Consider the following 144,179-nt stretch of genomic DNA (forward strand, 5'->3'; position numbering starts at 1 on the left):
CCCTCTCAGATACGATTGAACACATGCCTTGCCATTCGAAAACGGTGACGGAATTTATCCGGCTTGAAGAGCGGGGTGTTGGCAAAGTAATCGGCATAGAGCAGGGCATGCCCTCTCTCCCTGTTGCGGTTCAGATTGGGAGCACGGCCAGGGAGTGACCCCCTGTACCGAGGAAGCTGCCGTTGAATGTGGTTGTGAACGACCAGTGCAGCCACCACAATATCTTCATCATCCGACGACGAATCGTCCGATGAACAAAGAAAGTGATGGAAGAAAAACTCGTCTCCACTGTCCATACCTTTGTGGGCAAAATGCCGAACACCTTGCGGGCGTGGTGGCGAAGAGGCCGCGATGATCATCTCGACGCAGTAGGGGTGGTTGCCGGCCGGCTACTGGCCGCTGTGGAGCTCTCGTCGGGAGCTGCCGAGGGCGCCGTGCTGCGTCGCCGGCGGTCCTGTCCCCTCTGCGGCAGGTAAAGATGTCGACGGCCAAACCTCCGATCGACGGCCAAAACTACGGCCACAGCACGGGCGTGGTGGCGGCCATGTCGAGAAGTGGTTTGGTAGGGACGGCCGGAGGCTGCGCGGTGAGGAGGCGGCCGGAGAATAGCGGCGGCGCTGGCGGCGGGGCGGGGCGAGAGAGAGAAGGTGAAAGCGTTGGGAGCGGAGGGACTGCTAGTGTCCCCGACAGGCGGGCCACAGGGGGACAAGGGCGTGTGTTCAAGCCGTCCGCGCGCGTCCGTTTCATCCCAAACCGAGCGCAAGTTTGGACTGGGAATGGGTCGAAAACGGACGGAATCCGGACATTTGTCCGTTTGAGACCGTGCGCTGGGCAGCGCTATTCGTTTGTTTTATCCCAAACGAATGGGGCGGACAGGATAGAGTCGTGCGGTGGAGTTGGCCTAATTCCTTCACTCCCCGCGCCACTTGTGAGTTGTGACACCGATGGCCTTGTCGCGGGCCTCTTCTCTTCTCTTCTACCACCGCCTCCACATGCTACGGCTCCCCTGCTGTCTCCACCGTCCGTAACAGCCGTCTCGCCCTTTCTCTGTCCCTGCCTCTGTCTGCCGCCCTCGCTAATTAACTAGCCGGCCTCGACGGATACGCTAACACACTTTTGTTTAGTGGGTGCTGCGTCCTCCTACTGATTGATGTTAGCAGTTAGCACGATGGAATCTGTTGCTTCTCTCCCTGGTGTTGCGTGCTATCATTTGGTGATTCTCTCTGTCTCCTCAAGATTGCTGTGCACTTCAGCTCAAAGTGTGCCATGGCTTCGTTGTCGTTGGCGATCTAGTTATGGCGGTAAACTGCAATGCCACCGGACTGGCGGCGTGTGGCCACCGCGAGCTGAACTAATTTGCACGGTTGGGGTAAGAATCTTGGGTAACCTACGAGGGAGGCCACACCCAAGTACCCAAGGAGGCAGTGTGAAAACTGAAAACTGACAAAGTGATGGCCTCCGTCCCTTTTCAGCTGATGACCTCCTTTCGTTCACCTTGGTCGATCAGAACAAGTGCGTCTTTCTGCGGGCTTTCAGCTTGCCCCACCCAAGACGATGACAGGGGCACTATCACCATGCATAGTTCTGATCTCTGAATGTAGAAGAGAAAAACCTATTAACATGCCAACTTCTGGAGAATTATCAGGTTCCAACATAGTAGCATCCAGGTTTTATTCGGTCAGTATATTTTTATGTGCGGTGGCATACCTTTTAATCAGATTCGTTTTGCCATTTTCCATGTGCGGATCACGACTGGTCGTTTGGGTGGTACCGACAGACTTGAAGGGAAAAAGCTTTGCTTATGTTATGAGCCTCTTACATTATTATTTGTTTTTGTACTGTACTGTACCTTCCTTACGATATCAGTCACGATCCAATCATTTGATGAATGAACTGGCAGCACTAACATCTCTAAAAGAATAAGCACCGACAAAATCGATTGAGTCAGAGCCCCAACCCGATGGGAACTTCGTTTGAACCATTGCAAACAACTGTACCAGTTCCAAGCAGGGTTTCTTTTTTGGAGCAACTTGTGGAGGGTTAAGCAAGATACACATAATTTAACAGTTAAAACGTACAACTACGCACGAAGAGCTGAGCGCTCGTCGGTGATGCCAAGCTGTAATGCTACAAACTTTGTAAGTCTTTCGCTTTACAACTTCACCATTCACCTTCAGTGGTGACATTGTCATGACCTGCTCGTGAATGAGCTGAAAACTTCCAGAAAAAGGACTCGAAGCTGTATGATGAAAGCTAGTCGTGGGAACGACAATGGCGCGATTGACACGAGTTAAGCGAGTGAAAGCGGCTTGGCATCCGAAGCACACCTCTCCCTTACAGATCTTGTTGTTGCACATAGCATTACTTTTGAAAAAAAATAGCTTGTGGAAGAGAATTTATGCACCATATATAGGTAGGTGGCACGTCGGAATTAACTTTTGAAAAATGCGTACAGCTGATATATATAACTATGGTTAGTGTATCACAAAGTTAAGACACGCAATGCTATGTTGGCTAGTTTTACTGATTAGGCGTCTTTCTAAGAGCATCTCCAATTACATCACAAAAAATTATTGGAGTAAAATTTACATCATCAAAAACGCCTTTTCCATCGTAAAAAACAGCCAACTCCAACAAATGACGTAAAATAGGACACTAGTGCTCCAATAAATGATGTAAAATAGGACACTAGATCATTTCAAACATGAATACCAAGTTCATTTGTAGCAAAACATAGTTCATAAAACATAATAAAAACTCTGAACGTTGAATACGTTTTGACGAATGTTGAAAATAAATGTTAAGTTTCAACTCTTGAAACTTAGTACGAACGACCGATACAATTAGGATTTTTGTGCCTACTACCGACAAAAAAACTTTTTAAAATTTTATCTATGAAAGTTGGTAAATACAGGCAACAAAAATGCAAGTTTCAGAAGAAAAAACGCAAGTTTTAACAACAATAACTTTACACTTATTGTGGCATCGTGCGGGTCCAACTACTTTGCAAATCGCGAGGCAATCGAGCGGCCGGGTAGGGCTTGGTAGGTGCGTGCCCCTATAAATTTCCGACACCCTACTTACTGGTTTGTTGTATTTATTTTGAGGGGGTAGAGAATACAGGTTGATCTACCACGAATCGTGTGGATGAGTTTATCTCCGATGAATATCATCTATCGACTAGTCTAACCTCAGTTTATATAATGTACCGGAGGCCTAGGATAACAGGAGTCCTAATCGGCTATGCGGGAGAGAGGAGTCCTCCATGGATTAGGAGGCCTTGTCTTGAATAGTAAGGCTTCTTAATTCTTCCTTGTATGTGTCATGAGCTGCCCGAAGTGGCCCAGGACAGAACCGACAAAGGGGGTCCTCAGCCTGGCCCACCAGGCCGGGAGTCGACATGGTGAGAGCCCCCCTACCCGGGACAACATCACCATGCGCAAGTTATAACCGCTGACATGTCGACAATCAACATTGATGGCGACCTCACCGCCCACACGACACGAGGTCGAAGCCCTTGAAGCCGCGACTCTCTCTTGGGGCTACTGCCTCGACATCCACTGCTCCGCCGCGACCACGTAGTCAACCGATACCGCCTTGGGGGGCCACTGCCTCGATATACCACTGCTCGCCTCGAGCTGTAACGCCACATGACCCAGTGCTTGCAGCCCAAACTACTCAAACAATTGCCGGTAGACCACGACCATTGTAGCAAATCCAGGACCGTCATCCCGATGCACCGTCCAACCGTCCCCACTAGAACACGTAGACCAAGCCGACGATCATGCAGCCCCTGTCGCCCAAGATCGCCCCCAAGCCATGACAAGCCGCAGGCATGCTTGCTAGAGCTATCATCACCCCGCTGACCAAGGGTTGACCTAATAAAATCCACCATTCGTTGAAAAACCTACATTTAGGTCCCGTTCGGAAGCTCGTTGGCTTCCCAAATGAGCCAGCTTCTCGTGGAGCTAGCGAGCGTCCGGCACGCTCGGGCCGAGCTGTAGCGAGAGAAAGAGTGTGTACCGACTGTAGCGAGAGAAAATGATTCGTTCGTGGCACTTAGGAAGGGTACTCCCATGTAATTTTGAGCAACTCCTACTTCTCGGTTTCATCAAGCTAGGCTTCTTCTACTCCAAAAAATTGTACCGCAACACTCTTGTTCTCCCAGAGCTGGAACGTTCGGTTGTCTCACTCGGCTATTTCGGGAAGCTGGTTCTTGGAGAGCTTCCGAACGAGGCCTTAGAGAAAGTACAATAGTGAACTTATAGCCTGTTTACATGGCACTTTTGTCTATGTGGAGAATAGAGATGTGAGAAAGTAAGAGCATGGTTAATAGTATAGCCAACAACAAGTTATATGGAGTTGCCATATCACATATAGTCAACCTAATAGCCAACATGCATAGTAGCTAGTTGCTAAAAGCAAGATTAATAATATAACCGGCTGCTAGCTTTGTCTTTATGCCACCTCACTTATAGCCAACCTAAAAGCCCATGCATATAATAGTTGTTGGCTCTATACACTATGTAGTTAATGCTTGACCCCACCTTCTTCTCTCACAAAGTGTTTTGGAGCTCGTGTTCCAGCTGGCTACAAATTTATAGCCCACTCCTCTCCTCTCTCCTCCACATCATCATAAATCTGAGATGACAACCTTTATAGCCCGCTTATGTCAACCTATTTTACTTGCCCCCAATAGTAGTACTTTATTAATGCATATCCCACCGTACACTCTCAAATTATTTCTTGGAGTTCGTGTTCTCTCCTATTCTCTCCCATCCAACTCGGCACAAATATAATAGTTTAATTCTTATAAACGGCTGAATGTACCTTATTATACTTGCTCTAAAGGGGAGTGGGCTCTTTATGCAAGAGCCTAGCTATACACACATTCTTAGGTAAATGTGAAGAAAGAGATAGGGAGAAGATGGGAAAAGGTAGTAATGTAATAGTCAACCTTATAGCCCACATTATTGTATAAGTGCTTTTAGATGATGGCTATGGATGGATGTTTGGTTCACAGGAATTGGAAGAGCAGAGGAATGCAAAGAAACACGACCAAATTAAAGTGAAACCATATGAAAGTGTGTACAGTTAGAATGTTATTCTACCACTAATGCACTTGGTCTTGTCTTCATGCATAGGATTTTGAGAAGTAGGTCCAGGTGGATGTTTTGCTCCATTCTTTTCAACAAAATGCATGAATAATTGAGTAGTAGAGTGCCATAGGAAAATTTCCTATTGCTATGTTTTTCCTTCAGTTTTTTCTTACCAAAATAGCCCTAATGGATTGACATGAATGTAGAGTAATAAGTGATGTGACAAGTGTACAACCTCTTTGCCATAGCCTTGTCGACCTCAGCATCATTGGGTTGGTCGCCGAAGAAGTTGAGGCGGATGTGACTGTCGGAGGTGTGGAGGAAGATCTGAGAAATCTGTAGACGGCGTCCAGGGCACTGATCTGTTGTGATGGATGGTTCCGTCATTGGAGCAGCTCCGGCGAGCCGTAAGACGTTGAGGCTGAAGCAGTATAAGACAGACATCGTTAATCTCAAGTGGGATTCTAATAACATCTCCAATAGATGATGTAAAATACATTACCAAAAAGTGATAGATGTAAAATTTACATCACCAAAAAACACCTGACTACAACAAATGAGGTAAAAACTATTGACTCTGAACTTAACTGTCGAAACTGAAATTTATTATGGAATCTGAATGTTACTGTCGAAACTGAATGCACTGATAGCAGAGAGGCACTTCACATGTAGTTTAGACCACTCGAGCACTAGTAGTAGAGAAACAGTGATCTAAATCAGCATGCGATCGACGGGGAACAGCAGCAACAGATAGTAGCCGGAGCAGCAATGCTTGGAGGAGTAGCGCGAACTAGAGCCAGAGTAGCAACTTGTGTAGCTGCAGCAGCCCGTGTACCAACATCAGCAGCACGAGCGAGGGGGGAGCAGAGCAGCAGCGTGAGCGAGCGAGCGAGAGCCGGAGCAGCAGCAGAACCGGCTGGTATGGACGCTGCCGCCGAAGGAGCTCGCACTGGGGGAGAGCCGTCATGGAGATGTCGCCCGCAGTGCTGGCTTCGAGGTAGCCGCGCCATGGGGGTGCGAGATGGAGCACCGTTAGTGCCGGGAGGCCAAGTTAAGGAGAAGGTGCCATGCGATGAGTGTACAACCTCTTTGGTGGCGTCGAGTAGGCCTCGGCTTCGTCCGAGGAGTCGGTGAGGATGATGTGGTTCCAGTGGAGCAGGTTAAGGCGGCGCTGTGGGGATGGAGTGACCGCGATAGACGAGGCGATCGTGGGAGCAGCACCTTAGAGGTGGAGGACGGGGTGGCTGAATCGGCAGGACGACGAGATCGACGATGGATCGTCATCCGGGGAGGTGGATGAGGGACGTCGAGCTGTTGTGGTGGACGACGTCGTCGGGGAAGAGGCTCCGGCTGGACAGCGGTGAGGTGGCGGACGAAGGAGGGTGGGGTTTCGCAGCTGGAGTAGCGAGGTTATGGTGGCCTGGGATTTCGAATGGCGAAAAGGAGGTGATGGGAGGGGGGAACCATGACTTAGGGACGCACTTGTCCAAAAAGTAGGGTATGTTACAAAAGTACCCCCACCAACTTGAACTAGCAGCCTCAGGGTTAGTAGGGGGATTTCGCGTGTCGGGATTTGACACCTGAAGGGAGTTTTTGCGCACGTTGTAATTTCGGGATAGCTAGGCACGGGTTGTGAAGGCGCGAGTTTTGGGAGCACAATATCTGAATTTTTGGGATATAACAAGGCGCGGGTAGAATTTTAGGGACAAGCCTAACGTGTAATATTGTACGTACCAAATCAATTCGCACTTCCCTTGACGAAAAAAATGAAAAAAATAAAACTATTCACACCATACAAAAAGAGAGTCTTGTCCCGTTTTATTGTACAAATGCTATTCAAAGCTATGAATCCATGTTATGTCCAATTAATTTTTTTCACTGGCTGATAATGCATGTAATCTACTCACACTACTGCAGAATGCTGCTAACGCGACACTACGATCAAAGACCCTTCGACGAAACTGTGTGCGATGCAATAATCGCAAACCGTGGTGTAAAAGAATCGTCAAAAAAGGTGCAAAACGTTTGCGATGGAGGATGCATCAAACACGGTTCAGATTTTAGTTGCGTGTGCGATGCAGGGCATACGATTCAGTTCAATGAACTGTTTGCGATGAGGCGGAACAAAAGAAACGGGTAGCTAGATGAAGGCGTGTGTGATATATAGTATATGGTTCACTCAGATGAACCGTTTGTGATTAGGCAACACAAAAGAAATGGTCAACCAGATCAAGGTGTGTGCGATATACGGCATACGGTCCACTCGGATGAACTGTTTGTGTTGAGACAAGAGAACAGAAACGGTTCAATATAACAAGATGTGTGTGATACGCGGCAAACAGGTCTGTAATCACAAATGTGTGCGAAGACCGATAATAACACAGACGGTTGCTACTAATAAGACGTGTGTGTTGTGCAATGGGATTGCATACGGAACAATCTGTATGCAATCCCATTGCACAACACACACATACACAGACACACACACACACACGCAAACACACTTATAAGGACATGGTTGCATAACCAAATTAAACATCCACTTACATAGGTGGCTACTACAACCATGTCATTTGCACACATCAAAGTAAACTATTACATGCATAATTACATAGGTGGCTACTACACACATGATATTTCCACACACCAATAAAGTAAACTATATATTACATGCATGATTAACTAGCATAAACGATCATCCGATCATCATCTACTTCTTGTGACGCTTTCTCTGCTTGTGGCTCGATCCAGGCTTGTCGATTTGGATAATGAGGCACTTCCTCATGTCAACGATCCGCCGATACATCTCATAGCATGTGTACACGCTCTTGGCCGCGAACCTGAGGTGAGGTTCATCCAGTTGCCGCATCTAGGCCCTGTGCCAGGATACATGACTTGTTCTCTAGGCATCCCGCTTCATCTTTTCGTAGTAGGGGTCGATGATGGCCGAGGCGAGTTTGACCAGGGAGTCCTTCTTCGTGCTGCCCCAGGCCATGTAGTGGTCACGGATTTCGACAAGGTTCTTGCAGGCCAAGCCTGTAATACTGAGCGCTTTTACATCGTCGGTGGTTTCCACCGTGGCGAACTTGTAGTCGGTGCTGTTGACAAACCTATTGAAATGGTCGCAAGGCTCTGTGGCCATGCAGTAGTGGTAGATGAGGACATGATGGCGCACACACAACTGGGCGATGACAACCTTTTGATCTATATCGGGACGACCATCGGTGTACTGGAGGTCGGTGCCGACCACCTTGTACTTGTCTCGAGCAAGCAACTGCTCAACGTTGTTGATGTAGTCATCCACCACGGCCGGGTCGCGGTGTACACCACCGAGAGATCCTTCTCCCTCATGTGGGTCTCCACTCTATGCTCGCCGAACTCCATTGGAGCGCCTCTAGACATCCCCTCTCTATGTGTCGTCGTGGGTGTGCTTGTTGTGTTGTGGGGCGCGATCGAAAGGTTGAAGAGACTAAGGTTATAATGGCCGCCGGAATTAAAGGGGAAGCCGGACGACCAGGAATATCGGTAGTCCCTGATGGCAGTTCTAATTTGCAGCGCGTAACTCCATCGTGTCGCACGTAACTGCATCGTGTGGCAACGCGTGCGGCGCAACCGCATGCATATGGGTCCCCTGACGTGATCGTGCGCACGCCCAACCGTTCGCAGAGTATGCGCGGAGGGACGCGAGAAGAGTGCTCCGCGGTCGCCTCAACGGCGAGCAACCATATATATATATATGCATATAGCAGTTGAACATTCATGGAAAAGCTGTCCACAAGCCGAGCGCGCCGCGGCGCCTAATGGCGAGCACAGCGCGCTGCGGCGCCTAACGGAAAGCAGAGCTTGCCGAGGGACACGAGTAGAGGCCGACACAGTTATATGTGGCAAATAAGACGAACTGCACGAGCGATGTCGGAGACATCAAGCACGGATTAGATTAGAGTTACGTGTGCGATGCGTGGCATACAATTCTATCTAAAACATTTGCGATCAAGAGCTGCAGAAATCCTGCTTGGCACATTTTCTCTTGGCTTCCTAGGGAAGTTGTCGGTTTGCATACAGGTGTTCTACCTAAAACGTTTGCGATCAAGAGGTGCACAAATCCTGCTAGGCACATTTCCCCTTGCCTTCTTGGGGAAGTTGTCAGTTTTGCATACGGGTGTTCTAACTAAAACGTTTGCGATGAGTGTTTTATATTTAAAAGCCGTATTAAACCGCGGTTTGGGCGCCATTAATGGGGAGGATGCGAGCAAGGCGGTCGGTCATGAAAGTCAAAGGCTCACTTCCCGGTGAGCCCGCGCGGCGTACAACTCGCATGCTTCCCGGTGATCCTCTGCATTGGAGTACAACTTGCACGCCTCCCGTTTAGTCAAGCACTCAAGCACCTCTCCGCACGGCATCTCCTAGCCATTAAAAGAGTGAGGCGTGGTGTCACGTGAATGGTTAACAAAACGCACACAATTTAAATTATACCAAACGTTTGAGATGTTACAGTGGCAGCTATTTGTTTCAAAATGCCTTTGTTGGTTGTTATTCGAGTGCGCCTTCTCTCAAAATGGACATGAAAAATATCACAGCATGTCGGGTGCCATTCCATTATAGTGTCACACCCTAGCTAGTTCATGTATTAGAGTGTTGCATCATGTTTAAATTTTCTAGAAAACTGAAATTGGGATGGCAGAACCCCCAGCACCCCCTGGAACAACTAGGGTTACAAAAAAACTTATTCAATGAACCTGAAATGCCCTTCTAAAAAGTCCACCCTTTTTGTTTTGGTTTAAAACCTTTGACAAAAATAGTGCACATTTTTCTAGGACATCCTAAGGTCATTGGATTAATCCATATAGTATTTGCATTTGGGCATTTAAATGCTATAAAATAATTTAAATGCCCAAATAATTCTAAAAGTAATTTTAGGCTGTTGAGAATATTTTCAAATGTGCCTCTGATTATTTCCAGGGTTTTTCTAAATGAAATAGTATTTTTACTATTCCAAAACACAAGATAGAATAAATAAAAACAGAAAAGAGAGAAAGGGACTAACCTGGCCAAACCCCCCAGCTGGCCCACCTGGCGGCCCAGCACTGTGCTGGCCCATGGCCAGTCAGCTGCTTCCTCTCGCCAGGCAGACATGCAGGGAGGTGAGCGCCGGCGTGCCTGGGCTCGCCACGGCGCCACCTGCTTGCCGCCCGCGCCCCTGGATGCCTGGACGACCTCCATGTCGTCGCCCCGACCCCGCAGACCTCTCCATTCACCCCCAATGCCTCTCCCTCCCCCTCTCCCACCATGGATGATGCCTCTGCCGCCGCACCGTCGCCGTAGCCGCGCCCTCCGTCATCCTCGCGCCACGCCGTCATGTCCACGAGCTCCACCGACGTCGACTACGTCGAGCAGGCCGAGCCCCGAGCGCTCGCCCGCTCTAGAACCGCCCCGACCTCGTCTTCCCCAACTCCGTCCGCCGGAGATCCCCTTCGCCGTCCCCGCCGCATCAGCTCGCCCCCGACCTCGCTGACTGCCTCGTCGTGACCCCCGTGAGCTCAGCCATCTCCCCATCCTCTCCATTTCCTCTTTTGCACTCCGTAGCGACTTCACCATGCTCACCCGCACGCGCCACCGCCCGCGCTCGTCGCCGGTGATGCTCCGGTGACCATTTGGTCCTGGGCATGCCCCCAATGCGCTCCTCGAATCACGTAGAACCCCTGTAGCACCTCGCCACGCTCGTTTGCGCACCACAGCCTCATCCCCACCTGCACCCGAGCTTCGGCCGCCGCCAAGCTCGTCGCTGGCGCCACTCCGGCCACTCCCCGGCTGCGCCACCACCCTGGTTGGATGCGGACGAGCGTCCGCGTCGCGTAGCTGTGCTCCACGCACCGAACGGCGCCTTATAGGTGAAACCCGCGCTGCTCCACCGCGTCTGGCCTCGCCGGCGGCTAAACGCCGGCGAGTTTGACCTTGTTTGACCCCGTGTGGGCCCAGGTTGACCTCCCCCGAGTCGCTGACGTGTGGGCCATGCCCCTATCTAATTAGAATTAGTTTAGTTAACACTAATTATTTTAGTTATCAGTTTGACTCACTGACATGTGGACCTAGAGGCTAACTAACCTAGTTTAGTGCTAACGAAACACTAACTAACTATGTTAGTTAGTTGTGACACTGACAGATGGGGCCCAAAAGTCTGGTTTGACCTGGGCTGGCACCTTTGACCCGCTGACGTCAAACTGTCGCCAGGCTGATGCAGTAAATCCTTTTCTGGATTTATTCTTATATAGGAAATTCTAGAAAATAACCAAAACTTCTAAAATTCATAACTTTTAATCTATAACTCCAAATGCAAAGATTTATATATGAAATTTGATCAGAAAAATTCAATATTTCCATCTGTAATGGTTTCATGCATGACAAAACACTTTAACCTTGCTGTTTAGGTGAAACAAGATAATACACTTATAATGCTTAATAACATAAGCTTCCATTTGAATCTTTGATTCAAATGGACCCAATTCAACTTGTTTCACATTGCATTAGGCAGGACACCTCATTTTGCCATGTCATAGCATGCATCATATTGTTGCATATTGCCATGTGATGATTGTATTCTGTGGTGTCTTTCGTGGTAGGTTCTGCCTCCGAGGATATCCCCGAGTATCCAACTGAAGGGCAGTACCCTACTACTACTACTCCATCAGGCAAGCAGCCCCATTGATCATATCGATACAATCCCATGTTCTCGCTTCTGCTCTCACTTACTGCATTAAGACAACAACGTTTCAAACTGCTGTGTGCTGCGGTAGTTGAACCCTTATCCTCTGCATGACCTATCATTGCCACAGTAACTAGATGAAACCCACTAGCATGTGTAGGAGTTGATTGAGCCATGTATGTGTTTCCTACCTTGCTATGCCTGCTATGCTTAGAGTTGTGTCAGGTCTGGTTCATCTGGGTGATGGGCTAGAGTGAAATGATTATGTCGGTAATGTGAGGGATGTGTTGAACATGTTTTGGTAAAGGTATCGATGAGAGGCCAGTACATGGTGGGTTGTTTCATTGAGGCCGTCCATAAGAACTGAGATATGTATGCGTGATTTATGATTCAGCTACTACCACACATTGGGCCCTGAAATATGACCCCGCTCGACTTACTGACCCCTCTCGTCCTCTTTCCAGGAGTTGCAACTAGTTTCTGGTGTTTGTAGGTTATGTGTTGGCGGCCGTGCGTAGCGCTGACCCTAGGGGTGGGCTATGATGCGGTAGATACACCGTGGCACGGTGTACCGAGTCACCCGTTTGGTGTCTCGGGAACCCTACACACATCGTTTGGGGCCGTTGAGTACACCCCGGCCAGATATCCTTGTGGATGGAACCCGAATAGGCGATAAACCTGGACTAGAGACTTGTGCGGTTAGTCAGGTCGTGGTCTACACCCACGTCGGCTTTCGCTTGAAGTCTGCCGAGCACATGTCGTGTGTAGATGCTAAGTGGTGGAAACATGTGTGACGGAGTACACCCCTGCAGGGTATAAAACTATTCGAATAGACGCGTCCGCAGTGAAGGACTACTTGGTTGCCTATACAGTTCATAGACAAGTTAATGGTTACTACTAAAAGACTCAAGATAAGTGTGAGTACCGAGGATGGCCCTCTCGTAGGGTGACGAGGGAGGATCCCCGGTATAGTATTGTGTTGGTGATTAGTGGACTCATGTGCAGAAACTATTTTACAGTGGTGTCTCGTAGGATAGCTTAGCCAAGAGTCAAAGCTGGCTTGCTGCAATAACTCCACCACCTTCTTGAGAATGAGCATGTATAGTAGGTTCTGTTGTAAGACTTGCTGAGTACCTTTGTACTCATGTTGCTTTAATTACTGTTTTCAGACGACAACACCGCCCCTCCGATGGGTTTTATGTAGACCTCGACGTCGATGAGTAACTTGCCACCCAGGTGGTGATTCTGGCCATGGAAGGCCCTATGTAGATAGTCAGGCTTCGACAAGCCTTCTTTCTTTCTAGTGCCTGTACTCAGACTATTTGCTTCCGCATGTGCTTGTATGCTTGTATGACTTGAGTGTCGGGTCATGTGACCCCTACCTGTATGAACATATTATGTATGGCTCTCCGGAGCCTTTAAATAAAGTACCTGAGTTATAGAGTTTTGTTGTGATGCCATGTTGTATTTGCACATATCGAGCATATTGTGTGTATGATTGAAATGCTTGGTATGTGTGGGATCCGACAATCTAGTTGTTTATCCTTGGCAGCCTCTCTTATGGGGAAATGTAGTCTAGTGCTCCTTGAGCCATAGTAGTCCGCTACAGCCCGGTTCACCGGAGTCCTGCTAGCCCAGCACTACTGCTCAGGACACTTGACTGGCCGGCATGTGTTTCACTTCGTTCCTATGTCTGTCCCTTCGGGGAAATGTCATGCGATGACATCCGGAGTCATGCCTAGCCTGCTACAGCCCGGGTTCCCCGGAGTCCTGTTAGCCCAGTGCTACAGCCCGGATTCACTCGCTGATGACCGACATGCTCAATGTGATTCATGTATGCCTGTCCCCATAGGTGAGTGCCGCCTTGGATTCACGACTAGCCATGTCGGCCCGGGTTCTCTGTCATATGGATGCTAGCGACACTATCATATACGTGAGCCAGAAGGCGCAAACGGTCCCGGGCCATGGTAAGGCGACACCCGTGGGGATACCCTGCGTGAGGCCGCAAAGTGATATGAGGTGTTACCAGCTAGATCGATGTGACTTGGAATCGGGGTCCTGACAGCATTGGCATCAGAGCCGGACTGCCTATAGGTTCGTTGAGCCAAACTAGTCGATGTCGAGTCTAGAAATGCTTTAGTTATATGTAGGGGAATTGATTGTGGGAGGGAACGTAAGGCTCTTTTTACTCCTTTACCTTATGACCTCTAATCTGAGTCATTCTCTTCTCATTCAACGTGGGTTAAGGACTAGGCACTCTTCTTCTATCAGGTTCACGTGTTCGTAATCCGTAGTAGCTTATAGGATTGTTGTTACAAGCCTCAGTACAGTTTCTACTACTTTTAGTATGTTGTCAGTTGAATCAGAACCTTGATTTGATGTTGTTGAGTGGTAATGCAAACTGTTGTGGATGTCTCAAATCTTTTTCTGAGCATTTACAACCGTTATGCTGTCCGATTTCTCATAGGAAATTCTAATGCCTTTGCATTATTCTGTGCTTTCAGATGGCCACCCGTTCCCAGAACCAAGTGGTTCGTCTGACCCGGTGCCTCGATGTACCCGGTCACAGGACCATGTTGGTTTGAGTGATGGTCGAGTTAGGCTATCGGTGGTATCCGGAATATACCGTCGAGGAGAAGTTCCGAGACTTCAATCAGAGCCACTACCTTTGTACCGTCAGGATATATCCCTCTTATCCTGGAGCCACTGAGCCCCTTCACTGTTCCTATGGACTTGGGGTCACTATTGAGATGTCTGTGCAGGATGCAGCTTACTCAATGATGACTATCATTCGAGCCAGGACTGCCTTGCTTCAGAACACCGATTTCCGCTACATGCCAGCCTCACTTCCTGGAGCACAGGGGTACTATCAGGCTTTGTACTATGACTCTACACATGAGGAGTCACTACTCCGCACCACTGCCGAGATGCTCAAGGATAAGGACCGCGAAAATCGAGCCTTGCATATGGATCTTTTCAACTCTCGTGCTGATCACTGGGCCACTTTGACTCAGTTTGCACCTGCGGTACAAGAAAGATACATGGACCTGAGGGACCTGTACCCTGTGCGGTCTGGATTGCCAGATTGTATGGAGTGGCGTGATGTAGGAGGCATCACCCCTCCTTGTGGTCCCCGTCTGCCACCATTTGTGGGACCAAGGCCACATCCGAGTCCCTATGGTCCGCAGGCTCCGCAGGACCGTCTGTTCCCAGATGATCATGTTCCACTTCCAGGCTTTGGTGGTGACTTTTATGAGGATTACTACGGAGCCGTCTGAGCTAGTAGTAGTTTCACTAGTATTGTAATAGTTGTATCCTCCACAGTCCTGCGTGACCGTGGGATACGACTTGGTGTGTATCACGCTCCGGAGGTGTAGAAAAATAATGTATAGGAGCTTGGAATGCCTCCGATGAGATGTAATGTCTTTCACCGTAGTTGTACTCTAGCCTGGGCTTGTACTAAACTATGTATGGTGTGTATGACCAATGGTATATATATGGTAGTTTCTATATTACCATGTCGTGCAATGAACATCTTAGCATTCCATGTTATCCACTACATTTTGCACTTCCTTGCCAAGTTTGTGCCATCCTTGTCTAAACCGCTGTCTTGTTTTTCCTAGGATGGTAAACACCCGCAGCAACCCTGCTGCCCCGGAGTAGGGAGAAGCCAATGCAGCTAGGGGTGAAAATCTGCCTCACCCGCCTTCTCTGGCCGAAGTTATGCTGGAGGCGGAAAGAAACAAGCGTGAGACTAACCGCTTGCTGGAGCGGATTGAGCAGAACACTGCACGTCAATAGCGAAATGACTTGGTGTCAATCAATGACTTTATCAAGTTGTACCCACCAAAGTTTAATCATTCCATCGAGCCCCTCGACGTGGATGATTGGCTTCGCAGCATCACCCACAAGCTACGTTCTGCTAACGTAGCCGAAGCTGATAAGGTTACCTATGCTGCCTATCACCTCGAAGGCCCTGCTAGCCTTTGGTGGAAAAACTTTGAGGCTATGCGCCCGGTCGGTCAAATCACTACTTGGGCTGAATTCAGTGAGGCTTTCCGTGAGCACCACACCCTAGAAGGTCTCATAGATCGCAAGAGGGAAGAGTTCTGCAATTTCACCCAAGGCAGACTGACTGTGGATGCATATAGTCGTGAATTTGGGAATCTGGCACGTTATGCTCCTGAAGAGGTATCCACCGACGCTAAGAAGCAGGCAAGGTTCCGCAAGGGACTTAGCCCCGAGCTTTGCCGCGATCTTCGTCTGCACGAGTGCACCTCCTTCGAGAAGTTGGTCAATAAAGCCATCAGTGCTGAGATAGGCCAGTCTGACTATGACGCTTCATGCAAGCACTCTCGTGATTTTGGCTCTTCATCCGGCTCTGGATCTTAGAAGCGCCGGGTGTGGATTCCAAGCACAGCGCTGCCACCCAGGTTCATTCCGAGGCCATCCTTTGAGGCGCCTCGCCCCAACCAGCAGTTTGCACCGCCTAACCCTATGGTGGCCCCGCTGCTAATGCTGCTCCACGCCCCAATGTTGTGACATGTTTCAAGTGTGGAGAGCCGGGTCACTACAGTCGGGAGTGTCCCTAGAACAACAACCCCAATCAGTCTGGAAAGTCTGTTGGCTGTGGTAAGCCAGCGGGAAAGACATTCTACACCAAGCCAGCCACCACTTCACGTGGCCATGTCAACTATGTATCAACTGAGGAGGCTCATGAGGATCCTAACGTCGTCCTTGGTACGCTCCTTGTTAATTGCCATCTGGCATCTATTCTTTTCGATATTGGAGCATCTCATTCATTCATATCTGAGAACTATGCTCGATTGCATAACACGACATTCTATGACATGCCCACTTCCATGGTAATTCAAACTCCGGGTTCCAAATGGCAAGCTTCTAGAGTAAGCCATGGGAATGAAATTCTTGTCGATAGACTTGTCTTCCTTGCATCTTTAATAGCTCTCAAGTCCTTGGACATAAACATCATCTTGGGTATGGACTGGATGTCAGCTCATTATGCTAAGATTGATTGTGCCACTAGAACCGTTCAACTTACTCATCCATAGGGCAAGACAGTCAATGTCTTAACTCGAGTGGCCAAGCGCCAACTTTACTCCCTAAATGCCAGCCCCCTTCCAGACCTTGAAGATATTCCGGTAGTCCGAGACTTTCCGGATGTCTTTCCAGAAGAACTGCCAGGTGTTCCACCTAACAGGGATGTCGAGTTCGTGATAGACCTTGTTCCAGGAACCGTCCCAATTTCTAGGAGACCCTATAAGATGGCACCCTTAGAACTAGCCGAGCTTAAGAACCAACTCGATGAGTCCTTGAAAAAGGGATTCATCCGTCCTAGTTCCTCTCCTTGGGCTTGCCCCGTCCTCTTCGTCAAGAAGAAGGATGGAACGGATCGGATGGTTGTAGATTACCGACCTATCAACTTGGTCACTATCAAGAACAAGTATCCGCTTCCCAGGATCAACGATCTGTATGACCAGCTCGCTGGATCCTCAGTCTTTTCCAAGATGGATTTGAGGTTGGGCTACCATCAAATCAAAATCAGAAACGGGGACATTCCCAAAACGGCCTTTGTTACTCGCTATGGCCAATACGAGTACACCGTCATGTCCTTCGGTTTAATCAATGCCCCAGCCACATTCTCTCGGTTAATGAACTCGGTCTTCATGGAGTATTTGGATAAATTCGTCGTAGTATACCTCGATGATATACTCATCTACTCCAAGAGTGAGGAGGAACATGCCGAACATCTAAGGCTGGTATTGATGAAACTTCGAGAGCATCGCCTTTATGCCAAATTCTCCAAGTGTGAATTTTGGTTGCCAGAAGTGACCTATCTAGGCCATGTAATCTCTGGTAAGGGTATTGCTGTCAATCCCGAGCGAGTTCAAGCCGTCCTTGATTGGACTCCACCTGAAACGGTCAAGCAAGTTCGGAGCTTCCTTGGCTTAGCGAGCTATTGTCGCCGCTTCGTCAAGAATTTCTCCAAGGTTGCTAAACCTCTAACTGAACTCCTCAAGAAAGATAAAAAGTTCGAGTGGACCCCACAGTGCGAGTTCAGCTTTCAGGAACTGAAAAGACGCCTGACATCTGCTCCCGTACTGGTACCACCAGATTTCTCCAAGGACTTTATTATCTATTGCGACGCCTCGCGACAAGGACTAGGTTGCATACTCATGCAAGATCGTTAGGTAATTGCCTATGCCTCACGACAATTACACCCCCACGAGGAAAACTATCCCACACATGATCTAGAGCTTGCAGCTGTAGTCCATGCACTTAAAAATTGGCGACATTACCTCCTCGGTAATCGTTGCAAGATCTTCACCGATCACCAAAGTTTAAAATATATCTTCACCCAACCGGATTTGAATCTCAGGAAAGACGTTGGGTCGAGTTGATCTTGGATTACGACTTAGGAATAACTTACACCCCGGGCTAATCCAATGTTATGGCTGATGCGCTAAGTCGTAAATCTTATTGTAACAACCTGATGTTACAACAAAGTCAACCACTTCTCCATGAGGAATTTTGTAAGCTTAATCTTCACATTGTTCCTCGAGGATTCCTATCCACCCTGGCAGTGAAGCCTAACCTTACGGATCAAATCATAGCTGCCTAGAAGCGTGATAAGGGCATATCCCGGATTAAGGAAAACATTGCTAGCGGAGTTGCTAAATGTTTTTCCATGGATGAGCGAGGTGTTGTTTTCTTTGAGAACCGCTTGGTGGTTCCCAAGAAACAACATCTACGCCAGTTGATTCTTAAGGAAGCTCATGATTCCCCTCTCACCATTCATCCCAGTAGTACTAAAATGTATCAAGACCTACGCCAGAGGTTTTGGTGGACTAGGATGAAGAGAGAAATTGCTCAATATATTGCTAGTTGCGATGTCTGTCGTCGTGTTAAAGCAGAGCATCAACGGCTTGCTGGCACTCTTCAACCTTTGGCTATTCCTGAGTGGAAATGGGATAAAATCAGTATGGATTTCATTACTGGGTTTCCCAGGACCAAGAGAGGGAATAATGCCATCTTCATCGTGATCGACCGTCTTTCCAAGGTGGCCCATTTTCTACCTGTTTGTGAGAGTATCACCACTAGCCAGCTAGCTGACTTATACATCTTTCGAATAGTGTCTCTTCATGGTGTCCCATTGGAAATTAACTCAGACCATGGGAGTCTCTTCACCTCTCGATTTTGGGAAAGTTTCCAAAATACTATGGGAACTCGTCTCTCTTTTAGCACGGCCTTCCACCCCCAATCAAGTGGTCAAGTAGAGGGAGTCAATCAAATTCTAGAGGATATGCTCCGAGCTTCTGTCATCTCTTTCGGAATGGATTGGGAGAAATGCCTTCCATTCGCGGAGTTTGCTTATAACAATAGTTATCAAGCTAGCTTGGGCAAAGCTCCTTTCGAAGTTCTCTATGGACGAAAATGTCGAACGCCTCTTAACTGGTCAGAAACCGGGGAAAGACAACTCTTTTGCCCGGATATGATTTAGGAAGCAGAAGAGCAGGTTCGTGTTATCCGTGAGAAATTGAAAACAGCCCAATCTCGTCAAAAGAGCCAATATGACCGTAACCATAAGCTCATGACTTATGAAGTCGGCGAGAAGGCTTACCTTCGGGTCACTCCGTTAAAGGGTACCCATCATTTCGGTATCAAAGGCAAATTGGCTCCTCGTTACATTGGTCACTTTCGCATTCTTGCCAAATGAGGAGAAGTTGCCTACCAATTGGAACTACCTCCGCATCTTTCCAGAGTTCATGATGTCTTCCACGTTCTCAACTCAGAGTTGCTTCGCGGATCCTATCCGTGGAGTGGACCACGAAACGCTTGATCTACAATATAATCTCTCTTATCGGGAATATCCCGTTCGTATCCTTGATCAAGCCGAGCGTACCACTCGACGCCATAACATCAAGTTTCTCAAGGTTTAATGGTCACACCATTCCGAAAAGGAAGCCACTTGGGAAAGGGAGGATCGTCTTCGACTCGAGTACCACACCTTCTTCCCAACGGATCCTAAATCTCGGGACGAGATTCTTTTGAGTGGGGGTGAGTTGTCACACCCTAGCTAGTTCATGCATTAGAGTGTTGCATCATGTTTAAATTTTCCAGAAAACTGAAATGGGGATGGCAGAATCCCCAGCACCCCCTGGAACAACTAGGGTTACTAAAAAACTTTTCCAATGAACCTGAAATGCCCTTCTAAAAAGTCCACCCTTTTTGTTTTGGGTTAAAACCTTTGACAAAAATAGTGCACATTTTTCTAGGACATCCTAAGGTCATTGGATTAATCCATACAGTATTTGTATTTGGGCATTTAAATGCTATAAAATAATTAAATGCCCAAATAATTCTGGAAGTAATTTTAGGCTGTTGAGAATATTTTCAAATGTGCCTATGATTATTTCCAGGGTTTTTCTAAATGAAATAGTATTTTTACTATTCCAAAACACAAGACAGAATAAATAAAAACAATAAAGAGAGAGAAAGGGACTAACCTGGCCAAACCCCCCAGCCGGCCCACCTGGCAGCCCAGCACTGTGCTGGCCCATGGCCAGTCATCTGCTTCCTCTCACCAGGCAGGCAGGTAGGGAGGTGAGCGCCGGCGTGCCTGGGCTCGCCACGGCGCCACCTGCTTGCCGCCCGCGCCGCTGGATGCCTGGACGACCTCCACATCGTCGCCCCGACCCCGCAGACCTCTCCATTCACCCCAACGCCTCTCCCTCGCCCTCTCCCACCATGGCCGACGCCTCTGCCGCTGCACCGTCGCCGTAGCCGCGCCCTCCGTCATCCTCGCGTCGCGTAGTCGTGTCCATGAGCTCCGCCGACGTCGACTACGTCGAGCAGGCCGAGCCCCGAGCGCTCGCCCGCTCTAGAACCGCCCCGACCTCGTCTTCCCCAACTCCGGCCACCGGAGATCCCCTTCGCTGTCCCCGCCGCATCAGCTCGCCCCTGACCTCGCTGACTGCCTCGTCGTGACCCCCGTGAGCTCAGCCATCTCCCCATCCTCTCCGTTTCCTCTTTTGCACTTCGTAGCGACTGCACCATGCTCACCCGCACGGGCCACCGCCTGCGCTCGTCGTCGGCGATGCTCCGGTGACCATTTGGTCTCGGGCATGCCCCCAACGTGCTCCCCGCATCACGTATAACCCCCGTAGCACCTCGCCGTGCTCATTTGCGCACCACAGCCTCATCCCCACCTGCACCCGAGCTTCGGCCGCCGCCAAGCTCGTCGCCGGCGCCATTCCGGCCACTCCCCGGCCGCGCCACCACCCTGGTTGGATGCGGATGAGCGTCCGTGTCCCATAGTTGTGCTCCGCACGCCGAACGGCGCCTTGTAGGTGAAACCCGCGCTGCTCCGCCGCGTCTGGCCTCCCCGGTGGCTAAACGCCAGCGAGTTTGACCCTGTTTGACCCTGTGTGGGCCCAGGTTGACCTCCCCTGAGTCGCTGACGTGTGGGCCATGCCCCTGTCTAATTAGAATTAGTTTAGTTAACACTAATTATTTTAGTTATCAGTTTGACTCACTGACATGTGGGCCCAGGGCCTAACTAACCTAGTTTAGTGCTAATGAAACACTAACTAACTTTGTTAGTTAGTTGTGACACTGACAGATGGGGCCCACCAGTCAGGTTTGACCTAGGCTGGCGCCTTTGACCCGCTGACGTCACACCGACACCAGGCTGACGCAGTAAATCCTTTTCTGGATTTATTCTTATATAGGAAATTCTAGAAAATAACCAAAACTTCTAAAATTCATAACTTTTAATCTATAACTCCAAATGCAAAGATTTATATATGAAATTTGATCAGAAAAATTCAATCTTTCCATCTGTAATGGTTTCATGCATGACAAAACACTTTAAACTTGCTGTTTAGGTGAAACAAGATAATACACTTATAATGCTTAATAACATAAGCTTCCATTTGAATCTTTGATTCAAATGGACCCAATTCAACTTGTTTCACATTGCATTAGGCAGGACACCTCATTTTGCCATGTCATAGCATGCATCATATTGTTGCATATTGCCATGTGATGATTGTATTCTGTGGTGTCTTTCGTGGTAGGTTCTGCCTCCGAGGATATCTCCGAGTATCCAACTGAAGGGCAGTACCCTACTACTACTCCATCAGGCAAGCAGCCCCATTGATCATATCGATACAATCCCATATTCTCGCTTCTGCTCTCACTTACTGCATTAAGACAACAACGTTTCAAACTGATGTGTGCTGCGGTAGTTGAACCCTTATCCTCTGCATGACCTGTCATTGCCACAGTAACTAGATGAAACCCACTAGCATGTGTAGGAGTTGATTGAGCCATGTATGTGTTTCCTACCTTGCTATGCCTGCTATGCTTAGAGTTGTGTCAGGTCTGGTTCATCTGGGTGATGGGCTAGAGTGAAATGATTATGTCGGTAATGTGAGGGATGTGTTGAACATGTTTTGGTAAAGGTATCGATGAGAGGCCAGTACATGGTGGGTTGTTTCATTGAGGCCGTCCATAAGAACTGAGATATGTATGCGTGATTTATGATTCAGCTACTACCACACATTGGGCCCTGAAATATGACCCCGCTCGACTTACTGACCCCTCTCGTCCTCTTTCCAGGAGTTGCAACTAGTTTCTGGTGTTTGTAGGTTATGTGTTGGCGGCCGTGCGTAGCGCTGACCCTAGGGGTGGGCTATGATGCGGTAGATACACCGTGGCACGGTGTACCGAGTCACCCGTTTGGTGTCTCGGGAACCCTACACACATCGTTTGGGGCCGTTGAGGACACCCCGGCCAGATATCCTTGTGGATGGAACCCGAATAGGCGATAAACCTGGACTAGAGACTTGTGCGGTTAGTCAGGTCGTGGTCTACACCCACGTCGGCTTTCGCTTGAAGTCTGCCGAGCACATGTCGTGTGTAGATGCTAAGTGGTGGAAACATGTGTGACGGAGTACACCCCTGCAGGGTATAAAACTATTCGAATAGACGCGTCCGCAGTGAAGGACTACTTGGTTGCCTATACAGTTCATAGACAAGTTAATGGTTACTACTAAAAGACTCAAGATAAGTGTGAGTACCGAGGATGGCCCTCTCGTAGGGTGACGAGGGAGGATCCCCGGTATAGTATTGTGTTGGTGATTAGTGGACTCATGTGCAGAAACTATTTTACAGTGGTGTCTCGTAGGATAGCTTAGCCAAGAGTCAAAGCTGGCTTGCTGCAATAACTCCACCACCTTCTTGAGAATGAGCATGTATAGTAGGTTCTGTTGTAAGACTTGCTGAGTACCTTTGTACTCATGTTGCTTTAATTACTGTTTTCAGACGACAACATCGCCCCCTTCGATGGGTTTTATGTAGACCTTGACGTCGATGAGTAACTTGCCACCCAGGTGGTGATTCTGGCCATGGAAGGTCCTATGCAGATAATCAGGCTTCGACAAGCCTTCTTTCTTTCTAGTGCCTGTACTCAGACTATTTGCTTCCGCATGTGCTTGTATGCTTGTATGACTTGAGTGTCGGGTCATGTGACCCCTACCTGTATGAACATATTATGTATGGCTCTCCGGAGCCTTTAAATAAAGTACCTGAGTTATAGAGTTTTGTTGTGATGCCATGTTGTATTTGCACATATCGAGCATATTGTGTGTATGATTGAAATGCTTGGTATGTGTGGGATCCGACAATCTAGTTGTTTATCCTTGGCAGCCTCTCTTATGGGGAAATGTAGTCTAGTGCTCCTTGAGCCATAGTAGTCCGCTACAGCCCGGTTCACCGGAGTCCTGCTAGCCCAGCACTACTGCTCAGGACACTTGACTGGCCGGCATGTGTTTCACTTCGTTCCTATGTCTGTCCCTTCGGGGAAATGTCATGCGATGACATCCGGAGTCATGCCTAGCCTGCTACAGCCCGGGTTCCCCGGAGTCCTGTTAGCCCAGTGCTACAGCCCGGATTCACTCGCTGATGACCGACATGCTCAATGTGATTCATGTATGCCTGTCCCCATAGGTGAGTGCCGCCTTGGATTCACGACTAGCCATGTCGGCCCGGGTTCTCTGTCATATGGATGCTAGCGACACTATCATATACGTGAGCCAGAAGGCGCAAACGGTCCCGGGCCATGGTAAGGCGACACCCGTGGGGATACCGTGCGTGAGGCCGCAAAGTGATATGAGGTGTTACCGGCTAGATCGATGTGACTTGGAATCGGGGTCCTGACATATAGCATGCCAAGTTTCATGAATTTCAGACGAGTTTTGGATTTACTAGAATTTAAAAACTAGGCATCTCAATGTTTTGCCGACAATCAACGGTGCCCTAGTTTTTGAAATTCATTCCCATTTCTTGCATGGGACCTAACAATGCACCTAAGGACACAGATTTGATTTTTCAACCAATTTATATGAACTAGAGCATGTGCATGTAGTTCAAATTTGAATCATGCACATAAAATGCCTAGAAAACCAAGTTAAGTATAAAACTGTCCGAATGAACCCTAAAAAATTCCAAAATTAAACACAACACTCCTGTTGTTCTATGTTGACACTAGAATTTTTTTGAAAGCAATAAGAGGCAACGAATATCATTTCATCCCGAAAGGTGGCACGCTCCCTACCGAAACCATCACGCTTATTGTGAGAAGCTCTGGTTTGTGAGAAACTTATACCCAAACCTATCCCAAATGGGACAAAAATTTACCACGACATGTTGATGTCGCTCCATGACAGCATGCCAAGTTTCATGAATTTCAGACGAGTTTTCAATTTACTAGAATTTAAAAACAAAGTATCTCAATGTTTTCGGCCGAGTGACAGAGGTAGGGTGTTTGAAATTCATTCTCATTTCTTGCATGGGATCTAAGCATGCAACCAAGGACACAGATTTGATTTTTCAACCAGTTTATATGCACTGGAGCATGTTCATGTAGTTCAAATTTGAATTATGCACCTGAAATGCCTACAAAACCAAGTTAATGTATAAAAATGTCCAAACGAACCCCGAAAAATTCCAAAATTAAACACAACACTCATGTTGTTCTATGTTGACACTGGAAAAAATTTCAAAGCAATAAGAGGCAACAGATATCCTTTCATCCCCAAAGGTGGCACGTTCCCTACCGAAACCTTCACGCTTGTTGTGAGAAGCTCTGGTTTGTGAGAAGCTTATACCCAAACCTGCCTCAAATGGGACAAAATTTTTATCATGGCATGTTGATGCCGCTCCATGATAGCATGCCAAGTTTCATGAATTTCAGATGAGTTTTGGATTTACTAGAATTTTAAAACCAAGTATCTCAATGTTTGCGGCCGAGTGACGGTGGCAGGGTGTTTGAAGTTCATTCCCATTTCTTGCATGGGACCTAAGCATGCACCGAAGGACACAAATTTGATTTTTCAACCAATTTATATGCACTAGAGCATGTGCATGTAGTTCAAATTTGAATTATGCACCAGAAATGCCTGGAAAACCAAGTTAATATATAAAAATGTCCAAATGAACCCTGAAAAATTCCAAAATTAAACACAACACTCATGTTGTTCTATGTTGACACTAGAAATTTTTTTGAAAGTAATAAGAGTTAACGGATATCGTTTCGTCCCCAAAAGTGGCACTTTCCCTACCGAAACCATCACGCTTGTTGTGAGAAGCTTGTAACAAACCTTCCCCAAATGGGACAAAAAATTTATCACGGCATGTTGATGCCGCTCCATGTAGCATGCTGATACGTCTCCGTCGTATCTACTTTTCCAAACACTTTTGCCCTTGTTTTGGACTCTAACTTGCATGATTTGAATGGAACTAACCCAGACTGACGCTGTTTTCAGCAGAATTGCCATGGTGTTATTTTTGTGCAGAAATAAAAGTTCTCGGAATGACCCGAAAATCAACGGAGAATTATTTTGGAATATATAAAAAATACTGGAAGGAAGATCCACGTCAGGGGGGCCTCCACCTGTCCATGAGGGTGGGGGCGCGCCCTACCCCCCTCGGCGTGCCCCCTGCCTCGTGGGCCCCCTGACGCTCCACCGACCTCAACCCCGACTCCATATATTCACTTTCGGGGAGAAAAAAACTAGGGAGAAGGATTCATCGCGTTTTACTATACGGAGCCACCGCCAAGCCCTAAACTCTCTCGGGGGGGGGGGGGGGCTGATCTGGAGTCCGTTTGCGGCTCCAGAGAGGGGAATCCGTCGCCATCATCATCATCATTAACCATCCTCCATCACCAATTTCATGATGCTCACCGCCGTGCGTGAGTAATTCCATCGTAGGCTTGCTGGACGGTGATGGGTTGGATGAGATTTATCATGTAATCGAGTTAGTTTTGTTAGGGTTTGATCCCTAGTATCCACTATGTTCTCAGATTGATGTTGCTATGACTTTGCTATGCTTAATGCTTGTCACTAGGGCCCGAGTGCCATGATTTCAGATCTGAACCTATTATGTTTTCGTCAATATATGAGAGTTCTTGATCCTATCTTGCAAGTCAATTGTTACCTACTATGTGTTATGATCCGGCAACCCTGAAGTGACAATAATCGGGACCACTCCCGGTGATGACCGTAGTTTGAGGAGTTCATGTATTCACTATGTGTTAATGCTTTGGCCCGGTACTCTATTAAAAGGAGGCCTTAATATCCCTTAGTTTCCGCTAGGACCCCGCTGCCACGGGAGGGTAGGACAAAAGATGTCATGCAAGTTCTTTTCCATAAGCACGTATGACTATAATCGGAATACAAGCCTACATTACATTGATGAATTGGAGCTAGTTCTGTGTCACCCTAGGTTATGACTGTTACATGATCGATCGCATCCGGCATAATTCTCGATCACCGATCCATTGCCTACGAGCTTTCCATATATTGTTCTTTGCTTATTTACTTTTCCCTTGCTATTGTTATCATCACTACAAAACACCAAAAATATTAATTTTGCCATCGTTACCACTACTATCATATTACTTTGCTACTAAATACTTTGCTGCAGATATTAAGTTATCCAGGTGTGGTTGAATTGACAACTCACTGCTAATACTTGAGAATATTCTTTGGCTCCCCTTGTGTCGAATCAATAAATTTGGGTTGAATACTCTACCCTCGAAAACTGTTGCGATCCCCTAGACTTGTGGGTTATCAAGACTATTTTCTGGCGCCGTTGCCGGGGAGCATAGCTCTATTCTTTGAGTCACTTGGGATTTATATCTGCTTATCATTATGAAGAACTTAAAAGATCCAAGAACCAAGATTTATCCCTCAACTACGAGGGGAGGTAAGGAACTGCCATCTAGCTCTACACTCGATTCACCTTCTGTTTTGAGTAAGCTTACGACACCTAAACCTGCTTCTGTTATTAATTCTGATATGTCACATGCTATTGATGATGCCACTTCTGCTATGCATGATACTTATGATGAAACTAGTTCTATGCTTGATACTACTATGCCACTTGGTGAATTTCTTGATGAACAACTTGCTAGGGCTAGAGAGAATGAAATTATTGAAACTGATAAGATTGATGAAAGTGATGATTAAGATTCTCCCCTAGATATGAATTACCTGTTGTGCTTGAGGGCTATGTTATGGATGAAGAAACTGCTAGAGATTTTCTTGCTTGCAATGATAGGAGTGATCTTAAGAAATTATTAGCTAAGCTAAAACAAAAAACTCTGAATGCTAGAATGAAATATGATCCTGCTTATGCTACTTCACCTATCTTTGTTACTGATAAGGATTATGATTTCTTTGTTGACCCTGAGATAATTACTTTAGTTGAATCTGATCCTTCTTATGGCTATGAATCTGAAACTATTGTGGCACATCTTACTAAATTAAATGATATAGCCACCTTGTTCACTAATGATGAGAAAACTCGCTATTATTATATCCTTAATCCGTTCTCATTAATGGGTGATGCTAAGACATGGTTTAATTCTCTTGATCCTGGTTGGATATGATTTATTACTTCTCTGCTAAATATTTCCCCGCTCATAAGAAACAAGCTGCTTTAAGGGAAATATATAATTTTGTGCAAATTGAAGAAGAGAGTTTCCCACAAGCTTGGGGGAGGCTTCTCCAATTACTTAATGCTTTGCCTGATCATCCTCTTAAGAAAAATGAAATACTTCATATATTTTATAATGGACTAACCGATGCTTCCAGAGACCACCTGGATAGTTGTGATGGTTGTGTTTTCAGGGAAAGAACACCAGATGAAGCTGAAATTTTATTGAATAATATGTTGACTAATGAAAATAATTGGACACTTCCTGATCCAATTCCTGAACCAACTCCTAAGCCAACTCCGAAGAAAAGGGGTGTTCTATTTCTTAGTCCTGAAGATATGCAAGAGGCAAAGAAATCGATGAAAGAAAAAGGTATTAAAGCTGAAGATGTTAAGAATTTACCTCCTATTGAAGAAATACATGGTCTTAATTTGCCGCATGTTGAAGAAATACATGGTCTTGATAACCCGACATAGGTAGTAAAGGTAAATTCTCTCTATAGATGTGATAAAGCTGAAATCCCTCCTACTAAGTTTGCTAGCCAATATTTGGATGAGTTTGATAACTTTACGGTTAAGCAAGAAGACTTCAATGCTTATTTTGGTAGAGAATTAAGACACAATGCTTACATGATTGAACATTTGAGTGATTATATGGATAATGTTAAAGGTGAACTAAAACTTATTAGTAAACATGCTTTTATGGTTACCACTCAAGTAGAACAAGTACTTAAAGCTCAGAATGATTTGCTCAATGAATTGAATAGTAAAAATAATGATTTTGCTATTAGAGTGGCTACTAGAACTGGTAAGATGACTCAGGAACCTTTGTATCCTGAGGGCCATCTAAGAGAATTGAGCAAGATTCTCAGAGAAATAATATTGATGCACCTAGTCCTTCTAAGAGGAAGAAAAAGAAAAATGATAGGACTTTGCATGCTTCTAGTGAACCTGTCATTGACACACCTGAGAGTCCCAATGATATTTCTATTTCTGATGCTGAAACACAATCTGGTAATGAGCATGAACCTAGTGAAAATGTTAATAATGATGCTCATGTTGATGCTAATGACAATGAAGAGATTGAACCTGCTGTTGATCTTGATAACCCACAATCAAAGAATCAACGTTATGATAAGAGAGACTTTGTTGCTAGGAAGCATGGTAAAGAAAGAGAACCATGGGTTCAGAAACCCATGCCTTTTCCTCCTAAACCATCCAAGAAAAAGGATGATGAGGATTTTGAGCGCTTTGCTGAAATGATTAGACCTATCTTCTTGCGTATGCGTTTGACTGATATGCTCAAAATGAATCCTTATGCTAAGTATGTGAAAGAAATTGTTACAAATAAAAGAAAGATACCGGAAGATGAAATTTCCACCATGCTTGCTAATTATACTTTTAAGGGTGGAATACCAGAGAAACTAGGAGATCCCGGAGTACCAACTATACCATGCTCCATTAAAAGAAACTATGTTAAAACTGCTTTATGTGATCTTGGAGACGGTGTTAGTGTTATGCCTCTCTCTTTATATCGTAGACTTGATTCGAATAAGTTGACGCCTACTGAAATATCTTTGCAAATGGATGATAAATCAACTGCTATACCTATCGGTATTTGTGAGGATGTGCCTGTTGTGGTTGCAAACGTTACTATTTTAACGGACTTTGTTATTCTTGATATTCCTGAGGACAATAGTATGTCTATTATTCTTGGAAGACCCTTTTTGAATACAACAGGGGCTGTTATTGATTGCACCAAAGGCAATGTCACTTTTCATGTTAATGGTAATGAGCATACGGTACACTTCCCGAGGAAACAACCTCAAGTCCACAGTATCAACTCTATTGGAAAAATTCCATTGATTATTTTTGGAGGTTTTGAATTTCCTCTTCCTACTGTCAAGAAGAAATATGATATTATTATTGTTGGGGACATGCATATCCCCGTTGAGTAACCTAGTGTTATTCAAAAATTCTCCGGTTCCATGTTATTCGAAACGAGTTTGTTAACAAGACCTGATCAACCTTGTTAGTGGATTCCTTTTGATGAGCATGAGATGGATGAATTTGGAAAACACAACTCTCTGTACCCTCTTTTTACCTTATGTTATTTATATTAAATAAAGGAAAAATAGTAATTTCTGTCTGTTTTCTGAATTATCAATGCAATAAAAAAATATCCCGAAAATAAAAGTTCTCCAAATGCCTTGAAAATTAAATATGATTTTTTCTAGAATATTTGAGAATATGTGGCACCCAAAACACAACAGGGGGAGCAAGCACCTGGCCACGAGGGTGGAGGGCGCCCCCACCCCTAGATGCGTGTAGCGACCCGACCCGAATGGATCAAGTCTCTGTGCTTAAGTGTCATCCCTGGATCAGAATGCTGACACACACAGTACTCGAGGATTTATAACAGAGGTAAATCACATGTATAAGTAACGTAAATACTATTACCTCAAATCCAAAATAGCGGAAGTAACAAGGTTGTGGATTCCCATCAACACCAACGGCAAAGTTGAGTGTAGAAATCGTAACCCTAACGTATCACTTACTCGTCGTAAGAAACCTGCAACATGAGACGTTGCAGCCCGAAACGGGTCAGTACATTGAATGTACTGGCAAATTCACACCATAGAGAAAATGATGAACAATGGCTATCACTATATGCATATATGGCTGGTGGAAAAGCTCTATGGTTATAAGGTTTTTGCGTAAAGCCAATTTTTCCCTACTGCAAAGGAATAAATTTTATTTAACTATCATGGTGGATGTTGAACATTGAGAATGGTTGACAGCATTCTCAATCCCAATTAAGTAACATCATTAAACCCAACAATATTCATTTAAAGTAACGTGATGAGATCGCAGGATAATCCAAGAACTAGATACTCAAGATGTCCATAACCGGGGACACGGCTAATCATGATTAGTTTGTACACTCTGCAGAGGTTTGCGCACTTTTCCCCACAAGACTTGATCTCCTCCGTTGGTTTTCTCGCACTACATGGTGTTTGAGAAACGGATGGCCGAGACATAGCCTTTCAGAAGCGCTAGCACCTTACGTTGGATAGACCGGTACACCTACTTTCCCCTACATCTGCTAGTCTACCTTGTAAGAGTTCGCACGACTTAATCAACTATGCCAGAGCCCATAATGGCTTGTGGCTGCACACGGAAGTTTCTAGTATGAATAATCTCATGATCCCTTTGAGCCTGGGTGGCGGACCGTAGGATGATCACACGGTATATCCCCGGGATCTCCTAGGACAACACTGGTATATCCCCAGGTGTCCGGGCAAGTCCACTGGTATATCCCCAGGGTGCCCCTAGCAATCCACCCAGATGTGTATTCAAGTTGCCACCTTAAGTTGAACCATTAAATAACAATCTCACATCTGTCATGGATTTCACTCATACCCAAACCACGTCTACGAGCATAGCATGGCAATATAAGCATAACATAATAGTAACTCCCAAGGGTTTGATAATAAACAGGTAATAGGTACTACCTCAACTACTTCCCATCCCACAATTTAATTAGATCCTAATCATGCAATGTTTCAGGATTGATCTAATGCAATAAAGACTGGGTATGAAAGGGATATGATCAAAGTGTGAACTTGCCTGCAATGTTGATGAAGATGATTCGCACTCATAACTCTTGATAGTTCTACTCGTCACACTCCGGTCAATCTATCGTAAGCAAGCAGTAGTAACCACATATAAGCAATCACTCAAAAGATCAGAAAGAATGAAGAAGACGATTCGGAAACATCAAAACCAAGCAAATAACTCTTGCAACATAAAACAATTTCTAACAGTACCAAAATTATGTGAATTTGGCCTTATTAGAATGTTTAGGTCAAGAGCTTCAATTTGCAAAAAGAATCAACTCAAACGGAGCTACGAAACTCAAGTTATGATCAAACGAAGTTTGAATTCAAATCTGATCTAATTCAAATTTTAAACTTTTCAAAAACATGTTTGAGTTGGATTAATGGATAGAGGGGTTCATAACGAAGACGTGGGCATTGGTTTCGTTGGATTTGGATAAACAGGTAAGAAGTTGTGCTCGTTTGAAAACTAGGGGCCAATCTGTAAATAATTATATTCACGGATAGGTCCTTGACATAAAATAAGCAGAAAAAGAAAAAAAAACCTACTGAGCGAACGCTCACTTTCTAACTCTAACCAGCGAACGTTCTTTAAAAAAACGAAAAAAAAACAGAAAGATCTGGATCGTTGGATCCAGATCCAACGGACGGGAGGCGGCGGTTACTGCGGCGATCACCGGAGTCGGGGAGGACGACGGCGGCGGCTTCGGTCTCGGCCGGAGCGGCGGCTCCGGGCGTCGCGGGAGGCAGCGAAGAGCACGGGGAGGGGTGGCGTGGAGCGGCGGTTGCAGTGGTGGCGTCGGCGGCGGTCGAGGGTGGCGGTGGAGCACGGGACGAGGCGACGGATCTCCGGCGGAGCTCGTAACTCCGGCGGCGGAGTGCGGCGGCTAAGGAAGAGGAGAGAAAAGGGGGTCGGGGTCCCGGGGCTCCGGATTTATAGGGGGGGGGGAAGGGGCGGCGAGAAGCTTGGAGGAGGGGCAAGGGGAGGCGTGCCCGGCCGGGACTCGACGGCGGCGGCGGAGTCGGCCATGCTCGGGACTTCGTCCCGAGCTCGAAGACGGGGCGGTTGGAAGCTGGGCCGCGGCCTGGCGAGATGCTGGGCCAGCCCAGTCGGTGAGGGAAACCCTTTTTTTATAAACCTTTTTTTCAGAGAACTTAAAATAATAAAAACAAAATAACTAAAAATATTATATAGGCATATAATATATCGAAATTTTCAGAAAAAGATTTCCTACGACATGAACATTTTTGTAAAATCAAATAAAATCCACACAAATTCAGATAAATCAAAGAGTGCTACTGGTCTATTAGAATCCAACAAAAATCATTTTAAAAATACCAAAATGATTTCAAATTAATTTTTCTCCAATTTTCTGTTGTAGGGAATCATGTTACCCTAATTTCCATATATTTTATTTTTGGAGAAAAATAATTTGAATAAAACTCAAATAAATCCAAATTGAAAATAAATTCAAAAGGACTTTGAATTTAATTCTTTGAAACTCACAACTCATATTTCATATAATTTGAAGAAGTCATTTTATCTCCTCTCGTGAAAATCATTGAGTTGCTTAAAGTTTCTGAATTGAAATATTTCCAAATGAAATTCAATTATTTTCAAATACCCTTTCATTTAATTTAAATGGAAGGAGTCATATCATCTTCGCTCAAGGGTTTTGTATTTGAAAAGAATTTGAATTCATGGAGATCAGAAAGCAAATCTGAAAGTTTTGGAAAGTCCTTTTATTCCCTCTCATTTAACTTTCAAAAAGTTTCGAATTTCACTCACTTTCAGTCAATCAATCAAACAATCCATCAAGTCTATCTATTTATTATAACATTCCAAAATTTAAAATTTTGGGATGTTACAACGCGCCCCCTGCCTCGTGTGCCCACGGTGGCTCCCCTCCACTAATTCCAGCTACCACACATTCCTTCTTCCTCCCACAAACATCACTAGCCAGCTCAAACCCGAGCCCAAGCTCATCTTGCTGCCATTTTCGATCTCCTTGCTCAAAGCTCCATTCAGAAAACTACTTTGGGGGGTTGTTCTTTGGTATGTGAATCCTCCAATGGTTCAATTAGTTTTTGTTCTAGTGATTTATTCATTGCATATATTTGCTGCTTAGGTGACCCTGTTCTTGAGCTTGCATGTCAAATTTATATGGTCAAAAGTAGTTTTAATGCATGATATATCCTCTAGGCACTTGTGGGAGTAGTTGCTATGAATTTTGTTGAGTTTGGTTCACTTTTATTTTGAAGTTACTAAAATTTCAGAAATTTTTTAGAGGAAGAAATATGTTTAGGAAAATGTACCAAGGTGGTCCTTCAAGGAAGCAAGGACCCAGGCTCGCAATACGCGATGCCGCGATGAACCACAGAGGGAAGCTCAAGTGCGGGCTTGTGAATGGCCTTTAGAGGACTTTATGGATTGAGCAGGAATCAAGGAAGAATTTAACGCATATGTGCGTAATGCTGATCTTGAGAGCTTCGAGGCAGATAAGTGCCGCCAGTACCACTATCTCACTGATTCCTTTGTGAGAAGGTTTGAATTTTTATCATCACGCAATTCTCAAACTGTCCTGTTTGATCTTTATGAAAATTCTTATACTATGGACTTAGAGGATTTTAACACTGCTTGCAAACTTCCACAATGGGGTAGTCCTAATGAACCTCGCAAATCTGAATTTAGAGATTTTCTTGCTAGTATAACTGTGGGGGGATCTAGAGACATAAGACAAGCTACCATAGTGAGCATTCATTTTCCTGCTATACATTATTTTGCTCTCTTCATAGGTAGGTGCATAAATGGTAAGGATGAAGCATGTCACATGTGTGTCCCTGACCTCAGTGTTCTCAGGAGTGCTGTATTAGGAGATAAACATTATAATTTGGGAGCCATTGTTGCATGTAGGTTGCATAATAATAGATTTAATGGAGATTTATTTGGTGGAATTTATGCAACCCGTCTAGCTAATTTTCTTGATATACCCATACGTGGGTATGATATTGAGTTGCCTCCTGTTTATTTAGATTATGAGGCCATGGTTCGTCATCAGTTTGTTGAGAGGAACGATCAGTTCCTCCAGTACCGACTAATCTTTGATAGACGACGCACCTATCACGTCGCTCTCCCTGCTCTTGCTTTCTTTGACTCTCAGGCAAAAGGGAGATATGTTATAACCAGGGAGGAGGCGGACGAGTATAAGAGGAGGACGGAGACTGCCCGTCTCCAAGCGGCAGCTCATGAGGCAATAGCTGCTGCATCTTAGTACGACCCCAGCTATAACTTTGGATATCCACCAGGCCAGCCGTAGCCATAGACCAACTTAGGCCAAAAGCCTAAGCTTGGGGGAGTACGTATTTCTCACCGACATTACATTCATGTTCACACACTCATTGCTAGTTGTCGGTGCTCATACTTTTTCACTGTATCATCCATGCTAGTTTATTTTCCTTTTTATGCTTTCTTCTTGTGTGTTTAATAAACCTTAAGAAAAACAAAAAAAAATTAGTTGTAGCTTTTAATTCGTCTACTTTCCATGCTTGTAGTAGTAACTAAAAAGAAAACCCAAAAAGATCTCTCGTTCTTCTTTTGCTTGTTGGGAGCTTTCCCGTGTAAATAGTTTTATTTCTTTTCTTGTTCTTTGGGGCTCGATAGGAGAAGACCATAATGAAAATATTGAGTGGCTCTCATATGCATTATTGTTGATCTAACAACGAGCCCATATCACCTTGTCTTCTCTCTTGAATTGAATGCCTGCAGATTCCAGCTTAGTCCAATGCATGTGCACCATTAATATTATCCACACTATTCTGTCATGCAAGTGAAAGGCAATAATGATGATTATATGATGAACTTATTGAGATGATAAAAGCTGGTATGAACTCTACCTCTCTTGTTTTTGTAAATATGATTAGTTCATCATTCCTGATTCAGCCTATTATGAATAAACATGTTTGCAATGATAATTAGAGATTATAGTTGCTTATGCCATGCTTAATTAGCTAGGAGCTTATAATGGTTTACCTTGCGTGCCAACATGCTATTAAAATGGTTGTGATGTGGTATGATAGGGTGGTATCCTCTTTTGAACGATTCGAGTGGCTTGACTTGGCACACGTTCACGCATGTAGTTGAAACAAAATCAACATAGCCTCTACGATATTTATGTTCATGGTGCATTATATCCTACTCATGCTTGCATTCGGTGTCGCTCTCTAGCTGGTCGCTTCCTAGTCTTTTGCTAGCCTTCACTTGTACTAAGCGGGAATACTGCTTGTGCATCCAACTCCATAAACCCCAAAGTTGTTCCATATGAGTCCACCATACCTACATATATACGGTATCTACCTGCCATTCCAAGTAAATTTGTATGTGCCAAACTCTAAACCTTCAAATAAACATTATGTTTTGTATGCTCGAATAGCTCATGTATCAACTAGGGGTGTCCGTATCTTCCATGTTAGGCGGGTTATTCTCAAAAGGAGTGGACTGCGCTCCTCACTCATGAGAAAATGGCTGGTCACCGGGATGCCCAGTCCCATGCTTTATGCAAATCAAATCAAAATAATTGCAAACAAAACTCCCCCGGGACTGTTGTTAGTCGGAGGCACTCGTTGTTTCAAGCAAGCCATGGATTGATGCTTGTTGGCGGAGGGGGAGTATAAACTTCACCATTCTGTTTGGGAACCGCCTATATGTGTGTAGCATGGAAGATATCGCCATCTCTCGGTTGTTATGTTGTCAATGAAAGTATACCGCTCAAAATATTCATATATATTTCAAAACCGAGCTCTGGCACCTCTACAAATCCCTGCTTCCCTCTGTGAAGGGCCTATCCATTTACTTTTATGTTGAGGTATCATCCTCTTATTAAAAAGCACCAGTTGGAGAGCACCACTGTCATTTGCATTCATTACTATTAGTTTACATTGAGTATGACTTGACTGGATCTCTTTTACCATGAATTACAATGTCTAGTCAGTCCTTGATCTTTAAAGGTGCTCTGCTTTTATGTTTTGCGGTCTCATAAAGGGCTAGCGAGATACCATCTTGTTATATCATATCATGATTGTTTTGAGAAAGTGTTGTCATCCGAGATTTATTATTATTGCTCGCTAGTTGATTATGCCATTGATATGAGTAAACATGATACCTAAATGTTATTGTGAATATGGTTAGTTCATAATCTTGGCTGAAAACTTGAATGCTGGCTTTACATATTTACAACAACAAGAGCAAACAGAGTTTGTAAAGGTTTTTCTTTACCACTTTCAGTTTATCAACTGAATTGCTTGAGGACAAGCAATGGTTTAAGCTTGGGGGAGTTGATACGTCTCCATCGTATCTACTTTTCCAAACACTTTTGCCCTTGTTTTGGACTCTAACTTGCATGATTTGGATGGAACTAACCCGGACTGACGCTGTTTTCAACAGAATTGCCATGGTGTTATTTTTGTGCAGAAATAAAAGTTCTCGGAATGACCTAAAAATCAATGGAGAATTATTTTGGAATATATAAAAAATACTGGAAGGAAGATCCACGTCAGCGGGGCCTCCACCTGTCTACGAGGGTGGGGGGCGCGCCCCCCTGCCTCGTGGGCCCTCTGATGCTCCACCGACCTCAACCCTGACTCCATATATTCACTTTCGGGGAGAAAAAACCAGGGAGAAGGATTCATCGCGTTTTACGATACGGAGCCGCCGCCAAGCCCTAAACTCTCTCGGGAGGGCTGATCTGGAGTTCGTTCGGGGCTCTGAAGAGGGAAATCCGTCGCCATCGTCATCATCAACCATCCCCCATCACCAATTTCATGATGCTCACCGCCGTGCGTGAGTAATTCCATCGTAGGCTTGCTGGACGGTGATGGGTTGGATGAGATTTATCATGTAATCGAGTTAGTTTTGTTAGGGTTTGATCCCTAGTATCCACTATGTTCTCAGATTGATGTTGCTATGACTTTGCTATGCTTAATGCTTGTCACTAGGGCCCGAGTTCCATGATTTCAGATCTGAACCTATTATGTTTTCGTCAATATATGAGAGTTCTTGATCCTATCTTGCAAGTCAATAGTCACCTACTATGTGTTATGATCCGGCAACCCTGAAGTGACAATAATCGGGACCACTCCCGGTGATGACCGTAGTTTGAGGAGTTCATGTATTCACTATGTGTTAATGCTTTGGTCCGATACTCTATTAAAAGGAGGCCTTAATATCCCTTAGTTCCCGCTAGGACCCCGCTGCCACGGGAGGGTAGGACAAAAGATGTCATGCAAGTTCTTTTCCATAAGCACGTATGACTATATTCGGAATACATGCCTACATTACATTGATGAATTGGAGCTAGTTTTGTGTCACCCTAGGTTATGACTGTTACATGATCGATCGCATCTTGCATAAGTCTCTATCACCGATCCATTGCCTACAAGTTTTCCATATATTGTCTTTCGCTTATTTACTTTTTCGTTGCTATTGTTATCATCACTACAAAAGACCAAAAACATTACTTTTGATGCCGTTACTTTTGCTATCGTTACCACTACTATCATATTACTTTGCTACTAAATACTTTAATGCAGATATTAAGGTATCCAGGTGTGGTTGAATTGACAACTCAGCCGCTAATACTTGAGAATATTCTTTGGCTCCCCTCGTGTCGAATCAATAAATTTGGGTTGAATACTCTACCCTCAAAAACAGTTGCGATCCCCTATACTTGTGGGTTATCACATGCCAAGTTTCATGAATTTCAGACGAGTTTTGGATTTACTAGAATTTAAAAACCAAGTATCTCAATGTTTGCCGCCGAGTGACGGCGGCAAGGTGTTTGAAATTCATTTTCATTTCTTGCATGGGACATATGCATGCACCGAAGGACACAAATTTGATTTTTCAACCAATTAATATGCACTGGAGCATGTGCATGTAGTTCAAATTTGAATTATGCACCAGAAATGCTTGGAAAACCAAGTTAATGTATAAAAATGTACAAACGAACCCTGAAAAATTCCAAAATTAAACAAAACACTCATGTTGTTCTATGTTGACACTAGAAAATTTTTGAAATCAATAAGAGGCAACGGATATCGTTTTGTCCCCAAAGGTGGCACGTTCCCTACCGAAAGCACCACGCTTGTTGTGAGAAGCTTGTACCCAAACCTGCCCCAAATGGGACAAAATTTTTACCACGGCATGTTGATGCTGCTCCATGATAGCATGCCAAGTTTCATGAATTACAAACGAGTTTTGGATTTACTAGAATTTAAAAACCAAGTATCTCAATGTTTCGGCCGAGTGATGGTGGAAATGTGTTTGAAATTCATTCCCATTTCTTGCATGGGACCTAAGCATGCACCGAAGGACACAAATTTGATTTTTTTAACCAATTTATATGCATTGGAGCATGTGCATGTAGCTCAAATTTGAATTATGCACCTGAAATGCTTGGAAAACCCAGTTAATGTATAAAAATGTCCAAACAAACCCCGAAAAATTCCAAAATTAAACACAACACTCCTATTGTTCTATGTTGACACTAGAATTTTTTGAAAGCAGTAAGAGGCAACGGATATCGTTTCTTCCCCAAAGGTGGCATGTTCCCTACCGAAACCATCAAGCTTGTTGTGAGAAGCTCTGGTTTGGGAGAAGCTTACACCCAAACCTGCCCCAAATGGGATAAAATTTTTACCACGACATGTTGATGCCGCTCCATGATAGCATGCCAAGTTTCATGAAATTGAAACGAGTTTTTTTTAAAAACCAAGCATCTCAATGTTTGTGGCCAAGTGACGGTGGTAGGGCGTTTGAAATTCAATCTCATTTCTTGCATGGAACCTAAGCATGCACCGAAGGACACAAATAGATTTTTCAACCAATTTATATGCACTGGAGCATGTGCATGTACTTCAAATTTGAATTATGCACATAAAATGCCTGGAAAACCCAATTAATGTATAAAAATGTCCAAACGAACCCCGAAAAATTCAAAAATTATACACAACACTCCTGTTGTTCTATGTTGACACTAGAAAAATTTGAAAGCAATAAGAGGCAACGGATATCGTTTCATCCCCAAAGGTGGCATGTTCCCCACCGAAACCATCACGCTTGTTGTGAGAAGCTCTGGTTTGTGAGAAGCTTGTACCCAAATCTGCCCCAAATGGGACAAAAAATATACCACTACATGTTGATGCCGCTCCATGATAGCATGCCAAGTTTTATGAATTTCAGACGAGTTTTGGATTTACTAGAATCTAAAAATCAACTATCTCAATGTTTGCGGCCGAGTGACGGCGATAGGGTGTTTGAAATTCATTGCCATTTCTTGCATGGGACCTAAGCATGCACCGAAGAACACAAATTTGATTTTTCAACCAATTTATATGCACTGGGCATGTGCATGTAGTTCAAATTTGAATTATGCACCTGGAATGCCTGGAAAACCAAGTTAATGTATAAAAATGTCCAAACACACCCCAAAAATTCCAAAATTAAACACAACACTCCCGTTGTTCTATGTTGACACGAGAAATATTTTGAAAGCAATAAGAGGCAACGGATATCGTTTCGTCCCCAATGGTGGCACGTTCCGTACCGAAACCATCAAGCTTGTTGTGAGAAGCTCTGGTTTGTGAGAAACTTATAACCAAACCTGCCCCAAATGGGACAAAATTTTTACCACGGCATGTTGATTCCACTCCATGATAGCATGCCAAGTTTCATGAATTTCAGATGAGTTTTGGATTTACTACATTTTTAAAACCAAGTATCTCAATGTTTGCGGCCGAGTGGCGGTGGCAGGGTGTTTGAAATTCATTCGCATTTCTTGCATGGGACCTTAGCATGCACCGAAGGACACAAATTTGATTTTTCAAACAATTTATATGGACTGGATCATGTGCATGTAGTTCAAATTTGAATTATGCACCTGAAATGCCTGGAAAACCAAGTTAATGTATAAAAATGTCCAAACGAACACCGAAAAATTCCAAAATTAAACACAACCCTCCTGTTGTTCTATGTTGACACTAGAATTTTTTTGAAAGCAATAAGAGGCAACTGATATCATTTCGTCCCCAAAGGTGCCATGTTCCCTACCGAAACCATCACATTTGTTGTGAGAAGCTCTGGTTTGGGAGAAGCTTATACCCAAACCTGCCCCAAATGGGACAGAATTTTTACCATGGCATGTTGATGCCGCTCCATGATAGCATGCCAAGTTTCATGAATTTCAAACGAGTTTTGGATTTACTAGAATTTTAAAACCAAGTATCTCAATGTTTGCATCCAAGTGACAGTGGCAGGGTGTTTGAAATTCATTCCCATTTCTTGCAGGGGACCTAAGCATGCACCGAAGGACACAAATTTGATTTTTCAACCAATTTACATGCACTGGAGCATGTGCATGTAGTTCAAATTTGAATTATGCACATAAAATGCCTGGAAAACCCAGTTAATGTATAAAAATGTCCAAACGAACCCCGAAAATTTCCAAAATTAAACACAACACTCATGTTGTTCTATGTTGACACTAGAAAAGTTTTTAAAGCAATAAGAGGCAACGGTTATAGTTTCGTCCCCGAAGGTGGCACGTTCATTACCGAAACCATCACGCTTGTTGTGAGAAGCTTTGGTTTGGGAGAAGCTTATACCCAAACCTGCCCCAAATGGGACAAATTTTTTACCACGACATGTTGATGCCAAGTTTCATCATTTTCAGACGAGTTTTGGATTTATTAGAATTTAAAAACCAGGTATCTCAATGTTTGCAGCCGAGTGACGATGGTAGGGTGTTTGACATTCATTCCAATTTCTTGCATGGGACCTAAGCATGCAACCAAGGACACTAATTTGATTTTTAAACCCGTTTATATGCACTGGAGCATGTGCATGTAGTTTAAATTTGAATTATGCACCTGAAATGCCTACAAAACCAAGTTAATGTATAAAAACGTCCAAACAAACCCTGAATAATTCCAGTTTTTTTGCCGACACACCTATAGTAGCATGTTCACTGCAGATAAAAGTTCTAGAAATTCAAACACCATCCTTTGCAGCTTTGACCCCATTACGTAATTCAAATCAAGACAAAAAATCAAGTAGATACAACACAAAATATCTTGGAGCACCGTCGGAGTGTCAAGCACACTAGCCGGCTCCTCAAGTATCATTTCACTTTTCAATCGTCGCTGGTGAAAGATGGGGACATGGACCCGCGTCGTGAGGGCAACTTCAGCGGCCCACTCCAACGAGACGCGTCCGCAGCCGCCAGGCGCGTGCTAACAAGCTTCGTGAGGGTGACTGATACGTCTCCAATGTATCTATAATTTATGAAGTATTCATGCTGTTGTTTTATCATTCTTGATGTTTTACAATCATTTTATAGCAACTTTATATCATTTTTTGGGACTAACCTATTGACCCAGTGCCCAGTGACAGTTGTTGTTTTTTGCTTGTTTTTACATCGCAAAAAATCAATATCAAACGGTGTCCAAACACCGCGAAACATTTTGGAGAATTTTTATGGACCAGAACACCCAGAATGGGCCAGAGCAGCACCTAAGGGGTGCCCTGAGGGGGGCACAACCCACCAGGGCGTGCCTGGGGGCCCAGGCGCGCCCAGGTGGGTTGTGCCCACCTCGGTGGCCTCCCGCACCCCCTCTTTACCCTATAAATTCCCAAAAATTCTAGAAACCCTCGGGGTTAACCTAGATCAGAAGTTCCGCTGCCGCAAGGCTCTGTAGCCACCGAAAACCAATCTAGACCCTTTCCGGCACCCTGCTGGAGGGGGGAATCATCTCCGGTGGCCATCTTTATCATCCTGGCGGCCACCACGATGAGGAGAGAGTAGTCCACCCTCGGGGCTGAGGGTTTGTACTAGTAGCTATGTGTTTAATCTCTCTCTCTCTCTCTCTCTCTCTCTCTCTCGTGTTCTTGAGGTGTCACGATCTTGATGTATCGCGGGCTTTGTTAATAAAGTCGGATATATGCTGTTTTCCCCTCTCTATCTTGTTGTGATGAATTGAGTTTTTCCCTTTGAGATTTCGTGGTTATCAGATTGAATACTTTTATGGATTTTAGAACACTTGATATATGTCTTGCAATTGAATACTCATGGTGACAATGGGGTATCGGATTGATTCACTTGATATATGTTTTGGCACTCAACTCGCGGATTCCCGAGGTGACATCGGGGTAATCTATGCATAGGGGTTGATGCACGTCTTGTCTTTGTTTCTCCGCTAGAAATCTTGGGGCACTCTTTGAAGTTCTTTGTGTTGGATTGAATATTATGAATCTGAATTTGCTTTGGTGTTATTTTAGTACAAACTCTTGGTTAGATCGATCGGAAAGAATAGCTTCGTGTTATTTTAGTATGAACTCTAGGATAGATTGATCGGAAAGAATAGATTTGAGTTGTTTTCGTACCCTACAAACAATTCCGTATTTTGTTCTCCGCTAGATAGGAACTTTGGAGTGACTCTTCGTTCCACATTGATTGATGGTTATACGATCTAATTATATTAGCACTGTTGAGAGATTGCACTAGCGAAAGTACGGACCCTAGGCCTCGTTTTCAAGCATTGCAATACCATTTGTGCTCTATTTTACCAATTGCAACCTTGTTGTTGTTTTTATTTTCAGATTATAAAAATATATTTCTACCATCCATATTACTTTTATCACCATCTCTTCGCCGAACTAGTGCACCTATACTATTTGCCATTGTATTAGGTGTGTTGGGGACACAAGAAATTTCTTTTATTTGGTTGTAGGGTTGTTTGAGAGAGACTATCGTCATCCTACACCTCCCACTGATTGATAAACTTTAGGTCATCCACTTGAGGGAAAATTTCTACTGTCCTACAAAACTCTACGCTTGGAGGCCCAACACATGTCTACAAGAATAAAGTTGCGTAGTAGACATCAAGCTCTTTTCTGGCGCCGTTGCCGGGGAGGTGAGTGCATGAAGGTATATCTTTAGGTCTTGCAATCAAATCTTTTAGTTTCTTGTTTTATCACTAGTTTGGTTTATAAAAATAAATATACAGGAAAATGGAATTGAGGTTGTCTCATATTATTCATCTCTATAATATCTTTCGTGAAAATGATGGAAAGGAAAATTGTGCTCAATTGATAGAAGAAGGATTCAATAGAATGTTTGGTATAAATGATGAGCATTATTGCAATGTTGTTAGTATGAATTCTTTGGATATCCATGATGCTAATGATATGCAAATCCATAAGCTTGGGGATGCTATGTTTGATGAAGATGATATTTTTAGTCCCCCAAGATTTGATGTGCAAATTTGTTATAATTATTGCATGCCTCCTATTTATGATGATTATAATGATGAAAGTGGAATTGGAGAGGTCATGACTTTATTTAGTAATGAATCCACTATTTTGGATGAGGCTTCAATTGACTAAGAAAACAAGGTTTCTATCTATGATGATTATGGTGATGACATGTATGCTATAGAGAATAATGATAACCATGAAACTTGTTATCATGATTTTAATTTCAATCCCATGATAGTTACGTCGTTGAGTTTGCTCCCACTACTATGCATGAGAATAAATTTGATTATGTGGAGAGTAATAAAATTTATATGCTTGTGGATCATGAAAATAATGCTTTACGTGATAGTTATATTGTTGAATTCATTCATGATGCTACTGAAAATTATTATGAGGTAGGAACTTTTGCTTGTAGGAATTGCAATAATATCAAGTTTCCTCTCTATGTGTTTAAAGTTTTGAAGTTATGCTTGTTTTGCCTTCCTATGCTAGTTGATTCTTGTTCCCATAAGTTGTTTGCTCACAAAATCCCTATGCATAGGAAGTGGGTTAGACTTAAATGTGCTAGTCATATGCTTCATGCTGCTCTTTTCATGTTTCATTTCTTATATTTTATGTGAGCATCATTGAAATCATCATGCCTAGCTTAAAAGGCATAAAAGAAAAACGCTTGTTGGGAGACAACCCAACACTTTTCCCTACTGCTTTTGTGTGTTCACATGATTATGATACTGTAGTAATCATGTTTTATTGCTTGTGTTTCAATAAAGTGCCAAGTAAGACCTTTGGGATGGCTTACGGTGATAGTTGATTTGATCTTGTTGAAAAACAGAAACTTTTGCGCCCAGGAAAATAATTCTCATTTCTAAAAGAAGCATGATAAAATGATCATTATTTTTTAAGAAGATCAATAGACAAATTTACCAGGCTTTCCAAAATTTTCAGAATTTTTGGAGTAGCAGAAGTATGGTTGTATTACAGATTACTACAGACTGTTCTGTTTTTGACAGATTATGTTTTCAATGCATAGTTTGCTTGTTTTCTAGTTTCTATGGCTTATATTGCTCAATATAAATTGTGGAAATGATGTGCTACAATAGGCATTGTGTGGAAATAATTATGAATCTTTTCTTTGACAGTACCAAAGTGAAATAGTTTCCTCTTTATCATACTAACCTATCTCACAAAGTTCCGTTAAGTTTTATGTGATTGAAGTTTCAAGTTTTGGGTGAGATGTCGATATGAGGAGAATAAGCATTGACAAGACCCTAAGCTTGGGGATTACCAAGGCACCCCAAGTTAATATTCAAGGAATATCCAAGCAACTAAGCTTGGGTATGCCTCGGAAGGCATCCCCTCTTTTGTCTCCAACATTATCGGTAACCTCACTTGGAGCTATGTTTTCATTCGTCACATAATATGTGTTTTGCTTGGAGCGTCAATTTATTTTGTTAGGATTTGCTTGCTGTTATTTAGAATAATTTTTTGCATCTTTTATTTCAATAAAAATGTCAAGTATAGCCTTTGCCATGCTTATTTTGCAAGTATACATGTTGTTGTTTGAAAACAGAAAGTTTACCGCTGTTGCAAAAATTCCTTAGAAAAGTCAGAATGTGATAAAATGTTTAAACTTTTTGCATAGTAAGCTATCATAAATTTATGTTTTTCATAATTTTTGGAGTTAAGAGGTATTGATACTCTTGCATTCTTTACAGACTGTACTGTTTTGGCATATTGCTGTTATGTTTGCATTGTTTGCATATGTTTTTAGATAAAATAGAGTCCTCAAATAGTTGCCAGGGAGGCTAGGTAAGCGGCATTCACAGCCTGTCAACGAAGCTCTTTTCTATGGAATTGCTCTAGTGCTTCACTTATATCTTTTTGAGAATGGTGTGCTTTAGTATTTTTGAAGAAATTCTCTCTTTCTTCACTTAATTTAATTTGAGAGAAATAAATATTATGATCATGATCTTCATTTATATCTTTTTGGAGTAGCTTGTCATTTACTCTTGTGCTTCACTTATATCCTATGAGTAAATTGTTGAATAAATTTAATGTCATGAAGTTGAAATCATATCATGCCTAGTGGTAGCTTCACATTGGGTTTAGAAAGTGAAATCTTTTGAGGCTTGACAATCACAATATTGGTCATACAAGCAATTCACGAATAATTAGTATAAGGAAGAGAACTTTCACATAGAAATACACTATCATGGAAATCTTTTGTGATTGTGAGATCCCATCAAAATATTATATGCCAAAATTGTTGACGTTGGACAAGGAAGACAACGTAATGGTTTTTGTTTGTTGATATTCACATAGAAGTTATATTGTCATAGATCCTTCAACATGTGGTGCTTGCCCCCCATCTTTGCTAGCCAAAAATTCCGCACCAAGTAGAGATACTACTTGTGCATCCAAAAACCCTTAAACCCAAATCTTATTTTCAAGAGCCCACCATACGTACCTAAGGATTGAGCAAGATCCTTCAAGTAAGTTGTCATCGGTGAAATAAGGCAATAAAAATTGCTTCTAAAAGTGTTAGATCATTTAGTGTAAGGGAAAATTGAGCGTTGTACGAACTTGTGATGGCAAAGAATAAAAGTGACAGACTGCATAATAAAGGTTGCTATCATAAGGGGTAATATAACGTGACGTTATTTTGCACTAAGGGGTTGAGCATACAAACAAATAAGTGCATGGCAACCTATGCTTCCCTCTACGAAGGGCCTATCTTTTACTTTTATGTATTTACTTTTATGCAAAGAGTCAAAGTTTTCTATATATTCCCTTTTTATTTTTCTCTTTTGGCAAGCATCATGTGGTGAGGAAAGATCTAGGCACATATATCCTGTTGGATATGGGTAGCATGAGTTATTACTGTTGACATCACCCTTGAGGTGAATATGTTTGGAGGCAAAAGAATAATCCCCTACCTTTCTAGGTGTCTGGTTGAAATGTTTTGCTCATGTGTATGCGGTGAGTGTTAGCAATCATAGAAGACTATATGATGGCTGAGTATGTGGAGCTCTTACTTTACTTTGTTGAATAAGTTGAATTACAATTGCTTGATGACTGAGTACATAGGTTGTTGAGTTTCAAGAGAATTCATTGTTTGAACCTTAACATGTGAATTGGTTGCTACTTTAACATGAGAAAAATTTGTGAGAAAAGAATTGATGTCATGATGCTAGGAAAAGTGATTGAAATTTTCATTAATCAAACTTGTGCACTTTGCTAGCATTCACACTTCATAAATTATTTCTTTTATCATTTACCTACTCGAGGACGAGTAGGAATTAAGCTTGGGGATGCTGATACGTCTCCAACGTATCTATAATTTATGAAGTATTCATGTTGTTATTTTACCATTCTGTGGATATTTTACAATCATTTTATAGCAACTTTATATAATTTTTTGGGACTAACCTATTGACCTAGTGCCCAGTGCTAGTTGCTATTTTTGCTTGTTTTTTACATCATATAAAATCAATATCAAACGAAGTCCAAACACTGCGAAACTTTTTGGAGAATTTTTATGGACCAGAACACCCAGGATGGGCCAGAGCAGCACCTGGAGGGTGCCCCGAGGGGGGCACAACCCACCAGGGCGCACCTGGGGGCTCAGGCGCGCCCAGGTGGGTTGTGCCCACCTCGGTGGCCTCCCGCACCCCGTCTTTACCCTATAAATTCCTGAAAATTCCAAAAACCCTCAGGGTTAACCTAGATCAGAAGTTCCGCCGCCGCAACCAATCTAGAACCTTTCCAGTACCTTGCTAGAGGGGGGTAATCATCTCCGGTGGCCATCTTCATCATACCGGCGGCCACCACGATGAGGAGGGAGTGATACGTCTCCAACGTATCTATATTTTTTGATTGCTCCATGCTATTATATTATCTGTTTTGGATGTTTAATGGGCTTTATTATACACTTTTATATTATTTTTGGGACTAAGCTACTAACCAAAGGCCTAGTGCAAATTGTTTTTTTGCCTATTCAGTGTTTCCTAGAAAAGGAATATCAAACGGAATCCAAACGGAATGAAACCTTCATGAGAGTGATTTTTGGAACAAACACAATCTAGGAGACTTGGAGTGGACGTCAAGGAAGCGTCGAGGAGGCCACGAGGCAGGGAGGTGCGCCCCCCACCCTCGTGGCTCCCCTGACCGACTTCTTTCGCCTATATATACTCATATACCCCAAAACATCCGATAGCACGACGAAACCCTATTTCCACCGCCGCAACCTTCTGTACCCAAGAGATCCCATCTTGGGGCCTTTTCCGGAGCTCCGCCGGAGGGGGAATCGATCACGGAGGGCTTCTACACCAACACCATAGCCTCTCCAATGATGTGTGAGTAGTTTACCACAGACCTTCGGGTCCATAGTTATTAGCTAGATGGCTTCTTCTCTCTCTTTGGATCTCAATACAAAGTTCTCCTCGATCTTCTTGGAGATCTCTTCGATGTAATTCTTTTTACGGTGTGTTTATTGAGATCCGATGAATTGTGGGTTTATGATCAAGATTATCTATGAACAATATTTGATTCTTCTCTAAAATCTTTTATGCATGATTTAATATCTTTGCAAGTCTCTTCGAATTATCAGTTTGGTTTGGCCTACTAGATTGATCTTCCATGCAATGGGAGAAGTGCTTAGCTTTGGGTTCAATCTTACGTGTCCTTTCCCAGTGACAGCAGGGGCAGCAAGGCACGTATTGTATTGTTGCCATCGAGGATAAAAAGATGGGGTTTATATCATATTGCTTGAGTTTATCCCTCTACATCATGTCATCTTGCCTAATGTGTTACTCCGTTCTTATGAACTTAATACTCTATATGCATGCTGGATAGCGGTCGATGTGTGGAGTAATAGTAGTAGATGCATAATCGTTTCGGTCTACTTGTCGCGGACGTGATGCCTATATACATGATCATGCCTAGATATTCTCATAACTATTCGCTTTTCTATCAATTGCTCGACAGTAATTTGTTCACCCACCGTAGAATTTGCTATCTTGAGAGTAGCCACTAGTGAAACCTATGGCCCCCGGGTCTATCTTCCATCATATTATTTTCATATCAACTTGCTATTTCTATTACCGTTTATTTTGCAATCTTTATTTTCCAATCTATATCATAAAAATACCAAAACTATTTATCTTATTATCTCTATCAGATCTCACTTTCGTAAGTGACTGTGAAGGGATTGACAACCCCTTTATCGCGTTGGTTGCGAGGTTCTTGTTTGTTTGTGCAGGTACGAGGGACTTGCGTGTAATCTCCTACTGGATTGATACCTTGGTTCTAAAAAACCGAGGGAAATACTTACGCTACTTTGTTGCATTACCCTTTCCTCTTCAAGGGAAAACCAACGCGTGCTCAAGAGGTAGCAGGGAGTAGTCCACCCTCGGGGATGAGGGTTTGTACCAGTAGCTATGTGTTTAATCTCTCTCTCTCTCTCTCGTGTTCTTGAGATGTCACGATCTTGATGTATCGTGGGCTTTGTTAATATAGTCGGATAATATGATGTTTTCCCCTCCCTATTTTGTTGTGATGAATTGAGTTTTTCCCTTTGAGATTTTGTGGTTATCGGATTGAATACTTTTATGGATTTGAGAACACTTGATATATGTATTGCAATTGGATACTCGTGGTGACAATGGGCTATCGTGATGATTCACTTGATATATGTTTTGGCACTCAACTCGCAGATTCTAGAGGTGAGCTTGGGGTAATCTATGCATAGGGGTTGATGCACGTTCTTGTCTTTGTTTCTCAGGTAGAAATCTTGGGGCACTCTTTGAAGTTCTTTGTGTTGGATTGAATATTATGAATCTGAATTTGCTTTGGTGTTATTTTAGTACGAACTCTTGGTTAGATCGATCGGAAAGAATAGCTTCGTGTTATTTTAGTACGAACTCTAGGATAGATTAATCGGAAAGAATAGCTTTGAGGTGGTTTCGTACCCTACAAACAATGCCGTCTTATGTTCTCCGCAAGATATGAACGTTGGAGTGATTCTTCGTTGCACATTGAGGGATGGTTATATGATCTAATTATATTAGCACTGTTGAGAGATTGCTCTAGCAAAAGTACGGACCCTAGGCCTCATTTTCAAGCATTGCAATACCGTTTGTGCTCCGTTTTACCAATTGCTAACTTGCTGTTTTTTTTTAATTTTTAGATTATAAAATATATTTCTACCATCCATATTACACTTTTATCACCATCTCTTCGCCGAACTAGTGCACCTCTAGAATTTGCCATTGTATTAGGTGTGTTGGGGACACAAGAGATTTCTTGTATTTGGTTGCAAGGTTGTTTGTGAAGGAAATATGCCCTATAGGCAATAATAAAGTTACTATTTATTTCCTTATATCATGATAAATGTTTATTATTCATGCTAGAATTGTATTAACTGGAAACATAATACTTGTGTGAATACATAGACAAACAGAGTGTCACTAGTATGCCTCTACTTGACTAGCTCGTTGATCAAAGATGGTTAAGTTTCCTAACCATAGACATCAGTTGTCATTTGATTAATGAGATCAAATCATTAGGAGAATGATGTGATTGACTTGACCCATTCCATTAGCTTAGCACTTGATCGTTTAGTTTGTTGCTATTGCTTTCTTCATGACTTATACATGTTCATATGACTATGACATTATGCAACTCCCGTTTACCGGAGGAACACTTTGTGTGCCAGCAAACATCACAACGTAACTGGGTGATTATAAAGGTGCTCTACAGGTATCTCCGAAGGTACTTGTTCGTATTTCGAGATTAGGATTTGTCACTCCGATTGTCGGAGAGGTATCTCTGGGCCCACTCGGTAATGCACATCACTACAAGCCTTGCAAGCATTGCAACTAATGAGTTAGTTGCAGGATGATGTATTACGGAACAAGTAAAGAGACTTGCCGGTAACGAGATTGAACTAGGTATTGATATACCGACGATCGAATCTCGGGCAAGTAACATACCGGTGACAAAGGGAACAACGTATGTTGTTATGCGGTCTGACCGATAAAGATCTTCGTAGAATATGTAGGAGCCAATATGGGCATCCAGGTCCCGCTATTGGTTATTGACCAGAGAGGTGTCTCAGTCATGTCTACATAGTGCTCGAACCCGTAGGGTCCACACTCTTAACGTTCGTTGACGATATAGTACTATATGAGTTATGTATGTTGGTGACCGAATGTTGTTCGGAGTCCGGGATGAGATCACGGACATGATGAGGAACTCCGGAATGGTCCGGCGATAAAGTTTGATATATGGGATAATAGTGTTTGGTCACCGGAAGGGGTTCCAGATGTTTCCTGAAATGTTTGGGTATGAGAACACTTTATTTGGGCCAAAGGGGAAAGCCCGCAAGGTTTTTGGAAAGCGCAAAAGGAAGTTTTGTGGAGTCCAGGGGCCAGACACCAGGGTCCCTGGCGTCTGGGTCCAGACGCCGGGAACCCTGGCGTCTGGGCCTGGAGTCCGAGAAGGACTCTTGCCTTTCGGGTGAAACCGACCTTGTGGAGGCTTTTACTCCAAGTTTCGACCCCTAGGCTCAACATATAAATAGAGGGGTAGGGCTAGCACCCAAGACAGATCAAGAAACACCAAGCCGTGTGCCGGCAACCTCGTCCCCTCTAGTTTGTCCTCCGTCATAGTTTTCGTAGTGCTTAGGCGAAGCCCTGCGGAGATTGTTCTCCACCAACACCGTCACCACGCCGTCGTGCTGCCGGAACTCATCAACTACTTCGTCCCTCTTGGTGGATTGAGAAGGCGAGGACGTCACCGAGCCGAACGTGTGCAGAACTCGGAGGTGCCGTGCTTTCAGTACTTGGACCGGTCGGATCATGAAGACGTTCGACTACATCAACCGCTATGATATAACGCTTCCGCGAACAGTCTACGAGGGTACGTAGACAACACTCTCCCCTCTCGTTGCTATGCATCACCATGATCCTGCGTGTGCGTAGGATTTTTTTTGAAATTACTACGTTTCCCAACAGTGGCATCCGAGCCAGGTTTTATGCGTTGATGTTATATGCACGAGTAGAACACAAGTGAGTTGTGGGCGATACAAGTCATACTGCTTACCAGCATGTCATACTTTGGTTCGGCGGTATTGTTGGATGAAGCGGCCCGGACCGACATTATGCGTATGCTTACGCGAGACTGGTTTTACCGACGTGCTTTGCACACAGGTGGCTGGCGGGTGTCGGTTTCTCCAACTTTAGTTGAACCGAGTTTGGCTACGCCCGGTCCTTGAGAAGGTTAAAACAGCACCAACTTGACGAACTATCGTTGCGGTCTTGATGCGTAGGTAATAACGGTTCTTGCTAAGCCCAGTAGCAGCCACGTAAAACATGCAACAACAAAGTAGAGGACGTCTAACTTGTTTTTGTAGGGCATGTTGTGATGTGATATAGTCAAGACATGATGCTAAATTTTATTGTAGGAGATGATCATGTTTTGTAACCGAGTTATCGGCAACTGGCAGGAGCCATATGGTTGTCGCTTTATTGTATGCAATGCAATCGCCCTGTAATGCTTTACTTTATCACTAAGCGGTAGCGATAGTCGTAGAAGCATAAGATTGGCGAGACGACAACGATGCTATGATGGAGCTCAAGGTGTCGCGCCGGTGACAATGGTGATCATGACGGTGCTTCGGATATGGAGATCACAAGCATGAGATGATGATGACCATATCATATCACTTATATTGATTGCATGCGATGTTTATCTTTTATGCATCTTATCTAGCTTTGATTGACGGTAGCATTATAAGATGATCTCTCACTAAATTTCAAGATAAAAGTGTTCTCCCTGAGTATGCACCGTTGCCAAAGTTCGTTGTGCCCAGACACCACGTGATGATCGGGTGTGATAAGCTCTACGTCCATCTACAACGGGTGCAAGCCAGTTTTGCACACGCATAATACTCAAGTTAAAATTGACGAGCCTAGCATATGCAGATATGGCCTCGGAACACTGAGACCGAAAGGTCAAGCGTGAATCATATAGTAGATATGATCAACATAGTGATGTTCACCATTGAAAGCTACTCCATTTCACGTGATGATCGGTTATGGTTTAGTTGATATGGATCACGTGATCACTTAGAGGATTAGAGGGATGTCTATCTAAGTGCGAGTTCTTAATTAATATGATTAATTGAACTTAAATTTATCATGAACTTAGTACCTGATAGTATCTTACTTGTAGATAGATGGCCCGTGCTATTGTTCTGTTGAATTTTAATGCGTTCCTTGAGAAAGCAAAGTTGAAAGATGATGGTAGCAATTACACGGACTGGGTCCATAACTTGAGGATTATCCTCATTGCTGCACAGAAAAGTTATGTCCTGGAAGCACCGCTAGGTGTACCACCTGCGCCAGCAACTGCAGACATTGTGAATGCCTGGCAGTCACGTGTTGATGACTACTCGATAGTTCAGTGTGCCATGCTTTACGGCTTAGAACCGGGACTTCAACGACGTTTTGAACGTCATGAAGCATATGAGATGTTCCATAAATTGAAGTTAATATTGCAAAAGAATGCCCGAATTGAGAGATATGAAGTCTCCAATAAGTTCTACAGCTGCAAGATGGAGGAGAATAGTTCTGTCAGTGAACACATACTCAAGATGTCTGGGTACTGCAATCACTTGATTCAACTGGGAGTTAATCTTCCGGATGATAGCGTGACAGAATTCTTCAATCACTGCCACCAAGCTACAAAAGCTTCGTGATGAACTATAACATGCAAGGGATGGATAAGACGATTCCCGAGCTCTTCGCAATGCTAAAGGCTGCGGAGGTAGAAATCAAGAAGGAGCATCAAGTGTTGATGGTCAATAAGACCACCAGTTTGAAGAAAAATGGCAAAGGGAAGAAGAAGAAGGGGAACTTCAAGAAGAACAACAAGCAAGTTGCTGCTCAAGAGAAGAAACCCAAGTCTGGACCTCAGCCTGAGACTGAGTGCTTCTACTGCAAGCAGACTGGTCACTGGAAGTGAAACTGCCCCAAATATTTGGTGGATAAGAAGGATGGCAAGGTGAAAAAAGGTATATGTGATATACATGTTATTGATGTGTACCTTACCAGAGCTCGCAGTAGCACCTGGGTATTTGACGCTAGTTCTCTTGCTAATATTTGCAACTCGAAACAGGGACTACGGATTAAGCGAACACTGGCCAAGGATGAGGTGACGATGCGTGTGGGAAATGGTTCCAAAGTCGATGTGATCACCGTTGGCACGCTACCTCTACATCTACCTTTGGGATTAGTATTAGACCTAAATAATTGTTATTTGGTGCCAGCGTTGAGCATGAACATTATATCTGGATCTTGTTTGATGCGAGACGGTTATTCATTTAAATCAGAGAATAATGGTTGTTCTATTTATATGAGTTATATCTTTTATGGTCATGCACCCTTGAAGAGTGATATATTTTTGATGAATCTCGATAGTAGTGATACACATATTCATAATGTTGAAGCCAAAAGATGCAGAGTTGATAATGATAGTGCAACTTATTTGTGGCACTGCCGTTTAGGTCATATCGGTGTAAAGCGCATGAAGAAACTCCATACTGATGGACTTTTGGAACCACTTGATTATGAATCACTTGGTACTTGCGAACCATGCCTCATGGGCAAGATGACTAAAACGCCGTTCTCCGGAACTATGGATAGAGCAACAGATTTGTTGGAAATCATATATACAGATGTATGTGGTCCAATGAATATTGAAGCTCATGGCGGATATCGTTATTTTCTCACCTTCACAGATGATTTGAGGAGATATGGGTATATCTACTTAATGAAACATAAGTCTGAAACATTTGAAAAGTTCAAAGAATTTCAGAGTGAAGTTGAAAATCATCGTAACAAGAAAATAAAGTTTCTACGATCAAATCGTGGAGGAGAATATTTGAGTTATGAGTTTGGTCTACATTTGAAACAATGCGGAATAGTTTCGCAACTCATGCCACCCAGAACACCACAGCGTAATGGTGTGTCTGAATGTCGTAATCGTACTTTACTAGATATGGTGCGATCTATGATGTCTCTTACTGATTTATCGCTATCGTTTTGGGGTTATGATTTCGAGACGGCTGCATTCACGTTAAATAGGGCACCATCGAAATCCGTTGAGACGACGCCTTTTGAACTGTGGTTTGGAAAGAAACCATAGTTGTGGTTTCTTAAAGTTAGGGGTTGCGATGCTTATGTGAAAAAGCTTCAATCTGATAAGCTCGAACCCAAATTGGAAAAATGTGTCTTCATAGGATACCCAAAGGAGACTGTTGGGTACACCTTCTATCACAGATCCGAAGGCAAGACATTCGCTGCTAAGAATGGATCCTTTCTTGAGAAGGAGTTTCTCTCGAAAGAAGTGAGTGGGAGGAAAGTAGAACTTGATGAGGTAACTGTACCTGCTCCCTTATTGGAAAGTAGTTCATCACACAAACTGGTTCCTGTGACGCCTACACCAATTAGTGAGGAAGTTAATGATGATGATCATGAAACTTCAGACCAAGTTATTACTGCACCTCGTAGATCAACCAGAGTAAGATCCGCACCAGAGTGGTACGGTAATCCTGTTCTCGAAGTCATGTTACTAGACCATGATGAACCTACGAACTATGAAGAAGCGATGGTGAGCCCAGATTCCACAAAATGGCTTGAAGCCATGAAATCTGAGATGAGATCCATGTATGAGAACAAAGTGTGGACTTTGGTTGACTTGCCCGTTGATCGGAAAGCAATTGAGAATAAATGGATCTTCAAGAAGAAGACTGACGCTGACGGTAATGTTACTGTCTATAAAGCTCGCCTTGATACAAAAGGGTTTCGACAAGTTCAAGGGATTGACTATGATGATACCTTCTCACCCATAGCGATGCTTAAGTCTATCCGAATCATGTTAGCAATTGCCGCATTTTATGATTATGAAATTTGGCAAATGGATGTAAAAACTGCATTCCTGAATGGATTTCTGGAAGAAGAGTTGTATATGATGCAACCAGAATGTTTTGTCGATCCAAAGGGAGCTGACAAAGTATGCAAGCTCCAGCGATCCATTTATGGACTGGTGCAAGCCTCTCAGAGTTGGAATAAACGCTTTGATAGTGTGATCAAAGCATTTGGTTTTATACAGACTTTTGGAGAAGCATGTATTTACAAGAAAGTGAGTGGGAGCTTTGTAGCATTTCTGATATTATATGTGGATGACATATTGTTGATTGGAAATGATATAGAATTTCTGGATAGCATAAAGGGATACTTGAATAAGAGTTTTTCAATGAAAGACCTTGGTGAAGCTGCTTATATATTGGGCATCAAGATCTATAGAGATAGATCAAGACGCTTAATTGGACTTTCACAAAGCACATACCTTGACAAAGTTTTGAGGAAGTTCAAAATTGATCAAGCAAAGAAAGGGTTCTTGCCTGTGCTACAAGGTGTGAAGTTGAGTAAGACTCAATGCCCGACCACTGCAGAAGATAGAGAGAAGATGAAATATGTTCCCTATGCTTCAGCCATAGGCTCTATCATGTATGCAATGTTGTGTACCAGACCTGATGTGTGCCTTGATATAAGTCTAGCAGGGAGGTACCAAAGTAATCCAGGAGTGGATCACTGGACAGCGGTCAAGAACATCTTGAAATACCTGAAAAGGACTAAGGATATGTTTCTCATTTATGGAGGTTACAAAGAGCTAGTCGTAAATGGTTACGTCGATGCAAGCTTTGACACTGATCCGGATGATTCTAAATCGCAAACCGGATACGTGTTTACATTGAACAGTGGAGCTATCAGTTGGTGCAGTTCTAAACAAAGCGTCGTGGCGGGATCTACATGTGAAGCGGAGTACATAGCTGCTTCGAAAGCAGTGAATGAAGGAGTCTGGACGAAGGAGTTCATATCCGATCTAGGTGTCATACCTAGTGCATCGGGTCTAATGAAAATCTTTTGTGACAATACTGGTGCAATTGCCTTGGCGAAGGAATCCATATTTCATAAGAGAACCAAGCACATCAAGAGATGCTTCAATTCCATCCGGGATCTAGTCCAGGTGGGAGACATAGAAATTTGCAAGATACATACGGATCTGAATGTTGCAGACCCGTTGACTAAGCCTCTTCCACGAGCAAAACATGATCAACACCAAGACTCCATGGGTGTTAGAATCATTACTGTGTAATCTAGATTATTGACTCTAGTACAAGTGGGAGACTGAAGGACATATGCCCTAGAGGCAATAATAAAGTTATTATTTATTTCCTTATATCATGATAAATGTTTATTATTGATGCTAGAATTGTTTTAACTGGAAACGTAATACTTTTGTGAATACATAGACAAACAAAGTGTCACTAGTATGCCTCTACTTTACCAGCTCATTGATCAAAGATGGTTAAGTTTCCTAACCATAGACATGAGTTGTCACTTGATTAACGGGATCACATCATTAGGAGAATGATGTGATTGACTTGTCCCATTCCGTTAGCTTAGCACTTGATCGTTTAGTTTGTTGCTATTGCTTTCTTCATGACTTATACATGTTCCTATGACTATGAGATTATGCAACTCCCGTTTACCGGAGGAACACTTTGTGTGCCACCAAACGTCACAACGTAACTGGGTGATTATAAAGGTGCTCTACAGGTGTCTCTGAAGGTACTTGTTGGGTTGGCGTATTTCGAGATTAGGATTTGTCACTCCGATTGTCGGAGAGGTATCTCTGGGCCCACTCGGTAATGCACATCACTATAAGCCTTGCAAGCATTGCAACTAATGAGTTAGTTGTGGGATGATGTATTACGGAACGAGTAAAGAGACTTGCCGGTAACGAGATTGAACTAGGTATTGAGATAGCGACGAATCTCGGGCAAGTAACATACCGATGACAAAGGGAACAACATATGTTGTTATGCGGTCTGACCGATAAAGATCTTCGTAGAATATGTAGGAGCCAATATGGGCACCAAGGTCCCGCTATTGGTTATTGACCAGAGAGGTGTCTCTGTCATGTCTACATAGTTCTCGAACCCATAGGGTCCGCATGCTTAATGTTCGTTGACGATATAGTACTATATGAGTTATGTATGTTGGTGACCGAATGTTGTTCGGAGTCCGAGATGAGATCGCGGACATGACGAGGAACTCCGGAATGGTCCGGAGATAAAGTTTGATATATGGGATAATAGTGTTTGGTCACTAGATGGGGTTCCGGATGTTTCCCGAAATGTTTGGGTACGAGAACACTTTATTTGGGCCAAAGGGGAAAGCCCATAAGGTTTTTGGAAAGCGCAAAAGGAAGTTTTGCGGAGTCCAGGGGCCAGACACCAGGGTCCCTGGCGTCTGGGTCCAGACGCCAGGAACCCTGGCGTCTGGCCCTGGAGTCCGAGAAGGACTCTTGCCTTTCGGGTGAAACCGACCTTGTGGAGGCTTTTACTCCAAGTTTCAACCCCAAGGCTCAACATATAAATAGAGGGGTAGGGCTAGCACCCAAGACAGATCAAGAAACACCAAGCCGTGTGTCGGCAACCCCGTCCCCTCTAGTTTGTCCTCCGTCATAGTTTTCGTAGTGCTTAGGCGAAGCCCTGCGGAGATTGTTCTTCACCAACACCGTCACCACGCCGTCGTGCTGCCGGAACTCATCTACTACTTCGCCCCTCTTGCTGGATCGAGAAGGCGAGGACGTCACCGAGCCGAACGTGTGCAGAACTCGGAGGTGCCGTGCTTTCGGTACTTGGATCGGTCGGATCATGAAGACATCCGACTACATCAACCGCGTTGATATAACGCTTCCGCGAACGGTCTACGAGGGTACGTAGACAACACTCTCCCCTCTCGTTGCTATGCATCACCATGATCCTGCGTGTGCGTAGGAATTTTTTTGAAATTTCTATGTTTCCCAACAGTTTGAGAGAGACTATCTTCATCCTACGCCTCTGTCAGTGTCAAAACCGGCGGATCTCGGGTAGGGGGTCCCGAACTGTGTGTCTAAGGCGGATGGTAACAGGAGGCAGCGGACACGATGTTTTACCCAGGTTCGGGCTCTCTTGATGGAGGTAAAACCCTACGTCCTGCTTGATTTATTCTTGATGATATGGGTATTACAAGAGTTGATCTACCACGAGATCGGAGAGGCTAAACCCTAGAAGCTAGCCTATGGTATGATTGTATGTTATTGTCCCGTCCTACGGACTAAAACCCTCCGGTTTATATAGACACCGGAGAGGGTTAGGGTTACACAAGGTCGGTTACAAAGGAGGAGATATCCATATCCGTACTGCCTAGCTTGCCTTCCACGCCAAGTAGAGTCCCATCCGGACATTGGACGAAGTCTTCAATCTTGTATCTTCATAGTCCAACAGTCCGGCCAAAGGATATAATCTGGCTGTCCAGAGACCCCCTAATCCAGGACTCTCTCAGTAGCCCCTGAACTAGGCTTTCAATGACGATGAGTCCGGCGCGCAGTGTTGTCTTCGGCATTGCAAGGCGGGTTCCTCCTCCAAACATATCACAGAAGAGTTTGAATACAAGGATAGTGTCCGACCTTGCAAAATAAGTTCCACATACCACTGTAGAGAGAATAATATTCCCACAAATCTTAATCTGCTGACACGTTTTGGCAACATGACATCATGCCATGGCTCGGTGATTATTCAAACCGTTTTTCTTTAACCAGCTCCACACATAACGCGAGGTGGTTTCTCGACATGTCTTGTCAAAGCAGAGATCTTGTTCCCCTAATTATGGGATTCTCATCAATACGGTCATGGGTAACCCAACCGTGTCTAGGACTCCTAGATTATAGGCAAGTCCCAAACGGCTACAGACAAGAAGCTTGATATTCACCCTCTTTATAAAGGGACAAGGCTTTTACTTTTTCCCTCCCGTGCTCAACCGAATCCTCTCCCCGCCTCGAGTTCTAGCACCCAAAGCCCAGGTCAGGTGCTTCGGACCTTCAACTATGTCCGGATCTAGCCTTCAAGGCCGGTGGATGCCCTCCTCCGTTATGGAAGAGGATATCAAGAAGTTGAGGGAGGCCAGATACCTGACCGCCGAGGTTTCGCATTGGCTACCTGCCCGAGGGCGGGTCGTCCCTACTCCTGAACCCAACAAGAACGTTGTGTTCATCTCCCACTTCCTTCGAGGTCTAGGCCTCACTCTGGATCCCTTCGTTAGGGGTTTGATGTTCTATTACGGGCTAGATTTCCACGATCTAGCCCCAAACTCCTTTCTCCACATCTCGGCATTTATTGTCGTATGTGAGGCCTTCCTCCGCATTACCCCTCACTTCGGCCTGTGTCTCAAGACTTTCGACGTGAAGCCGAGGATGGTCGAGGGGCAGCACTGTAACACCCTCGATGCGACTATAGCTCCCACTTGTCGAGGCACGACTTAGAGACATAATCGCATTGAAGGCATATGTCGCAAGTTAGGTAATCTTCACAAACATACCATGTAATATAATAATAAAAGGGGAGATAACATAGTTGGCTTACACTCGCCACGCCAATCAAGTACATGAATAACATTACATCATCCAAACACTCATGGCCTGACTACGGCGCCAAAATAAAAGAGAACCCAACATGCGAAACGGTCCCGTTCACCCCCAACTGGGCACCACTACTGATCATCGGGAAAGGAAACATAGTAACGTTGAGAGTCTTCGTCGAACTCCCACTTGAGCTCATACGCGTCTGCAGGAGCGGAATCATCAGGCCCTGCATCTGGTGTAATAGTAATCTGTGAGCCACAAGGACTCAGCAATCTCGCGCCCTCGCGATCAAGACTATTTAAGCTTATAGGTAAGACAAGGTAAATGTATGTGGAGCTACAGCAAGCGACTAGCAAGTATGGTGGCTAACTTATTCGCAAAAGAGAGCGAGAAGAGGACGCAAAGCGCGAGCGAGACACTAGAGAGCAACCTGCGCAAACATTACTCCAACACCGTGTCCACTTCCCGGACTCCGCCGAGAAGAGGCAATCACGTTAACACACTCAGTTGATTCATTTTAATTAAGTTAAGGTTCAAATTATCTACAACCGGACATTAACAAATTCCCATCTGCCCATAACCGCAGGCACGGCTTTCCAAAGTTCAAATCCCTGCAGGGGAGTCCCAACTTAGCCCATGACAAGCTCTCACAGTCAACGAAGGAATAGACCTCCTCCCAAGACGTTCCGATCAGACTCGGTATCTCGGTAATTCAAGACACTTCGACAGGTTAAAACAAGACCAGCAACACCGCCCGAATGTGCCGACAAATCCTGATAGGAGCTGCACATATCTCGTTCTCAGGGCACACTCAGATGAGACTAGCTACGAGTAAAACCAACCCTCAAGTTTCCCCGAGGTGGCCCCGCAGGCAGCTCAGTTCGGACCAACACTCAGAGGAGCACTGGCCCGGGGGGGGGGTTAAAATAAGATGACCCTCGGGCTCCGGAAACCCAAGGGAAAAAGAGGCTAGGTGGCGAATGGTAAAACCAATGTTGGGCATTGCTGGAAAAGCTTTAATCAAGGCGAACTATCAAGGGGTTCCCATTATAACCCAACCGCGTAAGGAACGCAAAATCCGGGAACATAACACCGATATGACGGAAAACTAGGGCGGCAAGAGTGGAACAAAACACTAGGCGAGAGGCCGAGCCTTCCACCCTTTACCAAGTGTATAGATGCATTAAGATAACAAGATAATATAATGATATCCCAACAAGTAAATAAATGTTCCCACAAGGAACGGCCTTCAATCTTCACCTGCAACTAGCAACGCTATAAGAGGGGTTGAGCAAAGCGGTAACATAGCCAAACAACGGTTTGCTAGGAAATGGGGGGTTAGAGGTTTGACATGGCAATATGGGAGGCTTGAAAACAAGTGGTAGGCATCGTAGCATTGGCATAGCAAAAGAGCGAACAAACTAGCATAGAAAAGATAGTAGTGATTTCGAGGGTATGATCATCTTGCCTGCACAGTTGTCAGAGTTGACTGGATCCTCGAAAGCAAACTCAACGGGCTACTCTTTAGCGAACTCGTCTCCCGGCTCTACCCAAACAAGACAAACAAGCAACAAGGATACAATCAACCACATGCAAGGAACAAACAATATGATGCAATGATGATATGCTATGCGGGATGCGATGCGGGATGCAAAATGCAAGATATGACAGGGAATGCATGAACCTGGCCTCAACCTGGAAATCCAAGTGTTCCACTGGAAATATGAGATGAAATCTCTTGAAAACGATATAAAGAACGCCGGAATCGGAGTTACGGTTTGGAAATGGCAAGCGATTTAAAAATGACACCGGTCTGCGATTTACAGCAAGTAGCCAACTAAATGCAATGAGATGAACATGCTACAGCAACCAAACATGACAACAAAATACATGACAGGGATGCATTCAAGATGCTTAACAAAAGTCTAGCACTGAGCTATGGCCAATTCATCCATTAACAGGTTCAAACAAGCATGGCAAAAATGCATATGGCAAACAGATCTCAGACTTAGTGAAATTAACACTTGTCTGGAATTTCAGATCAGGTAGCCCTCTTCGGAGCAACAAAACTACATGCTACAGGATCTGAACATGGCAAAGTAAAGCATGGCATGGAGATACTCAAAGAGCTTAACAAAAGTCCCTTAGTGACCTTGAGCCAAAAGGGATCATAAAGTACAATTGCAAGCATGTGAACATGGCAAAAACATAATCAGTTTTCAGACTTAGTGAAAAACTGGCACATGCTGAAACATATCTCAAGTAGGCATGTTTACGAGCTCGATGCACTCACTACGGTGCAAGTCATGGCAAGACAAGCATACATTCATCAAGAAGGCACAAAATTCAAGCTAGACATGGCAATAACAATAGCATAGCATGCACGGATCAACTACAACATCATCGGCAAAATTGCAAACAAGTTGACAATCTGCCCAGATTCACAAAGTAGCAAAAGTAGAGCTCGATTGACTCAAGTTAGGGTGATCCATAATTGCAAACAAAGACATGGATGGATAGAGTACTACAATATTAACAAAACATCCTTACTGATCATCCTCAAAAGAGGCACGGATCACTAGGAAACAACATTAACATATGGCAACATGAGCTAAACAGATCAAGGACTTAGTGGAATTGCTAAGTCCCTGAAAACAGAATTAGCAAGTGCACCACTTTGCAAGCTTGCACAAGTCACCACACACATCCTGAAAATACATGGGTTGCACCTCTGGAAAGATGACAAAACCCTTAACAAAACACATGTAGAGCATCAGGGCATAACATGCACACATTAATCATGGCAAAAATGAGAAAAACCTAAATGGAGTAGCAGATCTGACAATTAACTCAAGTAGCCCTCTTCTAACAGCATTTCGGGCATCAACATGAGCTCAAATGAAAATGATGCAATGGAATGAAATGATGCAATCTCTGAGATGAACATTTTGATATGCTATATGCATGAATCGGAGCTACGGATGCAAAGTTACGGAGCCGTGAACATGAGCATATGGACTGAGAATTTCGGGACTTGGTAGAAAAAATCACCCCGAGATCTAGGGTTTACTGTTCACGCACGCGAAACAAGAACTCCGGCGAGGGTTGACTTGCTCCGGCGAGGTCGCAAAAACGGCAGGGAGGAGAGGGAGAGTTGGATCCGGCCGGATCTGGCGGCGGCGGCCGGCGACGATGCGGCAGCGGCGGGGTGGCGGCGCGGCGCGGGCGAGCTGCGCGGGGTGGCGCGGCGAGCTGCGGCGGCGATGCGGCAGCGGCGGGGCGGCGGCGGATGGCGGCGGGCGCGAGCGCGGCGCCGTGGAGGAGAGGGCGCGGGCGGCGGTGCGGCGATGGGCCGGGAGGGCTGGCTCCGGGTTCCCGCGGCCCGCGGTGGGAGGCGGCGGCGGCGGACACGTGGCGGGCGTGGAGTGGCTGGCGGCGGCGGCGGGATTCGTCCGGTGGAAAAAGGACGTGTCCGGCGCGGTGCGAGCGGATTTTTAGGGTTTCGGGAGGAGAGGAAGATCCGGATTTCGGGGGGGGGGGGTGTTTAAATAGGCATAGAGGGAGCTAGGAGAGTCCAAATGAGGTGCGGTTTTCGGCCACGTGATCGTGATCGAACGCTCTAGATGATGGAGCAGAGTTAGGTGGGTTTTGGGCCAAATTGGAGGGGTGTTGGGCTGCAACACACACGAGGCCTTTTCGATCCCTCGGTTAACCGTTGGAGTATCAAACGAAGTCCAAATGGTACGAAACTTGACAGGCGGTCTACCGGTAGTAAACCAAGGCCGCTTGGCAAATCTCGGTCCAATCCGGAAATGTTTAATCCCCACACACGAAAGAAATCTAGAATTGACCACCGGAGGAGAACGAAGCGCCGGAATGCAAAACGGACAACGGGGAAAATGCTCGAATGCATGAGACGAACACGTATGCAGATGCAATGCACATGATGACATGATATGAGATGCATTGCAACGACAACAACACACGGAGACAAAGAACCCGAACCCGAGGAAATAAATTAACTTAACGCCGGAAACGGCAAGAGTTGGAGTACAAATTGGGAAAGTTACATCTGGGGTGTTACAACACTCCACCACTACGAAAGGATCTCGTCCCGAGATCTAGGACTGAAAGAACGCCGGGTACTCAGAACGGAGGTGATCCTCGCGTTCCCAGGTAGCTTCATGGTCGGAATGATGTGACCACTTGACCTTGAGAAATTTGATTGACTTGTTGCGAGTCTTGCGTTCAGTCTCTTCAAGAATAGCAACTGGGTGCTCACGATAAGAGAGATCTTCTTGGAGCTCAATGTCCTCGAAGTTGACGGTGCGGTCAGGAGTCTTGAAGCACTTTCGAAGCTGAGAGACATGAAACACGTCATGAACATTTGCAAAGTTTGAAGGTAGCTCGAGTTGATAGGCGAGGTCGCCTCTCTTGCTGACAATCTTGAAAGGTCCCATGTATCTGGGGGCAAGCTTCCCTTTGATACCGAAGCGACGAGTACCTTTCATAGGAGAGACGCGGAGGTAAACATGATCTCCGATCTCGAAAGCCAAATCACGGTGCTTACTATCATAGTAGCTCTTCTGACGGGATTGGGCTGCTTTGAGGTTATCACGAATGACTTTGCACATTTCCTCTGCCTCTGTGATTAAGTCATTACCCAAAAGCTGACGTTCACCGGTTTCAGACTAGTTGAGAGGGGTACGGCACTTCCTTCCATACATAATTTCAAATGGGGCTTTGTCCGAACTTGCTTGAAAACTGTTGTTGTAGGTGAATTCAGCATAAGGAAGACAATCCTCCCACTTCATGCCGAAGGAGATCACACAAGCCCTGAGCATATCTTCAAGAATCTGGTTGACACGCTCGACTTGACCGCTAGTTTGAGGATGGAAAGCTGTGCTGAAGCGGATGTTAGTGCCCATGGCCTTCTAAAAAGAATCCCAAAACTTTGAGGTAAAGATGCTGCCAAGGTCTGAAGAGATCACTTGTGGAATACCGTGCAGAGAGACAATACGAGAGGTATAGAGTTCCGCCAATTGAGCTGCAGTGATCGACTCTTTGATAGGCAGAAAGTGAGCCACTTTGGTGAGTTTGTCGATGACAACGAATATAGCATCATTGCCACGCTTGGACTTTGGAAACCCAGTCACGAAGTCCATTTCAATGTGGTCAAACTTCCATTCTGGAATGGCAAGAGGTTGGAGGAGACCAGCTGGCCTTTGGTGTTCTGCCTTCACTCTTCTGCAGACATCACATTCATTCACGAATTGAGCAATCTTGCGCTTCATTCGAGTCCACCAATAAGCTTGCTTGAGGTCCTGATATAACTTCATGCTCCCAGGGTGGATGGAGAGGAGAGAATTGTGAGCCTCATTCAAGATCACTTTATGGAGGTCACCTTTGGGTACCACAATACGATCCTCGAAGAAGAGAGTGTCCTTGTCATCAAGGCGGTAGCACTTGTACTTGGACTGGCTCTTAGCAATCCCAATCTTCACCTTTTTCACCATAGCATCTAGAAGCTGGGCTTGGTGAATCTGGTCTTCCAAGGTAGGAGAGACTTGAAGGTTGGCGAGGAAACCTTGAGGAACAACTTGCATATTAAGTTTGCGGAAAGCTTCACAAATCTCGGGTTGATAAGGCTTAAGAATCAGACTGTTGCAGTAAGCTTTCCTGCTCAATGCGTCAGCAATCACATTAGCCTTGCCTGGAGTGTACTCAATACTCGAATTATACTCTTGAATCATTTCGACCCATCGAGTTTGCCTGAGGTTGAGATTAGGCTGAGTGAAGATGTACTTGAGACTCTTGTGATCAGTGAAAATGTCCACTTTTCTTCCCAATAGAAGATGTCTCCAAGTCAAAAGAGCATGCACAACTGCCACCAACTTGAGATCATGAGTGGGGTAGTTCTTCTCATTAGGCTTCAACTGGCGAGATGTATAAGCAACAACTTTCTTCTCTTGCATCAATACTGCGCCAAGACCTTGGAGAGAGGCATCACAAAAGACCACGTACGGCTTGGATTCATCAGGCGGAGTCAGAACTGGAGCAGTGGTCAATTTCTCTTTCAAAGTGTTGAAAGCAATGTCACACTTCGGAGACCAAACGTACTTGACGTGCTTCTGGAGAAGATTTGAGAGAGGCTTCGCGATCTTAGAAAAGTTTTCAACGAATCTTCGGCAGTAGCTTGTGAGACCGAGGAAGCTACGGAGTTGCTTCACGTTCTGAGGAGGTTCCCAATTCACAATTGCAGCCACCTTCTCAGGATTCACGGCAATGCCCTTGGCAGAGATGATATGACCAAGATAAAGAACCTCATCAAGCCAAAATTCGCACTTGGAGAACTTGGTGTAGAACTGATGTTCCCTGAGCTTATCAAGCACCAAACGCAAGTGTTTGGCATGATCTTCCTTGTTCTTCGAGAAAACCAGAATGTCGTCGAGATAGACCAAAATGAAGTCATTGGTGTAGGCGTTGAAGATGAAGTTCATCATGCGAGAGAAAGTCGGAGGAGCGTTGACGAGACCAAAGACATGACAGTGTATTCATATGAACCAAAGCTTGTCCTGAAAGCCGTCTTGGGAATATCTTGCTCACGAATTCGAATCTGATGATAACCCATACAGAGATCAAGCTTGGAGAATACTCGAGCACCTTTGAGTTGTTCGAACAGCTCATTGATGTTGGGAAGTGGGTATTTGTTCTTGATGGTCTTCTTGTTCACTAGACGGTAATCAACACAAAGTCGGTCCGTTCCATCCTTCTTCTTCACAAAAAGAACACCACAACCCCACGGAGAAGAACTAGGCCGGATAAGACCCATTTTCTCTTGAATATCGAGTTGCTTCTTCAGCTCCTTCAACTCTTCAGGTCCGAGCTTGTAGGGACACTTGCACACAGATTCCGTGCCAGGCTCAAGATCAATAACGAATTCAACTGGCCGGTGCGGAGGCATTCCTAGAAGCTCTTCTGGAAAGACGTCTTGATATTCGCAAACGACTGGAATTTGAGATATAGCATCCAATTCACCCTTCTCATTGAGAGAAAACAGACGGATGGTATTATCCCAAGCGGCAAATACAATTACATCCTCAGACGAATGAGTCAACTGAATCTGCCTGGCTGCACAATCAAGCTGAGCCTTGTGCTTAGAAAGCCAATCCATCCCGAGAATAAGATCAATATCTGAGTTACCAAGAACCATTGGAGAAGCCAGAAACTTGAAATCACCCATCATCATAGAAATATCCGGAACCATCATACTAGAACTCAGACGCTTAGCCGGAGAGACGACTTGCATAGCTCTAGGTAAAGCCTTAGTACTAAAATTGTTCTCCGATGCAAATGGGAATGACATGAAGGAATGCGATGCACCAGAGTCAAAAAGTACTTTAGCTGGAATATCATTAACAGGAAGGTTACCCATGATCACATCTGACGAGTCCTCTTCCTGAGCTGCGTTCATCAAATTGACCTTGGCGTGCTTGGGGTTATGCTTGACCACAGCTGTACTTGCCGATCTGACAGGAGGAGGAGGAGGAAGACGCCTCTGGTTGAAACACTTGTTGGCATAGTGACCCTTCTGTTGGCACTTGTTGCACGTGACCTCTGAAAGCGGACGGTGATACGGAGCACTCGATCTTGGAGCTTGAGACGAAGTCTTGTTCTGAAAGCCAGGGTTGGGTGGGTGGGAAGAACCACTGCCACCTTTGCTCTTCTGCTGATACGGCTGACGGAACGGAGGAGGAGGAAGCCAAAACTTCTGCTGCTTGGCCACTTGAGTAGAGGAAGAAGGAGTAACATCTATGACTCGCTTCTTGGAAGCATCACACCTCAACTGAGCAGCCTCTTGCTTCAGTGCCATGTTGTAGAACTCATCGTATCTCAAGGGCTCAAAGAGGACAAGAGCGAGCTGAATTTCTTCTCTGAGACCACCCCTGAACTGGTATATCATGCTCTTCTCATCAGGGATGTCCTGCTTGGCAAAGCGGGCGAGCTTCTGGAACAACTTGTTGTAGTCATAGACAGACAAAGAGCCTTGCTTCAGATTGCGGAATTCCTCACGCTTACTTTCAACCATGCTCTGAGGAATATGATGAGCTCGGAAATCTCGACGGAAATCATCCCAATTGATAACACGTCCACCTCTGGAATCCTTGTACTGCTGGAACCATTCTACAGCTTGATCTTTGAGTTTGAAGGAAGCGAACTTAACAAAGTCCTCAGGCCTGACGTTACTGCACTCGAAATGCTTGCACAGATCCACAAGCAAATCGTCAGCATCGGTTGCCTCAACACAATTGCTGAAAGTCTTTGGCCCGTTAGCAAGGAACTGGTTGAGTGAAGCAAAGTGATTCTGATTGTTGCCTTGATTCCCTTGGTTGCCTTGATTGCGCTCTTGAAGAATTTGCATGATCAACTGTGTGTTTGCATTGGTTGCGGCCATCACAGCTTGCCATGCCTCCGGAGGAGGTGGAGGTGGTGGCAGATCAGGATTCGGAGTCGTGCGCATTGGAGGAGCCATCCTGAAGAGGTTGACCACCGTTAGCACATTGACAGATAAATATTGAAGCTGAATCCAACAGAATGAAAATTGCAACATATAGTCTTCACATCCGAACAAAATGAACGAATGCATTCCTCTTGAAATGGTCACATATCCATAAATTGAGAAGCCACGTAGAATTAAGGTAGAGAAATAAATCAACAAGGTACGGATCAAGAACGAATAATCGGTAAGAAATCCCAATCTCAAACCAATATCCGTGGAAGAAGAACTAGAGCTACAAGAATTCCCACCTATGAAACTTCCGAACCTTTCCGGTTATGCAATCAGGTGTTGGGGATACAGGGGAAGCATAATATCTCACCCAAATCTAGCAAATCCTACATCCAGCTGTATCCATCCTTGAACACATAACCAAGAAACCTTCGGAAACCATCTACCTCAACCTTCGAAAAGCATCCGTTATACAAGTTATGGCGATACTCCCGAACTCCCGCCCCAGTACTGGGTGGCGTCGAGGTTATCTCACCAACAAACTGCATAAAAGAGATTTTCGATGTCGGCATACTAAACTCAGGTATTCCAGAACTGCAACCATAAAATTATGATGACAACACCTCAGAACTCAACTCCCTGGGACACTTCCACTAAACCCCTAACAGGAGGCACCAAGACAATGTTCTCATCATAAAACCATCGGAATGATTCCAAGATACCCGTGTGATCCTAAAATTTTTTCAGTGAAATTTGAGAAGAGAAGAGTCAAAACTCTACGTCAGGATGCCTTACCAGAGCGATGAGGAGACTGGGAAGTAAAAAGAATTCCTAATCTCTCCGATATATAATTCCTAAAAGACTCAAAACATTTTTCTAGACACAACTCGGCCGCTAAAAATGATCAAGCAATGGGGCTCCTAAGGTCGGGGAAGGCTCTGATACCAACTTGTAACACCCTCGATGCGACTATAGCTCCCACGTGTCGAGGCACGACTTAGAGACATAATCGCATTGAAGGCATATGTCGCAAGTAAGGCAATCTTCACAAACATCCCATGCAATATAATAATAAAAGGGGAGATAACATAGTTGGCTTACACTCGCCACGTCAATCAAGTACATGAATAACATTACAACATCCAAACACTCATGGACCGACTACGGCACCAAAATAAAAGAGAACCCAATGTGCGACACAGTCCCGTTCACCCCCAACTGGGCACCACTACTGATCATCGGGAAAGGAAACATAGTAACGTTGAGAGTCTTCGTCGAACTCCCACTTGAGCTCATACGCGTCTGCTGGAGCGGAATCATCAGGCCCTGCATCTGGTGTAATAGTAATCTGTGAGCCACAGGGACTCAGCAATCTCGCGCCCTCGCGATCAAGACTATTTAAGCTTATAGGTAAGACAAGGTAAATGTATGTGGAGCTCCAACAAGCGACTAGCAAGTATGGTGGCTAACTTATTCGCAAAAGAGAGCGAGAAGAGGAGGCAAAGCGCGAGCGAGAAACTAGAGAGCAACCTGCGCAAACATTACTCCAACACCGTGTCCACTTCCCGGACTCCGCCGAGAAGAGGCCATCACGGTAACACACTCAGTTCATTCATTTTAATTAAGTTAAGGTTCAAATTATCTACAACCGGACATTAACAAATTCCCATCTGCCCATAATCGCGGGCACGGCTTTCGGAAGTTCAAATCCCTGCAGGGGAGTCCCAACTTAGCCCATGAAAAGCTCTCATGGTCAACGAAGGAATAGACCTCCTCCCAAGATGTTCCGATCAGACTCGATATCTCGGTAATTCAAGACACTTCGACAGGTTAAAACAAGACCAGCAACACCGCCCGAATGTGCTGACAAATCCCGATAGGAGCTGCACATATCTCGTTCTCAGGGCACACTCAGATGAGACTAGCTACGAGTAAAACCAAGCCTCAAGTTTCCCCGAGGTGGCCCCGCAGGCAGCTCAGTTCGGACCAACACTCAGAGGAGCACTGGCCCGGGGGGGGGGGGGTTAAAATAAGATGACCCTCGGGCTCCGGAAACCCAAGGGAAAAGGAGGCTAGGTGGCGAATGGTAAAACCAATGTTGGGCATTGCTGGAAAAGCTTTAATCAAGGCGAACTATCAAGGGGTTCCCATTATAACCCAACCGCGTAAGGAACGCAAAATCCGGGAACATAACACCTATATGACGGAAAACTAGGGTGGCAAGATTGGAACAAAACACTAGGCGAGAGGCCGAGCCTTCCACCCTTTCCCAAGTGTATAGATGCATTAAGATAACAAGATAATATAATGATATCCCAACAAGTAAATAAATGTTCCCACAAGGAACGGCCTTCAATCTTCACCTGCAACTAGCAACGCTATAAGAGGGGCTGAGCAAAGCGGTAACATAGCCAAACAACGGTTTGCTAGGAAATGGGGGGTTAGAGGTTTGACATGGCAATATCGGAGGATTGAAAACAAGTGGTAGGCATCGTAGCATTGGCATAGCAAAAGAGCGAGCAAACTAGCATAGCAAAGATAGTAGTGATTTCGAGGGTATGATCATCTTGCCTGCACAGTTGTCAGAGTTGACTGGATCCTCGAAAGCAAACTCAACGGGCTCCTCGTTAGAGAACTCGTCTCCCGGCTCTACCCAAACAAGACAAACAAGCAATAAGGATACAATCAACCACGGGCAAGGAACAAACAATATGATGCAATGATGATATGCTATGCGGGATGCGATGCGGGATGCAAAATGCAAGATATGACAGGGAATGCATCAACCTGGCCTAAACTTGGAAATCCAAGTGAGCCACTGGAAAGATGAGATGAAATCTCTTGAAAACGATATAAAGAACGCCGGAATCGGAGTTACGGCTTGGAAATGGCAAGCGATTTAAAAATGACACCGGTCTGCGATTTACAGCAAGTAGCCAACTAAATGCAATGAGATGAACATGCTACAGCAACCAAACATGACAACAAAATAGATGACAGGGATGCATTCAAGATTCTTAACAAAAGTCTAGCACTGAGCTACGGCCAATTCATCCATTAACAGGTTCAAACAAGCATGGCAAAAATGCATATGGCAAACAGATCTCAGACTTAGTGAAATTAACACTTGTCTGGAATTTCAGATCAGGTAGCCCTCTTCGGAGCAACAAAACTACATGCTACAGGATCTGAACATGGCAAAGTAAAGCATGGCATGGAGATACTCAAAGAGCTTAACAAAAGTCCCTTAGTGACCTTGAGCCAAAAGGGATCAGAAAATACAATTGCAAGCATGTGAACATGGCAAAAACATAATCAGTTTTCAGACTTAGTGAAAAACTGGCACATGCTGAAACATATCTCAAGTAGGCATGTTTACGAGCTCGATGCACTCACTACGGTGCAAGTCATGGAAAGACAAGCATACATCCATCAAGAAGGCACAAAATGCAAGCTAGAAATGGCAAGAACAATAGCATAGCATGCACGGATCAACTACAACATCATCGGCAAAATTGCAAACAAGTTGACAATCTGCCCAGATTCACAAAGTAGCAAAAGTAGAGCTCGATTGACTCAAGATAGGGTGCTCCATAATTGCAAACAAAGACATGGATGGATAGAGTACTAAAATATTAACAAAACATCCTTACTGATCATCCTCAAAAGAGGCACGGATCACTAGGAAACAACATGAACATATGGCAACATGAGCTAAATAGATCAAGGACTTAGTGGAATTGCTAAGTCCCTGAAAACAGAATTAGCAAGTGCACCACTTTGCAAGCTTGCACAAGTCACCACACACATCCTAAAAATACATGGGTTGCACCTCTGGAAAGATGACAAAACCCTTAACAAAACACATGTAGAGCATCAGGGCATAACATGCACACATTAATCATGGCAAAAATGAGAAAAACCTAAATGGAGTAGCAGATCTGACAATTAACTCAAGTAGCCCTCTTCTAACAGCATTTCGGGCATCAACATGAGCTCAAATGAAAATGATGCAATGGAATGAAATGATGTACTCTCTGAGTTGAACATTTTGATATGCTATATGCATGAATTGGAGCTACGGATGCAAAGTTACAGAGCCGTGAACATGAGCATATGGACTGAGAATTTCGGGACTTAGTAGAAAAAATCACCCCGAGATCTAGGGTTTACTGTTCACGCACGCGAACCGAGAACTTCGGCGAGGGTTGACTTGCTCCGGCGAGGTCACAAAAACGGCGGGGAGGAGAGGGAGAGTTGGATCCGGCCGGATCCGGGCCGGATCTGGCGGCGGCGGCCGGCGGCGATGCGGCAGCGGCGGGGCGGCGGCGCGGCGCGGGCGAGCTGCGCGGGGCGGCGCGGCAAGCTGCGGCGGCGATGCGGCGGCGGATGGCGGCGGGCGTGGGCGCGGCGCCGTGGAGGAGAGGGCGCGGGCGGCGGTGCGGCGATGGGCCGGGAGGGCCGGCTCCGGGTTCCCGCGGCCCGCGGTGGGAGGCGGCGGCGGACACATGGCGGGCGTGGAGTGGCTGGCGGCGGTGGCGGGATTCGTCCGGTGGAAAACGGACGTGTCATGCGCGGTGCGAGCGGATTTTTAGGGTTTCGGGGGGAGAGGAAGATCCGGATTTCGGGGGGGGGGGTGTTTAAATAGGCATAGAGGGAGCTAGGAGAGTCCAAATGAGGTGCGGTTTTCGGCCGCGCGATCGTGATCGAACGCTCTAGATGATGGAGCAGAGTTAGGTGGGTTTTGGGCCAAATTGGAGGGGTGTTGGGCTGCGACACGCACGAGGCCTTTTCGGTCCCTCGGTTAACCGTTGGAGTATCAAACGAAGTCCAAATGGTACGAAACTTGACAGGCGGTCTACCGGTAGTAAACCAAGGCCGCTTGGCAAATCTCGGTCCAATCCAGAAATGTTTAATCCCCACACACGAAAGAAAGCTAGAATTGACCACCGGAGGAGAACGAAGCGCCGGAATGCATAACGGACAACGGGGAAAATGCTCGAATGCATGAGACGAACACGTATGCAGATGCAATGCACATGATGACATGATATGAGATGCATTGCAACGACAACAACACACGGAGACAAAGAACCCGAACCCGAGGAAATAAATTAAATTAACGCCGGAAACGGCAAGAGTTGGAGTACAAATTGGGAAAGTTACATCCGGGGTGTTACAAGCACGCAGCGTGCGGAGGCGCATTAATAAGCAAGATCGCTGCAGCTTCATGGCCAAAGGGTTCCTTTCCAGAGGTGTCCGGATTATGGCGGCGGAAGTGGTTTTACATCACAGCTCCCAGAAGTGCCAAGTGGGTGACTGCCCCTGCTTTCCGCTCGGGCCCTCCACCACAACTAATGTCATGGATTAGCAGAGGGCTGAGCTAGGGTCCAGCCAAAGACGTGCCTATACTGCTGAGCCGGATTCAAGATCTCTTCGAAGGAGATTTCAGTCTGGTTATGGTGGTGCAAGTCATGCTGGTTCGTCGAGTCCAGCCTTGCAAACGTCGCCTCCTCCGCATGTGGGAGTTCAACCCAGAAGGGTCGCGCACTATTCCGAATTTCCTCGGCCTAACGCACGAGGAGATGTATAAATCATTCTTCGGACCCCGAATAGAGTGTCCGGATACTACCGAGGACGTGGGCCTGAGCAGCAACCGTACCGCCGACCAAGTAAGTAATCCTTTAGCCGAACACACCGTCTTTCATTTACCATGACGTCATTCTGAGAAATCGCTCTTTGACCAGGACTGGCTATCAAGGGAGAAGATGATTCGGTATTCGGCCCCCCTACCTGAGGGTTTGGAGAATCTGGTACTGGAAAAGATGCTCGAGCTAGCACCTTGCCCAGAGCCCTCAAAGGAAGATAAAGGGGGGAATAATGAGGTCGAAAGCGGGCCCCCATCGCTACCAATTCCAACCGAGGGAATGAGCGCCTCCGTGAAGTAGGATAACCAAGGGGAAGAATCTGACCTTCTCTCGCTTCGGGGAAGGAAGAGGACTGCCTCTGAAGATCCGGAAACCAAGGCTTCCAAACGGGAGAAGAAGTCTCCACCAGAGGGTCCTACCTTGGAGGGTGCTCTTGCCGCACAAAGTGCATGCGAGGATCAGCCCTCCAATGAGCTGTAAGTAATCAAAAAGTACTTTAATAGTGGAGATATACTACCTTACCTCTGAGGAAAATAACCGAAGCGTTTATCTTGCAGTTCGGATCTTAGCCCTTCTCAGCAGAGCTCATCTTCGGGGGATCTTTTTCCGGAGATGATGGAGAGCGAAACGCCTCCCCCGGACTCCCCCGCTAAAGAAGCGGGCGACCTTGAAGTGTCGTCACAGAGGGCCTCTCCGGATCCAGTGAGGCCAGAAGATAATCCTATAGTCACCCGAAGTCCCCAGCGTCCGGCTCTTGAAGGGAGCAAATAAAAGAGTCTGGCACCATCTGGTATGCGGTCGCACGTACTGAGGGAGCTGTTGGAGCAAGCGGCCATCTCAGAAGAACACCGTACGTTGATGGGTACAGTGATGGAAAGAATTTCGTCCACAGAAAGCGGATTGCATGAAGCTTTTATGAGTCTACTGACGGGCTTTGAGGTATGTGAAATGATATACTTTTTGATAGTACCACACATTTTAGGTGTGCCCTGTGTAGATAGTAGCCCCTGAGACTCTGGTTGTCGTCGAGAATGGCGGCGAACAGAGGATCGTAATCCCAGGTAATAACCAAACTGCCTTTATGTGCAGGTGGTGGAAGCTCCGGTGGCTAGCCGGACTAATGAGTTTGCCGAGCTAAAGCGGCTACTGGATGCAGCAGATGCCGACATCGAGCTTGTTAACAAGCGGCTTGACGAGGCACAAGGTAAGTAATGTTTTCTGGTGAATGTCACATAGTAAGAGCAGCGTAACGCCAGCATCTTTAATATGTTGTGACTGCAGATGGAGCTGCCACCGTGGAGACCCTTCGGGCGGAACTTGCCCGAGCCAAGGAACAAGCAAGAATTAGTAATGTGGCCGCTTTAAAGGCGGCCGAAGAGTTAAGAGCCGAAAAGGCTGCACATTGCAAGAGCAAAGATAAAATGGCCAAGATGGCTGTAAAGTTAAAAGACACTACCAACCGCTGCCAGCTCCTTGAAGAAGAAAACCGTGCGAAGGCGACGGACCTTGAAAAGGCCGCGGTGGCGACCAAAGACACCCGCTCTGCTATGAGGGCAAAGAAGGAAGAGCTGTGTGAAGCTGGGGATGTTGCGGCTGGGAAGCCATTTTGCTGCAGAGGAAGTTCGGAGATCCGCGGTATGCCCCTCTGGATCGGCTGTGGAGTTCGGCAGATGCATATATGGACTTGGCGGCGAGCGTTGTCGATGCGGCTGAATACTTCTGAGATCAAACAGATCATGAAGTGGGCAAGCTGTTCTGGTCGCAGTTTAACGCTCCAGAGCATCCGCTTCCATTGACTGATTAGCTAGCCGAATGGGCCGAACTCAATAGGTTGTCCGGACTCGCCATGCGGTCCGTCGTAGATCATCTGTGGCCAGAAAAACCGAAGCCGAACACCTATTTCAGCTTAGTGCAGCAGTTCCTTGGAGCGGTGCCGTGCATCAATGTGATGAAGAGGTCGGCGTGTATAGAGGGCTCGCGGATGGCTCTTGCCCGTGTCAAAGCATACTGGGCAGAGATGGATGCTACCACTGTTGCGGCGCAGGGTTCGGCCACAGGCCGAGTGGCTGCCGAGCACTATTTCGAAGAAGTTCTCGAGGGCGCTCGTTTGATAGAGGCCCAGTGCTCGAAGAATATTATGTTTGAGTGACATGTATTCCCATTGTAAACACAATGTTTTTATGAAATTTATTAAGGCTGTATTTATACTTTTGCCCGAAAGTAATATGATGCCTCCTGTGCGGCCGTTTATGTATACATGTGTATAACCTGAAAGATTGCAGTCGTCGGCTTCAGCCCCCACGCATATAATGTGGGGGTGTTCGCAGAAGACATGTATTCACACTTAATCCAACGTCTTGGTCCTAATAAGGAGGTGATGGTGCAGGGAACTAGGCAACCGGACTATAATGCTTTAACACTTTCACTTAGCCATAGGAGTTTGATCGTGGGGCTACTATATAGCCCCTGGTGGCTCCGCACTCTCCCGAATTTGGGGTGCGTACATGCCTGGCCGGGAAACGGCCCTTCGTTAAGGCAGAGTAATTCTAACATTCCGATAGGTCATCGAGTGGTTGACCAGTCTCACGCTATATCATGACAGTCAGTTTTCAGCTTTCTCTACTGAGGTGCTCGTCCGGATGAACCGCAGCACAATGGCAGTAGTTCTCCTGGTGCCGCCTTAGCCGATAGAGTGGAACGTAAGGCAGCAAAACACAGGAGTTGGGCAAACCAAACATTTGACCAAAGACATGATTCGGAGCTGATGCATATAAGGCCAAACTCGCAACGCCGAACACTCCCTAAGGTATTCGGTCTTTATGGTATAAACCGGGCCTAAACAGTGCCCTTTGTAAGAAGCACCTGGTGTCCAGGTACGTGCATTATTCTGACGTGGCCACATGCCAAGACGTCAGCATCCTTCTCAATTGTACTGAGAATCCGAGGGATGTGTATCAACAAGAGACAGTAAAAAAGGTTTACGCAGGATCTTAATCTAAAAAGAATCCTTGCAACAGGTCCCTGCTGCACGTCTGCGCCTGTGTCTCTGTTGTGCCGTATCCTGGACGGGTGTAGCATGATGGTCATCTATAAAAGAGAGAAACTTAGGTGAAAAGCTGTCGTGCAAAAAGGTAGGTTTAAAGAAACCATGTACAATTCAAGATGAGTAAAAATTGCCACTTGTTTGCGTGCGTTGAGCCCCTTGTATTTGTAATAGGGGTGTGGCCATCAAACCTATATGATTACATGTAGCTACGCCGGACTCGTCTAACCGTGTCCATGGTCTTGACGACCTATCAAATGCTTTAGTTGGTGAGGCCGTTTTTAGTGTGCGGCTGCCAAGGCAGTCGCACTCTCTTCAGCGCGCCAGGATCGCTCAGTATTTCCATTCACTATAATGATGCCACGTGGACTGGGCATCTTAAGCGTGAGGGAAGCGTAATGTGGTATTGCGTTAAAGGGAGCGAAAGCTTCGCGTCCAAGTAGTGCTTGATAGCCACTTTGGAACAGAGCAATGTGGAAGGTCAAATTTTCGCTATGGAGGTTATCGGGGACGCCGAATATAACCTCTAGTAGCAGGGAGCCCGTGCAATGAGCCCCTGGGCCTGGCGTTACTCCTTTAAAGGTAGTATTGCTATGGCAAATTTTTGTTGGGTCTATCCCCATTTTGCAGATTGTGTCCTGATATATCAGGTTTAGACTGCTACCACCGTCCATCAGGACTCGTGTGAAGTGGTATCCGTCAATTATCGGGTCTAATACCAAGGCAGCCCATCCTGCACGCCGGATACTTGCTGAGTAATCCCGATGGTCAAAAGTGATCGGTTGAGACGACCAGTGGCAGGACTCCGTGGTGATAGGCTGTAACATCCCAAATTTTCAATTTGGAATGTTTTACAATTATTAGCTAAGCATCTATGCATTTTGTTTGATTTGAGTGACATTTGGAAATTTTCAGAGGCTTTTGAGTTTTGGTTGAATTTGGATTCAACTTGGCATTTGATAATGTACCTCAATATCCCTGACAAATACTTGAGAAAAAGTATGAGAGGAGCTAACATGACACTCCAAAAATGTCAGAAGAAAATATTGCCAAAAGGTTTGAATTCAAATTTGAATTTTATTTGGAGTTTGCAGAAAATGTTTTTTTAGTTTCTGTTTTGCCTCTATAAAAATGTCCACGCTATAGGATTAATTCCCCTGAGAATTTTGATATATATATGTCCTATATAAAAATATTATAGATTTCTCTTATATTATTTTTTCTCTCTCTGCCTTAATTCAAAAAAAAGGAAAAGGCCCAGCCGACGCCAGGCCAACCGGCCCAGCCGACGCCGAGCCGCGGCCCACCAACCGGCCCAGCAGACGCCGAGCCGCAGCCCACCAGCCGGCCACCCGACACAGCCCAGCGCGCCACACGCGCCGACCCTGTTTCGATCGGCCGCCCGATCACTCTCTCTCTCTCGATCCCCCTCTTTCTCACTGACCGTGGGACCCTCCCTATCCCTAACCCCTCGCCCACGACACGCCGCGCCGGAGCACGCGCAGAGCGTGCCCGACACCGCGATCCTCTCGGGATCGTGATCCCGAGTCGACCCCTCGCCCACGCTTATGTCCTATAAATACCTACGCATCTCCTCTTCCGAACCACCCAAAAACCCTACCTCAACTCCTACCATAGCCCACGCCCTCCTCCTTTGGATCTTGCCGCAGCCGCCTCAGTTCATCGCCGCCTCCACCGCCGGTGAGCAACAGCACGACTCCCTCTTCCACCTATGAGCTTCCCCCGATGTTGCGCATCGTTTTGACATGGTTTCGGCCTCCTTCTCCCATCACAGGATCGTCCCCGAGTTCGTTCGCCCCTCGCCGGAGTTGCAGCTCACTAGGGCGCTGTCTCCGTCATCCGGATCGTCTTCGCCGTCCCCGAGCTCCACCGAGGCCGCCCCCGACTTCCCCAAGCTCCGCCGCATCCGCCCAACGTCTTCGCCACCTTCGCCGACCGTCGGAGACCCCGCCCCGCTCGACACCGACCCCCGCCACCCTCTGCCGCCGTCAACCACCGCCGCAGTAAGCCGCCACCACCCCTCCACCGTTCGATCTGCAATCTACGTCGTAGATTAGAGGTAGTGAAGGGTTAGGTTTTATTTACATTAGATCGGTTTTAGGTGGTTTTATTTTGGTTTAGTTCGATTTAGTGTAGACCGGCCCGATCGGTTTATTTCTGTTAGCTCGTGGACGCAGTGGTCTATTCAACGCATGAGCGATGTTTAGTTTTAGAATGCCCACTGTTTCGGCCCATTAGCGCGTTAGTTTTTGTTTAGTTTTATTTTAGTTTCTGTTTTAAAACAGAATAGTTCCAGTTTTGTAAAATCTATATCTTTTAAGTTATTTAATTTTTTTAGTTGATTCTTTTTGCTCTAGTTTGCAAATTTCCTATAGTTGCTGTAGAAATTAGATTCGGCCATGTTTAGGTGTTTAAAAAAATTGTTTTATATTAGTTTTAGTCAGATTAGTTTTTCTGCTATAAATTGAGTTAGGATTATTTTATTTTAGTGATTCTTTTTTTTCACTGCTTTGTTTTGACCTTGCCTAGCAGCAGGAATTTATTTGGGCATTTATAGTCTTTATTAAAAATAGTTTTTATGCGAAAACAAGCTTTTCTAGTTTATTTTAGCTTGCTGTTGTTTTCAGCTGTTCTAGTTATTTTTAAATTTTATTTTTCCTATGTTATAATTTATTTTAGATTAGTTTCTGTAGTTACAGAGGGTGAATATTTATTTACAGCAAAATAAAAAGTTTTATTTTATTTTCTTATTAGTTTTGTTTTACGTATAACAGGAGTTCTATAATAGATATTGGTTTGATTCTTTTTGCACCTAGTTTGTATGCTGTTTTCCTTTATGTTAGTTAGTAAAACCATTGTTTTGGATCTGTAAAGAAAAGTGTTAGTAGGTCAAAACTATTTCTTTGTGGTTTCTTGATGTGATGGAAACCTTGATTTTGTTTTCCTCGAGTTTTCTTTGATTTTGGTTTGAGTGCTTGTGTGTTTTCCTTCAGTTTGCTGATATGTCATTAGTGAAATACTTATTTGTGCTATTGTTTGACTCGATAGAATTTCCGGAGTGCGAAGTTTGCTATCTCGAGTCACTAGCGTTTGAAGACCGTCAGCCAGGCAAGTCATTTGATCATGTTTTACAATACCTATGATTTTGTTGCATTAGAATTGTTCCTCCCCACCATGCATGCAGTAGGAGAATTTTAAGTTATGTTCTTGAGTAGTATCATGAGGTAGGATGAACCCATTTTCCCTTGTTACCATTGCCCGGGATGATGTAGTTTATTTTGCTATGCTCGTAGACGGGGTTGGTTGAGAGATTCATAAGGGAGATGTGAGAGTCAAGATGATGACAACCCCATGACTTCAAGATCAAGATGGACTTCTAATTCACTACTGGGTGGAGGATGGTTGACGGGCACCCTGGAGAAACCAGTGGATGGCAGGGATGCATGGAGAAGCGCCATGACATCTTGCGGAAAGCTTCACCCAGCCACGAAGAGACGGATGGTTACACCTTGACCGGAAGCTTACCTGTGCAGCCGCAAGCAATTATGGGCTCTGGCTGGGTGACCCTGGGCGTGACTCTGGACGGACGGTGCCAGCAGATGTAGAAGAACGGTAGGACATGGATGGGTACCGGCAGTGCCTAGAGAAACTCTATGGAAGACCCTGTTTAGTTCATCCCATCTTCAAACACCAGGCAGTGCGAGGACATAAAGGAGGGAACGATTCTTGCGGGTAAAGTGCACAAGACTCTGCAGAGTAACAACCTAATATATTAGCCGTGTCCCCGGTTATGGACAAATGAGCCTCTGGAAATTGGAGCATTTTTCAGAAATCTCAACACCGAATTTAATAAATTAATTGAGGGGTTATTTAATAATTGGGTATGAGACATTGGTTGGCGGAACCATCTCAATAACAACCAACATTTTGTAGTAATTGCAAGCAAGTCCTTTGTTATAGGGAAAAATTGGCTTTTTCGCAAAAACATAAAACTTAGAGCCCCACAGCCAAATTGCATATTGTGTTAGCATTATTATTGTTGTTCTCTCTATGACTTGCCAGCATATTCAAAATGCTGACCTACACGGCTGCAACGTCTTATGTTGCAGAGGAGTTTTCCGACCAGGAGTGAGGCTACGATCCATGTTTGGCGATTGCCCTATGGAGTCTGATGGACTCGCTATTCGTCTACGCTTCCGCAGCTTTATTTAGTTTATTTCTCATGAGTTGGCCTTCGGCCGAATTTATTCTATTGTAATAAAGACTCGATATGAGAATCATGTAATAAATTCAGGTGTGATTGAACTTTGAATCTTTTCATCAATGTACTGTGTGTGCCAACATGATCTTGGGATGGTACAGCTACACAGAGACTTGACCGATTTTGGGTCGGGTCACTACAGAGATGGTATCAGAGCACACGCTGACCGTAGGATGTAACCCCTAGGATCGGAAAGCCATAGGAAGAAACTAATTTATTTTATGTCCTTATCATTCCGTAATACTCCCCTGATCATTTCTGACTTCTCTCCGATTTCAACATTCTAGATGGCCGCCAAGTTCATCCCAGTTCTGCTCCCGGAGTTTTGCCAGCCATATGAGACAATACTTTTCGGCAGGAGGCTGGTCCAGATCACCAAGGAATTGAAGATTGCTCTGCCGTCTATCCCCGGGACCCCTATCATGGCATTTCCAGAAGACCGTCGTTATAGGATTAAGGTGCACATACCAGGGAGAACTTTCGGAAGCCTCTCAGCGCCCGTTGACTTCAAGTTCACTACTCCCACTTGGATACTCGGGAGAGACATAGCTGTTCATAGTGCACTTGGACGCATCCAGGAGGAATACAGGACCGAGCTTGTTGGATCAGACCACACCATGATTTCTCGCAGGACTGTAGATGGAGAGATTATCCGCACCATAGATGACGACTCCGTCCGCTCATATGTCCAAGACTTGGAGGCTCACATCAGGGCTGTAGAGATTCAGATGCGCAGGAGCTTGAAGACGGTCCAAAAGTTGCATCTTCGTGAAATTGAACTAGAGTATGCAGCACGTGAAGCCCACTATGAGCATGAGGATGAAGTCAAGGATTTTATGGAAAGACTCGAGGACCGGAAGAAATATATTGCCACACTAGAGAAGAAGATGGATCTGGGAGAAGACCTTTTCCCGACTGGAGGTGATGGACCTCTCATGAGCAATGACCAGGATTATGAAGAGAGCTCCACCGAAGGAAGCCGCAAGAGGAGACGCCGCACCAGAGGACGACGCACCAGAGGACGCAGGGATAATTGATGAAGACATTTAGTCGACCGCCATATTATTTTATTTTCATCGATCAGTTAGGCCGTATTTTCGATTAGTCATGAGATCTTGTAATCCGAGTTTGAACCTTGTTTGAGATGAATGAATAAACGATTGGTGTGATTGTGTTTGTGCAGTCATTTGGGTAGTGCTATTTCCTCATTAGACCCGTGTTCTATTCTAATTTCTCATCCACTCCATAACACCAGATGCCTCCGAGACGTGACCCCGGTTTCACTTTCCCGCCGGAGCTCACCCAGCTGATTCAATAGCAGAATGCCTTAATGCAAATGCTCATCCAAAACCTAGGCAACAACAACAACCATCCACCGCCACCACCCCCTATCGATAACCTGACCCGGTTCCTAAGGCTGAATCCGCCGGTGTTCTCTAGTAGCACCGAGCCGATTGTAGCTGATGATTGGCTCCGCAAGATCGGAAGGGATCTAACAACTGCTGGATGCACATATGCTGAGAAGCTGCATTTTGCCGCACATCAACTGAATGGACCTGCAACCTCTTGGTGGGAAAACTACACCGCCACTTATCCGGTCGCCACCATGACATGGGATCAGTTCCAGCGGGCTTTCCGCACCACGCATGTCTCAGTTGGAGCCATGAGTCTGAAGAAGCGTGAGTTCCGCAACTTACACCAGGGGAACCGTACTCTGGGGCCGTATGTGGAGGAGTTCAACAAGTTATCTCGATGCCCTAGATGACGTGGCCACAGATGCCGCAAAACAGGAGAAGTTTCTTGAGGGACTCAATGATGAGCTGGGAATGCAGCTAACGGTGGCTACCTTCAATAACTACCAGGAGCTGGTAGACAAGGCCACTATACTTGAAGGCAAGCAGCAGCAGATTGAAAGCCGCAAGCGGAAATATAGCCAGGGAAAGTACAACTCCGGAGCTCAGCAGAAGCCCCGCCATGCCCCATACCCGGGAGGACATACCCATCACAACCATGGAGGACACAATCATGGAGGACATAACCATGGAGGGAATGGGAACAATCGCAACCACGACAACAACCCCAAGTCAGGCAATGGAGGCAACGGCAACCAGCACCGTCCTACTCTGACTCAGAAGGATCTGAGTCATATCACCTGTTTCAAGTGCCAGAAGACAGGACACTACGCCACCGATTGTCCAGAGGCCAAGCAGAGGAATGGGAATGTCAACGGCAATGGAAGCTCAACAAAGAAGCCCAACCCTTTTCCTCGTGCTCAGGTGAATCACATTGGCGTGGAGGACGTCTATGATCAGCCAGAAACTGTGGTTGGTAAGTTTTTATTAAATTCACGTCCAGTATTGGTACTCTTTGATTCCGGTGCAACGCATTCATTCATATCAAGGGTAATTGTGGAAAAGTATGGGTTGCCCACTAGGACCCTTAGAACCCCGATCCAAGTCACTTCTCCAGGAGGAGAGATGATGGCAGGCTTAGGCTGTCATTCAACCCTCAGCATCGGAAATCATGATTTTCCCGTAGACCTCATAGTCTTAGAATCCCAGGGATTGGACGTGATCCTAGGCATGGACTGGTTGACGAAGTTTGAAGGGAACATCGACTGTGCCCGCAAGACGATTTTGCTCACCACCCCGGAGCAGAAGAGGATCAAGTATGTATCCAGACGCACATCGATAAAGAAGCGGGTGAATTCCCTCACGGGAGTGGTTTAGGAGGAAGTGCCTGTAGTACAAGATTTTCTGGATGTATTTCCGGAAGAATTACCAGGAATGCCACCGGATAGAGAAATAGAATTTTCGATCGAGTTATTACCTGGCACAGCCCCAATATCCAAGAGACCGTATCGGATGCCCCCGAATGATTTGGAAGAGATCAAGCAGCAGATCAAGGAATTGTTGGAGAAAGGATATATTCGCCCAAGTTCGTCACCTTGGGGAGCCCCAGTTCTTTTGGTAGAGAAGAAGGATGGAACCCTGAGAATGGTGGTAGATTATTGTGCATTGGACGACGTCACCATCAAGAATAAGTACCCTCTACCGATGATTAATGATTTATTTGATCAGCTAGTCGGAGCCAAAGTATTTTCCAAGATCGATCTTCGATCAGGGTATCATCAGCTGAAGATTCGTGAACAGGATATACCCAAAACAGCCTTCACCACCAGGTATGGTTTATATGAGTATACCGTCATGTCATTCGGATTGACCAATGCCCCTGCGTATTTCATGAGCATGATGAACAAGGTATTTATGGAATATCTGGACAAGTTTGTCATGGTGTTCATCGATGACATCTTGGTTTTCTCCAAGAGCGAGGAAGAGCACAAGGAACATCTGCGTCTAGTCCTGGAGAAACTCTGAGAACATCAGTTATATGCCAAGTGCAGCAAATGTGAATTTTGGTTGAAGGAAGTCGGATTCCCCGGACATGTTATTTCTGGAGAAGGAATAGCAGTCGACCCCACCAAGGTTGAATCGGTCACCAACTGGCAATCCCCCACCTCAGTCAAGGAGATCCGTAGTTTTCTCGGACTCGCAGGATATTATCGGAGATTTATTGATAATTTCTCAAGATTGCTAAACCCATGACCGAGTTGTTGAAGAAGGAAACAAAGTACATTTGGACCGAGGATTGTGAAGCCAGTTTTCAGGAGTTGAAGAAACGTCTCGTTACAGCCCCAGTGCTCATTTTGTCGGACATACACAAGGACTACCAGGTGTATTGTGACGCTTCTCGTCAAGGGCTCGGAGGAGTGCTCATGCGGGAAGGAAAAGTTGTAGCTTATACCTCCAGACAGCTATGACCTCACGAGATGAATTATGCCACGCACGATTTGGAGTTCGCAGCCGTAGTGCACGCACTCAAGACGTGGAGACATTTCCTTGTCGGAAATAGTTGTGATGTTTACATGGATCATAAGAGCTTGAAGTACATTTTCACGCAGAAGGAGTTGAACCTCAGACAAAGGATATGGCTTGAATTGATCAAGGACTATGATATGAGATTGCATTACCATCCAGGGAAAGCAAATGTTGTAGCAGATGCCTTGAGCCATAAAAGCCATGTGAACACCCTCATAGCTGGAGGATTACCTCAGAATTTAGCCGACAATCTCAGAGATCTCCGATTGGAAATAGTACCAAGAGGATTTGTCGCCACCTTGGATATTCAGTCCACTCTGACCGAAAAGATCCGGGAAGCGTAGAAGACGGACAAGGAAATTGCAGAGATAAAGGAAAAGATGAGTAACGGAAAGGCTAAAGGTTTTCGTGAGGATGAACACGGAACTTTATGGTTTGAGGATCGTATCTATGTGCCCAATGACCCAGAGGTCAGGAAGTTAATTCTTCAGGAGGCCCATGATTCACCGTACTTGATTCACCCAGGCAACACCAAGATGTATCTGGATTTGAAGGAAAGTTTCTGGTGGACAGGTATGAAGAAGGATATTGCCGAGTACGTAGCAGTATGCGATGTTTGTCAGCGAGTAAAGGCTGAGCATCAGAAGCCGGCAGGGTTACTTCAACCACTGCCGATTCCCGAGTGGAAATGGGAAAAACTTGGAATGGATTTTATCACAGGATTACCCAGGACCCGTTCAGGTTATGATTCTATCTGGGTAGTGGTTGATCGCTTGACCAAGGTAGCTCATTTCATTCCCGTGAAGACTACATATACCAGCGCTAAGTTAGCCAAGATATACATGACCAGGATCGTATGTCTGCATGGAGTTCCGAGGAGTATCGTGTCAGATAGAGGAACACAATTTACCTCAAAGTTTTGGAATCAGTTGCATGAAACTTTGGGTACGAGGCTAGAGTTCAGTACAGCTTTTCATCCGCAGACAGATGGACAGACCGAGAGAGTCAACCAGATTCCGGAGGACATGTTGAGAGCATGTGCGCTAGACTATGGGTCTAGCTGGGATGAGAATCTGCCATACGCAGAGTTCTCGTACAACAACAGCTATCAGACCAGTCTGAAGATGGCCCCTTTCGAAGCTCTATACGGAAGGAGGTGTAGAACACCATTGCTGTGGGATGGTGTTGGAGACCGAAAGATTTTTGGTCCTGATCTTATCAGAGACTCCAAAGAGAAAGTCAAGATGATTCGAGATAGACTCAAGATAGCCTAGTCGAGATAGAAGAGTTATGCCGACAGTAAACGCAAGGAGATGACGTATGAAGTTGGAGACTGAGCATATCTCCGTGTGTCCCCACTTCGTGGAATCAAGAGATTTGGTGTTAAAGGAAAATTAGCACCCAGGTTCATTGGCCCCTACAAAATCCTCGAACGCAGAGGAGAAGTTGCATACAAGCTAGAATTGCCGGAAGGATTGTCAGGAGTTCATGATGTCTTCCATGTTTCCCAGCTGAAGAAATGCCATGCTGAGATGGCTGATATTCCTTTGAGAGACACAGTGCCCCTAGAGGCCATACAGCTCGACAGTGATCTGACTTATGAGGAGAAACCCGTCAGGATTCTCGAGACTGCGAACAAAGTTACCCGCAGCAAGATCATCAAGTTTTGCAAGGTTCTGTGGAGTCATCATTCTGAGGAGGAAGCCACCTGGGAGCGAGAAGAAGATCTCGCTGAGACCACCCGCACCTATTTGCTAGCCAACCCGAATCTCGAGGGCGAGATTCATCTTAAGGTGGGTAGGTTTGTAACATCCCAAATTTTCAATTTGGAATGTTTTACAATTATTAGCTAAGCATCTATGCATTTTGTTTGATTTGAGTGACATTTGGAAATTTTCAGAGGCTTTTGAGTTTGGTTGAATTTGGATTCAACTTGGCATTTGATAATCTACCTCAATATCCCTGACAAATACTTGAGAAAAAGTATGAGAGGAGCTAACATGACACTCCAAAAATTTCAGAAGAAAATATTGCCAAAAGGTTTGAATTCAAATTTGAATTTTATTTGGAGTTTGCAGAAAATGTTTTTTTAGTTTCTGTTTTGCCTCTATAAAAATGTCCACGCTATAGGATTAATTCCCCTGAGAATTTCGATATATATATGTCCTATATAAAAATATTATAGAGTTCTCTTATTTTATTTTTTTTTCTCTCTCTCTCTGCCTTAATTCAAAAAAAGGGAAAAGGCCCAGCCGACGCCAGGCCAACCGGCCCAGCCGACGCCGAGCCGCAGCCCACCAGCCGGCCACCCGACGCAGCCCAGCGCGCCACACGCGCCGACCCCGTTCCTATCGGCCGCCCGATCGCTCTCTCTCTCTCTCGATCTTCCTCTCTCTCACTGACCACGGGACCCGCCCTATCCCTAACCCCTCGCCCACGACACGCCGCGCCGGAGCATGCGCAAAGCGCGCCCGACACCGCGATCCTCTCGGGATCGTGATCCCGAGTCGACCCCTCACCCACACTTATGTCCTATAAATACCCACGCATCTCCTCTTCCGAACCCCCCAAAAACCCTACCTCAACTCCCACCACAGCCCACGCCCTCCTCCTTTGGATCTCGCCGCAGCCGCCTCAGTTCATCGCCGCCTCCACCGCCGGTGAGCAACAGCACGACTCCCTCTTCCACCTATGAGCTTCCCCCGACGTTGCGCATCGTTTTGACATGGTTTCGGCCTCCTTCTCCCATCATAGGATCGTCCCCGAGCTCGTTCGCCCCTCGCCGGAGTTGCAGCTCACCAGGGCGCTATCTCCGTCATCCCGATCGTCTTCGCCGTCCCCGAGCTCCACCGAGGCCGCCCCCGACTTCCCCAAGCTCCGCCGCATCCGCCCAACGTCTTCGCCACCTTCGCCGACCGCCGGAGACCCCGCCCCGCTCGACACCGACCCCCGCCACCCTCTGCCGCCGTCAACCACCGCCGCAGTAAGCCGCCACCACCCCTCCACCGTTCGATCTGCAATCTACGTCGTAGATTAGAGGTAGTGAAGGGTTAGGTTTTATTTATATTAGATCGGTTTTAGGTGGTTTTATTTTGGTTTAGTTCGGTTTAGTGTAGACCGGCCCGATCGGTTTATTTCTGTTATCCTGTGGACGCAGTGGTCTATTCAACGCATGAGTGCTGTTTAGTTTTAGAACGCCCACTTTTTAGGCCCATTAGCGCGTTAGTTTTTGTTTAGTTTCTGTTTTTAAAACAGAATAGTTCCAGTTTTGTAAAATCTATATCTTTTAAGTTATTTATTATTTTTAGTTGATTCTTTTTGCTCTAGTTTGCAAATTTCCTATAGTTGCTGTAGAAATTAGATTCGGCCATGTTTAGGTGTTTAAAAAAATTGTTTTATATTAGTTTTAGTCAGATTAGTTTTTCTGCTATAAATTGAGTTAGGATTATTTTATTTTAGTGATTCTTTTTGTCACTGCTTTGTTTTGACCTTGCCTAGGAGTAGGAATTTATTTGGGCATTTATAGTCTTTATTAAAAATAGTTTTTATGCGAAAACAAGCTTTTCTAGTTTATTTTAGCTTGCTGTTGTTTTCAGCTGTTCTAGTTATTTTTAATTTTTTTTCCTATGTTATAATTTATTTTAGATTAGTTTCTGTAGTTACAGAGGGTGAACATTTATTTACAGCAAAATAAAAAAAAATATTTTAGTTTCTTATTAGTTTTGTTTTAGGTATAACAGGAGTTCTATAATAGATATTGGTTTGATTCTTTTTGCACCTAGTTTGTATGCTGTTTTCCTTTATGTTAGTTAGTAAAACCATTGTTTTGGATCTGTAAAGAAAAGTGTTAGTAGGTCAAAACTATTTCTTTGTGGTTGCTTGATGTGATGGAAACCTTGATTTTGGTTTCCTCGAGTTTTCTTTGATTTTGGTTTGAGTGCTTGTGTGTTTTCCTTCAGTTTGCTGATATGTCATTAGTGAAATACTTATTTGTGCTATTGTTTGACTCGATAGAATTTCCGGAGTGCGAAGCTTGCTATCTCGAGTCACTAGCGTTTGAAGACCGTCAGCCAGGCAAGTCATTTGATCATGTTTTACAATACCTATGATTTTGTTGCATTAGAATTGTTCCTCCCCACCATGCATGCAGTAGGAGAATTTTAAGTTATGTTCTTGAGTAGTATCATGAGGTAGGATGAACCCATTTTCCCTTGTTACCATTGCCCGGGATGATGTAGTTTATTTTGCTATGCTCTTAGACGGGGTTGGTTGAGAGATTTATAAGGGAGATGTGAGAGTCAAGATGATGACAACCCCATGACTTCAAGATCAAGATGGACTTCTAATTCACTACTGGGTGGAGGATGGTTGACGGGCACCCTGGAGAAACCAGCGGATGGCCGGGATGCATGGAGAAGCGCCATGACATCTTGCGGAAAGCTTCACCCAGCCACGAAGAGACGGATGGATACACCTTGACCGGAAGCTTACTTGTGCAGCCGCAAGCCATTATGGGCTCTGGCTGGGTTGACCCTAGGCGTGACTCTGGACGGACGGTGCCAGCAGATGTAGAAGAACGGTAGGACATGGATGGGTACCGGCAGTGCCCAGAGAAACTCTACGGAAGACCCTGTTTCGTTCATCTCGTCTTCAAACATCAGGCAGTGCGAGGACATAAAGGAGGGAACGATTCTTGCGGGTGAAGTGCACAAGACTCTGCAGAGTAACAACCTAATCGATTAGCCGTGTCCCCGGTTACGGACAAATGAGCCTTTGGAAATTGGAGTATTTTTCGGTAATCTCAACACTGAATTTAATAAATTAATTGAGGGGTTATTTAATAATTGGGTATGAGACATTGGTTGGCGGAACCATCTCAATAACAACCAACATTTTGTAGTAATTGCAAGCAAGTCCTTTGTTATAGGGAAAAATTGGCTTTTTCGCAAAAACATAAAACTTAGAGCCCCACAGCCAAATTGCATATTGTGTTAGCATTATTATTGTGTTTCTCTCTATGACTTGCCAGCATATTCAAAATGCTGACCTACACGGCTGCAACGTCTTATGTTGCAGAGGAGTTTTCCGACCAGGAGTGAGGCTACGATCCACGTTTGGCGATTGCCCTATGGAGTCGAATGGACTCGCTATTCGTCTACGCTTTCCGCAGCTTTATTTAGTTTATTTCTCATGAGTTGGCCTTCGGCCGAATTTATTCTATTGTAATAAAGACTCGATATGAGAATCGTGTAATAAATTCAGGTGTGATTGAAGTTTGAATCTTTTCGTCAATGTACTGTATGTGCCAGCATGATCTTGGGATGGTACAGCTACACAGAGACTTGACTGATTTTGGGTCGGGTCGCTACATAGGCCCTTGGGCATATTTCCCTGGGAGTGCCGCTCTGTTTCTCCCCTTGATCACGTGTAACATGTTTATTGTTTTGATTTCTGGTGGAAATTTCTTTTCTTCCCCAGTGTCTTGCTTGAGAGGCTCATCCTCGTCTTTGCTTGGTGTATCCTCCCCCTTGTGTACAACATTGAGCTTGCCGGACTACTTGAAGACCCAACAGTCTATGTGGGTATGGTTAGAGGGTTTACCAGGGGTGCTATGGATCTGACATATTTGGTGCAGAATTTTGTTTAGGCTGGACAGTTCATCTCTGGCGCCTTTAGAGGGCAGCTTTTGCTGACCTGGCCGAGAGCTTCTGAATCTGGCGTTTACTGTCGTGCTCTTCAGGCTATCTTCTTTATTCCGGCGCTTATTATTTTTACCGCGCCGTTATTTCTCATTTCCGTCTCTAACTTCGGATGTACTAGGGTCGCTGGTGCTGCATCTGGCTAGCCAGCTATCCTCACCCGCGCAAAAGTGAGACATGAGGCTTGTTAATGCTGCCATTGTTCTTGGCTTTTCTTGGCCGAGGTGTCTGGCAAGCCATTCATCACGGATGCTATGCTTAAAAGCTGCCAAGGCTTCGGCGTTCGGACAGTCGACTATTTGGTTCTTTTTAGTAAGAAACCTGTTCCAAAGCTTTCGGGCTGACTCTCCGGGCTGTTGAGTTATATGACTCAAATCGTCCGCGTCCGGAGGTCGGCCATAAGTCCCTTGAAAATTTGCCCGAAAAGCGTCTTCGACCTCTTCCCAGCTTCCAATGGAGCTTCGGGGAGGCTTTTAAGCCAGTGCCGAGCTAGCCCTTTGAGTTTGAGGGGTAAATACTTGATGGCGTGGAGATCATCTCCTCGAGCCATATGGATATGGAGGATATAGTCCTCAATCCAGACCCCAGGGTCTGTTGTTCCGTCGTATGCCTCTATGTTTACGGGTTTGAATCCCTCTGGAAATTCATGGTCCAGCACCTCGTCGGTGAAACATAGGGGGTGTGCGGCACCCCTGTATCTGGGTGTACCGCATTGTTCGGATGTTTGTTGTGTTGCATCATATGCTGGAGCGCGTTTGCATGGTCCATAGATGGATCTGGTTGCGCCGTCCTTTTGATGTGAGCCCTCGCGTGGATCGCGTATTGCCTTATGTAGATAATAAAGCCCAATATAGTCCAAAACAGTAGATAATATAGCATGGAGCAACCAAAAATTATAGATACATTGGAGACGTATCAAGCATCCCCAAGCTTAATTCCTGCTCGTCCTCGAGTAGGTAAATGATAAAAAGAGAATTTATGATGCGGAGTGCTACTTGGCATAATTTTAGTGTAATTCTTCTTAATTGTGGTATGAATATTCAGATCTAAAAGATTCAAGACAAAAGTTCATATTGACATAAAAATGATAATACTTCAAGCATACTAACTAAGCAATTATGTCTTCTCAAAATAACATGGCCAAAGAAAGTTCATCGCTACAAAATCATATAGTTTAGTCATGTTTCATTTTCGTCACACAAGAATGCTCTCATCATGCACAACCCCGATGACAAGCCAAGCAATTGTTTTATACTTTAGTAATCTCAAACCTATAATCTTTCACGCAATATATGAGCATGAGCCATGGACATAGCACTATGGGTGGAATAGAATATAATGAGGGGGTTATGTGGAGAACACAAAAAAGGAGAAAGTCTCACATCAACGAGGCTAATCAATGGGCTATGGAGATGCCCACCGATTGATGTTAATGCAAGGAGTAGGGATTGCCATGCAACGGATGCACTAGAGCTATAAATGTATGGAAGCTCAACAAAAGAACCTAGTGGGTGTGCATACAACTTGCTTGCTCATGAAGACCTAGGGCACTTGAGGAGGCCCATTGTTGGAATATACAAGCCAAGTTCTATAATGAAAAATTCCCGCTAGTATATGAAAGTGATAACATGAGATACTCTCTACTATGAAGATCATGGTGCTACTTTGAAGCACAAGTGTGGTAAAAGGATAGTAACATTGTCCCTTCTCTCTTTTTCTCTCATTTTTTGGGCCTTTTCTTTTTTATGGCCTTTCTCTTTTTTTGGGCCTTCTCATTTTTATGGCCTTTCTCTTTTTTTATTCCTCATTTGGGACAATGCTCTAATGATGATCATCACACTTCTATTTATTTACAACTCAATGATTACAACTCGATACTAGAACAAAGATGACTCTATATTAATGCCTCCGGCGGTGTATCGGGATATGCAATGAACCAAGAGTGACATGTACGAAAGAATTATGAATGGTGGCTTTGCCACAAATACTATGTCAACTACATGATCATGCTAAGCAATATGACAATGATGAATGTGTCATGATGAACGGAATGATGGAAAGTTGCATGGCAATATATCTCGGAATGGCTATGGAAATGACATAATAGGTAGGTATGGTGGCTGTTTTGAGGAAGATATAAGGAGGCTTATGTGTGAAAGAGCGTATCATATCATGGTGTTTGGATGCACCGGCGAAGTTTGCGCCAACTCCCAATGTGAGAAAGGGCAATGCACGGTACCGAAGAGGCTAGCAAGGATGGAAGGGTGAGAGTGCGTATAATCCATGGACTCAACATTAGTCATAAAGAACTCACATACTTATTGCAAAAATATACAAGTCATCAAAAACCTCGGCACTACGCGCATGCTCCTAGGGGGATAGATTGGTAGGAAAAGACCATCGCTCGTCCCCGACCGCCACTCATAAGGAAGACAATCAAATAACACCTCATGTTTCAAATTTGTTGCATAACGTTTACCATACGTGCATGCTACGGGACTTGCAAACTTCAACACAAGTATTTCTCAATTTCACAACTACTCAACTAGCATGACTTTGATATTATCACCTCCATATCTCAAAACAATCATCAAGCATCAAACTTTTTTTAGTATTCAACACACTCATAAGAAAGTTCTATTGTCAATCTTGCATACCAAGCATATTAGGCTTTTAAGAAAATTACCATGCTATTAGGACTCTCAAAATAATCTAAGTGAAGCATGAGAGATCAATAGTTTCTATAAAACAAATCCACCACAGTGCTCTAAAAGATATAAGTGAAGCACTAGAGCAAAACTATAAAGCTTAAAAGATATAAGTGAAGCACATAGAGTATTCTATCAAATTCCAAATCATGTATGGCTCTCTCAAAAGGTGTGTACAGCAAGGATGATTGTGGTAGAATAACAAGCAAAGACTCAAATCATAAAAGACGCTCCAAGCAAAACACATATCATGTGGTGAATAAAAATATAGCTCCAAGTAAAGTTACCGATAGAAGTAGACGAAAGAGGGGATGCCTTCTGGGGCATCCCCAAGCTTTGGCTTTTAGGTGTCCTTAGATTATCTTGGGGGTTCCATGGGCATCCCCAAGCTTAGGCTCTTGCCACTCCTTGTTCCATAATCCATCAAATCTTTACCCAAAACTTGAAAACTTCACAACACAAAACTTAAAGTAGAAAATCTCATGAGCTCCGTTAGCGAAAGAAAACAAAAGACCACTTAAAGGTACTGTAATGAACTCATTATTTATTTATATTGGTGTTAAACCTACTGTATTCCAACTTCTCTATGGATTATAAACTATTTTACTAGCCATAGATTCATCAAAATAAGCAAACAACACACGAAAAACAGAATCTGTCAAAAACAGAACAGTCTGTAGTAATCTGTAGCTAGCACAATATCTGGAACCCAAAAATTCTAAAATAAATTTCTGGACGTGAGGAATTTATCTATTAATCATCTGCAAAAATAATTAACTAAATATTACTTTCCAAATAAAAATTACAGCAGTTCTCGTGAGCGCTAAAGTTTCTGTTTTTTACAGCAAGTTCAACAAGACTTTCCCCAAGTCTTCCCAACGGTTCTACTTGGCACAAACACTAATTAAACACAAAAAACACAACCAAAACAGAGGCTAGATAATTTATTTATTACTAAACAGGAGAAAAAATCAAGTAATAAAAACAACATTGGGTTGCCTCCCAACAAGCGCTATCGTTTAACGCCCCTAGCTAGGCATAACAAGCAAGAATAGATCTAGCTATTGCCATCTTTGGTAGGCAATCCATAAGTGGCTCTCATGATAGATTCATATGGTAATTTTATTTTCTTTCTAGGAAAGTGTTCCATGACCTTTTTTAATGGAAATTGAAATCTAATATTCCCTTCCTTCATATCAATAATTGCACCAACCGTTCTAAGGAAAGGTCTACCGAGAATAATAGGGCAAGAAGGATTGCAATCTATATCAAGAACGATAAAATCTACGGGCACATAATTCCTATTTGCAAAAATAAGAACATCATTAATTCTTCCCATAGGTTTCTTAATAGTGGAATCCGCAAGATGCAAGTTTAGAGAGCAATCATCAAAATCACGGAAATCTAGCAAATCACACAAAGTTTTGGGAATAGTAGAGACACTAGCACCCAAATCACACAAAGCATAAAACTCATAATTTTTAATTTTAATTTTAATAGTAGGTTCCCACTCATCATAAAGTTTTCTAGGGATAGAACCTTTCAACGCAAGTTTATCTTCATAAGATTGCATCAAGGCATCAACGATATGTTTAGTAAACGCTTTATTTTGACTATAAGCGTGAGGAGATTTTAGCACGGATTGCAACAAGGAAATACAATAAATTAAAGAGCAATTTTAATAATTAAATTCCTTGAAATCCAATATAGTGGGTTTAGCAACATCTAGGGTTTTAATTTCTTCAATCCCACTTTTATCAAATTTAGCATCAAGATCAAAAGATTCAGAATTATTGGAATGCCTTCTAGGTAAAGGTGGATCATATTCAGTCCCATCATTATCAAGATTCATATTGCAAAACAAAGATTTAATAGGGGACAAATCAATAACTTTTAGATCTTCATCATTATTTTCATAGGAACTAGAAGAACATGCTTTAATAAAGGCATCTTTCATAGCACACGTCCTAGCGGTTCTTTCCTTGCACTCATCAATGGAAATTATCATGGATTCGAGAGACTCATTGATATCATGCTTAGGAGGAATAGATCTAAGCTTTAAAGAATCAACATCAAGAGAAATTCTATCAACGTTCCTAGCCAAATCATCAATCTTAAGCAATTTTTCTTCAATCATAGCATTAAAATTCTTTTGCGAAGAAATAAATTCTTTAATATTAGATTCAAAATCAGAGGGAATCTTATTATAATTTCCATAAGAATTGTTGTAGGAATTACCATAATTATTAGAGGGATTACTAGGATAAGGCCTAGGATTGAAATTTCCTCTATACGCGTTGTTACCAAAATTGTTCCTACCAAAAAAATTCACATCCATAGATTCATTGTTATTCTCAATCAAAGTAGACAAGGGAATATCATTAGGATCAGAAGAAACACTCTTATTAGCAAATAATTTCATAAGTTCATCCATCTTTCCACTGAAAACATTAATTTCTTCTATCGCATGCACCTTTTTATTAGTGGATCTTTCAGTGTGCCATTAAGAATAATTAACCATAATATTATCTAGGAGTTTAGTAGCATCTCCTAAAGTGATTTCCATAAAAGTGCCTCCCGCGGCCGAATCTAAAAGATTTCTAGAAGCAAAATTCAATCCGGCATAATTTTTTTGTATAATCATCCACAAATTCAAACCATGAGTAGGGCAATTACGTATCATTAATTTCATTCTCTCCCAAGCTTGTGCAACATGTTCATGATCAAGTTGTTCAAAATTCATAATATCGTTTCTAAGAGAGATGATCTTAGCGGGAGGAAAATACTTAGAGATAAAAGCATCTTTGCACTTGTTCCATGAATCTATACTATTTTTAGGCAAAGATGAAAACCAAGCTTTAGCATGATCTCTAAGCAAAAAAGGAAATAGCTTCAATTTAACAATATCATTATCGACATCTTTGTTCTTCTGCATGTCACACAAATCAATGGAGCTATTAAGATGGGTTGCGGCATCTTCACTAGGAAGGCCAGAGAACGGATCTTTCATGACAAGATTCAGCAAAGCAGCATTAATTTCACTAGATTCAGCATCAGTAAGAGGAGCAATCGGAGTGCTAATAAAATCATTGTTGTTGGTATTGGTGATGTCACACAATTTGGTATTATCTTGAGCCATCACGACAAACAAGCAATCCAACACACGAGCAAACAAAAAGCAAACGGGCAAAAAGAGGCAAATAGAGAGGGAGGATAGAGAGAGAGGGTGAATAAAACGACAAGGGTGAATTGGGGGGAGAGGAAAACGAGAGGCAAATGGCAAATAATGTAATGCGGGAGATAGGGATTGTGATGTGTACTTGGTATGTTGACTTTTGCACAGACTCCCCAGCAACGGCGCCAGAAATCCTTCTTGCTACCTCTTAAGCACTGCATTGGATTTCCCAGAAGAGGAGAGGATGATGCAGCAAAGTAGCGTAAGTATTTCCCTCAGTTTTTGAGAACCAAGGTATCAATCCAGTAGGAGGCTACGCGCGAGCCCCTCGTAGCTACACAAAAACAATAACTCAATGCAACCAACGTGCTTAGGGGTTGTCAATCCCTTCACGGTCACTTACGAAAGTGAGATCTGATAGAGATGATAAATAATATTTTTGGTATTTTTGGTATAGAGATGCAAAGTAAAAAGTAAAAGCAAAGCAATAATAAAGTGATGGAGATTGTATGATGAGAAAGAGACCCGGGGGCCATAGGTTTCACTAGTGGCTTCTCTCAAGAGCATAAGTATTCTACGGTGGGTGAACAAATTACTGTTGAGCAATTGACAGAATTGAGCATAGTTATGAGAATATCTAGGTATGATCATGTATATAGGCATCACATCCGAGACAAGTAGACCGACTCCTGCCTGCATCTACTACTATTACTCCACTCATCGACCGCTATCCAGCATGCATCTAGAGTATTAAGTTAAAAACAAAGTAACTCCTTAAGCAAGATGACATGATGTAGAGGGATAGTTTCATGCAATATGATAAAAACCCCATCTTGTTATCCTCGATGGCAACAATACAATATGTGCCTTGCTGCCCCTTCTGTCACTGGGAAAGGACACCGCAAGATCGAACCCAAAGCTAAGCACTTCTCCCATGGCAAGAACAACCAATCTAGTAGGCCAAACCAAACTGATAATTCGAAGAGACTTGTAAAGATAACCAATCATACATAAAAGAATTCAGAGAAGATTCAAATATTATTCATAGATAGACTTGATCATAAACCCACAATACATCGGTCTCAACAAACACACCGCAAAAAGAAGATTCGAATAGATCTCCACAAGAGAGGGGGAGAGCATTGTATTGAGATCCAAAAAGAGAGAAGAAGCCATCTAGATACTAACTATGGACCCGTAGGTCTGAAATAAACTACTCACACTTCATCGGAGGGGCTTGGATGATGATGTAGAAGCCCTCCGTGATCGTTGCCCCCTCCGGCGGAGCTCCGGAACAGGCCCCAAGATGGGATCTCGTGGATACAGAAAGTTGCGACGGTGGAATTAGGTTTTTGGCTCTGTCCCTGATCGTTTGGGGATACGTAGGTATATATAGGAGGAAGAAGTACGTCGGTGGAGCTTCGAGGGGCCCACGAGGCAGGGGGCGCGCCCTAGGAGGGGGCACGCACTCCACCCTCGTGGCTGCCTCATGGATTTCTTGACGGAGGGTCCAAGTCTCCTGGATCTTATCTGATGAGAAAATCATGTTTCCGAATGTTTCATTCCGTTTGGACTCCGTTTGATATTCTGTTTCTCCAAAACACTGAAATAGGCAAAAAACAGCAATTCTAGGCTGGGCCTCCGGTTAATAGGTCAGTCCCAAAAATAATATAAAAGCAGAAAATAAAGCCCAATATAGTCCAAAACAGTAGATAATATAGCATGGAGCAATCAAAAATTATGGATACGTTGGAGACGTATCAAAACCTTCACTCCTTGCTTGCAGCGCCGCCTCCTCGCCGGCGACCCTCCTTCACGCTGCTCGGCCTCGCCTATCCAGGCAGGTAATCCACACCCGATCCCTTCCTCCTCCTCCTTCCACATCCCACATGCCCCAACCGCCGACGTGACCCCTTCCACCCAAATCACTGACCCCTCCGCCAAATAAGCACTGTCGTAAGCCATGGTGCACGCAGTATAGCCAGGATCTCAAGGAGCATTTGGCAACGAAGAAGCAAATCGCGGCTGCACGCGCGGATGAGGTCACGATGGCTGCCATTTGTGTCAACTCCCAGATCTTGGAGGAGCACCTCGCCGTCGAGGCCACTATCGACGCCTCGTGCGCTGACAACGTGACGCGGTTGGCTGTTCGGTTCAATTCTGCAATGCAATGTTCAATTATTTTGGGTGCATTCTATTATTTTATCCCATGTGAGAAATAAATCGAATTTGGCTATACTAAATACATGAGAAACAAATACAATTGCTATATTTCCAAGTTGTTAAGCATGCTTGGTTTGGTTAACTGTCTGATCTTCTATTACAAGTATGTTATATTGTGCAATGCGGTGCTCAGTTAACGTTTGGTTCATTTGTTGTGGTGTTTAGTTAACTGTTTTGTTTGGTTCAATTCTGCAATGCGATGTTCAATTGTTGTGGGTGCATTCTGTTATTGTTTACAATGTGAGGAGTAAATTGAATTTGGCTGTACTAAATACATGAGAAACAAATACAATTGCTATATTTCCAAGTTGTGAAGCATGCTTGGTTTGGTTAACTATCTGATCTTCTATTAGGAGTATGTTATATTGTGTAGTGTGGTGCTCAGTTAATGTTCGTTTCATTTGTTGTGGTGTTTAGTTAACCACGTGGTTCAATTCTACAATGCGATGTCCAATTGTCGTGGGTAGAATTTTGTATTGTTGTGCATGTGAGGAATAAATCGAATTTGGTTGCACTTAATACATGAGAAACATATACAGGTGCTATCTTTCCTAGTTCTTAATCATGCTAGGTTTGGATAAATGGGTTTTCCATGTGGCTTGAACTAATCTGATGAATCTGCAATTTGGTTATGTTTCATCAACATATTTTACTGATAGCATGCGAACCCTTACTTAACCTGATGACTAACTACCTTATATGTGTTGCAGGGAAACAATGGGAAGCACTGAGATTTAAAATCGAGGTTAGCACAAGCATGGTCCGTTGTCTAATAGCACATTATTGTGCAATTGTAGGAACCTTTCTAATATTTAGGTTTTCAACAATTTGGTCTTGCACATGTAGGTCCTGCTGTCGGAGGTTTTGACCCACTGTTCGGCCATTTTTGCATATGGGGAAATGAGTTGTCCATGAATATCAGTCAAGTCAAGAAACTCAGAAAAATTGTTAGGATAAAGAAATTAGCGACAAAAAACAACAAGATATTTGTCTACATGATGAAGAAGACATCAGTTCACTACAGGATGGTACTAACTATTATACCTTACCTTTTTTATTCCTTTGCCCCATTTCCAATATAGAGAAGATATTTATGCACATCCTTGTTTTCAAGCCTTTCCAAAGCAGTTCACTGATGATTACCTCTCAAACCACCTGTATGGTCAGGAGGCGAGGAAGGTATTCATACAACATCCACGGTTCAATATTGAAGTGTTCCTGAAGAGGACGAAGGATGGACGGTCAATCATCCACAGGCATTGGCCTAAAGTTACAAAGAGCTTCAACATCAATGAAGGCTCAATATTCGACTTCTGCTTCAGCAGTTTTCCAGATGAAATACATGTGTCTATGTATTGTCTATGATGCTAATTTCAAAAGGTGGTAGATGTTGCATGTGAAACTTGGTGCCAGTGTAGTTGTGTAATGGGGTAGCTGAGTGCTGAAGCTATATGATGTTGTACTCTGATGTATTTCAATTATGAAAATGAAATATATTGTGTGCTTAATATGAAATGTCAATTAGATTAATAAATGGATTATTAATAATCAGATAATTAGCCTGTTAATTGGTTTTTTTTATTGCAAACGGTTATTGAGAAAACACCGTGTGTGATGCATTCAATAATGCACACAGTTTCTAGGAATAAACCGTGTTAGATTAATGAACAATCACACACGACATCCTCTTGAAACTGTATACCATGTGAGAAATAAATCAAATTTGGTTGTACTAAATACATGAGAAACAAATACAATTGCTATATTTCCAAGTTGTAAAGCATGCTTGGTTTGGTTAACTGTCTGATCTTCTATTAGGGGTATGTTATATTATGCAATGTGGTGCTCAGTTAACATTTCGTTCATTTGTTGTGGTGTTTAGTTAATTGCTTGGTTCAATTTTACTAAGGCAAAGGTATTAGGGATGCCCAGTCCCGAAATGAAAAATGATTTTACTTTATGTTGTCAAATGATAAATTCCTTGGAAAGTGTTGGTATGGAAGGCACCCGTGGATACGGCTAGCCATGGAAAGTGAAAGTATGGTTGAAAAAGGAATAAATTTAATTTCTGTTTGGGAACCGCCTATGGTATATCTAGCATGGAAAGTTTTGGGAACTACTCGATCATTCTCGTTGACAAGAAAAGCATGCCTCCCAAAATGTTTTTATCTCTATCTTTTTCTCTTTGAGCTCTGGCACCTCTACAAATCCCTACTTCCCTCTGCGAAGGGCCTTTCTTTTTCTTTATGCAGTTTTTGTTTTAATTTGAGTCTCCATCTTCTCCTATAAAGCACCAACTAAGGGGCATTATGATTGTACTTGAGCATTGGGTGTAGCTAATATGCGAGCGTGTTTCATGAATGGATTAATGATTGAGCATAGTGGGCTAGGGATAACTTATTTTAGCGTTGATATTTTGAAAGACATGGTTGCTTGTTGATATGCTTGAGTATTTAAGTCTCATGTCAAAACTAGACTATTTCTTTGAACTATATAAAAGTCCAAATATCCATGCTACAAAGAAAAGAATATGTGATGAGCATGTTAGGCAGCATTCCACATAAAAAAATCTGTTTCTATCATTTATCTACTCCAGGACGAGCAGAAATTAAGCTTGGGGATGCTGATACGTCTCCAATGTATCTATAATTTTTAATATTTCCATGCTGTTATATTATCATTCTTGGATGTTTTATAATCATTTTATATCATTTTTTGGTACTAACCTATTAACATAGTGCCAAGTGCGAGTTGCTATTTTTTGCTTGTCTTTTACATCGCATGAAATCAATATCAAACAGAGTCCAAACGTAGCGAAACTTTTTGTGGATTTTTCATGGACCAGAAGACACTCAATGGGTCGGAGAAGCACCTGGGGGGTGCCCCGAGGGTGGTACAAGCCACCAGGGTGCGCCTGGGGCCCCAGGCGCGCAGGTGGGTTGTGCCCACCTCGGTGGCCTCCTGAACCGCGTCTTTGCTCTATAAATACCCCAATATTCCAGAAACCCTAGGGGAGTCGACGAAAATCAATTCTAGCTGTCGCAAGTTCTAGTACCACCAGATCTAATCTAGACATCATCACGGAGGGGTTCATCCTGTCCATTGGTGCCTCTCCGATGATGCATGAGTAGTTCTTTGTAGACCTATGGGTACGTGGTTAGTAGCTAGATTGCTTCCTATCTCTCTCTCTTTTTGATTCTCAATACAATGGTCTCTTGGAGATCCATATGATGTAACTCTTTTGCGGTGTGTTTGTTGGGATCCGATGAATTTTGAGTTTATGGTCAGATCTATCTCTTTTTATCGATGAAAGTTAGTTGAGCCTTCTTTGTTCTCTTATATGCATGATTGCTTATAGCCTCGTATTTCTTCTCTGGTATTTGGGTTTTGTTTGTCCAACTTGATCTATTTATCTTGCATTGGGAAGAGGTGCTTTGTGATGGGTTCGATCTTACGGTGCTTGATCCCAGTGACAGAAGGGGAACCGACACGTATGTATCATTGCCATTAAGGATAACAAGATGGGGTCTATTTCTACAGATCTTGTCTACATCATGTCATCGTTCTTATTGCATTACTCCGTTTCTCCATGAACTTAATACACTAGATGCATGCTGGATAGCGGTCGATGTGCGGAGTAATAGTAGTAAATGCAGGCAGGAGTCCGTCTACTAATCTTGGACGTGATGCCTATATAATGTTCATTGCCTAGATATCGTCATGATTATTTGAAGTTCTATCAATTTCCCAATAGTAATTCGTTTACCCACAGTTTGTTATTTTTCTCGAGAGAAGCCACTAGTGAAACCTACAGCCCCGGGTCTCTTCTTTATTATATTTGCCTTCACGATCTATTTTTATTTGCTTTTATTTTCAGATCTATTAAACCAAAAATACAAAAATACCTTGCCGCACTTTATTTTATTTGGCGATCTATCTATCATATTATTACGACTTTCTCACGTCCACTTGCCAATTTCTGTTGACGTTGCCCAAAAGGGATTGATAACCCCTTTAATACGTCGGGTTGCGAGTATTTGTTATATGTGCGCAGGTGTCGTTCACGTAGTGTTGCGTGGTTCTCCTACTTGTTCGATAACCTTGGTCTCATCACTGAGGGAAATACCTACCGTTGATGTGTTTCATCATCCCTTCCTCTTTGGGGAAATACTGACGTAGTTCAAGCAAACATCACTCCACCGCCTCGAGGCTGGCCTCCATGCTTCCCGTCTTCTTGGGGCCCTGAACGTCCTGGATGTGGAGCACCCCCTCACGCATCTCAATGGCTTGAGGGTGCTTCAACACCTTCGATAGGTAGGGGTTGATGACCTTCTCGAAGAACTTTTCCTTGGAGGAGCTTGGGGTAGCCATAGCGATCTAGATCTGCCAAAAAATAGCACGAAACAAGGACGAAGGATTTCTCCATGATACGGTGACCAAATCGTCCGGAGGTATATATAAATATTTTTTATCTTGGGAAACAAGCATATGGAAGGAAATCAGAGTCAGGAAGGTGCCCGAGGGGCCCACCACTCACCAGGCGTGCCGTGGTGTCTTGTCGCATGTGGGTTGCCTTCCCGGTTGTTTCTTATGTTTATATTTCTCCTAATATTCCAAAACTGACAAAAAATATTTTTGCGGGTTTTTTGGAGTTCGTTTTCTTACCGTATCACCTACCTCTTCCTTTTCAGGGTTCTGGAGTGTATTCGAAGGTTTCTTTTATGTGTTCCTCCGGTGTCATGGTTTGGATAATGTTAGTTTTAGTATTAATGTGTGTACCTAAGATATAGTGCTTAATTATTTGTTTATTGACTTCCTTCGGATTGGTACCTTCGGCATTATTAATCTTGATAGCCCTAGAGTTATAGAATTCTCTAATGATATATGGTCCTTCCCATTTGGAAAGAAGTTTTCCTGCAAAAAAATATAAAACGAGAATTGAACAATAGAACATATTCACCAACTTTAAATTCCCACTTTTGGATTCTTTTGTCATGCCATCTTTTAACTTTTTCTTTAAATAGTTTGGCATTTTCATAAGCTTGGGTTCTCCATTCATCTAGTGAGCTGATATCAAATAACCTCTTTTCACCAGCAAGTTTGAAATCATAATTGATTTCTTTAATTAATTGCCAGTATGTTTTAGGTTCTAACTCAAGAGGCAAATGACAAGCTTTTCCATAAACCATTTTATATGGAGACATACCCATAGGATTTTTATAAGTTGTTCTATAGGCCCAAAGTGCATCATCAAGTTTCTTCGACCAATTCTTTCGGGACCTATTGATAGTTTTTGTAATATTAATTTTATTTCTCTATTACTAAGTTCAACTTGACCACTAGATTGTGGATGATAGGGTGATGCAATTATATGGTTAACATCATATTTATCAAGCATTTTTCCGAAAGCACCATGAATAAAGTGTGAACCACCATCAGTCATTAAATATCTAGGGACTCCAAACCTTGGGAAAATAACTTCTTTAAGCATTTTAATGGAGGTGTTATGATTAGCACCGCTAGTTGGAATAGCTTATACCCACTTAGTGACATAATCAATAGCATCCAAAATTTGTGTATACCCATTAGAGGAAGGAAAGGTCCCGTATAATCAAATCCCCAAACATCAAAAGGTTCAACAACAAGTGAATAATTCATAGGCATTTCCTGACGATTACCGATATTACCTATTCTTTGACATTCATCACAACGTAAGACAAATTTACGGGCATCCTTGAAAGGAGTAGGCCAATAAAAACCAGAATGTAATACCTTATGAGTAGTTCTATCTCCTGCATGATGTCCTCCATAGGCTTTGGAGTGACACTTCCTTAGGATATGTTCCTGTTCATGCTTAGGTACATAGCGTCTAATAATACCATCTACTCCCTCTTTATAAAGATGTGGGTCATCCCAAAAGTAATGTCTTAAGTCATAGAAGATTTTTTTTCTTTTGTTGGTATGTGAAACTAGGTGGTATAAATTTATCAACGATATAATTAGTACAGTCAGCATACCAAGGAGTGTTATGAGAAGCATTTATTATAGCTAGTTGTTCATCAGGAAAACTATCATCAATAGGTAGTGTAGCGATCCGACTTCAAACGGTCAAATCTTTGTGCATAAGTGTCATCCCTGGATCAGTAATGCCGACACACACAGTACTTGAAGGGTTTATAATAGAGTGGCAATCACACACTTATTACATCGAATGTCTCAAAAGAGATCTTATTACAATAAATATGGATTAAGGCCATCTAAATAATATAACATCGGAAGACTTGGAAGATAAAGTGAGTCCATCAACTCCAACGACATAGCTGAGTGCACGACAACGACCTAGCGCACCTTACTCTTTGTTTGAAAAGTCTGCAACATGACATGTTGCAGCCCGAAACGGGTCAGCACATGGAATATGCTAGCAAGATAACACAGTAGAGCAATAAACAAGTAAATGCTATCACTACATGCATATATGGCTGGTGGAGGCTCTATGGTTATAATGTTTTTGCGAAAAGCCATTTTTCCTACAACAAAGGAATATATTTTATTTAACTATCATGGTAGTTGAAAAACATTGAGAATGGGAAGTCCCCATCTCAATCCCAATTAAAAAGTAATTAACAACCCAACAACTTAATTTAGAGTGATGAGATCAACATGATAATTAAGAACCAGATACTCAAGATGTCCATAACCGGGGACACAGCTAACCATGATTAGTTTATACACTCTGTAGAGGTTTGCGCACTTTTCCCCACAAGACTCGATCTCCTCCGTTGGATTTCTCGCACTACATGGTGTTTGAGAAACGGATGACCGGGACACTGTTTTTCAGAAGCATTAACTCTAACCCCGGGTAGACCGTACCAACCTACATCTGCTAGCCTACCACTAGAAGAGATCATGCAACTTACTCCACTATTCTAGAGCCCATAATAGCTTGTGGCTGCACACGAAAGTTTCTAGCATGAATAATCTTATGATCCCTTTGAGCCTGGGTGGTGAACCAAAAAGGACATCACTGGTATATCCCCAGGTGCCCGCAACCAATCCACCCAGATGTGTATTTAAGTAGCCACCTTAAGTTAACCATTAATTAACAATCTCACATCTGTCATGGATACACTCAAACCCAATCCACGTCTACGAGCATAGCATAGGTTCTACCTCATCATCTACTTCCCAAAACCCACATGTTAAGAGATCCTACTCATGCAATGTTTGAGGGTGGTAACTAATGCATAAAACTGGGTAATAAAAGGGGTATGATCAAGGTGTTATTTGCCTTGCTGATGTTCCGCAAAACCTAGTGACTCGTAGTAGCACGCTGCGCACTCTAGGAATTCTAGCACAAACAAACAATAGCATACATAAGCACTCAAGCAAAGATGCAAGGGGAAAACTTTGAATAATAAGATCCAAACTGAAAGTTCAACTGAAGAGGTTCGATTTGCAAAAAGAATCGATCAAAACGGATATACGGAACTGAAACTATGGTCAAAAGACTTTGAATTCAAATCTTCTTGAAACCAAATTTTAGTTTGTCAAAACCTTGTTCAAGTTGATTAAGCATAAAGAGGGTTCCGAACGAAAAAATCCTAAATAAATAAAAATAAAAATCTAAAAACGCCAAAACAAATTTTCACCGTCTAAATAAAATATTTAGAACTAAGTGAACATTTTCTTGGCCTAAAGTGCAATTTTGAAAAATGCATATTTTTCTAATTCAAATGAAATAGCAATAAAATCCAAATAAAATAATTTATTTGATTTTAATAATTTGCCTCTAATATTTCATTTATTTTGGAGAAGTCATATTATCTCCTCTCATATATTTTTAATATTGGAAATATTATTTGGAGAGAAAATTAATTAAAACCAAAGTGATCCCTTTTTCAATATTTGAGAAAATTCAAATATGAAAATAACACAATCCCCAACTCTCTCTGTGGGTCCTTGAGTTGCTTAGGACTTTTAGGATCACAAAGCCAAAATGCAAATAAAATATGACATGCATATGATGCCCTATGTATAACATTTCAAATTGGAATTTGGGATGTTACAGGTAGTGGGTCATCAAGAATATTTTCTAACCTAGACAAGTTAACAGCTACTGGGTTCTCAACTCCCTTCCTACTAGTGATGTGCAAGTCAAATTCTTGTGGCAAGAGAACCCACCTAATGGGTCTTGGTTTAGCATCTTTCTTTTCGATAAGATATTTAATAGCAGCATGATCGGTGTGAACAATTACTTTGGAATCAACAATGTAAGATCTGAATTTGTCACAAGCAAACATGACTGCTAAAAATTCCTTTTTAGTAGTGGCATAATTTCTTTGGGCACTGTCTCGAGTTTTGCTAGCATAATAGATAACATTTAATTTCTTATCAACTCTTTGTCCTAGAACAACACCAACAACACAATCACTACCATCACACATAATTTCAAAAGGCAAGTTCCAATCAGGTGGTTGAACAATAGGTTCAGAAGTTAAGGCTTTCTTAAGCGTTTCAAAGGCTTCTGCACAATCATCATCAAAAACAAATGGAACATCCTTTTGTAAAAGATTAGTAAGAGGCCTAGAAATTTTAGAGAAGTCTTTAATGAACCTCCTATAGAAACCAACATGACCGAGGAAACTACAAATACCTTCAATATCTTTAGGACATGGCATTTTCTCAACTGCATCAACTTTAGCTTTATCCACCTCAATACCTTGTTCCGAAATTTTATGCCCCAAGACAATGCCTTCATTAGTCATAAAGTGGCACTTCTCCCAATTCAAGACAAGATTACTTTGTTCACATCTCTACAAAACTCGAACAAGGTCGCTTAAGCAATCATCAAAAGAAGTTCCGTAAACTGAAAAATCATCCATCAAAACCTCAACAATCTTTTCACAAATATCAAAGAATATATTAGTCATACATCTTTGAAAACTAGCATGTGCATTACATAAACCCAAGGGCATACGTCTATAAGCATAAGTTCCAAAAAGGCAAGTGAAAGTGGTTTTCTCTTGATCAGGTTGTGAAACAGGTATTCGAGAGAAACCAGAATATCCATCAAGAAAGCAGAAGTGTGTGTGCTTAGATAGCCTTTCTAGGATTTTATTAACAAAAGGTAGAGGGTAATGATCTTTTCTAGTGGCTTTATTTAATTTCCTAAAATCAATTACCATTCTATAGCCAGTAACAATTCTTTGTGGGATAAGTTCATTTTTATCATTAGGAACAACGGTAATACCTCCTTTCTTAGGGACACAATGAACATGACTTACCCATCTACTATCAGCTATGGGATAGATTATACCTGCTTCCAGAAGCGTTAGTATTTCAGTTCTTACCACTTCTTTCATCTTAGGATGCAATAGTCGTTGGTGATCAACAACAGGTTTAGCATCAGGTTCCATATTAATCTTGTGCTGACAGAGAGTGGGACTAATGCCATTAAGATCATCAAGAGTATATCCAATAGCAGCATGGTGCTTCCTCAGAATTTTTAATAATCTCTCTTGTTCGTGTTCTGAAAGGTTGGCACTAATAATAACAGGATATATCGTTTTCTCATCAAGATAAGCATACTTCAGAGTGTCTGGCAATTGTTTTAATTCAAACACAGGATCAACTTTAGGTGGAATAGGACCTCCTAGAGTTTCAATAGGAAAATTATGTTTAAGGATGGGCTGATGTTCAAAGAATATTTTATCTATTTCATTTCTTTCATGAAATTCCATATCGTTCTCATCGTCTAACAAGTATTGTTCTAAAGGATCAGTAGGAGGTATGACAATAGAAGCAAGACCAATTATTTCATCCTTACTAGGTAATTCTTTATCATGAGGTTGTCTGTGAAACTTAAAGAAATTAAACTCATGAGACACACCACCAAAATTAACACTGACAGTTTCTTTAAGGCAATCTAGTTTAGCATTGAGAATGTTCAAGAAAGGTCTACCAAAAATTATGGGACCAAGGACTCGAAAATCATTAGGGTATTTTATTTTCCCACACAAGACTTCAACATCTCTAACAACCACAGGTGATTTGATGGTACCTCTATTAGCAAATTTAATAGTAACATCTATGTCTTCTGTTTCAGCGGGTGCTATATCATTCATAATTTCTTGGTAGAGAATAAAAGGAATAGCACTCACACTAGCACCTAAATCACATAGGCCATGATAACAATGATCTCCTATTTTAACTGAGACAACAGGCATGCCAACAACAGGTCTATGTTCATCTTTTTCATCAGGTTTGGCAATTCTAGTTGCTTCATCATCGAAATAAATAACATGCCCAACAATATTATCGACCAAGAGATCTTTAACCATAGAAACACTAGGTTCTACTTTAATTTTTTCAGAAGGTTTAGGTTGTTTAATATTACTTCTTTGAACAACTGTTGATACCTTAGCTTGTTCCTTTATCCTAACAGGAAAGGGTGGTTTTCAATATAAGCAGTAGGAACTACTGGATCAACATTGTAAATGATAGTTTCATCTTTATCTATAACCGGTTATTTAATTTCTTATTTAATAGGGGGTGATATTTAAACCATTTCTCCTTGGAGATCAACAGGAGTAGAAAAAGATTCACAAAAATAGGATACTATCTCAGAGTCAAGTCCATATTTAGTGCAAAACTTGTGAAAAGCATCGGTATTCATAAAAGATTTGACACAATCAAACTCAAGCTTAATACCTAACTCTTTACCTTCATCGAGTTCCCAATCTTCAGATTTGCATTTAATTCTTTCTAAAAGATCCCACGTGAATTCAATAGTCTTCTTCATAAAAGAACCAACACAAGAAGTATCGAGCATGGATTGATCATTACGAGAAAGCCGAGCATAAAAATTATGACTGATAATTTATCTTGAGAGCTCATGATTGGGGCATGAATATAACATTGACTTAAGCCTCCCCCAAGCTAGAGCGATACTTTCTCCTTCACGAGGCCAAAAATTATATATATATATAATTTCGATCACGATGAACTAGATGCATAGGATAAAAAATTGGTGAAATTCCAATTTCAATCGATTCTAGTTCCAAGATCCCAATACCATGCCAATGCTTTTTCCCTAGAGATAAAGGCAAAACCTTCTTCTTAACTTCATCTTCGGGTAAACCTGCAAGCTTAAACAATCCACAAATTTCATCCACATGTATCAAATGCATATCGGGATGCTTCATTCCGTCTTCTGCATAAGGATTAGCTAGCAATTGTTCTATCATACCGAAGGGATTTCATAACTAATATTTTCAGTAGGTGTAGTAGGTTGAGGGGTAACTCTTTGTGTTTCTAGTCGAGGTGAAGAAACCCCGAACAAACCCATCAAAGGATTGTTTTCCATAGTAATAGGTGACAATAAATTTTAGCACGTAATATAAATTTTTCCCTTACTGATTTCCACTTACCAAGAGCGCTTCACTCCCCGACAACGGTGCCAGAAAAGAGTCTTGATGACCCACAAGTATAGGGGATCAATCATAGTCCTTTCGATAATTAAGAGTGTCAAACCCAACGAGGAGGAGAAGGAACTAACATGCGGTTTTCAGCAAGGTAGTTCCTGCAAGCACTAAAATTATTGATAACGGGTAGTTTGATAGTAAGATAATTTGTAACGAGCAAGTAATGGTAACAGTAAATAAAGTGTAGCAAGGTATCCCAATCCTTTTTGTAGCAAAGGACATGCCGAAACGATCTCTTATAATAAGCAAAGCGTTCTTGAGGGCACACGGGAACTTCATCTAGTCACTTTCATCATGTTGGTTCGATTCGCATTCGCTACTTTGATAATTTCATATGTTGGTGGACCAGTGCTTGGGTACTGTTCTTACTTGAACAAGCCTCCCACCTATGATTAACCCCGTCACAAGCATCTGTAACTACGAAAGAAGAATTAAGATAACAATCTAACCATAGCATGACACATATGGATCCGAATCAGTCCCTTACAAAGTAGCGCATAAACTTGGGTTTAAGCTTCTGTCACTCTAGCAACCCATCATCTAATAACTACTCCACAATGCATTCCCTTAGGACCAAAGATGGTGAAGTTTCATGTATTCGACATTCACATAACACCACTAAGGTAATCACAAAATAAATATCATTAAATTATCGAACGAATATCAAATTCACATGATTACTTGCAACATGACTTCTCCCGTAGCCTCAAGAACAAAGGCACCTACTCACAAATAATATTCATGCTCAAGATCATAGGGATATTAAATAGCATAATGGATCTGAACATATAATCTTCCACCAAATAAACCATCTAGCATCAACTACAAGATGTAATCAACACTACTAGCCACACACAGGTACCAATCTGAGGTTCCGGTACAAAGATTGAACACAAGACATGAACTAGGGTTTTGAGATGAAATGGTGTTGTTGAAGATGTTGATGAAGATTGGCCTCCCAAAGATAAGAGGGTTGTTGGTGATGATGATGGCTTTGATTTCCCCCTCCGGGAGGGAAGTTTCCCCGACGGAATCACTCCGCCGAAGGGCAAAAGTGCTCCTGCCCAAGTTCCGCCTCGAGACGGCGGCGCTCCATTCCCAAAGTCCTCTTTTTTTTCTAGGTCAAAAGACCTTATATACCAGAAGATGGGCACCGGAGATAGGCCAGAGTGACCACCACCCATTACGGCACACCTGGAGGGTCTGGCGCCCCCTTTGTCTTGTGGCCACCTGGCAGCCCCCCTCTGGTATTTCTTTTCTCCAATATTTATACATTCCAAAATAATTCTCCGTAAAATTTTAGCTCATTTGGAGATGTGCATAATAGGTATCTCTGACATAGCTTTTTCAGGTCCAGAATGCTGGCTGCCCGTATTCTCCCTCTTTGTGTAAACCTTGCATATTATGAGAGAAAAGGCATTCGAATTATTCCATAAAGTGTAGTAAGGCATAAAAAAAATATAAATAACAGTAAGAAAACATGATGCAAAATAGACGTATCATACAGTGCTTTAACTATCACGGGAAAGCTCTGCAAGGAAATTATGGATCTCAAGCAGCAAATTAATAAGCTCGAAGAGGAGAATCACATTCTGAGAGGCATCATTGGCAAGAATATTGCACCACCACCTCCGAAGAAGGAGACTTGAGTACACGGGTGTGGACACTCCCCTTGGCGTGTGCCAAGCTTGGGGTAGGTGCCTTGGTATCGTGTCACCATCACATCTTTATCATTATCATCTATTTTAGTTCGATCCTTTTGGTTAAATCGTGATCTAGTAGAATAAAAGTTTTAGTATGATTTAGTCTTTGAGTTTTTGCCTCATGATACATCTATGTAATCGAGTATGAGAGTTATATAATAAAGATTAGTTTTTAGTTGAATGTTTTGCTTTCTTGCTTTGACCTTAGAGATGAAAAAGAATAAAGAAAATAAAAGATTATATAATAATCTTATGGAGAGTGATGACTTCACATATAAGAAGTATAATGCATGAAATTTGTTGAATGTTGACAAACATAGTTTTGGTCATTGTTGCAATTAATAAGAAGTAATAAAGAAAGAGAGGTTTCACATATAAATACACTATCTTGGACAACTTTTATGATTGTGAGCATTCATTAAAATATTATATGCTAATAAGTTGATGTTAGACAAGGAAGCCAATGTAATGAGTTATGTTTTCTTATATCGGAATAGAAGTTATATTGTCTTGGACCCTCCAACATGTGGAGCTTACTTTCCATCCCATGATAGCCAAAAATTCCACACCAAGTAGAGATACTACTTGTGCATCCAAAATCTTTAAACTCAGTTTCTTCATAACAGTCCACTATACCTACCTATGGATTGAGTAAGATCCTTCAAGTAAGTTGTCATCGGTGCAAAGCAATAAAAAATGCTCTCTAAATATGTACGATCTGTTAATGTGAGGACAATAAGCTTTGGACGAACTTGTGATGGGGAAGAAATAAAAGCAACGGATGGCATAATAATGGTCGCTCTGTGATACGTCCATTTTGCATCATGCTTTTATATCCATATTTATTTGCATTATGGACTGCTATTTCACTTTATGTCACAATACTTATGGCTATTCTCTCTTATTTTACAAGGTTTACATAAGGAGGGAGAATGCCGGCAGCTGAAATTCTGGGATGGAAAAGGAGCAAATATTAGAGACCTATTCTGCGCAACTCCAAAAGTCCTGAAACTCCAGGGAACATCTTAAAATAAATAAAGAAAAATCCTCGCCAAAGATGAAGGCCAGGAGGCCCACACCCTGCTCACAAGGGTGGGGGCGCCCCCCCCCTAGTGCGCGCCCCTACCTCGTGGGCCCCCTGGTGGCTCTCCGACGTCCATCTTCTCCTATATGAAGTCTTTCGATGAGAAAAAATAAGGAGGAACTTTTTGGGACGAGACTCCGCCGCCACGAGGCGGAACCTTGGCGGAACCAATCTAGAGCTCCGTCAGAGCTGTTCTGCCGGGGAAACTTCCCTTCGGGAGGGGGGAATCATCACCATCGTCATCACCAACGCTCCTCTCATCGGGAGAGGGCAATCTCCATCAACATCTTCACCAGCACCATCTCATCTCCAAACCCTAGTTCATTTCTTGTATCCAATTCTTGTCTCAAAGTCCGGGATTGGTGCTAGTATGTTGCTTGTAGTGTTGATTACTCCTTGTAGTTGATGCTAGTTGGTTTATTTGGTGGAAGATCATATGTTCAGATCCTATATGCATATTATTACCCCTCTGATTATGAACATGAATATGCTTTGTGAGTAATTACGTTTGTTCCTGAGGACAAGGGAGAAGTCTGGCTATTAGTAGTCATGTGAATTTGATATTCGTTTGATATTTTGATAAGATGTATGTTGTCTAGCCTCTAGTGGTGTTATGTGAACGTCGACTACATAACACTTCACCATTATTTGGTCCTAGAGGAAGGCATTGGGAAGTAATAAGTAGATGATGGGTTGCTAGAGTGACAGAAGCTTAAACCCTAGTTTATGTGTTGCTTTGTAAGGGGCTGATTTGGATCCACATGTTTCATGCTATGGTTAGGTTTACCTTAATACTTTTGTTGTAGTTGTGGATTCTTGCAATAGAGGTTAATCATAAGTGGGATGCTTGTTCAAGTAAGAACAGCACCCAAGCACCGGTCCACCCACATATCAAATTATCAAAGTATCGAACGCGAATCATATGAACGTGATGAAAACTAGCTTGACGATATTCCCATGTGTCCTCGGGAGCGCTTTTCCTATTATAAGAGTTTGTTCCGGCTTGTCCTTTGCTACAAAAGGATTGGGCCACCTTGCTGCACTTTATTTACTTTTGTTACTTGTTTCCCGTTACAATTTATCCTATCACAAAACTATCTGTTACCACTTATTTCAGTACTTGCAGAGAACACCTTGCTGAAAACCGCTTATCATTTCCTTGTGCTCCTCGTTGGATTTGACACTCTTACTTATTTAAAGGACTACGATAGATCCCCTATACTTGTGGGTCATCAGTCTCACAAGTGGCAATATAAAGTGACGTTCCTTCGTATTAAAATTTTGTGCATCCAAATAAAAAGGGACTGACAACCTCTGCTTCCCTCCGCGGAGGGCCTATATTTTATTTTAATTACCTACCTTTTTGCAAGAGCCATGGTGATCTTCACCATTCCCTTTTATTTTTCTCTTTTTTTGGCAAGCATCATGTGTTGGGAAAGATCTAGACACACACATCCGAGTCGGGTGTAGGTGATCATGATTTATTATTGTTGACATTACCCTTGAGGTAAATGGTTGGGAGGAGAAATTATAAGCCCCTATCTTTCTATGTGTGTGACTGAAGCTTTGATCTCATAAATATCGCATGAGTGTTAGCAATTGTGAAAGACTAAATGATGGTTGAGTATGTGAACTTGCTAAATAAAAGCTCTTACATCGACTCTTTCTGACATTATGACAAACTGCAATTGCATCAATGACTGAGATCATAGTTTGTTAGTTTTGAATGAAGTTTATGGTTCATACTTTACCTTGTGAAAGAATTATCACTTTAGCATGAGAAGTTATATGACAATATATTGCTATTCTAAAGATGATCATGATGCCCTCATGTCTATATTTTCTTTTATCGACACCTCTATATCTAAACATGTGGTCATGATTATCGATTTCGGCTTTCACTTGAGGACAAGCGGGGCCTAAGTTTGGGGGAGTTGATATGATCATTTTGCATCATATTTTTATGTTGATATTTATTGCATTATGGACAATTATTACACTTTATAATATAATTCTCATGCCTTTTCTCCCTTATTTTGCAAGATTCACATGAAGAGGGAGAATGTCGGCAGTTGGAATTCTGGACCAGAAATGAGTAAATCTGAGATCCCTATTCTGCACACTCCAAATGTCCTAAAACTTTACGGAGAATTGTTTTGGAATATATAAAAAAATATTGGGCGAAGAACTACCAAGAGGGGACCCACCAGTGGCCACAAGCCTAGGGGTGCACCCCCTGAGCTTGTGGGCCCCCTGGTCAGCCTCCGGTGCCCATCTTCTGCTATATGAAGGGTTTTGACCTAGAAAAAATAAAGAGAAGACTTTTGGGACGAAGCGCCACCGTCTCGAGGCGGAACCTGGGCAGAAGCAATCTAGGTCTCTGGCGGAGCTATTCCGCCGGGGAAACTTCCCTCCGGGAGGGGAAATCGAAGCCATCATCATCACCAACGATCCTCTCATCGTGGGAGTTCATCAACATCTTCACCGGCACCATCTCATCTCAAACCCTAGTTCATCTCTTGTATTCAATCTTTGTCTCAAAACCTCAGATTGGTACCTATCGGTTGCTAGTAGTGTTGATTACTCCTTGTAGTTCATGCTAGTTGGTTTATTTGGTGGAAGATCATATGTTCAGATCCTTAATGATATTCAATACAACTCTGATCATGAACCTAAACATGCTTTGTGCGTAGTTACTATTGTTCTCGAGGACATGGGAGAAGTCTTGTTATAAGTAATCATGTGAATTTGGTATTTGTTCGATATTTTGATGAGATGTATGTTGTCTTTCCTCTAGTGTTGTTATGTGAACATCGACTACATGACACTTCACCATGATTTGGGCCTAGGGGAAGGCATTGGGAAGTAGCAAGTAGATGATGGGTTGTTAGAGTGAAAGAACTTAAACCCTAGTTTATGTGTTGCTTCGTAAGGGGCTGATTTGGATCCACATGTTTGATGCTATGTTTAGATTTCTCTTAATTCTTCTTTCATAGTTGCGGATGCTTGCAAGACGGGTTAATCATAAGTGGGAGGCTTGTCCAACTAAGGCCAGCACCCAAGCACCGGTCCACCCACATATCAAATTATCAAAGTAGCGAATGCGAATCATATGAGCATGATGAAAACTAACTTGATGATAATTCCCATGTGTCCTCAGGAGAGCTTTTCTTTATATAAGAGTTCGTCCAGGCTTGTCCTTTGCTATAAAAAGGATTGGGCCACCTTGTTGCACCTTTGTTACACTTGTTACTTGTTACCCGTTACGAATTACCTTGCTACCAAACTATCTGTTACCGATAATTTCAATGCTTGCAGAGAATACCTTGCTGAAAACCACTTGTCATTTCCTTCTGCTCCTCGTTGGCTTCGACACTCTTATCGAAAGGACTACGATTGATCCGCTATACTTGTGGGTCATCAGTGTCCATAACACCAAGGGGAAATCCGAGGAATCACCCTTGATGGATTCCACTTGATGTAACCGTCAAGGTGAACTTGGAGGAATCACCCTCGAGGGTTTACTCTTGATGTTTTGCATGCTACCTCTTGAGCATGCGTTGGTTTTCCTTTGAAGAGGAAAGGGTGATGCAGCAAAGTAGCATAAGTATTTCCCTTAGTTTTTTAGAACCAAGGTATTAATCCAGTAGGAGACAACAATTCATATCGAGAAGAACCAAATATTATTCATGGATAAACTTGATCATAAATCCACAATTCATCGGATCTCGGCAAACACACCGCAAAAAGTATTATATCGAATAGATCTCCAAGAACATGGAGGTGAACTTTGTATTGAGAACCAAAGAGAGAGAAGAAGCCATCTAGCTAATAACTATCGACCTGAAGGTCTGTGGTAAACTACTCACACATCATCGGAGAGGCTATGGTGTTGATGTACAAGCCCTCTATGATCGATTCCCCCCTCCGGTAGATCGCCGGAAAAGGCCCCAGATGGGATCTCACAGGTACAGAAGGTTGCGGCGGTGGAAAAGTGGTTTCATGGCTCCCCCTGATGTTTTTAGGGTATAAGAGTATATATAGGCGAAAGAAGTACGTCGGTGGAGCTCCGTGGGGCCCACGAGGGTGGGGGCGTGCCTACCCCCCGGGCGCGCCCTCCTGCCTCGTGGCCACCTCGCGGACTTCCAGACTTTCACTCCAAGTCTCCTGGATTGCGTTTGTTCCAAGAAAGATCCTCGTGAAGGTTTCATTCCGTTTGGATTCCGTTTGATATTCCTTTTCTGCAAAACACTACAATAGGCAAAAAAACAGAAACTTGCACTGGGCCTTCGGTTAATAGGTTAGTCCAAAAAATAATATAAAAGAGCATATTAAAGCCCATTAAACATCCAAAATAGATAATATAATAGCATGGAACAATTAAAAATTATAGATACGTTGGAGACGTATCAAGCATCCCCAAGCTTAATTCATGGTCGTCCTTGAGTAGTAAATGATAAAAACAGAATTTTTCATGTGGAATGCTACCTAACATAATTTTCAATGTAATTTTCTTTATTGTGGCATGAATGTTCAGATCCGAAAGATTCCAAACAAAAGTTTAATATTGACATAAAAATAATAATACTTCAAGCATACTAACCAAGCAATTATGTCTTCTCAAAATAGCATAGCCAAAGAAAGCTCATCCCTAAAAAATCATATAGTTTGGCTATGCTTCATTTTCGTCACACAAAATGCTCCAATCATGCACAACCCCAATGACAATCCAAGCAATTGTTTCATACTTTAGTATTCTCAACCTTTTTCAATTTTCACGCAATATATGAGCACGAGCCATGGACATAGCACTATAGGTGGAATAGAATGGTGCTTGTGGAGAAAACAAAAAAAAGAGGAAGATAGTCTCACATCAACTAGGCGTACCAATGGGCTATGGAAATGCCCATCAATAGATATCAATGTGAGTGAGTAGGGATTTCCATGCAACGGATGCACTAGAGCTATAAGTGTATGAAAGCTCAACAAAAGTAACTAAGTGGGTGTGCATCCAACTTGCTTGCTCACGAAGACCTAGGGCAATTTGAGGAAGCCCATCATTCGAATATACAAGCCAAGTTCTATAATGAAAATTTCCCACTAGTATATGAAAGTGACAACATAAGAGACTCTCTATCATGAAGATCATGGTGCTACTTTGAAGCACAAGTGTGGAAAAAGGATAGTAACATTTCCCCTTCTCTCTTTTTCTCTCATTTTTTGTTTGGGCCTTCTCTTTTTTACGGCCTCTTTTTTTCGTCCGGAGTCTCATCCCGACTTGTGGGGGAACCATAGTATCCATCATCCTTTCCTCACATGGGACAATGATCTAATAATGAATATCATCACACTTTTATTTACTTACAACTCAAGAATTACAACTCGATACTTAGAACAAAATATGACTCTATGTAGATGCCTCAGGTGGTGTACCGGGATGTGCAATGAATCAAGAGTGACATGTATGAAAAATTATGAATAGCAGCCATGCCACAAATACGATGTCAATTACATGATCATGCAAAGAAATATGACTACGATGAAGTGTGTCATAATAAATGGAACGGTGGAAAGTTTCATGGCAATATATCTCGGAATGGCTATGGAAAGGCCATAATAGGTAGGTATGGTGCCTGTTTTGAGGAAGGTAAATGATGGGTTTATGGTACCGGCGAAAGTTGTGCGGTACAAGAGAGGCTAGCAATGGTGGAAGGGTGAGAGTGCGTATAATCCATGGACTCAACATTAGTCATAAAGAACTCACATACTTATTGCAAAAATCTACAAGTCATCAAACCAAGCACTACGCGCATGCTCCTAGGGGGTTCGATTGGTAGGAAAAGACCATCGCTCGTCCCCGACCACCACTCATAAGGAAGGCAATCAAAGAAACACCTCATGCTTCAAATTTGTCACACAACGGTTACCATACGTGCATGCTGCGGGACTTGCAAACCTCAACACAAGTATTTCTCAATTTCACAATTACTGAACTAGCATGACTCTAATATCACCATCTTTATATCTCAAAACAATCATCAAGTATCAAACTTCTCATAGTATTCGATGCCCTCTATATGAAAGTTTTTATTATACCCATCTTGAATGCCCATCATATTAGGACTAATTTTATAACCAAAGAAAATTACAATGCTGTTCTAAAAGACTCTCAAAATAATATAAGTGAAGCATGCGAGATCAATAATTTCTATAAAATAAAACCACCACCGTGCTCTAAAAATATATAAGTGAAGTACTAGAGCAAAATTATCTAGCTCAAAAGATATAAGTGAAGCACATAGAGAATTCTAATAAATTCCTATTCATGTGTGTCTCTCCCAAAAGGTGTGTACAGCAAGGATGATTGTGGTACACTAAAAAGCAAAGACTCAAATCATACAAGACGCTCCAAGCAAAACACATATCATGTGGTGAATAAAAATATAGCCTCAAGTAAAGTTACCGATAGACGAAGACGAAAGCGGGGATGCCTTCTGGGGCATCCCCAAGCTTAGGATTTTGGTTGTCCTTGAATTTTACCTTGGGGTGCCTTGGGCATCCCCAATATTAGGCTCTTGCCACTCCTTATTCCAAAATCCATCAAATCTTTACCCAAAAACTTGAAAACTTCACAACACAAAACTTAACAGAAAATCTCATGAGCTCTGTTAGTATAAGAAAACAAACCACCACTTTAATGTACTGTAATTAACTCATTCTTTATTTATATTGTTGTTAAAACTGCTATATTCCAACTTCTCTACGGTTCATTCCCCCCCCCCCCCGATACTACCCATAGATTCATGAAAATAAGTAAACAACACACGAAAAATAGAATCTGTCAGAACAGAACAGTCTGTAGCAATCTGGAGGTTTCGAATACTTCTATAACTCCAAAAATTCTGAAAAATTAGAGGACCTAAATAATTTTTATATTGATCTACTGCAGTGGGAATTGGTATTTTATCGCTCTCTGGTAAGAAACTAAAATTATTTTCATGAGCACATACTTTCTGTTTTAATCAGCAATATCAAACAACAATCACCCAACAAGATCCTAAAGGCTTTACTTGGCACAAACACTAATTAAAACATAAAAAACACAATCATAACAGAGGCTAGATAAATTATTTATTACTAAATAGGAACAAAAATTAAAGAACAAAAATAAAATTGGTTGCCTCCCAACAAGCGCTATCAATTAACGCCCCTAGCTAGGCATAAAAGCAAGAATAGATCTAGGTATTGTCATCTTTTCCCTTTTGGTGATAAAGAGAGACTTTCTTATCTAAAGCACTTATCTTCCCATTTTGTGAAAGCATGTGGCCATTAATGGTATAATAAAGATTAAGCACACTACGAAAATTTGCATCTAAGCTAGCCTTCATTTCTTTGATAATTTCATTCTGATAAAAACACAAAACAGAGGAGGATTCAACTTTTTCACTCATGGGGTGCCCAAATATAGCTTTCATCTTTTCATATGTATCGATGGCATCCCCCTCAAGAAAACCTTCTAAAAAATAGAAACTAAAACTTGCTTAAAAGAAGAGGGTAAGACAACATAAAAGCTTTTTAAGTATATCTCAATTTGATATTGGGGTACATAGCGGGCTCGGATCCTTAACAGCCTATCCCAAGCATCTTTCAAAGATTCATCTAGCAAATAACAAAAAATTCTGGGGTCATCTTCATCAAAATTATTTAAACTCTCATTGATAACCCCGGTAGGTCTTTCCATAGCATCTTTATTTATGAGCTTAGAAATGATAGAGGGATTATCCAAGGTATTAAACCCGGGAAACCCTTAGCCCCTTTTGGTTCAGCCATAGCAATAGAAAGGCAAGCTTAAGCAAACAAGAGGACAACGAGAGAAGGCAAATGGTTTTCGAAAATCGTTTTAGAAGTGGGGGAGAGGAAAACAAGAGGCGAATGACAAATAATGTAATGCGAGGGAGAAGAGTTTATGATGGGTACTTGGTATGTCTTGACTTGAGCGTAGATCTCCCCGGCAACGGCGCCAGAAATCCTTCTTGGTACCTCTTGAGCATGCGTTGGTTTTCCCTTGAAGAGGAAAGGGTGGTGCAAGAAAGTAGCGTAAGTATTTCCCTCAGTTTTTGAGAACCAAGGTATCAATCCAGTAGGAGACAACACACGAGTCACCTAGTACCTGCACAAACAATCAAGAACCTTGCAACCAACGCGATAAAGGGGTTGTCAATCCCTTCACAGTCACTTGTGAAAGTGAGATCTGATAAAGATAGTAAGATAAATATTTTTGGTATTTTTGTTGTATACATTGGAAAGTAAAGATTGCAAAATAGTAAACGAGATGCGATGTAAATAAAAAGAGATGCAATATAATAAGAAAGAGACCCAGGGGCCATAGGTTTCACTAGTGGCTTCTCTCATGATAGCATGTATTACGGTGGGTGAACAAATTACTGCCGAGCAATTGATAGAAGAGTGCATAGTTATGAGAATATCTAGGCAATGATCGTGAATATAGGCATCACGTCCGTGTTAAGTAGACTGAAACGATTCTACATCTACTACTATTACTCCACACATCGACCGCTATCCAGCATGCATCTAGAGTATTAAGTTCATAAGAACAGAGTAATGCATTAAGCAGGATGACATGATGTAGAGGGATAAACTCAAGAAATATGATATAAACCCCATCTTTTTATCCTCGATGGCAACAATACAATACGAGCCTTGCTACCCCTACTGTCACTGGGAAAGGACACCGCAAGATTGAACCCAAAGCTAAGCACTTCTCCCATTGCAAGAAAGATCAATCTAGTAGGCCAAACTAAACCGATAATTCGAAGAGACTCGCAAAGATATCAAATCATGCATATAAGAATTTAGAGAAGAACCAAACATTATTCATAGATAAACTTGATCATAAATCCACAATTCATCGAATCTCGACAAACACACCGCAAAAAGTATTACATCGAATAAATGTCCAAGAACATCGCGGAGAACTTTGTATTGAGAACCAAAGAGAGAGAAGAAGCCATCTAGCTAATAACTATTGACCCGAAGGTCTATGGTAAACTACTCACACATCATCGAAGAGGCTATGATGTTGATGTAGAAGCCCTTCGTGATTGATTCCCCCTCCGGCAGAACGCCAGAAAAGGCCCCAGATGGGATCTCACGGGTACAGAAGGTTGCGGCGGTGGAAAAGTGGTTTTGTGGCTGAGGGAGTCCTGGACTAAGGGGTCCTTGGGCGTCCGGCCTGTTAGCCATGGGCCGGACTGATGGGCTGTGAAGATACGAAGACCGAAGACTGCACCCGTGTCCGGATGAGACTCTCCTTGGCGTGGAAGGCAATCTTGGAGACCAAATATGTGGATTCCCTTATTTGTAACCGACCTTGTGTAACCCTAGATCCTCCCGGTGTCTATATAAACCGGAGGACTGACATTATCATAGCCATACAAGCTAGACCGCTAGGGTTTAGCCATTACGATCTCGAGGTAGATCAACTCTTGTAATACTCATATTCATCAAGATCAATCAAGAAGGACGTAGGGTATTACCTCCATAGAGAGGGCCCGAACCTGGGGAAAACATCGTGTCTCCTGTCTCTTGTTACCATCAACCTTAGATGCACAGTTCGGGACCCCCTACCCGTGATCCGCCGGTTTTGACACCGACATTGGTGCTTTCATTGAGAGTTCCACTGTGCTGTCGCCAAAAGGTTTGATGGCTCCTTCAATCGTCAATAATGACGTTGTCCAAGGAGAAACTTTCCTCCCCGGACAAATCTTTGTGTTTGGTGGCTTTGCACTGCGGGCCAATTCGTTTGGCCATCTGGAGCAGATCGAAAGCTATGCCCCTAGCCATCAGGTTAGATTTGGGAGCTTGAACTACGTTGCGGACATCCGTGGAGACTTGATCTTCGCCAGATACAATACCGCGGCTACCACTCCTGGTCACCCCGAGAGACATGGCCTAAATCTTTCATCGGACTGCACCCATGAGACAGCTCCCGTAACCGCTCTGGCCTTAGATCCGGAGCAGACTGCGTCATCCAAGGACGGGAAGCTCAACCCCGCCATGGAGGCCATAGATTCCCCGGCGTTGGAGCCGCACAAAAACTTGATCTCACACGATACCTGTGCCACCGGAACTCCGGAATCGTCTCTGACCGTAAGTTCCGAACCATGTGAGCCTGCAGACACCGAACTAGATCGTTTATCGATCTTCGAATTCAGCGCCGCAGACACCTTTCGGCACTCGCCTTTGGGCGACATGCTAAACTCATTAAAAAACCTCTCCTAGACGGAGGACTCACAGCCAAACTCTATCCGGTCCGAACTAGGGGCTGACGGTGGAGAATTTCGCTTCCCACCCGTCACCCACTTCATAGCTACGGTCGAGGATTTGACCGACACACTTGATTACGCCTCCGAGGACATCGACGGTATGGACGACGATGCCGGAGAAGAAGAGGCCCAAAACCCGCTGTTCATCGGATGCTGGACGGCCACTTCCTCGTATGATGCATACATGGTGGATGCACCAAAGGAGAACAGCGGCGATGACAAGGAAGATCCAGCTAAGGATAAACCTTCTGAGATACAATCCAAGTGCCGACATCAGCAGCGCTGCTCTAAGTCACACCGCTGTAAAGACAGCAACACCGGCACAGGAGTAGATACCACTCCAGAAGGTGCCGAAGACAACAAAGACCCCGTTGAAACAGCTAATGAACAAGATGAACAGGAAGATGGGCAGGTTAGCCCTGGTAAACAGGCCACGCACGAAGACTCAGAGGACAGAATTTATCTTTCGCTCTCCGAGGATGAGGTGAGCCTCGACACCGACGATTTCATCATGCCTGAGGAACCTCTTGAGAAGGAGAGCTTCAAGCGACAGCTAATAGCCACTGCAAGGAGCCTGAAAAAGAAGCAGTAGCAGCTTCAAGCTGACCAAGATCTGCTCAATGATAAATGGACCGATGTCCTAGCAGCTGAAGAATAGGGCCTCACACGCCCAACCAAAAGTTACCCAAAGCGAAAATTGCTACCTCAGTTTGACGAGGAGGCGCCGGAATACATACCACCACCGTACAATGCGGCTGACCGACCACCACGTGGTTGGGATAAAATGGCAACTCACGCGGAACACCAGCGCCCCGCCTCATCGCACAGGTAGGGGTAAATTAGCCCACGGCCATACATATGACCTCCGGCAAAACCTGAAAAATAAAGCAGGACATACCAGATCAATCTACGGATCACAGGGATGTGCCTCGACACGCGACGACGGCCACCTATTCGGACGTGACAAAATTAGTCATGCACAGGCTGAAAACTGCAGACGGACTCCATCAGAGCTACGTCGCGATACGGCCCGATACAGACGCGCCGCACACCCTCATTGCTCCACTGATGAGGTCATGGATCATGAACTCCCGGAAGGGTTCAAACCCATGAATATAGAATCATACGATGGAACCACGGACCCCGTGGTGTGGATAGAAGACTTCATTCTCCACATTCATATGGCCCGCGACGATGACCTCCACGCCATCAAATACCTCTCTTTAAAACTCAAGGGGCCAGCTCGGCACTGGTTAAACAACCTGCCTAAAAATTCTATTGGCAGCTGGGAGGACTTGGAAGAAGCCTTCCTCGATAACTTCCAAGGTACATATGTTCGACCTCCGGACGCTGATGACTTAAACCATATAGTTCAACAGCCCGAAGAGTCTGCCAGGAAATTCTGGACTAGGTTCTTAACTAAAAAGAACCAAATCATCGATTGTCCGGATGCTGAAGCCCTAGTAGCCTTCAAACACAGCATCCGCGACGAATGGCTCGCTCGCCACCTCGGCCAAGAAAAGCCAAAATCCATGGCGGCCCTCATGGCACTCATGACTCGCTTTTGTGCTGGCGAGGACAGTTGGTTGGCCCGTAGCAAAAACAATGCAAGCGACGCCGGCACCCATGAAGTTAAAAATAACAAAGACAGGTCTCGACGCAACAGATACAAGCGTCGAAACAACAGTGATAACACCAAGGATATGGCGGTCAATGCCGGATTCAGTGGCTCTAAGTCCGGTCAGCGAAAGAAGCCGTTCCAAAAGAACAATTCAGGCCCATCCAGCTTGACCGCATACTTGATCGTCCGTGCCAGATTCATGGCACCCCGGACAAACCACCCAATCATACAAATAGAGATTGCTGGGTTTCTAAACAGGCCGACAAATTAAATGTCGAGAACAGGGAAAAGGGCTCGCAAAGCGAGGACGATGACGAAGAGCCCCGGCAACCGAACAAAGGGGGACAGAAGAAGTTTCCCCCTCAGGTCAAAACGGTGAACATGATATACGCTACCCACATCCCCAAGAGGGAGCGCAAGCGTGCGCTCAGGGATGTCTACGCGATAGAGCCAGTCGCCCCAAAATTTAATCCATGGTCGTCGTGCCCGATCACTTTTGATCACCGGGATCATCCGACCAATACCTGTCACGGTGGATCAGCCGCACTGGTCCTAGACCCAATAATTGATGGGTTCCACCTGACTCGCGTCCTTATGAACGGAGGTAGCAGCCTCAATCTGCTCTATCAGGATACAGCGCGAAAAATGGGCATTAACCCATCACGGATCAAGCCCACCAGGACTACCTTCAAAGGAGTCATACCGGGTGTAGAGGCCCGTTGTACGGTCTCAATCACACTAGAGGTTGTCTTCGGATCTCCGGACAACTTCCGAAGCGAGGAGTTAATCTTCGATATCGTCCCCTTCCACAGCAGCTATCACGCACTGCTCAGACGAACTAGGTTTGCTCGATTCAACGCAGTACCACACTATGCTTATCTCAAGCTCAAGATGCCCGGTCCACGCGGCATCATAACGGTCAATGGAAATACGGAACGCTCCCTCCGTACATAAGAGCACACAGCTTCCTTAGCAGCAGAAGTACGGAGCGGCCTTCCCAAGCAGAACGTTAATTCGGCTGCCGAGCTCACGGACACCGTTAAGAGGGTCCAAACTACTCTGCAGCAGGAGAGCTCGGCTCGTCAGGAGCTCGACTAGCAATCCGGCCTCTGTCTCAGTCCCGATAAAGTGGTGGCATTCATGTCGCGCGTACATAACTATGCACTCAAAATCCCATGGGCATCGATGGAGGCATAGCTAGCTTGTAGTCCATAGTACGGCTCAACCGACATCGCATACACACATACTTTCACTTTTACTTGTTTCCTTTGCAGGTCTCAATCCCACAGGCCCCATCTGGTGGTCTGGTCATCGGTCCTCTTGAAGGATAAACACACCAAGACGGCGAGAAACGCAGACATATGGGGGAGTTTTTAGGTGATTCCGTTAACGATAAATCTACCTATTTTTCAGGACCCACATGCAGCTCTCCCTTGGTTTCGGCATGTCAAATAGCCTGTTGCTTATCGCACTACCTGTATCAATGTGCCTTGCTGTACTAATTAAATTACAATGAGAACAGTTTGCGGCTGGCGCTTTAGGACCCTAGCTTTTTACATTTCCACTTTTTATGTTTTATTTCTCCTTTTTCTCCCCTTTCGTTCCCTTTTGTGGGTAATGTTGTCAGATAGCACCCGTACACTCTGGTACGTTTCATGTTCGCCAGGGGCTGCACAGCACCCCACACTACGGCAACAAAAGTCCAAACACTTTTAATAAGTATAGTCCGGCACCCCGAATTTAGCATTATATGCATTGGCTCTAAATCATGTCTTTGGTCAATAGTTGGGTTGCCTGGCTCCTGTGCTTGCTACCTTACGTTCCGCTACATCAGCTAAGGTAGTAAAGGGAGAACTACTACGATTGTGCCTTGGTTTATCCAAAGGAGCACCTCAGTAGAGAAAGCCAAAAACTGACTGTCATGATGCGGCGAGAGTCGGTCAGCTATTCGGAGGATGCAAATCGTTGGAGGTTTCTTCCGCATTACGCGAAGGATCGGTACTTCCCGATCAGACGCTTATAGCACTCTAGTTCGGATACTAGGGGCTGCGCCCATGTTTTTATTATAAAACTCCTATGGATAAGTGAGGGTGTTCAAGCCGCATATCTGGTTGCCTGGTTCGTTGCGCTAAACAACTCCTTCAAGGACCATATAATTGGATCAAGATTGTTTAGATTCCATCTCGAACACCCCCGTACTACCTACGTGGGGGCAGAAGTCGATGACTGGCCAACCCTCATATTTCATACAACACGGCCGCACAGGAGGAAAAAATTAAAACATAACAAGCATTATATTGCATAACATCATTGTTTCATGTTACAGGACAGGATAATACGAATGTTTCCATGGGAATATAACATCCTTCACACATTGCTCCACCATGAGGCGGGATCCCTCCAGGACACCATCAAAATATAACTCGGGTCGGCGGTGCTCCTTGCCCTTAGGCGGCCCCTCGGTCATCAGCTTCTTGGCATCCATCTTCGCCTAGTGCATCTTGACACGGGCAAAGGCCATCCGTGCACCTTCAATACAGACTGACCGCTTTATGACCTCAAGCAGTGGGTAGGCACTAACAAGCCGCTTCACAAGTCTGAAGTAGCTGCTGGGTATCGGCGCGGCAGGCCATAGTCAGACTATCAGGTCCTTCATGGCTAGCTCGGTCGCCTTGTACAGCTCGACCAGCTGTTTCAGCTGGTCGCTGAAGGGCACTGGATGTTCTGGTCCAAGATATTGAGACCAGAACAACTTCTCCATAGAACTCCCTTCTTCGGCTCGATAGAACTCAGCAGCATCTGATACGCTACGCGGCAAATTCATAAACGCCCCCGGAGAGCTCCAAATTTGGGTAAGTAAAAGGAATGTTTCATTCACAGACTTGCTTTGCATAATGAAAGCCTTACCCGCCGCGATCTTCTTGGCCGCTTGGATTTCCTAAAGCATGCTCTGGGCCTCAGCTCGAGCCTCTTGTGCGCTCTGGCGGGCCTTCGCAAGTTCAGACGCTTGCGTCTTGGAATCACGCTCCAAGGACTCGTACTTCTTAATGGCGTCCTGGAGCTCTTGCTGGACCTCGCTAACCCGGGCCTCGTGTTTCTCGCGCGTTGCGCACTCCTTGGCCGCTTTGTCCTCGGCCTCGGCTAACGCCTTCTTGAGGGCCGCCACCTTGGTCGTGGCCCCTAATAAAATTCATGACACTTTAGTCAGCACGAAACATTCATCCTTCGTAAATATACACGCAGGTCACTGCATACCTTGGTTGTCCTCCAGCTGCTTCTTCATGAGGCCGAGCTCTTCTTCAGCCTGCTCCAGGCTCTGCTTCAGGCCGGAGACCTCCGCAGTATGAGCGGCAGCAGCCAGCAGCGACGCCTGCTTATTCACATAGACATGTTATGTTAGACTCCTGCGAAAATTCTTTTGATCCTCTGTTCGGGTTTTTTTCTGAACACCAAACAGAGCATCAGGGGCTACTGTCTACACTGTCATATCCTTTCTACAATTACATTACTTACCTCAAAGCCTATTAAAAGGCTAGCGCAGGCTTCGGTCAGTCCGCTTTTGGCGGACTAAACCTTCTCGATTACCGTGTCCATAAGGACATGGTGCTCATCCACAATGGAAGCGCCTCGCAGTGCTTCCAGTAGATTATCCGGTGCCCCAGGTTGGACATGGGTCATCGGCGGAATATGCATACCCCCTTCTTTTGAAGGAGGTTGCGTGCCGGATTCGGGAGCCACATCGGTCTCCGGAATCGAGTCCGGCAGAGGGCCAGACTGAACACGGCCCTCCTCACCACCACTCTCCATGGGGATCGACTCCCGCTGGTGTCCGGCGACGGAGGCATCGCCTTTTGGCGCCTCCTGAGCCTCTCCCCGGCCCGGGAAAGTCCTTCGGGACAACACCTCCACGTCGTCCTTGGACTTGGGGGAGTGAGCGGGCAGCGGTGACACGCTGGCCATCTCCTTTGAATCTAGCGAACCCTCTGTCGAGGATCGCAAGGAGCTGTCGCGGGCCGGACTGCGATGGCATAATTTAAACATATTAATATTACAAAATGGAAAGGCTAGGCATTTGGACATGCATAAGGTTTTGGTACTTACGAGGTGGCCCGAGGCTTGGTCTGGGGCATTCTCTCCGGACTGCTATCGACATCCCACGCGGAGTTATCCGCAAGGGAGCCATTCCCCCTCTTGGGCGCCTTCGCCTCCAAATTTTGGGAGGCCCCCCTTTTCTTCCTTCCCCCCTCAGGGGGAGTCGCTTTCTTCCTCCACCTCCTCGTATTCGGCGGCCGAAGAGTGAGTCTCGTCTTCGGACGTCAGGTCCGAAGCACCTTTTTGGCGAAGGCCACTCCGGGACCCCCTTGGCCGTTTTCTTGGCCTTCTTCTCCGGCACATCATAAGGCGCCAGAAACAGCATCTTCATCAGAAGTGGGGTTTCTTGGTCTTCGGGTAGCGGAGCCGGAGAGTTAATCCGCCCTGCTACGTCGATCCAGGCCTAAAAAATTGATAGGAAGGCTTAGACTCCTTCCCTAAATATGCCAGTAAAGGCTATACCTTGAAAACATGAAAGAACTTACTGAATTAGCCTGGCGTTTTAAGCTAAGCCCGTGATCCTCAGTCGTAGGCGGTGGTGTCTCGCCGGCCTTGAAGAACACTTTCAGATGTCTTCGTGCGTCGTGCCGAAGAGCTCTAGCAGCGTCTAGTGCTTGGCCGGATCGAACTCCCACAAATAGCAAGTCCGGCGTTGGCACGGAAGGATCCAATGAATGAGCATAACCCGGATCACGTTGACAAGTTTGATTCTCTTGGTTATCATGTTCTGGACGCACGTCTGGAGCCCAGCTAGCTTGTTTGAAGAACCCCGGGATAGGCCCTTCTCTTGCCAGGAGCTGAGCCGCATCGGAACTCCGGATTAGAATTCGGGGGCCGCCGCCCAGTTGGTGTCGCGTGGCTCGGTGATTGATAACCCACAAGTATAGGGGATCGCAAAAGTTTTCAATAAGTAAGACTGTCGAACCCAATGAGGAGCTAAAGGCAGAACAAATATTCCCTCAAGTTCTATCGACCACTGATACACCTCTACGCACGCTTGATGTTCGCTTTACCTAGAACAAGTATGAAACTAGAAGTACTTTGTAGGTGTTGTTGGATAGGTTTGCAAGGTAATAAAGAGCATGTAAATAAAAAGTAGGGGATGTTTAGATAAAGACACAAGTAAATTAGTTTTAGTAGAGAGCTTTTTGTTACAAGAAAGTTATTTGTCCCTAGGCAACCGACAACTAGACCGGTAATCATTGTTGCAATTTTATATGAGCGAGAGGCATAAGCTAACATACTTTCTCTACTTGTATCATATGCACTTATGATTGGAACTCTAGCAAGCATCCGCAACTACTAAATATCATTAAGGTAAAATCCAACCATAGCATTAAAGTATCAAGTCCTCTTTATCCCATACGCAAACAACCTACTTACTCGGGTCTGTGCTTCTATCACTCACGCCACCCACCATAAGCAAATCATGAACATATTGCAAACCCTAAAGCGGGAATACCTCACGCTTGTGAGACACAGAGAGCACCATAGGATAGCACCAATAATAAAACATGCAACTCAAACCAATCACGATCATCAAATAACCCATAGGACAAAACGGATCTACTCAAACATCATAGGATAGCCATACATCATTGGGAAATAATATATAGCATTGAGCACCATGTTTAAGTAGAGATTACAACGGGTAAAAGAGGGGTTACACCGCTGCATAGAGGGGGGAAGAGTTGGTGATGATGGCGGTGAAGTTGTTGGTGAAGATTGCGGTGATGATGATGGCCCCCGGTGGCACTCCGGTGCCACCGGAAGCGAGGGGGAGAGCCCCCCCCCCTTCTTCTTCTTCTTCTTCTTCCTTGACCTTCCCCCTAGATGGGAGAAGGGTTTCCCCTCTGGTCCATGGCCTCCACGGCATGGGAGGGGCAAGAGCCCCTCCGAGATTGGATCTGTCTCTCTATCTCTCTCTATTTCTGCGTTCTCAGATTCTAGCCTTTCACCGTTTCTTATATTCCCGGAGATCCGTAACTCCGATTGGGCTGAAATTTTAACACAATCTCTATCCGGATATTATCTTTCTTGCGGCGAAAGAAGGGCACCAGCCGCCTTATGGGGTGGCCACGAGGGTCTGGGGTGCGCCCCCTGCCTCGTGGCCCCTTCGGGCATCGTCTCGCGTGGATTTTTCTTCCCAAAAATCACATAGATTCCAAAAAAAATCTTTGTCAGTTTTTATCCCGTTTGGACTCCGTTTGATATGGATTTACTGCGAAACAAAAAACATGCAACAAACAGGAACTGGCACTAGGCACTGGATCAATATGTTAGTCCCAAAAAATAGTATAAAAAGTTGCCAAAAGTATATGAAAGTTGTATAATATTGGCATGGAACAATAAAAAATTATAGATATGACGGAGACGTATCAGCATCCCCAAGCTTAATTCCTGCTCGTCCTTGAGTAGGTAAATGATAAAAAGATAATTTTTGATGTGGAATGCTACCTAGCATAATCTTGATCATGTAATCTAATCATGGCATGAATATTAAGACACGAGAGATTCAAAGCAATAGTATATCTTTTGACATTAAGACAGTAATACTTCAAGCATACTAATAAAGCAATCATGTATTTTCAAAATAACATGGCCAAAGAAAGTTATCCCTACAAAATCATATGGTCTGGCTATGCTCCATCTTCACCACACAAAATATTCAAATCATGCACAACCCCGATGACAAGCCAAGCAATGGTTTCATACTTTTGACGTTCTCAAACCTTTTCAACTTTCACGTAATACATGAGCGTGAGCCATGGACATAGCACTATAGGTGGAATAGAATATGATGGTGGAGGTTGTGTGGAGAAGAAAAAAGGAAGAAAGTCTCACATCGACGCGGCTAATCAATGGGCTATGGAGATGCCCATCAATTGATGTCAATGCGAGGAGTAGAGATTGACATGCAACGGATGCACTAGAGTTATAAGTGTATGAAAGCTCAAACTGAAACTAAGTGGGTGTGCATCCAACTTGCTTGCTCGTGAAGACCTCGGGCATTTGAGGAAGCCCATCATTGGAATATACAAGCCAAGTTCTATAATGAAAATTACCACTAGTATATGAAAGTGATAACTCAAGAGACTCTCTATATGAAGAACATGGTGCTACTCTGAAGCACAAGTGTGGTAAGAGGATAGTAACATAGCCCCTTCTCTCTTTTTCTCTCATTTTTCTTTGTTTTCTCTTTTTTTTTCTTTTTTTTGGTGGGCTTCTTTGGCCTCTTTTTTTATTTGGGCTTCTTTGGCCTCTTTTATTTTGATAACCTCACATGGGACAATGTTCTAATAATGATGATCATCACACTTTTATTTACTTACAACTCAATATTACAACTCGATGTCTAGAACAAAGTATGACTCTATATGAATGCCTCCGGTGGTGTACCGGGATGTGCAATGATCTAGCGTAGCAATGACATAAAAAACGGACAAGCCATGAAAACATCATGCTAGCTATCTTACGATCATGCAAAGCAATATGACAATAAATGCTCAAGTCATGTATATGATGATGATGGAAGTTGCATGGCAATATATCTCAGAATGGCTATGGAAATGCCATGATAGGTAGGTATGGTGGCTGTTTTCAGGAAGATATAAGGAGTCTTATGTGTGATAGAGCCCATCGTATCACGGGGTTTGGATGCACCTGTGAAGTTTGCACCAACTCTCGAGGTGAGAGAGGGCAATGCACGGTACCGAAGAGGCTAGCAATGATGGAAGGGTGAGAGTGCGTATAATACATGGACTCAACATTAGTTATAAAGAACTCACATACTTATTGCAAAAGTCTATTAGCTATCGAAACAAAGTACTACGTGCATGCTCCTAGGGGGATAGATTGGTAGGAAAAGACCATCGCTCGTCCCCGACCACCACTCATAAGGAAGACAATCAATAAATATATCATGCTCCGACTTCATCACATAACGGTTCACCATACGTGCATGCTACGGAAATCACAAACCTCAACACACGTATTTCTACAATCCACAACTACCCACTAGCATGACTCTAATATCACCATCTTTATATCGCAAAACTATTGCAAGGAACCAAACATATCATATTCAGTGATCTACAAGTTTTATGTAGGATTTTATGACTAACCATGTGAATGACCAGTTCCTGTTATCTCTCTAAATAGATATAAGTGAAGCGAGAGAGTTTAATTCTTTCTTCAAAAGATGTGCCCACGCTCTAACAAATATAAGTGAAGCAAAAGAGCATTCTACAAATGGCGGTTTTCTATGTAAAGAGAAACAGGCAATCCAAACTTCAAATGATATAAGTGAAGCACATGAAGCATTCTATAAAGCCATACTCAAAAGATATAAGTGAAGTGCATAGAGCATTCTATAAATCAACCAAGGACTATCTAATACCAGCATGGTGCATAAAATAAAAGTGAAAACTAAATGCAAAGACGCTCCAAGATTGCACATATCGCATGAATGAAACGAATCCGAAAACATACCGATACTTGTTGAAGAAAGAGGGGATGCCTTCCGGGGCATCCCCGAGCTTAGACTCTTCAGTCTCCTTGAATATTTACTTGGCATGCCTCGGGCATCCCCAAGCTTGAGCCCTTGCCTCTCTTCCTTCTTCTCACATCGAGACCTTCTCGATCATCGAACACTTCATCCACACAAAACTTCAACAGAAAACTCGGTAAGATCCATTAGTATAATAAAGCAAATCACTACTCTAAGTACTGTTGCAAACCAATTAATATTTCGTTTTTGAATTATAGCTACTATAATATAACTTTTTCATGGCTTAATCTACTGATTTAAATCGATAGATTCATCAAAACAAGCAAACCATGCATCAAAAACAGAATCTGACTAAAACAGAACAGTCTGTAATAATCTGAACATTCACCATACCTATGGTACTCCAATAATTCTACCAAAATTAGGAAAAATAAACAATTTGTATAGAAAGACAGTGCAAAAGTTTCTGAACCGTTTGACGTTCCAGTAAAAAATGTAAAATCGCGCACTACAGCCAAAGTTTCTGTCCTGCATCGTACAAACCAACAAGCAAAGTAAACATCCTAAAGGCAAATCTTGGCACATTATTTTTATTTTTAAACCTTATAAAATCACACAAAATAAATAAATGACTCTCTAAAACTTCCGGGTTGTCTCCCTGGCAGCGCTTTCTTTAAAGCCATTAAGCTAGGCATATAGTGCTCAAGTAATGAATCCACCCGGATCCCAAGGTATATCAAAGCCAATTTTAATTAACAATGATTTGTAATTTAGTAGTGAGCGCAAAGTAGCATATATCATGCAACAACGAAGTCTATCTCTCTTCCTATGCATCGGCATGTCATAAAAGAACAATTCATGCACACATAGTAAAGGCCAATGCATAGTATAAACAGTTTCTTGCAATTTTTTCATGTTGGAAACATAGAGAGGTGGAGATATAGTTCCTCTCTCATAATAATTGTAAGTAGGATCAGCAAGCACATGCATATTATATTCATCAAAATCATCATGTGTAATAGTAAAACACAACCCATCAATATAATCCTTACTAAGTGCAAACTTCTCCGATATAGTGTAGTCGGGAGAATTCAAAAAGATAATAGGACTATCATGCGTGGGTGCAATAGGAACAATTTCATGTTTAACATAAGGAACTATAGCAAGTTCATCTCCATAAGCATAATTCATATTGGCATCTTGGCCAAAAGCATAGCAAGCATCATCAAAAAGGGATATTCCAAGAGAATCAACAGGATCATAACAATCATCATAGCAATCATCCTTCGGTAAGCACAAAGGAAAATTAAACAATGTATGAGTTGAAGAGTTACTCTCATTAGAAGGTGGGCACGGGTAGCTAATCTGCTCTTCCTCCTTTTGTTCTTCGCTCTCCTCATCATCTTTTTCATCCAATGAGCTCACAGTTTCATCAATTTCTTCTTCCACAGACTCTTGCAGAATATTAGTCTCTCCTTGGACAGCGGAGGAGACCTCGATATATGGTTTAACATAGGCATTAGAAGCATAATTATCATAACAATATTCAAGTATGGCAATATTTTCATACTTGTAGAGAGTAGCATCATACTTTCAATCAAAGAAGCAATTTCATAAGCACCCCTAAAAGCAACAAAATCTTCAATTTGTTGAACATCATAGTAAATATAAACACCCTTAGCATAAGAAGATACGATTCCATTATCACTAAACAAACATTGGTAGGGAAGGTGTTTCTTAGGGTCTTCAGAACAACAAGTATAATCATATATTTCGCATAAATTCCAAGCATAGCATTGCAAATGATGAATTTGATCCAGTAAACATTTCCCTTTTTCAGATATACGGTGTCGCACATAACAAGCATGCTCATCTAAGGATTTGCCCTCAACTAAGCTAGTTGGGGTTTCAGCACGAGCACATAGGGATCGAAGATGATCCAAGTAATAAGCTTCAGGAGTGTGATAGATTTTGAGTGGTTCTTCAACCATTGGTTCAGTAGGTACAACTAATTTTTTTGGTATTTTTCGTTTCCTACCCATAACTAAAGATAGAAAACAACTAAGAACAGCAAATAAAAATTACCTAGTGATAAAGCAAACAAGCACACACGAGAATATTCACCCCACGCTATGACTCCCCGGCAACGGCGCCAGAAAAAGGTCTTGATAACCCACAAGTATAAGGGATCGCAATAGTTTTCGATAAGTAAGAGTGTTGAACCCAACGAGGAGCTAAAGGCAGAACAAATATTCCCTCAAGTTCTATCGACCACCGATACAACTCTACGCACGCTTGACGTTCACTTTACCTAGAACAAGTATGAAACTAGAAGTACTTTGTAGGTGTTGTTGGATAGGTTTGCAAGGTTATAGAGAGCATGTAAATAAAAAGTAGGGGCTGTTTAGATAAAGACACAACTAAATTAGTTTTAGTAGAGAGCTTTTTGTTACGAGAAAGTTATTTGTCCCTAGGCAACCGACAACTAGATCGGTAATCATTGTTGCAATTTTATATGAGGGAGAGGCATAAGCTAACATACTTTCTCTACTTGGATCATATGCACTTATGATTGGAACTCTAGCAAGCATCCGCAACTACTAAAGATCATTAAGGTAAAACCCAACCATAGAATTAAAGTACCAAGTCCTCTTTATCCCATATGCAAACAACCTACTTACTCGGGTCTGTGCTTCTGTCACTCACGCCACCCACCATAAGCAAATCATGAACATATTGCAAACCCTACAGCGGGAATCCCTCATGCTTGCGCGGCACGAACAGCACCATAGGACAGCACCAATAATAAAACATGCAACTCAAACCAATCACGACCATCAAATAACCCATAGGACAAAACGGATCTACTCAAACATCATAGGATAGCCATACATCATTGGGAAATAATATATAGCATTCAGCACCATGTTTAAGTAGAGATTACAGTGGGTAAAAGAGGGGTTACACCGCTACATAGAGGGGGAAGAGTTGGTGATGATGGCGGTGAAGTTGTTGGTGAAGATTGCAGTGATGATGATGGCCCCTGGTGGCACTTCGGTGCCACCGGAAGCTAGGGGGAGAGAGCCCCCCCCTCTTATTCTTCCTTGATATTCCCCCTAGATGGTAGAAGGGTTTCCCCACTGGTCCATGGCCTCGATGGCATGGGAGGGGCGAGAGCCCCTCCGAGATTGGATCTTTCTCTCTGTCTCTCTCTGTTTCTGCGTTCTCAGATTCTACCCTTTCACCGTTTCTTATATTCCCAGAGATCCGTAACTCCGATTGGGCTGAAATTTTAACACGACCTCTATCCGGATATTAGCTTTCTTGCGGCGAAATAAGGGCACCAACCGCCTTACAGGGTGGCCACGAGGGTCAGGGGCGCACCTGCCCCCTGGGGCGCGCCCCCCTGCCTCGTGGCCCCCTCGGGCATCGTCTCACGTGGATTTTTCTTCCCAAAAATCACATATATTCCAAAAAAAATATCCGTCAGTGTTTATCCCGTTTGGACTCCGTTTGATATGGATTTACTGCGAAACAAAAAACATGCAACAAACAGGAACTAGCACTAGGCACTGGATCAATATGTTAGTACCAAAAAATAGTATAAAAAGTTGCTAAAAGTATATGAAAGTTGTATAATATTGGCATGGAACAATCAAAAATTATAGATACGGCGGAGACGTATCAGTGATGTAGAACCACCCCAACTGCCACCCCTTCACCGTCTCCACAAAGGAACCTTCGGGCCATGTGACATTGGGCATCTTGCCCACCATGGCACATCCGCACTCTGCTTGTTGGCCTCTCACCACCTTTGGCTTTACATTGAAGGTATTCACCCTTAGGCCGAAGTGAGGTGGGATATGGAGAAAGGCCTCGCAAACGACTATAAATGCCGAGATGTTGAGGATAAAGTTGGGGGCCAGTTCATGGAAGTACAGCCCGTAGTAAAACATCAGTCCGCGGACAAACGGGTGGAGAGGGAATCCCAGCCCGTGGACGAAATGTGTGAGAAACACAACCCTCTGATGAGGCTCTGGGGTAGGGACGATCTGTCCCTCGGCTGGGAGACGGTGAACGATCTCCTTGGCCAGGTATCCGGACTCTCGGAGCTCCTTGATGTCTTTCTTCTTAACAGAGGAGGCCATCCACTTGCCTCCAGCTCCAGATCTGGACATGGTTGGAGTGCTTTCTTTGGTGGGGGAAGCTAGAGCTTGGGCGCTGGAGCTCAAGAATGGATGGGCAGAGGAAGGAGAAGGCGTGGGTGAATGAGGACGGATCCGTCTACCCTTTTAAAGGCCGCGAATGTCAAACGCCTTCCTACTCGCCTTAAAGCTCGCCTACTCCCAAGGGTTGTATAAACGACACGGTTGGGTTACCCACGCCCGTATTGATGAGGATCCCGCAATAAGGGGACACAATCTCTGCTTTGACAAGACGTGCCAATGGAAATCGCATCTCGAAACACGGGATGGCAGGCAAAACGGTTTGATATAGTGACCGGGCAGACGTGCTGTCATGTTGTAAAAAAGTTGTCAGCGGATTGGACTCATGGAATATTATATTCTCTCTATGATTGTGTGTGGTGTTGTGTTACAGGTCCGGACACGTTCAAATACGTCTGAAGACTATCTTGGAGTTCAGAGGGAGGAACCCGCCTTGCAATGCCGAAGACAGATCTACGTGTCGGATACGTTGTCATTGAAGCCAGGTTCAGGGGCTACTAAGGGAGTCCTGGACTAAGGGGTCCTCGGGCGTCCGGCCTGTTAGCCATGGGCCGAACTGATGGGCTATGAATATACGAAGACCGAAGACTGCACCCATGTCAGGATGGGACTCTCCTTGGCATGGAAGGCAAGCTTGGCGACCAAATATGTGGATTCCTTTCTTTGTAGCCGACCTTGTGTAACCCTAGATCCTCCCGGTGTCTATATAAACCGGAGGACTTAGTCCGGAGGACAGACATTATCATAGCCATACAAGCTAGACCTCTAGGGTTTAGCCATTATGATCTCGTGGTAGATCAACTCTTGTAATACTCATATTCATCAAGATCAATCAAGCAGGACGTAGGGTATTACCTCCATAGAGAGGGCCCGAACCTGGGTAAAACATCATGTCCCCTGGCTCGTGTTACCATCGACCTTAGACGCATAGTTCAGGACCCCCTACCCGAGAGGCCCACGATGTTTTACCCAGTGGCTCCCCTGATGTTTTTAGGGTATAAGAGTATATATAGGCAAAAGAAGTACGTCAGTGGAGCTCCGTGGGGCCCACGAGGGTGGGGGCGTGCCTACCCCCTAGGCGCGCCCTCCTGCCTCGTGGCCGCCTCGTGGACTTCCAGACTTCCACTCCAAGTCTCCTGGATTGTGTTTGTTCCAAGAATGATCCTCGTGAAGGTTTCGTTCCGTTTGATATTCCTTTTCTGCGAAACACTAAAATAGGCAAAAAACAGAAACTGGCACCGGGCCTTCGGTTAATAGGTTAGTCCCAAAAATAATATAAAAGAGCATATTAAAGCCCATTAAACATCCAAAATAGATAATATAATAGCATGGAACAATCAAAAATTATAGATACATTGGATACATATCATTGCACAACAAAGTCGTTATCGAGAGTGGTGAAGGAGGAATCACCCTCCGTAGACCAGGACCAATTAACTACACTACAGAGGTCTCATCAGAAGTGCTATACGAGGTATCACCCTCGGCACTCGATAGTAACTCCGTAGAGTCATACAAGTAAGGGGGAGTGCAGTGATGTGTCGGGCTCTGGACGTCGATCACATTGATCGAGTCATCGAAGATAAAGCGGGGGCAACTGGGACAAGGTGAGGGGTCACTGGTGGATCACTAACCAATTTATAATAAGCATATAGGATACGCAGGTAAGGTAACAATAGCAGGTTACAAAATCAGGCTATGCATCATAATAGGTACAAACAAACAATAGTAGCAAAATCTAATGCAAGCATGAGAGAGAAGGAAATGGGCGATATAGGAATTGTCAAGGGGTTTTTTCTTGCCTGGAAGCTCTGCTGAGAGTGGCCGAGCGTCAGGGGTGTAGTCGTACTCTAGAGCAGCGTTAGTCTCGATGTCTACCGAGGAGAAGAGTGAGAAGAACCAATGAATATAAAGCAAAAAAGTGCATCACGATGCATGACATGGCAATATGCAGTGCTAGGGTGACCTAACATAGTGCTACACGATACAGATGAAGCGGGAAAACATCTGGGAATATTTTCCCAGCGTTTGGCATTTTTCGAACAGATGAATCAGAGGGGAAGGATCCATATTCATCATGCTAGAGGCATGTGACAGATGAACTGATAGCATATTCAGATTCATTATATTTTTCTAACCAACTTTCATATATAAATTATCTTCATCTGACTTATAGAATTTTTTATATGATTTTTCAAAGATTTAAAAAACGAAATTATTAATATTTAAATTAATTAAAATTTTAGATTTATTACGTCGGCACTAAACCCAGTTGGTCCAGTTCAAACCTGACCACCGGGTCCCACTTGTCATGGACACAAGAGTTAACAGGGGTTAATTTTAACTAAAAGGGTTAATTAGCCACTATGGCCCACATGTCACTCACTAATTAAATAATCTAATTAATTTAATTACTTTAATTAGTTTTAGGGGGTGGCCCACTGGTCAGTGACTGGGCTACCTAGTCAGCACCGTTGACTGGTCAAACCAGTCAACAGGGTCAGTTGGGTACCTGGGGCCCACCGGTCAGCGACCCTGGGTGGCCCCAGGCCAGGCCACGTCAGCGCGGCCGGCGTTCAGACGTCGGTGACACAAAAACGTGGCGGAGGCCACTAGCTGTTGGGGAATGTAGTAATTTCAAAAATTTCCTACGCACACGCAAGATCATGGTGATGCATAGCAACGAGAGGGGAGAGTGTTGTCTACGTACCCTCGTAAACCGTTCGCGGAAGCGTTAGCACAACGCGGTTGATGTAGTCATACGTCTTCACGATCCGACCGATCAAGTACCGAACGCACGGCACCTCAGAGTTCTGAACACATTCAACTTGATGACGTCCCTCGAACTCCGATCTAGCCGACTGTTGAGGGAGAGTTTCGTCAGCACGACGACGTGGTGACGATTATCATGTTCTACCGATGCAGGGCTTCGCCTAAGCACCGCTACGATATGGTCGAGGTGGATTATGGTGGAAGGGGGCACCGCACACGGCTAAGAGATCAAGAGATCAATTGTTGTGTCTATGGGGTGCCCCAGGCCACGTATATAAAGGAGTGGAGGAGAGGAGGGGCCGGCCCTCTCTATGGCGCGCCCTAGGGGAGTCCTACTCCCACCGGGAGTAGGATTCCCCCTTTCCTAGTAGAACTAGGATCCCTTCCAAGTAGTAGGAGTAGGAGAGAAGGAAAGGGAAGGGAAAAGGAGAAGGAAGGAAGGGGGCTCCCCCCTCCCTAGTCCAATTCAGACCAGCCCATGGGGAGGGGTGCGGCCACCCTTTGAGGCCTTTCTCTCCTTTCCCGTATGGCCCATTAAGGCCCAATACGAATTCCCGTAACTCCCTGGTACTCCCGAAAATACCCGAATCACTCGGAACCTTTCCGATGTCCGGATATAGTTGTCCAATATATCGATCTTTACGTCTCGACCATTTTGAGACTCCTCGTCATGTCCCCGATCTCATCCGGGACTCCGAACTCCTTCGGTACATCAAAACACATAAACTCATAATATAACCGTCATCGAACTTTAAGCGTGCGGACCCTACGGGTTCGTGAACTATGTAGACATGACCGAGACACGTCTCCGGTCAATAACCAATAGCGGAACCTGGATGCTCATATTGGCTCCTACATATTCTACAAAGATCTTTATCGGTCAAACCAAATAACAACATACGTTGTTCCCTTTGTCATCGGTATGTTACTTGCCCGAGATTCGATCGTCGGTATCTCAATACCTAGTTCAATCTCGTTACGGACAAGTCTCTTTACTCATTCCGTAATACATCATCCCGCAACTAACTCATTAGTTGCAATGCTTGTAAGGCTTATAGTGATGGGCATTACCGAGTGGGCCCAGAGATACCTCTCCGACAATCGGAGTGACAAATCCTAATCTTGAAATACGCCAACCCAACAAGTACCTTCGGAGACACCTGTAGAGAACCTTTATAATCACCCAGCTACGTTGTGACGTTTCGTGGCATACAAAGTGTTCCTCCGGTAAACGGGAGTTGCATAATCTCATAGTCATAGGAACATGTATAAGTCATGAAGAAAGCAATAGCAACATACTAAACGATCGTGTGCTAAGCTAACGGAATGGGTCAAGCCAATCACATCATTCTCCTAATGATGTGATCTCATTAATCAAATGACAACTCTTTGTCTATGGTTAGGAAACTTAACCATCTTTGATCAATGAGCTAGTCAAGTAGAGGCATACTAGTGACATACTGTTTGTCTATGTATTCACACATGTATTATGTTCCTGGTTAATACAATTCTAGCATGAATAATAAACATTTATCATGATATAAGGAAATAAATAATAACTTTATTATTGCCTCTAGGGCATATTTCCTTCAGTCTCCCACTTGCACTAGAGTCAATAATCTAGTTCACATCGCCATGTGATTTAATACCAATAGTTCACATCACCATGTGATTAACACCCATAGTTCACATCGACATGTGACCAAAACCCAAAGGGTTTACTAGAGTTAATAATCTAGTTCACATCACTATGTGATTAACACCCAAAGAGTACTAAGGTGTGATCATGTTATGCTTGTGAGAGAAGTTTAGTCAACGGGTCTGCCACATTCAGATCCGTAAGTATTTTGCAAATTTCTATGTCAACAATGCTTTGCACGGAAGTACTCTAGCTAATTGCTCCCACTTTCAATATGTATCTAGATTGAGATTTAGAGTCATCTGGATCAGTGTCAAAATTTGCATCGACGTAACCCTTTACGATGAACCTTTTTGTCACCTCCATAATCGAGAAACATATCCTTATACCACTAAGGATAATTTTGACCGCTGTCCAGTGATCTTATCCTAGATCACTATTGTACTCCCTTGCCAAGAACGGTATAGGGTATACAATAGATCTAGTACACAGCATGGCATATTTTATAGAACCTATGGCCAAGGCATAGGGAATGACTTTCATTCTCTTTCTATCTTCTACCGTGGTCGGGATTTGAGTCTTACTCAGTTTCACACCTTGTAACACAGGCAAGAACTCTTTATTTGACTGTTCCATTTTGATCTACTTAAAAATCTTGTCAATATATGTACTCATTGAAAAACTTATCAAGCGTCTTGATCTATATCTATAGATCTTGATGCTCAATATGTAAGCAACTTCACCGAGGTCTTTCTTTGAAAAACTCCTTTCAAACACTCCTTTATGCTTTGCAGAATAATTCTACATTATCTTCGATCAACAATATGTCATTCACATATACTTATCGGAAATGCTTGTAGTGCTCCCACTCACTTTCTTGTAAATACAAGCTTCACCACAAGTCTCTATAAAACTATATGCTTTGATCAACTTATCAAAGTGTATATTCCAACTCCGATATGCATGCACCAGTCCATAGATGGATCGCTGGAGCTTGCATATTTTGTTAGCACCTTTAGGATTGACAAAACCTTTTTGGTTGCATCATATACAACTCTTCTTTAAGAAATCCATTAAGGATTGTAGTTTCGTCATCCATTTGCCAGATTTCTTAAAATGTGGCAATTTGCTAACATGATTCGGACAGACTTAAGCATCGCTACGAGTGAGAAAATCTCATCGTAGTCAACACCTTGAACTTTGTCAAAAACCTTTTTCCGATAAGTCTAGCTTTGTAGATAGTAACACTACTATTA

Source organism: Triticum urartu, chromosome 2A, assembly GCF_056163025.1.
Source record: "Triticum urartu cultivar PI428250 chromosome 2A, HENAU_Tu73, whole genome shotgun sequence".
Lineage (NCBI taxonomy): Eukaryota > Viridiplantae > Streptophyta > Magnoliopsida > Poales > Poaceae > Triticum > Triticum urartu.